Source organism: Rosa chinensis, chromosome 1, assembly GCF_002994745.2.
Source record: "Rosa chinensis cultivar Old Blush chromosome 1, RchiOBHm-V2, whole genome shotgun sequence".
Lineage (NCBI taxonomy): Eukaryota > Viridiplantae > Streptophyta > Magnoliopsida > Rosales > Rosaceae > Rosa > Rosa chinensis.
This window is the reverse complement of record NC_037088.1, coordinates 67565715-67701581: the sequence shown is the minus strand read 5'-3', so window position 1 is coordinate 67701581 and position 135867 is coordinate 67565715. Positions and strand designations below refer to the sequence as shown.

At 37.6% G+C, this 135867-nt stretch overlaps 23 protein-coding genes and 4 long non-coding RNA genes across 58 annotated transcripts in view; 13 read left to right on the top strand and 14 right to left on the bottom strand.

The window, feature by feature from the left end:
• LOC112185027 (zinc finger-containing ubiquitin peptidase 1) overlaps positions 1-713 on the bottom strand; it is a 3057-nt gene extending 2344 nt beyond the window's left edge. Inside the window, exons 1-2 of the mRNA XM_024323240.2 lie at positions 242-713; positions 20-119 (exon numbers count right to left, since the gene is read on the bottom strand). Coding sequence (XP_024179008.1) covers positions 20-119; positions 242-333 — 192 coding nt within the window. The 5' untranslated portion in view covers positions 334-713. The remainder of the gene's footprint in view (positions 1-19; positions 120-241) is intronic.
• A 194-nt stretch (positions 714-907) lies between these two features.
• LOC112185007 (autophagy-related protein 13a) lies at positions 908-4320 on the bottom strand. 2 transcript variants are annotated; one of them, XM_024323227.2, is made up of 4 exons: positions 4110-4320; positions 2217-3860; positions 1931-2109; positions 908-1347 (listed from the first exon to the last, which is right to left on the bottom strand). In XM_024323227.2, exons 2-4 carry the CDS (start codon positions 3561-3563, stop codon positions 1038-1040), a joined length of 1836 nt encoding a protein of 611 aa, XP_024178995.1. In that variant the 5' UTR covers positions 3564-3860; positions 4110-4320; the 3' UTR covers positions 908-1037. The 2 variants fall into 2 exon arrangements, with proteins under 2 accessions (XP_024178995.1, XP_040368509.1); XM_040512575.1 differs by lacking the exon at positions 4110-4320 and having other exon boundaries at positions 2217-4095.
• A 1843-nt stretch (positions 4321-6163) lies between these two features.
• LOC112196019 (protein RESPONSE TO LOW SULFUR 2) lies at positions 6164-6860 on the top strand. Its single transcript, XM_024336281.2, has one exon. The coding sequence runs from the start codon at positions 6279-6281 to the stop codon at positions 6603-6605; it is 327 nt and encodes a 108-aa protein (XP_024192049.1). The 5' UTR covers positions 6164-6278; the 3' UTR covers positions 6606-6860.
• A 1831-nt stretch (positions 6861-8691) lies between these two features.
• LOC112185003 (chloroplastic import inner membrane translocase subunit HP30-2) lies at positions 8692-11534 on the bottom strand. The gene is made up of 6 exons (XM_024323221.2): positions 11132-11534; positions 10842-10957; positions 9769-9895; positions 9268-9422; positions 9071-9133; positions 8692-8989 (listed from the first exon to the last, which is right to left on the bottom strand). Exons 1-6 carry the CDS (start codon positions 11426-11428, stop codon positions 8956-8958), a joined length of 792 nt encoding a protein of 263 aa, XP_024178989.1. The 5' UTR covers positions 11429-11534; the 3' UTR covers positions 8692-8955.
• Positions 11535-12744: 1210 nt separating this feature from the next.
• LOC112184973 (DNA-binding protein BIN4) lies at positions 12745-17005 on the top strand. 3 transcript variants are annotated; one of them, XM_024323199.2, is made up of 13 exons: positions 12745-12878; positions 13057-13168; positions 13385-13735; positions 13999-14068; positions 14333-14536; positions 14806-14867; positions 14950-15003; positions 15359-15476; positions 15857-15903; positions 16076-16102; positions 16198-16267; positions 16369-16508; positions 16648-17005. In XM_024323199.2, the coding sequence occupies exons 2-13, from the start codon at positions 13127-13129 to the stop codon at positions 16750-16752; spliced, it is 1290 nt and encodes a 429-aa protein (XP_024178967.1). In that variant the 5' UTR covers positions 12745-12878; positions 13057-13126; the 3' UTR covers positions 16753-17005. The 3 variants fall into 3 exon arrangements, with proteins under 3 accessions (XP_024178967.1, XP_040368819.1, XP_024178962.1); XM_040512885.1 differs by having other exon boundaries at positions 13999-14272; positions 14387-14536; XM_024323194.2 differs by lacking the exon at positions 14333-14536 and having other exon boundaries at positions 13999-14272.
• Positions 17006-17038: 33 nt separating this feature from the next.
• Positions 17039-18348, bottom strand: LOC112184987 (pathogenesis-related thaumatin-like protein 3.5). Its single transcript, XM_024323208.2, has 3 exons — positions 17745-18348; positions 17383-17647; positions 17039-17291 (listed from the first exon to the last, which is right to left on the bottom strand). Exons 1-3 carry the CDS (start codon positions 18223-18225, stop codon positions 17147-17149), a joined length of 891 nt encoding a protein of 296 aa, XP_024178976.1. The 5' UTR covers positions 18226-18348; the 3' UTR covers positions 17039-17146.
• A 1796-nt stretch (positions 18349-20144) lies between these two features.
• On the bottom strand, positions 20145-21570 carry LOC112184964. The gene is made up of 2 exons (XM_024323187.2): positions 21389-21570; positions 20145-20798 (listed from the first exon to the last, which is right to left on the bottom strand). Exon 2 carries the CDS (start codon positions 20791-20793, stop codon positions 20353-20355), a length of 441 nt encoding a protein of 146 aa, XP_024178955.1. The 5' UTR covers positions 20794-20798; positions 21389-21570; the 3' UTR covers positions 20145-20352.
• A 733-nt stretch (positions 21571-22303) lies between these two features.
• LOC112184953 (probable ribonuclease P/MRP protein subunit POP5) lies at positions 22304-25604 on the top strand. Of its 5 annotated transcripts, none has more exons than XR_005799956.1 (5): positions 22304-22456; positions 23978-24165; positions 24278-24415; positions 24873-25328; positions 25419-25604. XR_005799956.1 is itself a non-coding variant. In XM_040506656.1 (5 exons), the coding sequence occupies exons 2-4, from the start codon at positions 23988-23990 to the stop codon at positions 25019-25021; spliced, it is 465 nt and encodes a 154-aa protein (XP_040362590.1). In that variant the 5' UTR covers positions 22304-22456; positions 23978-23987; the 3' UTR covers positions 25022-25060; positions 25419-25604. The 5 variants fall into 5 exon arrangements, 4 of the variants coding, with proteins under 4 accessions (XP_040362590.1, XP_040362562.1, XP_024178946.1 ...); XM_040506656.1 differs by having other exon boundaries at positions 24873-25060; XM_040506628.1 differs by lacking the exon at positions 25419-25604 and having other exon boundaries at positions 24873-25060; positions 25175-25410.
• A 1605-nt stretch (positions 25605-27209) lies between these two features.
• On the top strand, positions 27210-28319 carry LOC112175397. Its single transcript, XM_024313075.2, has 2 exons — positions 27210-27485; positions 27575-28319. Exons 1-2 carry the CDS (start codon positions 27324-27326, stop codon positions 28142-28144), a joined length of 732 nt encoding a protein of 243 aa, XP_024168843.1. The 5' UTR covers positions 27210-27323; the 3' UTR covers positions 28145-28319.
• Positions 28320-28869: 550 nt separating this feature from the next.
• Positions 28870-35319, bottom strand: LOC112184945 (endonuclease MutS2). Of its 2 annotated transcripts, none has more exons than XM_040512574.1 (20): positions 34968-35319; positions 34737-34865; positions 34490-34657; positions 34306-34389; positions 34149-34199; positions 33656-33712; positions 33478-33560; positions 33204-33327; positions 33054-33113; positions 32719-32961; positions 32122-32251; positions 31788-31915; positions 31560-31607; positions 31311-31441; positions 30999-31081; positions 30687-30790; positions 30376-30446; positions 29833-30125; positions 29467-29723; positions 28870-29358 (listed from the first exon to the last, which is right to left on the bottom strand). In XM_040512574.1, the coding sequence occupies exons 1-19, from the start codon at positions 35217-35219 to the stop codon at positions 29557-29559; spliced, it is 2406 nt and encodes an 801-aa protein (XP_040368508.1). In that variant the 5' UTR covers positions 35220-35319; the 3' UTR covers positions 28870-29358; positions 29467-29556. The 2 variants fall into 2 exon arrangements, with proteins under 2 accessions (XP_040368508.1, XP_024178937.1); XM_024323169.2 differs by having other exon boundaries at positions 29467-29711.
• A 942-nt stretch (positions 35320-36261) lies between these two features.
• LOC112181967 lies at positions 36262-37283 on the bottom strand. Its single transcript, XM_024320378.2, has one exon. The coding sequence runs from the start codon at positions 36956-36958 to the stop codon at positions 36548-36550; it is 411 nt and encodes a 136-aa protein (XP_024176146.1). The 5' UTR covers positions 36959-37283; the 3' UTR covers positions 36262-36547.
• Positions 37284-39711: 2428 nt separating this feature from the next.
• Positions 39712-41726, bottom strand: LOC112184921 (UNC93-like protein 1). The gene is made up of 2 exons (XM_024323148.2): positions 40223-41726; positions 39712-40093 (listed from the first exon to the last, which is right to left on the bottom strand). The coding sequence occupies exons 1-2, from the start codon at positions 41386-41388 to the stop codon at positions 39862-39864; spliced, it is 1398 nt and encodes a 465-aa protein (XP_024178916.1). The 5' UTR covers positions 41389-41726; the 3' UTR covers positions 39712-39861.
• An 850-nt stretch (positions 41727-42576) lies between these two features.
• On the bottom strand, positions 42577-49478 carry LOC112184909 (stomatin-like protein 2, mitochondrial). Of its 3 annotated transcripts, XR_005804534.1 has the most exons (13): positions 49090-49478; positions 48552-48798; positions 48307-48456; positions 47875-47932; positions 47677-47769; positions 47517-47582; positions 47291-47370; positions 46447-46506; positions 46068-46338; positions 44194-44752; positions 43498-43751; positions 43272-43360; positions 42577-42839 (listed from the first exon to the last, which is right to left on the bottom strand). XR_005804534.1 is itself a non-coding variant. In XM_040512573.1 (10 exons), the coding sequence occupies exons 1-9, from the start codon at positions 49308-49310 to the stop codon at positions 46075-46077; spliced, it is 1239 nt and encodes a 412-aa protein (XP_040368507.1). In that variant the 5' UTR covers positions 49311-49478; the 3' UTR covers positions 45814-45957; positions 46068-46074. The 3 variants fall into 3 exon arrangements, 2 of the variants coding, with proteins under 2 accessions (XP_040368507.1, XP_024178913.1); XM_040512573.1 differs by lacking the exons at positions 42577-42839; positions 43272-43360; positions 43498-43751; positions 44194-44752 and adding an exon at positions 45814-45957; XM_024323145.2 differs by lacking the exons at positions 42577-42839; positions 43272-43360; positions 43498-43751; positions 44194-44752 and having other exon boundaries at positions 45814-46338.
• Positions 49479-50159: 681 nt separating this feature from the next.
• LOC112184829 (L-type lectin-domain containing receptor kinase VIII.1) lies at positions 50160-52646 on the bottom strand. Its single transcript, XM_024323066.2, has one exon. The coding sequence runs from the start codon at positions 52416-52418 to the stop codon at positions 50388-50390; it is 2031 nt and encodes a 676-aa protein (XP_024178834.1). The 5' UTR covers positions 52419-52646; the 3' UTR covers positions 50160-50387.
• A 567-nt stretch (positions 52647-53213) lies between these two features.
• LOC112184810 lies at positions 53214-63013 on the bottom strand. 7 transcript variants are annotated; one of them, XR_005804530.1, is made up of 13 exons: positions 62780-63013; positions 60624-61175; positions 59685-59871; positions 59460-59568; positions 59241-59358; positions 58985-59135; positions 58836-58906; positions 57600-58048; positions 55796-56861; positions 55599-55688; positions 55169-55238; positions 54495-54568; positions 53214-53468 (listed from the first exon to the last, which is right to left on the bottom strand). It is a non-coding gene; the product is annotated as an uncharacterized LOC112184810 (long non-coding RNA). The 7 variants fall into 7 exon arrangements; XR_002930099.2 differs by lacking the exon at positions 57600-58048 and having other exon boundaries at positions 55796-55896; positions 62780-63005; XR_005804532.1 differs by lacking the exons at positions 55796-56861; positions 57600-58048 and adding an exon at positions 53931-54021 and having other exon boundaries at positions 62780-63005.
• A 128-nt stretch (positions 63014-63141) lies between these two features.
• LOC112184799 lies at positions 63142-70114 on the top strand. 16 transcript variants are annotated; one of them, XR_005804522.1, is made up of 11 exons: positions 63142-64887; positions 65953-66027; positions 66232-66303; positions 66494-66581; positions 66689-66762; positions 66920-67015; positions 67147-67181; positions 68370-68458; positions 68616-68693; positions 68783-69302; positions 69710-70114. It is a non-coding gene; the product is annotated as an uncharacterized LOC112184799 (long non-coding RNA). The 16 variants fall into 16 exon arrangements; XR_005804515.1 differs by having other exon boundaries at positions 65114-66027; XR_005804516.1 differs by having other exon boundaries at positions 63142-65280.
• Positions 70115-70299: 185 nt separating this feature from the next.
• On the bottom strand, positions 70300-72021 carry LOC112184789 (60S ribosomal protein L9-1). Its single transcript, XM_024323032.2, has 3 exons — positions 71639-72021; positions 70675-70797; positions 70300-70541 (listed from the first exon to the last, which is right to left on the bottom strand). The coding sequence occupies exons 1-3, from the start codon at positions 72011-72013 to the stop codon at positions 70455-70457; spliced, it is 585 nt and encodes a 194-aa protein (XP_024178800.1). The 5' UTR covers positions 72014-72021; the 3' UTR covers positions 70300-70454.
• Positions 72022-77710: 5689 nt separating this feature from the next.
• On the top strand, positions 77711-80446 carry LOC112180586 (WAT1-related protein At5g64700). The gene is made up of 7 exons (XM_024319145.2): positions 77711-78325; positions 78415-78477; positions 79008-79124; positions 79292-79526; positions 79630-79788; positions 79882-80033; positions 80116-80446. Exons 1-7 carry the CDS (start codon positions 78126-78128, stop codon positions 80378-80380), a joined length of 1191 nt encoding a protein of 396 aa, XP_024174913.1. The 5' UTR covers positions 77711-78125; the 3' UTR covers positions 80381-80446.
• A 1747-nt stretch (positions 80447-82193) lies between these two features.
• Positions 82194-82707, top strand: LOC121052435. Its single transcript, XR_005809069.1, has 3 exons — positions 82194-82338; positions 82436-82504; positions 82673-82707. It is a non-coding gene; the product is annotated as an uncharacterized LOC121052435 (long non-coding RNA).
• A 5254-nt stretch (positions 82708-87961) lies between these two features.
• Positions 87962-88815, bottom strand: LOC112198082. The gene is made up of 4 exons (XR_002935853.2): positions 88669-88815; positions 88534-88588; positions 88334-88435; positions 87962-88057 (listed from the first exon to the last, which is right to left on the bottom strand). It is a non-coding gene; the product is annotated as an uncharacterized LOC112198082 (long non-coding RNA).
• A 1878-nt stretch (positions 88816-90693) lies between these two features.
• On the top strand, positions 90694-91302 carry LOC112172796 (ribosomal protein S2, mitochondrial). Its single transcript, XM_024310285.1, has 2 exons — positions 90694-91145; positions 91224-91302. The coding sequence occupies exons 1-2, from the start codon at positions 90694-90696 to the stop codon at positions 91300-91302; spliced, it is 531 nt and encodes a 176-aa protein (XP_024166053.1).
• Positions 91303-106848: 15546 nt separating this feature from the next.
• On the top strand, positions 106849-110722 carry LOC112184776 (uncharacterized calcium-binding protein At1g02270). The gene is made up of 9 exons (XM_024323021.2): positions 106849-107394; positions 107661-107765; positions 107884-107989; positions 108489-108709; positions 108831-109016; positions 109097-109222; positions 109383-109493; positions 109598-109705; positions 109859-110722. Exons 1-9 carry the CDS (start codon positions 107248-107250, stop codon positions 110078-110080), a joined length of 1332 nt encoding a protein of 443 aa, XP_024178789.1. The 5' UTR covers positions 106849-107247; the 3' UTR covers positions 110081-110722.
• Positions 110723-111391: 669 nt separating this feature from the next.
• Positions 111392-112820, top strand: LOC112172789 (putative FBD-associated F-box protein At5g56700). Its single transcript, XM_024310274.2, is given in 4 exon segments — positions 111392-111517; positions 111519-112172; positions 112281-112448; positions 112553-112820. Coding segments are annotated over 2 exon segments (741 nt in total). The 3' UTR covers positions 112134-112172; positions 112281-112448; positions 112553-112820.
• Positions 112821-115977: 3157 nt separating this feature from the next.
• LOC112184765 (NAC domain-containing protein 91) lies at positions 115978-119434 on the top strand. The gene is made up of 6 exons (XM_024323012.2): positions 115978-116325; positions 116660-116937; positions 117595-118227; positions 118406-118496; positions 118599-118858; positions 118934-119434. The coding sequence occupies exons 1-6, from the start codon at positions 116148-116150 to the stop codon at positions 119225-119227; spliced, it is 1734 nt and encodes a 577-aa protein (XP_024178780.1). The 5' UTR covers positions 115978-116147; the 3' UTR covers positions 119228-119434.
• A 554-nt stretch (positions 119435-119988) lies between these two features.
• Positions 119989-120746, bottom strand: LOC112187206. The gene is made up of 2 exons (XM_024325902.2): positions 120338-120746; positions 119989-120243 (listed from the first exon to the last, which is right to left on the bottom strand). The coding sequence occupies exons 1-2, from the start codon at positions 120744-120746 to the stop codon at positions 120176-120178; spliced, it is 477 nt and encodes a 158-aa protein (XP_024181670.1). The 3' UTR covers positions 119989-120175.
• A 4884-nt stretch (positions 120747-125630) lies between these two features.
• On the top strand, positions 125631-128308 carry LOC112196011 (IAA-amino acid hydrolase ILR1-like 3). Its single transcript, XM_024336268.2, has 5 exons — positions 125631-126119; positions 126203-126328; positions 126686-127000; positions 127366-127494; positions 127712-128308. The coding sequence occupies exons 1-5, from the start codon at positions 125778-125780 to the stop codon at positions 128090-128092; spliced, it is 1293 nt and encodes a 430-aa protein (XP_024192036.1). The 5' UTR covers positions 125631-125777; the 3' UTR covers positions 128093-128308.
• Positions 128309-130605: 2297 nt separating this feature from the next.
• LOC112198107 (heavy metal-associated isoprenylated plant protein 9) lies at positions 130606-132430 on the top strand. The gene is made up of 5 exons (XM_024339161.2): positions 130606-130958; positions 131048-131237; positions 131353-131525; positions 131624-131714; positions 131813-132430. The coding sequence occupies exons 1-5, from the start codon at positions 130938-130940 to the stop codon at positions 132271-132273; spliced, it is 936 nt and encodes a 311-aa protein (XP_024194929.1). The 5' UTR covers positions 130606-130937; the 3' UTR covers positions 132274-132430.
• The last annotated feature ends 3437 nt before the right edge of the window (positions 132431-135867 follow it).

Here is a 135867-nt window from a genome sequence, read left to right as displayed (position 1 = left end):
AAGCAAAACTAAGGAGTACCATGGACGGTGGAGAAGAAGGTTCCAAAGCAAGTTGCTGGGCAAACTCCAAGTCCATAGCCAGTTGCTCATCTTCAACCTCAAAGTGACTATTGGCATGCCTGCAATTCAATTTCATATAAATTACACGCACATAACCACTAAAGGCTTAAACTTTGTATACAAAAAGATGTGATTCTTGCAGAAAAAAGCAAAAAAGGTCTGAACTTTTTGCAAGCATTACCGTTCAAGTTGTGAGGATGGAACTGTGAGATTACAGAAGGGGCAAGAAGACGAAGAAGAATCCATAGCACTCATGCGATCAAAACCAATCATTCAAAATCGAAGCTCGCTCTGGTAATTTGAATTGCGTTTATGTGCTGGGCATTCCTCTTTCGTTTCGGGTCAAGCCAAACCCGAATCCGCAATAATGGGCTTCAATAATTAAGTCTCATTGGGCTTGTACTGATTATCATTTCCCTTTAAGGCTAAACATGCACAGTTAGCCCAAATATAAGGGGGATTGCGATAGATGTAATGGAAAAAAGTGTGAACTTTGTCGAAAATGAGCGAGGCTATGAAGGTCCCTCCCACATTGATTTTTTTTTTGTCAAAAACTCATTTTTCATCCAAAATTATGGATTATAGCACACGGTTTTTTTTGGTGAAAATAGCAGTTTTTATTTTTTTCACTATTAAATCATGATTTTTGAGCACTTCTCAAACTGACCGAACTAAAAAATCTCAATCCAATTTTTTGTTATGAATTTTTAAAGTCACCCCTTCGCAACTACAGTTTTAGGAGAATAAATACCCCCTTTAGAATTACTTACCTGGATGCAGATCTCCATAAACTTTTTTTTGAAATAGTAATGGTCAGCAAAGTCTACTAGTCTAGTACACTAACTGGTATCATAACAGTAACTAATCTTAACTTTCAGTGATGATATATACAGTGTTAGTCCTCCAATCTGAGCATTCAAAAGGAAAGTGTGTGTTCAATTCAAAGCTTCCTCACAAAGAATAACTAATCATGTCTATTATGCCTCTTCTTTGGTGAGCACCCTCATTCCACTCTTTGAAATTAGAAGGTCTTTCATTTCTCTGTAACTTCTGAGCTCCTCCAGGGCATCAGAAGTCTTTCGAGGCATAAAGAAACCAGAAGCTGTAGTAACTCCTTCCTCGTGTTCAGGCTTCATGGAGTCAGAAGAGTAACAGCTTGAATCTTGGCGCAGGGGCGGAGCTGTTCTTAGCATGTGAACAAGAACGCCAACAGCAGCACCTGGTGACTTTCTACCAATTGGCAATGACTGGGAAGTAAACTCTGAAGCTTTTTTGCCATCGTTTTGACTGTTCACCCAAAATGTGGATAAAGAAACATAAGAAACACAGAGCTTGATACTGAATGTAAAGTCAGATCTAAGGGTATATGTAGATTAAGATTCAAAGAAGTGCAGAGAACAAGTGCCTAACATAATGATTTGAATCGATACAAAGCAAAAGAACCTGTCAAATACTATGACCATCTTTTTCCACTTTGTCCCATGCAAAAACTAGGATCTTAGTTTAATATTTTGAAAAAGGAATTTAGCAGCACATAAACCAGAAAGCAGACACCCCTAGCAACTGATGGTGAACTTAACCCAACCATATCATGCTTTTTGCTGGTTCCTTGTCCATCTTAAAAGCTAGGATTCAGACTATTTTACTATTCGGCAACTCCGGCAAGTATTCATTATCACTCACTAACCCAGCAATTCAAGAAGCCCGTATCTGATAATGTTTGGAAAAGATAAAGGGATGCAGAGAAGTAGCCAAAACAATTATGAAGGAAATAGATAATACCATTACTGGTATGAAAAATTTTTACAAGCTGAAGGTGGTCTACTACTAGTCTACTACATATAATTAAAACAAGGTTAATTTTATGTACCTGGCGTGAAAGTCGGTTGTGTCAACATCATCCACATCGAAAGGGCATGAGAACTCACAATCATCCATATCATCTTGAAAAGATAATCTACTGGAGCTTCTAGAAAAACCAATGCGTGGTGAGCCACTGGAGGACAACAATCCTGAGAACCGGCCCGAATCATCTCTGCTGTCTTTCACCTATAAATAAAATAATAAATGGTCTTACTAGCAAGCCATGAAATACACAACTAACTTCAAGACTACATGGAGCAAACAAGCTTTTAAACCAGATAATTCAAGGCTACCTTTTGAAAACCAGGGTGCATATCTCCAGCCCTTGAACCGTCTAGTTTTCTAAATGCCCTTATTCCAGATGGAGACTCTTGTGAGGAAGGTTCATTTCTTGTGCTTCTCAGAGATAAAGGAGGAAGGGAATTTCTACTTGGATCAGAAAAATTGGGAGAAAGGTATCTGGAGCCCTTACCCCCCATTGGATTAGGGATGCTTACGGGGGCAGTTTCTGAACGAATTCGTGTTTGCATAGGACCAAAACTGCCACTAGACAAGTATGTTGGTGGTGATGGGGATGGAGATGCTGAAAATGGAGGTGAAAGCTGATACTCATCATAACTAGGAGTCTTTGAATGACTTGGAACTCTATAGTTTTGAACTCTGTTAGTATATGTATCAATAGGAGGAGATCCAACATCATGGGACATAGGGGATGCACGATATACAGGTGGAGATCCAACTACAGGTTTATACTGCCCAACATAAGGTGGTCTATGGAAGCCACTTGTCCAGCTGTGTGGACGCTGAAATGGTCCGGTAGATGAAGGTCCCAATGGAAAGGAAGTTGGGCGATCACCCCTCACTGATGAGGGGAAAGACCTCAAGGGGTCAGTAGCAGGACTACCAACATAATCTGTAATTATCTTTGGTGGCATAGGTGTTGAAGGCTCAAGATTGAAATCAGACAGCATTTTACGATAAGTCACAGACAAAGAAAGGCGGCCAGGATTGGCCTCTACAGGAGCAAAACTGAACTCCTGCATCATTTCCTCCTCCGCCCTTGAGAAGGGATCTCTTAGTGAAGACACCTTGTAAATGATATCAAAATCATAAGTCTGACGAGATGTACTTAGCTGTCTAAAGATCCTATAAGCTGGGAGAAGCCTCATATATGAATAAAGAGCACGTAAAAGTACAATTGACTTCTTATATGTCTTCTTGTATGCTAAACTGTCACCAGTTTGATTAGCCACAACCCTAGGAGTTTCATACTGAACAACCCACCTCTCAATGATTGTTTCAACAGATGGACCAGCCCCCGAATTCCCAAACAGATTGTCAACTGATGAAGAATTAGACCCCGCATGAACAAGTATGATGTCGATTATCATCGGATCCATCACATTTCTGTGCCAAAAGTTCAAATTCTCAAGAGCTGCAGGACGGTCCCCTAGTACTAAGTTGAACCATTTGTCACTCTTCCTCACCCGAGAATTCAATGAAAGCTCTCCACTGCGATCATGCGGGTGAAGAGAAGGTACCCTAGAATCCAAAATAATATGCAAGCTTTTGAGAAGAAATTGGGAAACAATCTGTTCCAATTTCCCTGATTCAGGCTGATAACTGTTCTGAAAATCCATACTTCTTAAAACTACAAAACTCCCTCTTAGACTCTCTATCCCTCTTATGCAGCATGCACATCAGTCAGAATCAATCCAAACCCACAAAGACAACTCCTTTGCCAAATCAACTAAACACGGCAATATCGAATTCTGATAAAGTGCTGCTCTTGCAGTAAACAACACTACTATTCGATGCGTACCACCAACCCAACATTGACAAATAAAAAACCCGTTTCAAGGAAGCAGCTTTCTGAACCTATATAAATTCAAGAATTGATCTTGACGACGACGATGGTGACCTGGGCAGCTACAACTCTGTAAACAGAGATTGAGCATAAATCAAATGACCCACAAAAACCAAAATCCAATATCTAATATCTAATATACAAACCATGCAATGAATCACCCATGAACTTTAGAAAGTAACCGATCAAGCATAAGAAGATCACGAAATTAGCAAAAACCCATGTCAATACAATCAGATCTTAACTAAAAATGTGAGATTGATAATCCAATATGATCTTGCAAACGGAGAAAGACATAGTTATATGGAATGAAGCTTACTGAAAAGATAAGAAGAACAAAAACCGATGTGGGTGTTGCAGCAATGCCAAAGCCAACAGCCCAACAGCAACAACAACGATTGCGTAGAGCACAAAGAGCCCACGTAACTCTCTCTTGCGCAGTTTTGTTCGAGTAAACGTTGTACAATGTTCAATATAAAAACAGACTCAATCATTTGTTTTAAGCTGCGTCATCGTAATGGACTGAATGGAGAAGAAGATAATGATTATGAAAATTTATTTATTTAAATCAAAAGCATCACTTTGATTTATAATGGTCCAAATACATAAGTTTCGGTTTTTATTTTTATTTTTCTTTGTCGTAAACCAAATAAATTCCAAGAATCCTGAGAGGCTTCACTTTTTGTACGAGAATAAGTTTCACTTGGAGGTTGCAATTTGACCCTATTGTTATATCACACATTCATAAAAGAAAAACTTGTTAAGGAGGCATCATAACTTCAGTGTTATAATTTTATTTTCCGATCAGATGTTTTCACGACAAATACATTTTTATATGATTTTCGATGCTTAATGTTATTTCTACAAATCAGGCTTAGTACTTAGAACTTACAAGTTTACATGTTGTGAGTCTTTATTTGCGACTAGAATCTATCGTGAGAGTAGTTCTAAACATCCCATGTTGATCATATGCCTGAAGCCAAACTGGAACCATTTCTGATCAAAGAAAGGAAAGTGGAGCTGGATCCATAAACTCCATTAGTTCGGTCGAGATTTCAATAAGCCCACTGTGCATTTCAATTTCTGGGCCTTGCCCAATAGAAATTGGCAAGAAGACCCATAAAGAGTTCCTTCACTAATTCACCTTTTGATCCATTTAATCATTTATTGGTGCACTTCAGTCACGATTCACCAATTGTATCACTTATTTGGATTGCAATAAAAATCTCATCGTTTGAGTACCAAGTACTAACCAAACGCCTGGTCCATGTTCCATCGTTCCATGCATTACCTTTAGCTTTTGTTTTTTTCACCGTTCTTCCTTTTCTTTTGATAGGCCCTTCTTTGTCACAATTAAAAAAGCTAATCAACGTTGGTCCAAAAGAGAAATGGGAGTCTTAGTCGACATAGACGTAGCTTAGTCCCCCAAAAGGATATTGAAATAGACACAAAACCTCCACGGCCAAGCATCATAGATAAAATTTAAGGTCATGGTCACATATACGTATATTAGATCCACATGATCGAAGATAAGAGTAGGAAAATTTAAGATTTCGGGGTAAAAACTAAAACCAAAAAGGAGTAAAAGTAATTATGAAAATATTTTTGTTCTATTGTTGATGGATTTTCCAGGAATCCAAGGACATGTTTTGTTGTCACATTATTGTGTGATTGTGGCACACCCCAACTACAGTATACTAGCGTGGTGCCTTCTGGGACCTCAATGAGCCACGATCTTTCACCCATTAATTTATCACCAACGATTTTTCACGTATTCAGCAAATAGAGGCCAAGCAATATCTCAATCATATCAAATATGCCTATCCCCTGTGGGGACTTGCTTTAATTACCCTTAATAATTTCTATACCAAGTTATGCAAACACAAGTTTGGTTATTGAGGGAGTAGCAAATAACATTCGATTCAATTCAACAATCAGCGTTAAATTTGACCTTCTAAATTAGATATAATATATTTTTTAGCGTACGGTTTTAATTTAGCAAGTCGTACTTGGTACATATATAGCTGTCCAACTCTAGACATTTCGATAAACTTCTTGACTTGTTCCATACCAATGTATGAATCCAATGTGCATGTAGGCATGTAGCCGTCTAAATGAACAATATTTTCAAGTCTTGACTCTTGACTCTTGAATTGAGATTTACTGTTTTAATTATTTGGAAAAATTGAGATATATTGTTTATAGTTGTTGAATGCGCCAAAGCAAGAGTTGGATATAGAAATTCAATGGGGAAAAATTGAGTCTCAATGACAGACGCAAATACGTAACCAGAATCACAATTTCATAACCATCCCTAGATTCATTGAACCTGGACAACATACCTTTTTGGCCTTTATAAACAAAGCCCTTCCTTCTCCTAACCTACACGGTTCTACAAATCTGCTTCTCCATTACAACCTTATTCTTTCTTTCTTTCTTTCTTCTATAGTCTTATTAGAAATTCAGAATAAACACTACGCTAGTTTCAATGGCCGTGACGAAGCAAGTTCCTCAGGTGGAAGACGACAAGTCGCTGAAGAAGAGAAACGAAGAGCTGGAGAGAGAGCTCAGGAAGAGCCAGGAGAGGGAGGAGAGGATGAAGGCCGAGTTACAGAAGACGTTTGAGAGGCTCAGAGTGGCAGAGGAGGCGGAGGAGAGGCTATGCTCACAGCTCGGTGAGCTAGAGGCGGAGGCCGTCGATCAGGCGCGTTCAGATCACGCGAGGATTCTATCCCTTATGAACCAGCTTTCTCAGGCACAGCGTCTCCTCCAGTCCGCCGCCGTTTCTCTTCCATTAGAATTCGCCTCCAAATGAGAAGCGAATATTCCGTTTGTTTGGTGTTAGTTAATGTTTGGTTTCAGATGATCTCCGGCCATGTAATGTTTTTGTGACTGGTCAGTGCATGTATGTAGGGTTTGTTGTTGTAGAAATTAAGAATATTTATAGGAAGCGGTTTCGGTTTTGTTTGTTGATCCATGCGTCTTCTTTTTCTGAATGAAAAAGAAGAAACAAATAATATATGTACATTTGTAGAGGAATTTAATAAATTGTGCTATGTTTTCTTGTTTCTTTCTCTCCCAAGTGGCCAAGTCTCGGTTAAGTTTTTGGATCGATCTGAATATAAATTCCTGGTGTAGGTGTTTTGGCCGGCCGGTAAAATTACTAAAATAAACGAAGAAGATGAATGACGGAGAGTTTTTGTATTTAATATTGAAGCAGTGAAAGAAAAGGAAAACACGTAGAATAGGATTGGTGAATAACATATTATGTGATGATAGTGTAATAGATAGAAACATTTTTACGTACACGTGAAATCGTGAATCTTTTAGACTCTAGTGATTCTCTTGTATCACCTAAAATGTAGACGTCTATCTAATCAATCAATTGAAGATCGTGAGATGATCTTGTATATGTTACTTAATGATAGTTACGTAGCACAAGCATATAGCAATTAGCCAATTAAGTAAAAATGCTCTTGGTGATTAATTCAACATGTCATAGGGGATGATAAAAGATGGTCGTGGAGGACTTGTATGTGACAGTTTCCACCCAATAAACGCGTGAAAGAAGTCAAGAGATGTAAAATTATAGCATCTTTATTCATGTCCTATTTTGCTGGGTGGTGATTATATTATTCGCTAACCAAAGAGCATAGAGCAAGTAATCATGTTTCTCTTATGGGAGGTTATAAAGCAATTAGACTTTGGAGTTTGATTTGAAGCCCATCTAATCTAATGACGTCTACGAAGCAACTTGAAACTAACTTATGACTTTATGAGTATAGGAGATGACTTATAAGTACCAAAGATCATCCTTGGCCATAAAGCAATGGAGAAACAATATTCAATATTGCAGTAGAGAAGCAGAGGAATTAGGACACAGCAGCTTAACCAGCTTTAACTGAAAAATGAAAATAGACGGTGAGAAACCATAGTTGGGAATTTGGAACAAACTTTTATCTTCCATCTGTAGCAATTTCTAGATCTGGATTGGGTGCAACCCCACAAAAACGACAGAGTTGGAGAACATGTGAAGGAGAAGCTGCATCTATCATTTCTCAATATTACAATTTACACCACAGAGACTATACAGCCCATGTGTAACCTTATGATGCAAAACTGACTACACGTAATGTAACCAATATATATACGAATATCATCGTTCATACCATATTTTCATAGAAATAAAAGGAAATTTTTTTAAAAAAAGTTCATACCATATGCCTTCTCTTCTACACTCCACAGAACGTTTATGGTAAATGATTAAAAGCATACAATTTAGTGAAAGGTTCCCAGGCTTAAGTTCGAACGTCAATTACAGTATAGGCGTATAGCTAAGGGCACCATACTTAATTTTAAGTACTTGCTGAAATAAACAAATGACACATTAGCGAAAGAAATTTCGTCGCTTAAAATGCTCACTGAAGAGAACAAATTTATATGTATGTCACTTTCTATCGACAGAAGTGTGGGATCCAATTATCTTTGTATGGTGCGGTCGAGATATTCGGCTTCCACAATAATTGCCGGTCGTCAGCCTATGTCAATAAAATTGTATATGCCAGTTTTACCACCGAATTTATTCCGCATATTCTACTTCTACAGATTTTGCTTTTGTCATATGTAGCACAGTAGCCCGAAAAAAAAAAGAAAAAAAAAAGTTTATGAACCACACTGACGGAATTATTTAGATATTTTCCCACGATAATTTCAAAGCAATGTTTCAACCACCAGGTTGTCTTAAGAAGTCGTTTTCTACATATTTATTTACGAACACTCATTCAGCTATTTGTTTCTTCTTCTTCTGAGCATTATTGGAGAAAGAGGCGTATACTCTCAAGATTTATGCCCCACATCAATGACATCATCATCAACAGTTCAACACTAACACTATTGCGATCTGTCATTCAAATTCCAAACTATGCAATTGAATGGATTCCGTTTCAGACTTGGTGATACGCAACTCGTAAACTTTTGAGAGCGCCATAAAAACCAAAATATGCAAATCATTACTTACTAGCAAAATGTAAAGGATAAAGCTAATAATAAAATGATATTATCTCAACTCGAAAACATATCTCCCTTACTCTAAAAGTTTTTTAACTGGATAAACACGTTCTTCTTTGGCCCTGCCAACCTTAATGATCCAATAGGCTGTTCAACTACTAATGTTTCCGCTTCTGTTGAAACTCCGGGTCCCTGAAACAAAATATTCGTCATAACTGAGATAAACATAAGTTTCAAGCGGCAGTATAATTGTTTATGGAGCACAAGTCAGACCTCTGAATGTGATCAAGAATGAGAAGCCTTGGTCCGGGAGGGATTCTCACCTCCTTAAGAGCACTGAAACAAAACAGCAAACAGGAAGCCATTAGAAGCATTTACAAGTAACATGATTTATACTTTACAGATAAGGGGCATATCCGCTTATGAATGACTTGTGAGTGATAAAAGAATTTGAAAATCCTGCTACTTACCTATCATTCAGCAGAGGCAAAGTGTAGTCTGTTAGCAACCCTTTCTTGAAATTCTTCTCATACTGATCGAGGCCAAGGTTACTCAACATGCTTCTTGTTTTAGAATAGTAAACATCTTTATCTGCAGATGGTACTTTGGAAAACTTTTGTCCCAACTGTACAACAATGTGAAAAGTGTTTTTAGAGCATATAAATTTCAAACTTAGAAACCCTTATACCTCATGCAAATAGACATGCTGTAAAGAAGTACTACCTAGGATGCGTCTCAGAGTACTAGACTCGGATCATCAAACCACTTAAGACTCGGTGATGTTTGATGTTATAAGTTCAAAATATGTTAGTTCTACAATTTCAGCAGTCTCTTGTCTTCAAAATGACATGTTTGTATTGATGTGTCCCCAAGCTTAAGTTCAAACATCAATTATGTGTAGCTAAGGACACCAAATAAACATTCTTTACTCCTCAGCTACTATTGAAATGATAAATATACTCGAGGCTCACCTTGAAAAGTCCACCTTGAACTAGTGCAAAGAAAACTCCCGAAGTAAGTGCATTCTGTGCTTGATTGGGGCCACCAAAACCACTCACCAATGAAAACAGGGCTCCTGAACCAAAAGCAGCCACCATGCTGCAGTACATGGGAAAAAAATATGTAGCCAAAAATCAAGACCAACAATATTGGACTTTAAATAAAATTTATAATACCTGTCATTGCAGTAATAATCAAAATGGAAGAAAATATGATGGTTGAATGATAGTATATCTATAGATGAAAAAAATATACTTTTTCACTGGAAGGATAAACGGTAAGGCATAAATATGGAAGACCTCCTGAGAACATAAAAAACAAACAAACTGTTGAGGGGATAATGAAATCCTGGGGAGTGGTGGCACAGCCGAGACTGGGCCAAACAGCCCAGAAATCAGAACTAACCCTCACTGCATTAACCAGATAACTAACCGCTAAAGAATTCTGTCTGAGAGTTTATTCATTAAGACAGAATTTTGAAGTCTGTTTCTTTCCCCTGAGATGTGATTTACTGGAGAATGGAGTGGATTGAGCACATGAGAAGAAAAATGGAACACTGTTTAATGAATATCTTTTCTACTATACATTGCCAAAAAAGGAATGCAGAGGAATGTTTACATTTGACAGGAAAAAGATCAACCTCAATATGTTATCAACATTCATAAGATAATAAAAGGCTCCTAGGCATCGAGCTATAACAAAACATGTATCTATAATGAGAGAAATGGTGATACACATATACACATGCAAAGGCAAACAGTGACTGCTTCACACCAAACACTCCAGTTGTCTAACTCATTATTTGACAGAGTCACAAGGATGCCGCAAATGCACATACCAGAGTTGTGCTAGAAAACAGTTCCCATCAACAAACAGACAACTATGTTATTCAAACCATTCAACCATGATCATTAGCGACAGTCCTTGCCTAAAATACTTCACTAAAGCAATCAGAGAATAAAAACCACACTTAGATTCAAAAACCCTAAACCCAATTCATTTGACATGTCATAAAATTACGAACCACAACAAACAATGAGCTCACCTCGACTCAACATCCTCCTTTCCTCTCAGTCTCTTCATAACACAAGATATCCCAGCATTGACACCCGTCATCACAGCAAAGTTCCGAGCTTGTATCAATGGACCCCCAGCAAGAGCCTATAAAGCAAACACCTTGTTACATATCAACACAATTCCACCTAATTCAAACTCAATTCCCATAACTAGGTCACAATTAAACACCAAAGCACCAATCTTTCACCTCTTCAAAACCCTAATTTGTAATCCCAATCCCAATATTGAAGCGGAAAATGACAATAGAGAGATAAAGACCTGAGCTTGCTTGAAGGAGGCCATGGTCTGGGGGTTGAGGCCGCCGGCCTGAGGCGGAGGAGTGGGGAGAGTGGAGGAGATGTCGCCGGTGAGAGTACCCATGATGCCGCCGATAGCGGCGCCCTGAGCGCCGCTGGTGACGGTGACGATGGCGGCCTCGACGGGGACGGACTGCTTGGAGAGCCAGACGCGGAAGGCATGGTCGAGGTGCTTGAAGCGAGCCTGCAACTGCTCTATAGGGTTTTGGTTCTGCTGGGGAAGCATGGAGACCATGGTGCCTCGATTTCCTTGTTCCATTTTTGATTTGAGATTGTTGACCTCAAATCAAATTTGGGGCTTCTTCGTTTCTTTGGTTTTGTAGTAGAGACTAGAGAGTATATACTAGTAGGGCGGGTGTGTTTTCTATGGATAACGAGGGCTCCTTGGTTTTTTATTTTGTGTGTTTATTTACATAATAACCTCTCCTAACTTCAGACTTTTTGAGTCCTACACTGACCTACGGCTAGGAAGGAGTTAGCCGAAACGTCTGTACACCCTATAGTTGCCTCTTGCCATACCTAAATCTGATTTCCTTCGTATTTGATTGAAATAAAAAAAGAGGATTGATTAATGTTTTTGATGCACATGAAGTCATGAAGACATGATCAGTTTTTGTATTAAAATGAAAGTGTCAAACATTGCTTCATTTTTTGTAGCCTCAGTGGCTTAGTGCTTCTGGGCAATTCGTCTACTACTTGATGTCTTGATCTTGATGAGTTTCAGTTTATGTGGGATTTGTGAATATTTGTAATTAACTCAGGTTCTCAAATCTCAAGTACTTAGTTTCATTTATATTATATATATATATATATTTTTTTTTTTTTCTCAGTTTGATATAGCAAAACTGTGTTTTATGTGAGTTAAACAAAGGCTTGACCCAACCCTATTTGAAAAGGGCTGGCCCGGCCCTACCCTTTAGGCCTTTACGGAATGGTCCTTAAGGGCGGGTAAAAGGGCTTATGTATTGAAGCCTCGGCCCGGCCCTAACTTTCGCTGACTTGGTCAAAGCCCAGCCCGGCCCTACCCTAAGCCCTAAAATTTAGGGTAGGGCTAACCCTAGCCCGACCCATGATGAGGACTAGATAGGATTGTGCAATGGAAATTTGTTATTAGTATCTTATAATCTTATTAGTTCACTTAGTAGTCGGATTTCGCTCAATACTTTATGTTGGGTGATATTGCATTTAGCATTATAATGTTGTGAATTTCACTCAATACTATATGTTAAGTGATACTGCATTTACTAATCACTGCTGTGATGTTGTCCTTAGTTATCGAATTAAAAAATTTACACTCTTCCTCAAAACAAGATGATATTTTCGTAAAAATATTATCGAATTTCTTTATCAAGATGATCGAATTGAAGTATCTAGTTATTAAATTGCCTCGACTCATTGAACAATTTTGAAGTTTACAAGTCCCCATGAGAAATCACATCTCAAAGACTCAAATCACATATTTAAACAAAATAAATAAGGAAGGTTAGTGCTAAATGAATATGAATTAGGACCATAGAGACAATAGGGCAAAGCACAAACAAGTGACCTATAAATAGCCGGTAGAAACACCAAAACCCAATTTCGTAAGTCCCGCGTTTTTATTTTTATTTGGTGGGTAAGTGAAATAGTTAATAGTCAGGAAAGAACATAGCCAAGAAATTCCTGAGCCTTTCGCATCGTTCTTGCACAGTCTCGGCCTCTCTATTGCGGTACTCCCTCCTCTTCAATTCGCTGCATTTAAATTTCAGATCCGTTTTGCCTTAGTCTAATCTGTACTTTGCATTTTCACAAACGCCTTCTGGGCACACTCATATTTGCATGCAATTTTCACCCGCATGATATTGTTGTGAATTGGAGTAAAAGATTGAAACTTTATTATGATTGAAGGTGTGGGAAGGCAAAAGCAATTTTGGGTTTTGGTCTTGGAATCAAAGTATCGTGCTTTGAAGTAGCTGGGATGAGCAGGGAGGGGTCTCCGGATTGGCTGCGCACTTTTCAGGTAAGAAGAATCATTCTTTTGTCTATTTTGGGGTAAAAGTTGCATACTTTGATTGTTGGAGGATATTACTGGTCAAGATTACTTACTAGATTAGGCATTTTATTGGGTTGCAATTTCTTTGTAGTCTGCAGGTTTGTGTTTTGGTTAAATGGTTGTTGAGTTATTTTGGATGCTGAGTGTGTAAGGGTTTGTTTACTTTTGTTTTTTTTTTTTCAGGTCCCAAAAACTGAGTCAGTACTGTCATTGTCCTCAGATTCTGAGTTTTCATTGAATGGACTTAATTCGGGGGAGGATAACAGTGATGGCCGAGAACTATCTCCTCATAAATCATCTGGATTCGATGAAGATGATGATGATGATGATAATGATAATGATAATGAAGTTATCGGTAAATTTCTTGGGAAAAGTGTTGCAGCGTTTCCATCTGATAAGAGACTGAAAGGCAAGTCTCCGAAACGAGAGGAAAAAGTAGAAGAAGATATACCCCAGAAAAAGAAGAAGTCAGACGGATCCAAGAAGAGAGAAGGTAAAACAAGGACCGTTGTTGAGAAGCCTTCAAAGACTCATGTAAGCATTATCAGATTCCTCTTGTTTTTATATTTTGGTGGATGATGCCTTGCATTGCTTCTTAATGACAGTTTTGATCATCATTTCAATATCATGCTATCATTTCTAGTGTCTATAACCGTAGTTTTTCGCAATCAAAACTGACAGTCTTTTGTTTAAAAAGCATTGGCAGTGTGGAATTTGTCAGTATTGTGTGCTTCAATTTGTACTATACATGCTATCATTATTGATGCTAATGTCAAGAAAACTATTATGCTTGGCAGGAACCGAATGATTCAGTTTTGGCGTTGTCATCAGATTCTGATCCTGAAAACAGTCCTCCCAGAGAGGATGGTATCCACGATGGAGAATCTTCTGACCTTAAAACGTCTCAACTGCAATCAATAGGTAACAGTGAGGATGCAGCTCTTATGGGCAGTAGTGAAGAGTCTCCATCTAAACAGGCTACAAAAGGAAAATCTTTGAAGAAAAGTCCAAAAGGAAAAGGCCAGTCACCCAAGAAAGAGAAGAAAAAGATAGATAGCAAAGAAAAAGAAGGTATGAATTTGGCGTTGTCATCAGATTCTGATCCTGAAAACAGTCCTCCCAGAGAGGATGGTATCCACGATGGAGAATCTTCTGACCTTAAAACGTCTCAACTGCAATCAATAGGTAACAGTGAGGATGCAGCTCTTATGGGCAGTAGTGAAGAGTCTCCATCTAAACAGGCTACAAAAGGAAAATCTTTGAAGAAAAGTCCAAAAGGAAAAGGCCAGTCACCCAAGAAAGAGAAGAAAAAGATAGATAGCAAAGAAAAAGAAGGTATGAATTGGGGATCTGCTGGTAAATCCGACTTCCATGGACCTGGCTGGATGGCTCTGATAAAGTGTAGATATAGTGATATACAAGTTTTCCTAGTCAAATTAAGGAACAAAACCAGTAATGAAGTTCAATAGAACTTAACAGATAGTTTGACATTTTTATACCGGATAAGACTACAAATCCCACCAATCTGAAATTTACTTCTTTTACATTTTTTCTTTTCATATTTGTTTTATATGCATATAGTATATGATCTGAAAACGGTGCAGGAATTTGTGGCGATGTGGAAGTGGCAGAGAAAGAAGCTTCTGACAAGCAGATTGAACCACGTGTAATAATAATCTATAGAAGCACTAAAAATTGCCTACATAATCTTTTGCAAATGAGTTGATTAAGTTATATGTAATTTACAGGTATCCACCACAACATTGCCGTTGGTGCTCTCTGAGAAAGTCCATCGTACAAAGGTACAGCACTGAATAACTTGGGTAAAGGGTGTTGTTTCTATGTTCCTTCACTTGAAACTTTTTCAAAGTCTCTCAGTCAGAATGAGTTACAGCTACAGTTAATATGTAGTTGGCAAGTTATTGTTCCTTATAAAAGTTTATGAAAAGGTTGAACAAACAAGTGAGCTGTGAGATGTTAAGAATGTTAGCTGAAATCTGCTGTTTGCTTGCCTCATCGTCTAAGTACTTTACAAAAATCTCAAAAAACTAGTGCATGTCTCATTACTGAGGGGTGCTGGTGCAGTGTGTTTTGTTCTCTCTGAAAGAAAGAAAAGGGGGAGCCTGTGATTAACTAAAAGCTTTGCTATTTGTGCAGGCACTTGTTGAGTGTGAAAAGGACTCCATAGATTTGAGTGGTGATATGGGTGCTGTAGGACGGGTGGTAGTTTCAGATTCTAGATCTGGGCATAGCGAGATGTGCTTAGATTTAAAAGGTACACTTTGTTCAAATTAACCTGGTTCTTGCGTTAATGATGAATTGATGATCCATTATGCCTCTGCTTTACTATTTGATCATCTCTTTATGATAGACGCAATGTTGCCTTAAGGTTCCACAAGTTTTTGTGCACTGTGTAAGGAAGAAAAACCAAGAACTGATGATGGACCTGTTAAATGATTTTGAGAAAAGAATGTAGAGTTCTTTTGTTTCACTCAACATACTTTGGCTCTCTGATATTGGTGTCATATTCTATGCCTCTTTTCATCTCTGTTTTTGTCATGTTGTTGTTAAGCCTTGTCTGTGTAACTTATGGGTCTGCATGTTTCTGTATAAGCGGCTTCCATCTGACTGGTTTATTTTTGGTTAACATCACAGGAACCATTTACAAAACAACCATAGTTCCTTCCAGGACATTTTGTGTTGTAAGTTTTTCGTCTCCATTTAGAAATTTTAACATTGGGTATCAGTCCTTAATTATTTATTTGTGCTTTGTGGAGGTTAGAGTTCTTGCTCATCTTTACTCATGAAATCAATTTTAACACTTCAGACTAAGCATTATATTTCTGTGACATGACACTACCTCTTCCTTTTCAGGTTAGCTTTGGACCGTCCGAGGCAAAGGTTGGTTAACAATTATGTTACTGTTATGTTAGTGGCAAGATGGGAACTTTATCAAGGATGCTAATTCTACTCTGAATTGTTTATTACTTGAACAGATAGAAGCTATCATGAATGACTTCATTCAGCTGAAACCAGAAACATATGAAGCTGAAACAATGGTTGAAGGTTGAGACTTGTGAATTCTCCTTTTTAATTTGTTTTGTCTTTACTGATAGTTTCTGAAACAGTTAATATTTCCTTAACATTGTATTATTTTGAATGAATAGGAACACTAGAGGGTTTCTTATTTGATTCCGAAGATGAGGCTGACAAAGTTCCTAAAGCAACTCCTCATCAAACTGATAAAAATGAGGATACTGAAGAACAAACCAATGGGACAACCAAAGGGAAAGCTGACAAAGCATCGGTATGTTTCTCAACCTTAAGATTTATTTTTTCTTTTTCTATTGCTGGGGTAAATGAACGTTCAGTGATTCGAAGTATCTATGATGAATTGATGAAGCCTGCTTATTTTATTTATATCATGTTCGTGTATCTGTATACAGAGGGTTGTAAAGAAGAGAGATAAGCCTGCAGGAGGGAAGCCACAGCCACCAAAGAAAGCAAGAAAGAAAACTCAACTTTCCAAGAAGCCCAAGAACAAAAAATGACACAGTTTTGTTTATTATATCTTGTACTGGAGTAGGAGTTAGTTGTTGGAGTATTTAGGGAAAGTTTAACATATAGAAGCCATTGTTCCTGATTAGATACAAGTTTGTACTGTAGGTTGGCTCATACGACCGAGTGATTTACATTCTTCTGCATTGCTTGGATTCACTTTACATTTTAGTAGTCTAGTAATCGACTACATTACAATGAACCTTACTGTGCCTGCCTTCATCGAATATTTGTATTACACTAAAATTCTCTTCCAAATAAAATTTCAGTTTTTTTTTCCTATCGATGTTTCTGTACGTTCCCTTGCCCTTGATTCACTCTTTACTAATTTTCCTGTTGGCACTTGTGAGGTTCTTGTTGGCAAATCGTAGTATTGCTTTTCAAGTCTCAAAAGAGTATGTTCAGGATGAGAAGAAAGATTAGAGACGGAATTGGTAAAAGCATGTCCGAGGAGGAAGCCACACGCACAACCTTCCCAGCACCAGGCACTTCAAATCTTGGAGGTGCCAATGGGCTATTCGATTCACTCGTCCTGCATCACAAATTGTTTTCATTTTAGAAACAAAACTTGGTTCTTTGGTGATTACTAGCCTACATGAAGGGGATGAAAAATAAAAGCGTACTCTTTGTTGTTGGGGCAGAAAACAATGGCATATTCAAAAGCCTTGCATGTAAAAGTGCTTGTGCCATCATCAAAAGCATAGCTGTAAGCTCTGGGACAAGCTCGCTTGAAAATGGTTGAGTAGGAGGAGGGCCGGCATGTTGTTGGGTTAGCAAACTGTCCACTGCAGCAATACTGGTCCAAACCGAATGTGTCGCAGGCACTCTTGCATCCAATCACATTCCCTTCATTTTCGCCTCCCACCACCTGAAGCTCTTTCGGACAACCTGTTTCATTTCAAAAACTAAAGCATTCATTTGGTGACCAAGTAAACTAGCTAGCTTGTATGTACAACTATGTAGGGGGCAAATAACGGTTAGGTACCTTTGTTGATATCCGAGACACATCCGGTGGCGTTACACGCACCATAGACGCCGCGAGGGGTGGCAACAAGAGGCAGATTGTATCCATCAACAATGCTGACATCGTAGAAATCTTTGTCATTGCCCTTGCCAAGGGTTATTTCAAAGAGTGAAGCAGGTGGGGTGGCACCATTGCCATCACATTCTAGCCTTCCTCCACAGTCACCTGTTTGACATGTTCCGACTCCCAACTCATTGAATGTGCACCCAGTTCTAGCCCATATACGCCCTGACCATCCCGGAACAGAATCAATTCTTGCACTCTGTCCCGAGTACAGCTGAAACCCGGTCGTCGGAAGCGGAGGCGTGCCAGAACCGGATAACGTGCCAGGCCAGATGGTATATGGACAGTTGTTTGTGATGGAGAATATGGAGGAGTAAGCTGAATAGAAGGAAACGGAAAAGAGGAGGAAAACGAAACATGGGAAAGTTTGAGATGACATTATAGATTTTCAGGTGGAGTTGATTTTGAAGTAAAGGAGTTGATGATGGCAGGAAATGATCAATATATATGTGACTATGTGATCATATTTGTATCTTGAAGAATCTAAGAGGGAAGGACTAAGGAGTTGTGTGCATACAAATCCAAAGGGGTTACGTTGGTGTGCAGGAAGTCTTAGCCGCAAGATGACCTTTTTGGGTTTAGTATTTTGTTTCTCTTGGAAGGCCTATTTTGAGAAGCAATTCCTTTCTTTCAAAAATACATGATATACAACATGGAAATTAAATACTCAATAGAATCACGATCGGGTCACTATCATTTTATAACCTTAGAATCACAATTGCATGACGTACAAACTTGAGAACATTTAAAATTAAAAAAATTGAAGCACTGCTAATGAATTTGTCGTTGGAGAAAGTGTTCTACAAATTTTTAATTTAAACCTTTTGCCGATGAAATGTAGTGGCGGACGAAACTTTGTCGGTAAGCTGTTGCACCAATTTTTTTTGTTTAAACCTTTTCTCCATTTGTGATTTGTGACCTTCATCCAGTTTTTTTCATGAATTTGTAAGGGAAATGAAATTGTAGTGGGTTAGGTAAGAACCAAGTATTCAAGGACATCATTTGATACTTGCAATCTTCGATACAACTTGTGATTAGGGTCTAGGGAGTTGTTCACCAACCCCCAGCACTAGAAACAATCAATGACTGATTTAGGAGTTGCAATGCACAAAATCAGTGCTCATATATTGTGCTACTTACAAGTCATAAGAAGTGATCATAGAGTAACAACAGACTCGAACATAAAGGAAAAGTAACCAGAAACACAAATTCTGACCGATATCCATTATATTTATGAAAAATGAACAGCATACCAGTGCTGAAAGAATTCTGTGAATTACAATGTATACAAATTGATAGAGCCAAAGTAATAAAAGAATCTTGGCACCATGAGCAAATGTACAAGACATAACAAGGCTTTCCACCATTTTAAGACGTTCAATTTCCTCTAGAATAACCTTTTGGGCATATCGCTTCATTCTGTCTAGTTTCAACTTTTGATGCATTTCTGTGCAACTGAAGACTTGTACAAGCCAAATTGAAGTCATTATCCCGGAGCCAGTCATGGAGAGAGACAACCAGCAAAGGTAGAAGGCATTGATGAGTTGCATCATATTTAACTAGCCCTTGAATTCAACAGCTTGACTGACCTAACTACATCTTCGTCAATCAAGATGCAATCCGTCATTCAATGTCTGCTTAGAACAGGCAGGTAGGTTCATCAGCATCATTAAGAAAAGCTTTCTTCTCCAGGCAACGATACAATTACCTGCATGAGAAAAGGAAAAGAACATCATCAGAAGCCGGATCATAAAATTTCTACATATAATACATTGTTCACTATAAACAAGCATAGTTTATCATTCCTTCATAGCACATGATTCAAGCCCTGCAAAAGCGACACTGAATTCAGATCGATAAATCAAAATAAATGGACTAAAAGAAAAATATGAGATGAATGAAACAAATAAAGGAATGGAAACCTGATCATTTATCTGTAACCTGTAATAAACTAGACAGAGAAGAAAAACAAAGCATTACATCGCACCAGATAACAATGCAAAATCCATGATAGTACTGAAGAAAATAAAATTTAGTTACATATACTGAATTGCCTTTTGTAACACAATCGTCACAAAAAGATCCAAATTGAATAAGATATTGGGAGTTGGGTAGGCAGAATTAATGGGATTACAATTACAAGTCAGAGTCCAACCATGAAATAAGTTATACAAACAACAATAACCTGAATGTACACTGTACCAAATATAAACCCAGAATCCAGACCAGTAAAGAAAGCAAGATGAAACATTAAATACAAGAAAGCAGTTAAAAGCCCCCCGATTCACCCCCTTGCAATGTCAAGCTAATGGAAGAGTTAAATTGCAGTAAACAGGGACTACAAATATAGATAGTTCCTACAGACGGGTAGGACACATTAGGTCCACCACTTAAGTAATCATCAAGTTCATCATCAATATTTGTTCCATAATAAGAAAATAAGAAAAGATTTCAAAGGAACAAGATTAAGGTAAGCATAAGAGTCATTTATTTATCTTATATTTCTCTAGCTCAAGTCCATGCCATCTCCAACTTTGCTGCAGATCAGACTGGCAGTAGTGAAGGATCTCTCGAAAGGAGAAGGATGGAGCTGTGCATCCCGTCTGCGCTTAAAGGAACAATTGTCTGCAGCAGCAGGGGCCTCTGACTCGAGCTTCCTCCGGACCCCTCTCACTGCCTGTTCCTCTACTGGTGTAAGGGGGAAAACCTTCCCGCTTGCCCGGCAAAGAGAGCTATGGTTATCATACAGAATCCTCTGGTTGCAATTCTTGTCACAGATGTGAGTGAGTCCAGTCACCTTGCAGCGATACATATTCCCACAGACATGCTCATTCTGACACTTCCAGTCACACTTATGAACAGACATTGACCCATCCCGTCCCAAAATTGTCGACAGAAAAATAACATTAGCAGGTGCTGCTACCACAGATTTCCCATTGACCTCCATTGCAACTGCGATTTGATCAGCTCAAAAAGTCAATTTCCACAGTCGGAGGTCTTTGCCTCTTAGACTCTACAGATCCCTACACTATTCTCCGCACTACATACCAAATTTTCTATATAATAACTAGATTCTTGCATATTATTACTACAAAGCCCCAATTTCTTCCATCCTACAACCTAACAATTACTTTTCTATTCATGTATCTCCGGATCGTCAATCTAAACGCACAACACTATTCACACATACATCTCTCCTACATCACACAAAAACTCAATCTCATTTCTAAACGAAAACACACGAAGCTCCTTCACAAACATGGAGCTGAAAAATTCGGTTTCGTTCGGAAACCAAACACTTCCGCTCATGCTCATCCGCATAAAAGAGCACACTAGCTATAATTCCTAACTCCTATTATTTACATCAAACAATTCAAAGCAACACAAACTTTTCTTCATCAGATCTGAAACATGCATGAACGTATGAACGTAGAAACAACATTCCTACACTTTTTTTCCAAAATTCCAAAAGCACTACCAAAACTCAAAGACGAGAAATACCGGAAAAAACATAGAACCGAGAGAGAGAGAGAAAGACTTACTTGTGCTCCGACGACGCAACCGAGCTACAGAAACCGAGCTCACCGCCACCACCAACTCCGCCTTCTCTCTTCTCTCCTCTCTCTCTCCCTCTCTCCTTCGCTCTCAAAAAACTCAAACTCTCTCTCTCTCTCTCTCTCTCAATCCAAAATTCCTTACAAACTAACGAAGAAAACGTGAGGGGTGGGGGTAGGTATTTATAGATAGAGAGAGTGAGAGAAAGTGGGGTATAATTACGAGGGGTAGTTGACGTTGTAGAACTGACGATTTAAAACTACAGTACTGGATACTAACAAATCCAAAGCCCAACCAACCAACCAACCCAACCCAAATCCTCGCTAAACGCCAAGATCCCAAATGAAATACAAGTGAAATTCCGGGTAAATTCCTCGTCTCCTCTTATAAAATGACCCGATTTCCATGTGGGACTTGACTTTTTAAAGGGGTTTCACCTACAAAAGTGGATAATCCAAGTATTATCTCCTTTTTCTTTTATATTATTTTTTCCAGGGCGCGTCTTTAGTACGTCTGCCGTGCCACGTGTATGAGATAACTGGCCAATAAGAGCATCTGCAGGAGGTGAGTGTAGGGTGTTTTGGGCATAAAAAAATTGAATTCTGTTTTTTTAATGGGCAGCTGCAGTATACACGTGGCACGGCTGCTGTACTGAAGATATTTCAAAGTTTTATAGGCCTAGAAAACTGTGTGTGGACACAAGAGTGAGTGTGACACGGACTGGTCACGTGCTCCCCTGTCCCCACGCATAACGGGTCTCTCTCTCACTTTTTTAACGATTCAAAACGCTCTCCCTCTTCTTCCGTTCTGACTTTTCTACGCGTACCCACTACTATGCCGCGTCTGGCTCTCACCGTTATTTACGTTGGGCCTAAAATTCTCGGCCCAATTTCGCTTTTGGATATTTCAATACAAAAATCACAAGTCCTCTTTTGGGCTTGGACTGCACCAGTAACCGCTTTACCGACCCGACTACTCTGCATTGCTCTGAAGCTGAATTAGGGTTTTGAAATCCCAGGCCGAACTCATCCCTGCTCTCAATTTCCAGCTATCAGGTTTGGATTTCTCTCTCTCTCTTTTTCTGCTTCAAATTTTTGTTCTTTTAAAACACTGTGTTTGGATGAGGCGTGAGGGATTAAATAAATGGAGGGATTTTAGATTTGGAATTATATACACCAAGCTTGTGATGAGTTGCATCCCAGAAATTTGGATTGTCTTGATGATATTGCATATCACTGTGATCGAATTTGATTTATGGAGAATGATTTATGTAGCAGTGGTTGAAGGAGGGCAGGAGGTTATTAGAGCAATATTGGGTAGGACAATTATAGTGATTTTGGGGAGAATGTGGTGGATTCATCAGAACATGGGTTGAATTCGAATCTGGGTTTGGAGGTCCAGAGCAATGGGAATCTAGAGAGCTATATGGGTTTGAAAAGTGGTGATTCGAGCTGTTGGAATGGGAGCAATGGGTGGCCTGACCTTGCCATTTACACACCATGTTCAGGTTTTCAGTAGATAAAGCATAGGAGGGTTAGAATTTGGTCATGAGAGTTTAGACTATAGCATCCAAATATTATATGATTAATGGTCTGTTGACCTACTTTTTTTTCTGTGTGTTCTACTCTCACCAGAAAATAGTGTAATGAATTGGAAATGTGTTATGGATGTACTTCATACTCGGCTTTACAATTGTCAGTAACACTTCAACCGTTGGCTTTACCATTATATCTGTGCATCTGGAATAAGGATCATGAGAAGCAGCTTCTGGAGTTTGTCTGTCTTTAATTGAGGGTTTAGTAGTCTACATTCGTGATTGTATTACAAGTGATGAATAAAAGTTGGAATAGTGATACTATATCTCTTTTCGTGGTTGAGGTAGAGGTGTGGATGTATGAATCAAAGTTCAAATATGGACCAGCCTAGCTCACCTCTACGACAAGGGATCCCAGTAAATTCTACACCTTGAAAAGCCTACTTCTCTCAATTGTGAATAAGGAGACATTCTGCTTATTCTTTACTTTGGAGTTAGCATAGGATGGAGTGAATGGAGAAAAGCATGTACAACCACTGTCGTTTTTGTTAATGCATGACCTACTACTGCTGTCCAAAGACTGCAGCAGAATCCTTTGTACAGTGTCCATAGAAATAGTTTGTCCTCTTTTTCTATGTAAGTATTGTAATAATATATACCTCCAAGATAAAGAAAAAAACTTATTTTTGGTCACAAAGAAAATCATTGAAGTAATATGAGAATACAGATTTCTGTTTGAGATGGTGCTGCAGCAAATGTAGCTTTACACACACACACACACATATATTCCACAGCTTATTTATCTGTGTCAATAAATTTCCTGTTATTGATATTCTGTGTTAGTCAACAACTATTCTTACAACTCATATCTGAAACATGCTGCGACATCGTTTGGATCAATGCGAAGCATGTTTCGGCTTCTTAACTACCTGTCTTTTACATTTGGGATTTACAAACCCAGTTTAGAGTAGCTTCATATGATAGTTTTGCTGCTGAATGTTCCTTTTTATATCTGATATACCAAATGATGTGTTCTGAACAGGTAAAGGATCATGGTGGGATTTAAAAATAGGTACATGACATTGGAGGTTATCTTGGATCCGAATAAAGAACTTGCAAAGAAAGATCCTGTTATCATTACCACATATAATGTTACAAAAGCCATCAAAGATAGCATTCTTGTGAACTTTGGGGAGTGTGGTCTGGCTTCTTCACTTGGATCGTTCCAAGGTAAGTAATATTTGCTAATGATAATTACTTTGTTATTTGTTGTATAGGAATTTTCTCTTTAATTTCAAGGTTAAAATGATTATTGTGTTGTGTTCCATAATGTAATTTGCAGTGAAGTATGTCAATGAGATTACAAGGCTTTGTATCATAAGAGCTTCGAGGGAGGACCATCAAAAAGTATGGTCTGCTATTACCATGGTCAGGAGTATTGCTGATTGCCCGGTGATTTTTAATTTGTTGGACTTAAGTGGTGAGTTAAACAACCTCAATAGAGTAACTCTTATGATATGCTGATGATGCCTTGTAGTTTCCTCCTAATGGCTATGGGCCATTTAAGAAGAATAAAATAAGATAGCGCTAAGCCAGTGCACTTGGCTATTAGTCACTTTCATATATTTCAAGAATAACATGTGAAAAGTTATGCACACTTAGATGCAAGAAGTTTTCACATCAAATAGGAAAATTGTTGTCAGTGCACGATATTTTACTATGATTTGTTATGACTCTTTGGTTTTATTCCTTATACTGTAGTGCTTAGTTCTTAAATAAATTGTTATGCTTCGCTTTAGACGCAGATCATTAAGAAATACAGTGAATCCTCATTACCATAACAAAGTGAATCAGCAATGTTACTGTCTTCCTTTTCGAATTTTTCATCCGCTAAAGAAACCTTTGTATGATTCCCCTCTTTCTTTTCCTTTTATCAGGAAGTATCAGAGCTTGTAAAACAGCTGCCTTGAAGTGTGATGAATTAAAATTTGAGCAGCACAAACTTGTGGTTGGATCTATTCTTTCAGCTCAAGATACTCAAAAGATGCAGTTCTATCTTGATAAGATCAAAGGCTTGGAGCACTAAAGTTTTACTGCATATGTGGTGACATACTGAATTCAGATGGCAAGTACTCTGGCCTGTATCTTGATGCCCCTTCTGTTCCGTGGGCTATTTTGGCAGCTGGTATAAGTACACTGGTTGTTTGATGAAGCATAATCTATTCACTTGTTACTGTAGGATAACAATGTGCTTCTAGTGCTATAGATCACAACCAGAGGTCACTAATGGCTGTTGGTATTGTGAGTTTATAAAAATGTCTGTTTATTCATAGAGGCTTTCTATTGTGGGTCTGCAAAGGGAGTGGAATACTTAAAAATGATGTCCTGTATCAGTAAGGGCATAAACTAGACACAACTTTGTTTTTTTGTTTTTAAATCATTTTATCTGGAAAAGGAATTCATTCGTTTTAAGCATCTTGCAGGAAATTAGTTAGCCTCACTGGCTCCTGTTCGTGGCACCATTGGTGGCTTGATGTCTTGTATTCAGCCTTGGCCTTGTATAATCCTGGAAAGTTGGAAAAGCTTTAAAGAAAGGAAGCTTACAGGAATATGCGTCCAAATAGTTATGAAATGTCTTGAAGACAAAATAAGGAGGTGGATTGGATAGAGGAGATTAGTTATTTCGGAATATGTTCTTTCTGGTTTCTGTTCTTTACTAATTTTGGGGGGTGGGGGGCGGGCGGGTTTAGGTGTATTCCATATAAACTCAGTGGTTAAGTAGCAAGTACCAAAATTCTTTTTGTTTAGCAACTATTTACAGATTCACAGCATCCAATCGAAACCTTCTTTCTTGTGAATCAAGCTAGAGCTGCTTTTTGTTTATTACATCTCTGCCTAACCCCTTGGAGAACTGACAGTTTGCTGTCAACATTCATGTTATTTCGAATCCGTACGAACTTTCTGGTTGAAGGGTCGACCTTAAGAATCTTTTCTTCCCAGTGTACACCAGACATGTGCTTTTGCCATTTGATGGGCATAAACTACGTGCGTTAGTTATGGTTGACGCCAACAAAAGTTAGGCTTAAGCGTATCAGAAGTTAAATATCACCACCTGCGCCTACCTGATATCGAAATGTGCATAACATGGGGCTCTGTCCAAAGTGACTGGTGGGTTAGAGCTCTGTAAATTTCTTAATTCCACGATGTGATCACATATTCAAACGCTTAAGATGCTTAGCAGAGTCGTGAAAATCTCTTTCTGCAGCTAAACTGTTTCTAAAGGTGAGCTGTTTTGTTTTTCTATCAGTAGATTTATATCTAATGGTGATTAAGCATAGTTTTCTTAACTAACTAGGTAAATATTACTGTTCCAATGAATTGACACTTTTTCATGACCCGCATTTCGTACGCAAGTTCTTGTATAATCTTTATGCTGAACAGTGCCGTTCTTTCCTTATAATAATGATGATGATTTTCACGAACAAAATTAACGGAGGCAGTTTCCCAACAAGTCATGGTTCATGTCCAACAAGGTGTGCGCAAAAATCTATTTCACTGTATATAATTTGTGCTGCAATTTAATTAACCAAAAGCAAGTAATGGGGATGTTTGGTGAGCTCAGTGGTGGCCTAGTTGGGAGTCGCTAAGCTTAATGCGTCCAATTCCACGTATGAATCACGTTTGCATCCCCATGTATAGTTTGTCAACGTTAAGATACCTAATACATATAAAATCAAGTGAACGGTAATATGGGCCTTAACCTTATTCAGATAATCCAAATGAAAATGAGATGAAAAAAAGAGGACATCTCCTTTACTATATAGTACCTACTGAGTACTAGTACTACTCTCAACCAAGGTAGGAGACAGGTTCACCTCATGAGCAACTTACGGAAAACTTTAATTCATTGTTACTTTCATCACATAATAGGCGGTCTCACTCATTATAAAATCTTAAGATACATTTAAAATACAAGACTTACAACTACTACATAATTAACAACAATCGAATTTTATCTGGATGAATTTAGAAATTGATTTTCTCCTCTTCTAAGAAGATAGATTTTGTGTCATAATGTGTGATCTGATCATTACTAATTCTAGGGGGCACACTCACAAATTATGAAACTTACAAGTTACAACTATTTACATAATTAACAACAAATCAGATTCACATCTGAAAAGTTGTTATTAAATTCTCCACATTCAGACCAAAATAAAAAAAAGCTCACCAAACTCCATACGTTTCCTATAAATAGTACACAGTACACGATCACTCAAACAAACTATAACACCCGTATTACACTTGGACTCCCCCCCTGTCTCTCCTCTCTCGCCTCCTTTGTTCAAGAACAAGAAATCTGAAAGGCCCTTTTGATATTGCAAAACATGGAGAGAAAAGATCTTGATTACATTTTGGTCCCAGCAGGCCTCCTAGTCATGGTGGGATACCATCTCTGGCTCCTCTACCGAATCAAAACCCAACCCAACAGCACTGTCATCGGCATCAATTGCATCAATCGCAGTTTCTGGGTGCGCGCCATGATGGAGGTAATCAAACTCGATCGTATAATATTGATCCATAATATCGAAATCTATGTGTTCATTTCCGGAAATCCTAAATTTGTATTGCAATGCAGGACACGTCCAAAAATGGTGTTCTTGCGGTGCAGACGCTTCGAAACAACATAATGGCATCAACCCTTTTGGCCTCCACGGCGATCATGCTCAGCTCTCTCATTGCTGTGTTGATGAGTAGTGTAACCAAAGATAGAAGTGCATCGGTTTTCGTTTACGGGAACACAAGCGAGAAGGGATACTCCATCAAATACTTTTCCATTTTGGTCTGTTTCTTGGTGGCTTTCTTGTTCAATGTGCAGTCCATAAGGTACTACAGTCATGCAAGCATTCTGATCAACGCGCCGTTCAAGAAGATGTCTCCGCATCTGAAGCATCACAATTTGACAACAGAGTATGTGGCAAACACTGTGAACAGAGGCAGCTACTTCTGGTCTTTGGGTCTCCGAGCCTTCTACTTTTCGTTCCCTCTGTTCTTGTGGATCTTTGGTCCCATACCGATGTTCTTGTCCTGCTTTGTTTTGGTTGTCATGCTCTATTTCCTTGACGTCACTTTCCAATTTGGGTGGGTTGTTGGGGTTGACGATGAGGAACATAGCATCATCACCAAGGATGAAGAACAAGGGGTGTAAAGCTCTAGCTAGCTAGCTCATAAACATTTCGATTAGCATATGTAATGCTACTAATATAATAGTGTCAAAAATTAGCCACTAGTGAAAAGCAAAGATGTAGCTGTTCATATTCAACACAAGTTGAATTTAATAGCAAAGATCTTTAATCAAAATAAAAGCTACTTCTTATTTCTTATTCCTTGGTGTTCTGTTTGTTGGGTTTTGGCATCGTATGTAATAGGGAATCTTCAGCCGCTGTCTTGAATCTTTGTTGTCTTGTTCACTCTTTCATTTCTTCTTATTCCGATAGGGAATGAAAGGTACTACTAACAACTTCAGTTTGTTGGGTTTTGTCATTGTATCATTGTATGTGTAATAGGGATTCTTTAGCCGGTGTGGTGAATCTTTGTTGCCTTGTTCATTCTTCTTATTCCGGTAGGGAAATCCTCAGTTGGTGCAGTGAAATCGTTTTGGTCTAATAAAGAAGGCATCTTTTCCCATACATTCTAGAGCAGCAAACCAGCAAAGAGAAAGGTTTAGCATATTATATACGAACCATTCTTATGCTTGAAACATCGTAGTCACCTAAAAAAGATCTAAGCACATGATGAAAGTTTCAGTTTCTCAGCAGTTCAGCGTTAATAGTGCGACTAAACGAATATAGACGAAAGGGTTGAAAAGGGTTGAAAGCTTAGCACCAAGAAAGCAAAAGGGTTTAATTGCCAGAGTCAATAGAGTTCAGAGAGTGTGAACTACCCCAGAAAATGAATGAAGAAGAAAGGTTACAGGGTAGAATACTTGGCTTGATCTAGTTCTCACGGTTTACGAGCACTAAAGTCAACAAGAAGATGCGATTTCCCAAACCAAAATAACAAAGGCCAGAAATGCACCGCTCTTTCGGTTCCATGTCCCATTCTTCACTAGTCATGACTCATGACATTAAATTTATGAGGTTCACGTGGGTTTTAAGTTTTAACCACACAACCTTATTGCTGGGATTCATTACAAGCTATCAAGTTGAAGAAAAAAAAATTCCTAATTTTCTGTGTCTCTCTCCCTTTCGGCCTTCCGATCTGTCTGCCTTGGGCCTAAAATCAGCATACTTCTTGGCAGTTAATAAGAATCACTGAGCTCTGTACATATTTTCCTGATGCTTTGGATGTTTTAGCCTTCTCTCTTTCCCGACTGCACCACTGATGATGGTATACAACATATGGCAACACTTGACAAAAATCCTGCATAATGGTGTTTCAAACGTCCATAAATCCCGAGATTATATTTTCCTTGTAAAAAAAACAAGAGCTGTCAGTAAATGAGCTGTAACTGAAGCAGAAAATGCTCACCCATTAATGTGTGCTTATGCAGGCACTAGGCAGTAATCCTTTTCATTTACATCATCGATGACATTTACATGTAACAACTATTCCTACCGGTCACGTCTTGATGTCACCTAGTTTCAGTTTCATCTTTATGTTACCAGCTTGAACCAAAATTTCCTCCTTAGATGGCTCCACTCTCAAAACTGTCGCCTTCTTTCCAAGCGAAGAAACAAACACCATATTGCCAACCTTGGGAAGCTCAAACTTATCTGAAACATAATCTACTTAATAATAGTTAAAAAACTTAAAAATTTGGTAGAAACTCAGTCGGTTTCTCAAAGAGATATGACAATCTAATTAATCTCAAAAAGTTCTCATTGGTTCATTTACCTGATGGCGATTTTTTAACATCTTCAGAAGAGGATACCCTTCTTTTTGTGGTTGAATTCTCACCATTATCAGTTGCATTTGTTGCCAATGCAAGCTGTCTTTTTCGCTCCAAAGTAGGCTGCAGAGATTGAATTGCAGATTCGCGTTGCTTTCGAGCTTTTTTGTGAAGAATAGATCGTGCCATTGCAGCAGCCTCAGATATTTCTCGCATTTGCCTAAATCTTTGATCATTACCATGTTCCATAATCTTCCTTTTGGCAACCAACAGTTTCTCATGCAACTCTCTTGAGATCCTATAAGTACAAATATAACATATATGAACACAATAGTTGAAAGCTAGAGTTCATCTTTGGAAATGACATACCTTCAGTGAGAGAGCATATTAATTACTGAAAAATTTGCATCATTGATTATCTACTTGGATGTCATGAAATGAAGCCTGTTATCCTTTTATTTAATGATTTTTAATTCTATTTTTCCTTCCAAAAGACCATAGGACTCCTGTTTACTTGAGAATATCAAAACAGGGAAGCAGATTCTTACGTCAGATGATTCTGTGCTTCATATAAAAGCTCTTGATACTCCTGCTTTAACCGTTCCATATCAACTATAACCTGCATTGAAATACAAAAAAAGCTTCATATCTCCCATGTGTAAATGCAAGAAAAACCAAGTGAGAAAAGATCAGCAGATCATTTCTTTGAGTGGACACTAGGACATGTGAACACTATTCTAGCATTTTTGCACTGTTTCATACATACAGGGCCGCTCCTTTTTTTTCTTTTTTCTATTATTGTTTTCTTTTATTAATTATTAAGAACAAGATAAAGAGGTATGTTAGCTATACATGTTACCTCATCTATCCCTGCACTAGCTGCACCATACAGTTCTCGGGCATTATCAACTACTCTACCAGGTAGTCCCAACCTTTCAGCTATATTGATTGCATTTGAACGCCCTGCAGAATACATTGCATTCTTGAATCATTATTAAGCAACATAATTATATGATCTAGAGGGTAGTACAGCATTAGTGAGACACCAATGACTACTGGCTTGCTAATGAATGAAAGTGAGATGAAGAGATTTTTACAAAAGTATTTGACATTGTAACAGAAAAGAGAACCCAGTTTAACCCAATGCATATGCAGTATTCAGAATATATACCTGGTACTCCCCAGAGAATTCTGTAAGTGGGCTTTAAGTTCACTTCATCAAACTCCATACATGCATTTTCAAAGGCGTCATTGCTGTCAAAGAAAAATGTCATCGACACAAACCCAGACTTGTAGAAGGGGAAGATATTCCAAAGGGCTATGTAGATTTTCAACTACACAAACAATTGACTCCATAAACCACAAGGAGAGCAACTGTGACCATAAGCCTGACAACAACCATTATTTAAATTAACTCAACACTAACTGAACTAAACTGTCATTACTATTGCAATAGTCACACCTTTAACTTGTATGCCAGTACCTGTATTTCAGGGTTTTGAGTTCACCATGATGTGTTGTGGCAATTGTCAACAAAGCACCAGTTTCAGCAAAAGATTCCAATAGTGACATCCCCAGCGCTGCTCCTTCAAGGGGGTTTGTTCCCGCACCGACCTAATAACAAAAGGAGTTGTGTAATCCCTGTAAATATAACTTACGTTTTGTTTCTCTTTTATCTTCCTGGTAATATATTATTAAATCATTGCATGTTAAAAAGACAGTTTAACCGTACCTCATCTAGTAGCACGAGTGAGCAACTTGTTGACTGCAATTGTATGTCCTACAAGATGTAAGAAATGGTTTTCATATCAGATATGTATATAGGTCTTCACTGATCAGACAAAAAAGTATTTACTGAACTTTTCTAGTCTATCAAGTTTTTAATTATTGCATATGTAAACTCTGTCATGTTTATCATCAAAAGTTTTTTTTAAAAGCAAGTTAGAAATACTTTTCTTACGCTTATATGTTTTAGGTGGCCCGAGAATGTGGACAGAGATTGAGACAGGGATTGTTCATCACCAATGTCAGCAAACACTGAATCAAACCAAGGGATGTGTACCGACTCAGAACATAAAACATGAAGACCTGCAGTATAATAGAGAAAAATGGTCATAAGCCAGGAAACTTGAAGATGGTGTTGGAAGCTGCATTTGTAATCAACATTTTTAGTCTGTATATTCTTTATTCAACTCAATTATCAATATAAAGACAATGTTCATTTGATTGTGAGACACTGAGACTACTAGAATATTCCACGAGCCTTAAACAGATGAACACTTTGGATGTTCAACCTGATTTTGCCATCATAGCTGCTAATCCTACAGTCTTCAGGCCAATGGTTTTTCCCCCTGTATTAGGGCCAGTGATAACCAAAACTCGAATTTTCTGTGTGATAAAAAAATCAACTGGAACTGGGTGAACCTGCGAAATAGAGATGGCAGAATTTAGAAACAGAATATCTGATCATAATTTCATGATGCATACTGAGAGTTGAGGCAGGTGATAATTATGAATCAACCTATAGAATTCTAAATTATCTTCCCAAAAAATATGAAATTTGGAATTAGCTTGAATTCTAAGATGATATGCTATATGTTCTCCTCTTCTTGGAGTGTGTTTTTGTTATGACATTACCTACAGGTGCCATACTTGTTATTCAAAAAGGAAATAATTGCCTTCAGAAAGTCACAAACTCACAATCACCTAAATGCAATTCCCTTTGTGCAAGAAATATGACCAGTTGACCACACTATCAAAAGAATAGACTAAATTTAACATTTGAATTTCAATCCAAAATTATATATCCTGAATCATTATTCAGAACTGGGTTTAAACCAGAAAACTACCAATAATAAAGGGACAACAAATCATAGATATTGCATAATTACCAGAGTCACATTCTTGGAATCCTTCCTGGCCTTCTTTAAATTTTGTCTATGCTGTTGCAGTAATAAAGGATGATGAGCTTTCGGCAGATACAACACCCATCCACTTTTTTTGGAATAGGATGCCTGTGGATGTTTGTTCCCAGAAATGTAGGCATCACTCGCAGAAGAACTATGACCTCCTGGGAGATATATATTGGGACATGTTCCTCCATATGCTAGGCCATAAGTTGCTCGGGCATTCACCTACAAGTTAAGAATGCAATGTAAGCTATTAACACAATCAGATAAGTAGTTGAGAGAGAGAGATGAGAAAGAAGAAATCCTCAACAACCTACCACATCCAGTTCAATAATACTGTTTAATAGCTGTTCAATATTCTCAAGATCCATTTGCATCTGTATGATAAGCCAAATGAACATCAGAAGGGGGAACAGATGATACTTCTATAGACAGAAAAAGAGTAATTACCACATAAGGCCAGCAACCTTTTCTGTTAACATAGAGAGAACCTCCGCCTCAGCCTCTGATACTAGTGCCCTTGTTTGTTGTAATTCATCGTTCAGAGGGACAGCAGATAATGGCTCAACAATGCTTCCTTTGCCTGAACCACTATAACATTATATCACTTTCAGGATTGAAAAACTCAACTAAGATTCCATTAAATGGAGACAAGATAATTTGACCTAGACCAGTAAACAATCAAGAGAAATACTTTGCATGGTTAGAGGTGATCCAGGTTATATAACAAACTTTACAGACCTGGGCAACAGTAGACCCTTGAAACTTGTCATTTCATTAGCACTGGATTTTATGCACCACCTTCCATCAACGGTACTCACTTCCTGAACCAGTGATTGATAGTATAAATTAAATTTTTTTTTTTTTTTTTTTTTTTTTTTTAGGTTCTAAAGGAACATCTTTGATTTGTGATTCTTACCAGAAGTGGTGTTACACTCTTGTCATTCCGGACTAGGCTGTTCATTAACTGATATATCTGAAAAGAGTGGATCAGAGTTAGAAACTAAGTTGTGAATAAGAATGATTACAAATGATATTTTCAGACTCAAAGCCTAAAATGCTTCTGTATCATGTGGTGATGTGCCTACTTACAATCTATGGTCTGCATAACTGTACCTACTTACAATGACATGCTGAGTTCAATAATGTATATGAAATCACCACAGCACATAAGTGGTGGTGGTAAAAAAGTCAGAAATGTGGATTCATTGTTTGCAATAAGCACATGTTTTCCTTGTGTGAGCCAATAAGAACGATAATGGGATATATTAATCAGTTATTTAGGTTATGCCATAAGCGTTGACTGAAGTTCCAAGGCTGATGGCTGCAATATATTGCCCTTTTTCTTATCTATACACTCAAATATTCATAATTGGATTACTGAAATGAACTCTTCAAAACAAGAATTTTACCTTTTTCTCAAGCGTCCGAACTTGATTGCGTAAACGTTTCAGGTTTGGACTCTAAAATCGTGAATCACTCAGTTAGAAAGGACTTAAAACTTCTAAAAACAAATGACTGCAACCTAAAGAGTTATATTCCAGTACAAAAGCATTATCAGTAACAAACCGCAGAGTCTTTAACACGGCCGTCTTCATCTATAACTTGCTGTATCAGCTTAGCTAGTGATCGGTTTACCACAAATCCCATTATCTGCACAAACAATTGAATCACATTTGAATCCACTCAAAACACACAATGTCAACACCCAATTGCCATTAGCACATAACTTAACTCTCAAGCTTACACTCACCACTTCCGAAAGAGGCATAAATCGCCTGTACCACTCCGCATCTTCCTTGATTGCACCTTTCAGATTACTCTGCAAATGCTCTGCGTACTGCAGCAGCTCCATCACAGCTACCGCTTCGATTCCTTCCACCGCTGAGCTCCTCCGAGCACGTTGTATAGCAGATTCCACCTTCACATACACACAAAATCTCTCAACATCATTAAGTGTTTCGAAAATCAACAAAATCCACTCAATTTAACATGATTACCAAAACGACTTTAACACCGCCAAAATCCAAACTGCAAGCGCCGTGCTTGAGCATCTCAACCGCGGCATTGGTTTCGTCCAGAAGCCTCAAGCTTTCTTCGTAGGTCTGGCTCAAACACCATAGCTTTGCCTATCGATTCAGTAACAAAATCAACAATCAAAGCGAAGACGAAGAAGATTTAGAGGACGATTAGAGTTAAAAGTTGTAACTAGTTAAGTAGTTAGTAAGTACCTTGGTGGCTTCGCGGCCTAACGGAGTACGAGCGAAGCCGGCGACGGAATCGCAGAGCTTATCCCATTCCAAAACCCGAAGACTGTCGAGATGGACCTGTGACTTGATAGAGTCATGGTTGGCTGAGATTGAGAAGCGAGTGAGGAAAGCGCGGTTCTTGAAGTGAAGAGAGAGAGTGAGAGGAGGAGGAGGAGGAGGAGTGAGAGTGAGGGAGATGGGGTTGCCGAATAGGGCGGCGGCGGAGGAGAGCATTTCTTGGTTTCTGTGCTGATCGGAGTCGGTTAGAGACGGTTACGACTTGCCGGGATTATTCGCTCCATGAATTGATGATGGCTTCATAGTTCTGTTGATGATAAACAGACTAGGCAACATGTGGCCTAGCTGACTAGCCGTCCGGTGTTATTGGGCCGGGTGGGCCGAACCCGCTTGAATTTAAAATTTTAGGGAAACTCATTCTATTTTGATCAAGATGAAGATGAGGTAGCATCAATCTCGGTTATATGAGCACAGGTAATATTGGGATCGAGATTCACGAGGGTATTTTAGCAAAGTCAAACTAATCTCTTGGTGTTGGCGCACGAATATGAATGCCCCTCAAACATGATGGTCACAAACTGATGAGATTTTGGACACGAACACTAGATGTGGGGAGTTCTGTGATAGGCCTCTCGACCAACTTTACCACACCAGGTGGTTAGAATTTAGAAGTTTAGGAAAGTGACGGTCAAATTTCTGATACAAGGTTATTTACATGAAATGATGAAATTTAAGAGTATGAGACAAATTTGAAATATTATTTACTAATGAATGAGAAAAGTTGTTCTCATTAGATAGTTTACTTATGAATCTTAATAGGAATGCAGCTGGTTGCGATTGATATTACAAACTAATTGTCATGACTCTAACAAATGAGTTACTAATATAGTGGAAATTACTTGAAATTTGTTCTCATACTCAGTTCAAGTAAATAAACATGTTATTCTAAACGTCAGGTTAGAAAGAATTAATACTAGTGTTTGTTGTTTCTTTACATTTATCTTGCTAATTTAGCGTTCATTTGACCTCCTTTATTTTCTTACTCGTTGACACAAATTCAAACTTTTTGAATATTAAGGAATTCTTCACAATTCCACCAACGTCGGGTTAGAAAGAATTAATACTAGTGTTTGTTGTTTCTTTACATTTATCTTGCTAATTTAGCATTCATTTGACCTCCTTTATTTTCTTACTCGTTGACACAAATTCAAACTTTTTAAATATTAAGGAATTCTTCACAATTCCACCACTACTATGATTTTTAAGCATCCAATCTCAAACTTCTTAATAATGTATGGTGAATGTACAAGGAATGTACCTAACTATTGAAATGAAGAAAGGTTCCTCCTACGACTTCAACCAAATATAACCTTTTGATATCTTTCTTGCATAAGTTATTACAATGGTGCGGCAAGAGAGGGTTACCATATCATATAACCCAAAAAGCAACAAAAAAGGAAAAATACAGAGCTGTGATTCATCCTTCGTGCAAAAGCTAGATGGACAAAACCTGTAATCTGAACCAACAAAACCAGATGAATGAATTAGAAAAGTCCAAACAAAACTGAGAATCCGAGGACGATAAGCCACACAATGTGAACCAAAAGCAAGGCCTGCGCAGATAGAGGAGCCGCACCCCCATTTCCCACCTCGCAAAATCCCAACTTGGCCACTTTAACCCCTGCACATTGTGCCTCCTGGCAGCCACACCAGTATGTCACACCGTTCACGCCGCATACCGGGTCCGGTCGAAAGCAATTGACCGGACACGAGAGGGCGTGAACCAGTGACGTAGTCTGGGCGGGACATACATCAGCTGGTTGAGACTCCGAGGGCAGTTTGATGAAACTATCTTCCTGCTCGGATCGGACGGTGGGGAAGCAACCGAGGATGAAGGCGGTGAAGAGTATAGGTATAATGAGAGAGATTGGGGACTTAAGGAAGTGGAGCTCCATTGAAGGCGAGTTCTCTAATTGTATCAATATTCTTGCACCTTTTTTCGATGGAGTTGCACCAAATCCTTATCTCTCTCAAAACTCTTCCCCAAAATCTAAACTTAAGGGAAGATCATGAAAACCATTGTTGTTCTTCGTCCCCTGAACCTTCCCCAAATTTGAGAGAATTTCTCCAAATCAGGTCAGGTCAGGTGTTGTTTCAGGTTCTGATCGAATTGACTTTTACCCCCAGGTTAATGATGCTTGGTTTTGACTATCATCCGAAGCAAAAAAATAGATAAAGGAGGAGGTTGAAGAATCCCTAATGTTGGAAAGTAGGATCAGACACTTGGTTGACGCGCAATGCCTTAGTTGTGACCGGACGCCGTCGTATAAGTATTTTGAGCAGTGAACGATGGTCCTTCTTTCCCGCATTTTGTGTTGGCATTTATTAGTTAATAATTTTATTTACAACTAGTAATTATATCTCATGGATTATACGATTATGTGATTTATGTCCACCAAATCATTTCCTTTTTTGCTCGATTTTACCTCACTAATTAAGAAAAAAGTTGTAATCATGAGGAATTTATTGGCATTTTTATACACTCTTGACCATATATTATCATCCTTTTAAAGGAATATTAACAGCATTCTCATTTACCAAAAATAAATTTGAAAAACAATGAACTAAAAAATTGTGTCTAAAAAAGTATTTGACAGATTCATTTCTCTTTCATTACTAGATGATGTATGTGTTTTACAGTGTTTTGAAGTATTGAAACTCTCAAATTATGAGCCGTTAGATTAACTTATTCTGTCAGACACAGAGTAAATAATTACTAATCTAAACGGTTCTTAACTTCATAATGTTAATACTTTTAAACACTTCTTTTGAGAAATGAAAAAGAAAAATGATTTGCATAAAGTTCAGTTTATAAAATTTATTATATACCAACAATAATTAGACTCCCTCAATTTACGAATAAAAACTTATTTAGTTTGACCAAATGGTTATTGGCAGATTTGGATAGAACTTTATGTTTAATACAGATTTAAGTGAACTATATCAGCTTCATTAATTAGCGAGACTTTATGTTTAATACAATTTTGAGTGAATTTGAAGTCGATATGTTAAAGATACTTAATACAAAATCTCTTGAGAAATATCAAAACGCTTTTATGTGTATCTTTTCCACCATTATTGGAACAAAGGTAATATACACTAATTTTGTTTTGCGGTTGTTGGTCTAAATCTTGTGGTATAAGAAGACAACACACATCGGTGATGGGCCAGGCACAATATTCGGAAAGAATGAACATAACTGCCATAATTAACGAACTCTTTGTGTTTCCTGGTAATGAAGGCGCGGCAAAGTTGTGGCTGTCCATTTGAAAAGGAATGCCAGGCTGATTCCACCTTCAATTTCTCCTAAACATGCTCTCCCCTCTTCACCTATATATCAACCTCATGCTATATCCCCATATCTCCCACAGCCTCAAGAAGCCCCTCCTGCTTCTGCTCATACCAAAGACCCTCGCGCATTCTTCCCATACTCTTAATCAATAACCATGGGAGGCTGTGCGAGCAAACCTAAGGAGTTGACCGAAACCAACCCGGACGCTGCTCCGGTTGAGGAGCCCGTCAAGGCCGAGGAGACCGTTGCCGCCAAGGCTGAGACCACTGCTGATGATGATAAGAAGGACAGCAGCGGATCAGATGATAAGAGTAAGGATGAAGCACCTTTGGTAGATCTCTCGAAGCCCGATGAGGACGAAAAGAAGGAAACAAAAGCCGCTGAGGCCGTGCCCGTGCTCGTACTTCCCGGAGAATCTATTGTGGTAGAGAACCCGAAAGGGGAGACAGTTGAAGTCGAGGTCGCTGCCAAGGAAGGTGAGATCATATACGTTGAGGCTGTCAAGGAGACCAAAAAGGAGGAGGAGAAGGAGAAAAAGGAAGCACAAGAAGAACCCAAGACTGCTCCTCCGGCCACCTCAGAGGACAAGAAGGAAGAGCTCCTTGTCAAAGTATGATTCACAACTTCCGATCTATATCAATTGTATCCCATGAATGAACATGAGAAAAGTGCAGGGGGAAAATGATCATTTCTTGTATGCACTTTGTATTCAAACTTTTGGGACTCCATTAACCATGCAATTAATAAGAAAAAATTAATTAGATGTATGTACGTGTAATCTATATTATTCATTATAGTCTCGTTTATTAAGGTTTAAGAATAAGATCTGTCATGCATTTAAGCTGATAATTGATTGATTAATTAGTCTGCTCAAATTGCTTATATTTAGGTTGATTGCAAGCAATCAGGATAAACGCCATTAAGGATAATTACAAGACAATCTGTTCTTTCATAGTTTTGTATTTCTAATCTTGAAATATTAGAGACTGCCAGACTGGAAAGGATTAATTTGTTCGTCTTTCACAAAGAAATGTCGTAACCCTCCAGACATGCGCCACGAACGATGATGTCCTCAAACTAACAGGAAACAGAGCTTAGCCTACACAGCCTAAGCTTATAAAATACGTGAGCAAATGTCTCTTTATCTGGTTTATTATTGAAATGTAGACGAATGGAATTTAAAAGAAGAATAGGTCACAGCAAAGGCAGTGAATGCACCAAGCAAAGTTAACAATAAACAAGGACTCTGGTGTTTAACCCTCTCTAGAAGATAAACCCAGAGATAGAGACCAATTCTGAGGTGAAAACCTTGGAATCTGTTCTTGAACTAAAAGCACAGATTTGTGATCAACCAAATTTAGACAAAGCATGAACTTCCATTTATGTGTATACAAGTGGATAACTTCATCAATTTCAATACTTGTAAACATGATGGCAAACACCTTTTAAAAGTGGGAGCAAATACAAATGACAATTCCAAAGAATCTATCTGAATCACTTATTAAGCTAAGCAACCTCCTTGGTCGAGCCAGGCGCAACATCCTTGCCCTTGGTAATTTCCTCTTCTTCACCCTCATTCTTCACAGCAAACAAGACCAGAATAAGCAACAACGGATAGCTCACAGTCGTAAAAACCCAATTCATAATCAATTGACCGATGAACGAGACATTGTGAGCATCAACTTGCCAAGCAACAGCTCCTCCAGCACTCTGCACTCCTTTATAGAATCCAACATACCTGTAACACATGCACAAAAGTTGTTCACATCAAATTCACAAACTCTGAAACTATACCATGCTATTTACTTGATACTACTCCACTCTATCACTATGTGCACAGAAATAAATATGAGTCATTATGTCATACCTGCTTAGAATTTCAGAATCATTAGCCAAGGCTCCAATGACCCAGTAAACAAGGCTCTGGAACATGGCATCCAGCAACCCGAAACTAAAGTACAACACAAACGGTCCTGCGAAATCAGAACCCGAGTCCTTGAAATCCAACTTCTCTGGCTTCTTGCCGCGACTGTACCCTACCTGGTTAGCAAGTCCACCGGCCCAAATGGCAGTGCTAAGAACAGCCACCACTACAATCCCGAAAAATCCCCTCGTCCTCCTGCTCTTGAAGCTGAAATCCATAATGTAACCAATCCCAATCGACCCAATCATCTGCGCACCCCAGTAGAACACATTGTTCAAACCCCTAGTCCTCAGATTGAACATCACACTATTCACATTATTGAACTGGTAAGTGTAGAAAAAGTTGCTAGAAAAAGCAGCAGGGATAATAAGCAGCATCTTCCAATTCAAAAACAGCTTCACAATCTCGATCGCCTCAGTCGTGACATTGGAGTACTGAATATTAGTACACTTGGTCCCGTCGTCACGGACCACCTTACTCGGCGGCAAGATAGCCAGGGACAGGATGGTCCCGACTGACATGAACACCATGAAGCCGATGTAAGTTGCATCATTCACAGAAGCAGCCTCACTTCTGTGATAGTTGAGCACAAATGGTATCAAGCCACCAATGACACCTCCCATGTTGAAGATACTCCAGAAGATGGAGATGTACGTCCCCTTGCGATTAGGGGGCGGGTATGACGTCATGATGGCGCCCTGGCAGGCCCAGAGGAGGCCGGCGCCGACTCCGAGGATGGCTCCGGCCGTGATGGCGAAGGCCTGGTGCTTGTGGTGGTTGTAGTAGAGGAAGGAGCCGGCGTAGAGGACGTAGGTGGAGCAGGCGGAGAGGAGAGTGAGGCGGGGACCGAGGATGTTGTAGATACCGCCGCCGAGGATGCCGAAGACGGCGAAGAAGGAGTAGAGGGCGGTGGAGGCGTTGTTGGAGGCGGTGGGGTCGACCTGGCCTCCGCCGCCCATGCCGGAGAGGGCGTTGAACATTCCGGGGCAGCAGAAGCAGACCAGACCGATGAGACCGACTTGCACCAGAGGCGAGTTGTACCGGAATTTAGACTGGGGCGGCAGTTTCTGGCCCTCCTTGTCCAAATCGTCAGCTCCTTCGAAACCCATCACGCCAAGATCAAAACTTCAATGGAAGATATTGTTGGGGAGTGAAGAAAATATTCAAACTCATCCACAGCTCTGGTTTGGTTGGTTTTGGTTAGTGATAGAGGCAAAAAAGATTGCGACTTTCGTACTTCGGACCAAGTTGTGGAAAATGGAGCGCTATATGGGGACCAAACTTGGCAAAGAGTTAGAGACTGAGTGGAATTGTAGGCAAAGGTTGACTCTTAAAAACCAAAAAACATGAGAGAAGACAAATCACATAGAGGAGTACAATTTTGGATTCCAGGCTTTACAAGAACACAGCTGTATATATCGATGAAGCCCGTGAGGATCAATCCGGATGAGCAATATAAAATAACGAAGAAGAAGGAATCAGTCACAGTTTGTAATAGGTGGAATGGAATCCTGAATATTCTATTCATGTGGAGCCGGATTCTGTTCCCAAACAAAATAACAAAGCCAAACCATAACAGACACCAAATCCAAATCCAAAATTTTTACTGCATAAATTATGTGCTTTTACAGCGATAGGCAAAAACAACCCTCTTTTCGGATTGATCGCGACCGGATATTAGTAATGAACGGTATAGGAGTAGGGACTCATGAGAATAGAAAGGTTTATGTGTCTTATTATACAGGGCAGGCCCACGTGTTCTTGACTATAAGTAACTTGGATTATATTTCCATTGCAGGCCAACATAGGATATAATTATAATAGGCCAAATTAAGAGCTTGACTAATTAGTTATTAAGAATGGATACTTAGGTCACCATGATGAAGTTCTTGTTTTTGCGTAATCACAAAGTTTAATCGTTTTCTTTTGCTGGCAACATTATTAGCTCAAGGAATTGCAGGCCGGCCGGCTGCAATGCATGATATTTATTCTACAGAATTCGATTGTTTTCGTGTAGGTATGTTGAAAATTATTATTGGAAAGTTTCCGGTTCCTAATGACCGGAGTGGGAGTAAATATAGAAGGCAATGCTAGAAGGCTAGAAAACTAGAGGATATTGATCACACGTGACATTCGTTTCTAATTACGTGATAGCATTTTTCGGACTGGTGGAACTGAAATCCAAGCCACCATAACTTCACAACAGATATTGATGAAGGAGATCAAGCAAAAAAGCAACCTCCTTTTATTGGACGTTTAGAAAGAATTGATAATACTCAAATAGAAGACAGCAATGCTAGTCTACGAAAAGATGTAGCAATTAAACTGAAAGGAGAAGTTCGTTGGATATAACTAGAAAAGTTTTCCATTTAAACTTATTCCACTTTTAAACACACTAGTGGAACTAGATTAGATCAGAATTGTCAACTAAATTACACAACAATTGTTACTGCCAGGAGCCAAGACTGCTAGTTTAGTAGGTGAAGGAACTCCATATCCGATTGCTTAGGTGAGGTAACCCATTAGAGACAATCACTTGTTTCTTTGTTGTGGAAGTAACCTAGCCAATCAAACACAGTAAGATGAAGTCATTCTCAAAGCATGATCATTTTTCAATTACGTCTGCAAATGCGAAAAAGAATTAGATAAACACCAGAAAAGTGTTTTCAAGAACACTAGAAAGAAGCTTATAACAAAATGTATACATATCAGCATATAACAGAACAATGATGCTTAAATTGAAGTCATGGAAGCTATACTAGCAATAGGAACGAGCGTAGGTGGGTTCTAAATGCCTATACTAAATCACAATTTATTTACCAAGAGAAAAACTCCACTAGCTCCAAATGAAAAATTACTCCATATGTGAAATGAATCATTTAAGCAATACATGGTGATGTCTTTGGACAGACACAGACACACCCCAGAAAATAAAGAGGGAAAGAAGATAGCAATGAAGTCCATTGATTCGTATGAAGCACTTTGCAGGTACCTTAAGGAATAATGGCAATTTTGGAGAGTCATCTGCGCAATGGAGTTTTACTGCATCTGCACGGAGCCTTGTTCTATGATATCCAACAACTACAAAAAAGCCAAACCTTTGATTAACCACATAACCAGATTAACCCTTAGGGAATTAAAAGGAGGTACCATTTTTACCATAGAAATTATGCATCATCAGAAGCTGTAGCTGTTGAAATTCTGAGTAGAAGTCTCACCTACAATCCGCAAATAAACTTTGTGAATACTGGCTGTTGGATTATTGCAGGGGATCCCACCAACTACAAGATCAAATCCACCGAATGAACACAAACTGTTCCAATCGGTCAGCATCCAACTCATTTAAATCAACAAGGAAAATCAAATTCCCAGTCTGCTTTGTTTGCTCCCACCAACACTTCACGATCTTTGCTTCCACTAGACTCTTCATATGGATCCCAAACAATCATACCAAGGGCTACTTCTACTCCACCTATCCCAGAGAATAAAGAAAGGACATTAATACCATTGGGAAACTTGTCTTGCAAGACCGAGAATCAGTATGCCAGTGTTAATCTGGAATAGGTTTAACCCATAAGCAAAATTTCACAGCAGAGAGCTTATGACAACCGGAAAATACTTTATAGAGAAACTTGAAGTATAATGTTTAATTACATCCATTGGCTTGAGACAAGAACAGGAGAACAGAAACAAAGCTGGTGCTAGATGTTTTTGGTGAAAGAAACTAGTTAAAGACGTGTCTTAATCTATTCACTGAGTTGAAATATATGACAAACAGACGCGCATTATATTAGAAATTGAAGAGAAAACCAGAAAAGAAAAAAAATGTAATTTTGAAATGTTATATTAGTATGAATCACTTTATAACAATTCATGCATTACAAAGGAATTCTTAAGTAGACAGAACTCAGTACCTGAAATGCATTGCCAATTTGTATCGATCAGTCAAGCTCATTCCCCTAGTGTATATTATAGGCTTTTGAATGCATCCAAGGCAAGTAATTGAGTACGTTCCCAGAGGTGAAAATCTCATCGGCCAGCATGTCCCTGCAGCCTTGAGAAGCCCGCCAACTCGACTTGACCAACTACATGAACCCCTTTCCCGATCCTAATCCAATCTGCCCATTCTCCCAATAAGGGGCATTTCAAGAAGAATAAGCCTGAAAGGCTTGCCGAGATCGTGAAACTTCCCACAACACAGCAAAGGGAAATTATGTGAAAGTTGACCGAATGGCTTTGGAAATCAAGCAGGCTATGGTTGAACTCAGCCAATTGGTGGCTAAGAAGGGCAGTGAGTGCAAGCGAGGCAATGCTGAGGGAGATGGTGGTGCTGCTACCGGTGGAAATGATAGTTTTGATGATCATCATGGTATTGCAGACACGCTAATGCTAATCTCCATGGCACAAGGAGTGCAGCGAGGAGTGGTGGATTCACGAGAAGTTGAGCATTAGGACTACTGATAATGATGATGTCTGGGAACAAGGAAAAGATCAGGCAGCAAGTGGATTTAGAAGCATAGACAAAACATTGCAGAGTTAACAAGCAACAATTTTTGATGTATGCAGCACTTTATTCACATTTCACCACTAGTTCCTAAAATGGTTTTTGATTTGCAAAACCACATGCTGGAAAAAAGGCTCATCTATTAATATATGGAGTAATATGTGGCAAGATCTACTTGTGGCTAGCTCTTAACTACTGCCCTATATCAGATACAGCTTCTGTTATGGCCAATGCCAACCCCGCAGCACAGCCCTCGGCTTCTTTCTTAGAGTTCAGCACAGTTTTAGTATTGAAAGTGAAGCCATCGACGAGCACAGAGACTAGTAAGTGAGGTCGGTGAGGTGGGCCGTGCCGCTATACTTGGGCAAGGCCCACCGTTTCCAGATCCTATTCAGGTATCTGAAACGGGGGAATTTGAAACAATATCGATCGTATTCAGGTATCTGAAACGGGGGAATTTTGAAAACTCACCATCTGCCATTACCGATTTCATTAAAATCTTCTGTTGTAAATCGATGGGTCTATTTCCAGGGCTGAATTCAGACATCTTGAAGAAGAAGAAGATGGGGGAAGAAGACCGCGGCTTTCGGCTTTGGTTAATAGGGTTTTCACAGAGAGAGAGAGAGAATGTGGTTGATATCAACGTCAGAAATCAAAGTGAATTGTGTAGTCGTGTATATTGAACCTCCCAACTGGATTTACTGACGAGTCCATTTTGTTTTGGGCTCCAGTAGTTTTACTTTTTCCGGCCCAGTTACTATGACAACACCCAACGGAATCGCGCTACAATAAACCGGTAAACTTTACCAGTTTATTGTATAGAATTAACCTATTGCAGTCTATAGTTGCAAAAGAAAACTATAAATTAACCTATTATCTGACATTTTTCATTTCCAAATTTTTTTTTTCTATAACACTTTACATCCAAACTCTATAATTTTGTTACTTAAAAGTTGAAACTGTTTTGCAAATTCTTACCAAACGGCAGCTAAAGAACTCTGAATTGTTTATTTTCGAACTGCAAAAGCTGTACCGAAAAGCAAAATCTCACTCAATTGCATTACTTGTAATTAGTAATCAAGTAAAGCCACCATTCACCTAAATGATCAGAGAATTAATATCATTGCTGAACCAACCCAAACAAAGAGTTCAATCACTGGATTAGCCTGTATCTCTGACATAGCAACGATGTAATACCTTGTAGTTAATTACAGCTCATATTAAAGTGACAAGTCTGCTGTAAAGACTCAAAACTGCTCTGACTGTGATATTGAGAAAATTCACCTCTATTCTACTTGCGGTTTTGAAGAGAAAACCCAAGTTCATCAGGCACCTTCTGGTTTTGAAGGGAAAACTTTGAAGCCTTATCTCCATCAACTGTTTCCTCAATCAACTTAGTTGCATGCTGAGATTCTTTCGAGGGAGTATCAGCCTTAAAGCCTCCAGTTGATCCAGTGGTTGGATCCCCACCCAACCTTTTATAAAGAGAAATGGCTTGAGAAATCATGGAGGAGACACCAGTAGCATCATTGGGAAGAAACACTGTTGAGGTGCCCTGGAGAAAAGGTACAAGAGACACAGATTAAAAGGCAGGCTATTTTATTAATCACTTGAGCATATATAAACACAGCATACACAAAAATTTCAATGCTCCTGTTTTCACCTGTTTCGCCAGATTTCCGAATGCAATGACATACTGCTCAGCGACTTTCAAACCAGCAGCCTGCAAATCAAATCAGACCATTAGTTTCTTCTTCCATCCATACAAATATGATTTTCACAAGTCTGTACACCACAAGACGTCAGACTAAATAAGAAAAGTCTACATGATCATTGCTTATAAAAATTCAAATTTTAATATATACTACATACATTTTTCTTTTCACTCGATAAGACATTAATGAATAACTGGACCTTTTTAAAATTTACTGATTCTTGAAGAATTTAACACTTTGAAACATGGCGCAATAGAAAGAAGAAACATGATTTAGAAGCTTTAGCTTATAAAGAAGATAAAGTCCATTAATATTCTTGCCAGTTAACTTTTTGGCCTATTTCACAAAAGGCATGAGGGGAAACCATATGCTGTTACAGCTTAGTAATGATGGAACCATTTGGAACAACTGTGTTGGATAACAAAAGAACTTGTATGAAAGGTGAAAAGCTAAATAGTATGAAACTGAAGATCCGAAACTAATTATGAAGAAGAAAAAAAATGTTCCAATAATATACCATCCAACAGGCATTAACACTGCATACAGTCAAAAGAGGTAAAAGAAAGAGTTGCAGACACATAATTGCATTCCCAGCCTTGATTGTATGAATAAATTGCTTTTACATTTACAGCACTAAAAGGACAGCCTCTGCAGTCTAGAAACAAGTACCAAGACTATGTGCATATGCCAAATCAAACACTTAAGGAAGGATCACTCATAGAAACACTTTGCAACCTCCAAGACTTTTATTGATAATACTACAATCACAATACAGGGAGTGAAGAACCTCACCTCTATACCCCCAGCTTCCATAAGACTCTTTGATACAAGGGAAATTCCTTTAGAAGCCGCATCTGCTTTAGCAAGTTCTCCTATAAAAGAACGAAATAAAGAATGGAAAAGTCAACAGTAGAATTTACAAGTACCAAATTCATCCAATTAAAGGAACATCAACATCAAATTCATCCACACAATATTTCAAACTACTGGAACTAAATTACATAGGAAATGTAGCTACCTTCTGCAGCTAAAAATGCAGCACGCCTCTCCCCTTCTGCTTGGTTAATGGCGGCATCCCTTTCACCTGAGAAAGATTAGTCAATTTCAGTGAATTTTTCTTGATACTTAGCGAACCTTGTATATATAACTAGAATTCAAACAAACATATGGTTTCTTACCTTCAGACACAAGAATTTTAACTCTCTTTTTGCGTTCTGCATCTGCTTGCATTTCCATAGATTGCCTCACCGCAAGAGGAGGAGTTATGTCCCCTAAACAAGTATGTCAATTTAAGCGGTTACACAAAGATTTCTCACAGACATAATGAAATTATGAAAATATGTCCTAATGAAATACTTGTAAAAAAGATGTCTTACTTATCACATATCGGATGCACCTCAAGCCATATGCTGTTGCAGCTTCGTTGACTACCCTCTACAAAATAATATGTTAGGTGAGCTTACAAGGAAACAATCTTTGAAAGACTAATATTGAACATCAAACTGGAATAAAGTAGAGAAGGCATATTTACCCTGCTTTCTTGCCCAACAGATTATCAAAATACAGGACAAAAACTTTTGGGCCAATGAGTAAACAAATATAGACAGATATATTCAAAAGTGGCAGGTTTAATGATATGCAAGGAAGCAGATAGATCTACCACTATCTCATTATTGAGCAACTATCTTTTCGCAATGGGTTGTCGAGAGTGATTCACACACCCTACTGCTACTATCTTCATCAAACATTCTCTTAATACCAGCAACAAATCACAGACTATCATCACGAGAGAAAGAAGATAAACGTACCACTATCTCATCATTGAGGTTTTCTCTTTCCTTGAATGCATTGTCAAGAGTAAGTTTCGCAATTGCTGTACGCATGATCCCCTGAGCAAGCTGAATAGCTGCATCAAAAGGACGCACAGATCCATAGGAGGCCAGGTGGGGGTCCTCAATCTGCATCAACACCAAAAAAACAAAACAAACACTCAGTGACCCAGTAAACAACCTATCCAAGCCACACGAAGCCAAGTTCAATAATGTGACATTACCTTCAGGTAAATAACCCCATCAACCTGAATCCTGACATTGTCTTGGGTGATAGCTGCCTGGTCTGGCACATTAAAGACCTCCTCTTTCAACGAATGCACGAAAGCAATTCTGTCGACAAACGGAATCAGAAAATGGATCCCAGACTGCAGAGTCGTGTGGTACTTCCCAAACCGCTCAATCACAAAAGCCATACGTTCCGGCACAATCCGAATTCCCCAGTTGATTGGTGGAGCAATCTCATGGTTCCTACACATAAACCCCCAAACAACACGGTCAAGAACTTGCTCATATCACACCAACCCACACATAAACAATCCATCAACACAATACTAGTAAATATAACCATACATCCACGCACAATCCAAATTCCACAGTTAAATTGAAGCAGCAATCTCATTGTTTCTACACATAAACCCTAAACCCTAACAATTCATACAGGCTAGAGTCAATGCTTGACTACACTAACCAAACGAGTTACTTCTAAAATCCTAACAATCCACAGAAACCTAAAAAAGAAACTTGAGAAATCGAAATTACTTGGAATCGCTGTTGATGCTGCCACGGAAATGTCGAACGCCGAGAAAACTCTGCGCGCCGGGAACGATCGAGGAAGACGGAGCGGGCACGAGCGAGCGGTTGCCGAGGGGCGACGAGCTGGTGGTGAGGGTCCGGAGAGCCGCAGTCGCCGTCGCCGACGGCTGAGAATGGCGGAGGGATCTCAAGGCGTTGAGGGAGCTGAGCTTGATGAGGTTGTTCATCTTTGTGGAAATTGGGAGAGGTCTCTGTGTGCGGTTTCGTAGAGAGCAAGAAGACGAAGGGTCTCTCTCTCTCTCTCTCCAGGGTTTTAGATTTGCAGAGAGAGAAGAGAAATGGGTTTTAAACGTGACATTTTCAAGAGAGGGTCATGAATCTGGCGTGCTGCCCACACTTGGTTTTCTTTTCTTCAGAATTTTGTATTACCGTGCAAGTTACCGGAAATTTTTTATCTTAGCATTTGTATGGGGCCTTGGCCTATGAGACGTTTGTTTTTTGGGAACATTTTTATTTTTATCCTTTTTCGGTAAATTAGTTTAATTTCAATAATTCGTATATGGTACATCAATGTGCTAATATATTAAGTGGATTAATTCAACTCAAAGGTAGACTATAGTTTTGGGACTATTCTGTATCGGAATTAGTCTGTCTTTGTATCAAACCAAGTCTACTTAAAGTATCTGTATATTGATGTAACATATAACATTTCTTTTTTGAGGCTCAAGGGTTTACGAGATTAGGGTTGGACTCGAAGTCATTTGTTTGAGTTTTGTGCCCGAATTGCAAACCTCACTCACTGCATCAGTTGTCTAGATTTTCATATTGAAATCGGCCAATTTCACAATGTTGACATATTTGGACAGTTTCGGGTGTTTTTTTTGTTTCACAAATCGAGTAAAGAAGGTTTAAAGATGAGATAGATTGTGTATTTAGGCCCTTAATTGTTTAAAATTTTGTTCAAAAGTTTCTCCTTGATGGAGTTTTAAAGATCTTACTTAAAATATGAGATAGTGATAGACTCTCAAACCAACTATTGATGAAAATTTACAATTTTGAAGAATTGAAACCGGATGTAGCTTGAGTGAGGTTATTACCAGCCCCAGACGCTAAACCACATTTTATTATATGTCCATACCATGCTTCATTTAAGACCAGCGTCTTGTTTCAACACAACCATAGTTCTATGGAGAAGTTGAATGAGAATGTCTGGAAATGAAGTACATCTATCATTGCAATCCATACACACATATATATACTCACTAAAATCTATAAAAAGGCCCAAGAAGATTCAACACTATCCTTCATTTGAAAGGAGCACAAGAATAACCTGTACAGAGAGCATTGGTGCTGTTGTAGGGGAACAAAGCAATAGGTCGAGTCTGTGGCAACTCAGGGATTGGCCTCTCCATGCAAAGAAACTCCACAACTTGCTCCATACTAGGCCTCCCTTTGCTCGCATTCAGTGTGCAAAGCAATCCAATCTCCAAAACCCTAATTGCTTGATCGAAATTGATCACTGCACCCATTCTCTTATCCACAACCCTCCTCATTTCACCAATTTCATGCATTCTCCAGGTGAAGTCCAGCAAGTCCCTCTCCTCCAATTCACCCAACTCTGCCTCCAACCTCTTCCTCCCTCCCACCACTTCCAACACAAAGAGGCCGAATTCAAACACATCAGCGCTTTGACTCACCGTCGATTCAAACCTTCTCGACTCTGCTCCACATAGCACAAACCCAAAGTCTCCTAGAACAGCCCGGAAACTAACATCAAGAAAGACACTGGTGGTCTTCAAGTTCTTGTGCGCCAATTGATTGGAGTGCAAGTAACTGAGTGCTTCAGCCACATCTCTCACAACCTTGAACCTCCGAGTCCACGGAAGAACACCAACACCAAACAGCCACTTATCAAGGCTTCCATTGGAGAAAAACTCATACACAACCATAGTCTCTTTCTTGTCCTGACACCATCCTCTAATGGAAACTAAGTTCGGGTGTCTAACCCTGCTAATCCCCTTGATTTCCTTCATCAATCTCCTCCTATCCAACCCTTGTGAGTTCAGAAACTGAGGCGAAAACCGCTTCACTGCCACTTGACATCCGTTCGAAAGCTTCCCTCGGTAGCACACCCCTTTTGATCCACCTCCAAGTATCTCTAGCTCTCCGAAAGACCTAGTCGCCAATGAAATCTCCGAGATTGTGAAGCTTCTAGGCTTGTTTGGAGGCCTCGGTCTCTGCTTCTTCTCCGGCAACACTATACTAGCACTATCCGAATTTGCACTTCTACGCTTGCTGTTATAGTAAAGGCTAAGCATAACAGCTATGGCAAGTACCAGCACAGCTATAAAGATCAAGAACGTGCCGGGAGGCTCAGCACGAGAGTTTTCAGTAACAACAATCTTGCTCTCACATGTCTCCATTGATGGCACACGAAGAAAAGCTTGACTAACAGAAGTGAAGTTCCAAGAAAGCACGCTGTGGATTTGGGTGTGATTGCCTGTGGAAGCCGAAAATCCAACGAACATGTACTCATTCAGAAACGGTGAGAGGTCAAGAGATCCGGAGAAGACTGGCTTTGAAGGGTAACTTCCGTCGTCTGATCCCAAACGAATTTCCATCCAACGGCGTGAGCCGTTGTAGCTTATCCAAGCTCGGTGGACTGAACCGTCGTTGAGGAAGACGCCAACATCAGAAGCGTTGATTGTTTCAGTGGAGATAATAGTCCCCAAGTTGATACCTACATGGTTATCATTAGGGTCTCCAAACTCTGGATTCAAACGTGTGTCGAATTCGATTGCTATGACCTTGTAGTCATCTTCACAAGCATCGTTGAGCATGGCAAGCCAAGCACCAGGTCTGCCAACTGTGAACTCATCCGGGACGATGACGAAGGCTAGTCCACTGCCACCATTACCATAACCACCGCTTTGAGTAGTTTGGATTCGTTCAGGTGAAGATGAAGAGGCATTGTGGAATTGAAAAGAGAAGGTTGTTTCGAAAGAGGCAGGGGTTTCGGTGTGAGGGTCCAGGAGTCGGATTGAAGAAGAGTAGATGGCTCGGCCGGCTTGGTGTCTGAGATCAGTGACATGAGACTCGTCGGGGATTTGTATAGCACTGGTTTTTGAAGCAAGCTTGGCACTGCCTAAGAGCTTTACATCGTTCAAGATTCGGGGGTTGTAGGAGAGGTTGAAATCTGGGAACATGAGGTGCTTGGTCACATTAACAACTGGTCCGCTGTGGTGCTTCTTGTCACTAGCTGAATCAACTAGAAGCTCGTTGCGTATCACGGCCAAAGCAGCAGCTAAATAGAGCAACCAGTTGAAGCAACTCATTATTGAAAGAGTTTGGATTTGATTGCAGTTGAGGTTGTGAAGCTATACAAGAAAGAAGAGTTGGGTGATGAATGAAGATAGACAGATAGTGTCCATAAGCAAGTAAATACAAAAGCACACAAGTTAAGATAATTGATTGGAACAAGTTACAACCTGAAGAATCACTTCTTATCTACACAAATGCATATCATCTCACTCTTATAGAATAGTCATGTTATGAATGATTAAGATGACATGGGTCCAAGCATGTGATGTGCATAGAATTTGGCACCACAAATGTCATTTTGGATCTTTATGACGTTTGTTATAGACCACCAGCACCAGGCACCTTATTAGCAAATCGCATAAAATACACTTATTAGCGGAATCAAATTTGACGTCTCTAAACTTTCGGGCCAGAAATCACTCCTAGTCAATCATTTGGAATTGATGGGACAAAGACAAATCAATCATCTTATTGAACCACATTCGCTAAAGAAGCATTAGAGTTGTGCCGACTTTATATGAGCAAACCCAAACCAAAGTCTAGACGCAAGAGTACAAAACCAATTTATATCAGGAGCCAATGATGGATGACTATAAAATAGTTTAAGGGAAGTGCAAGATGCCAAATTCTTCAGAGAACTTAGACTTTGAGATACATTCCAGAGCAATTGGCTTTCTTTGTACACAGGTGGTGTATCAAACCCATTTGACCATTTCTATTCTATCAAAATATTTGGCAAGTCATTATTCTAGTAGCAATGGCACCCGCGCTTTGCCGCGGAATTTGTTATTGCTAACAAATTACAACCATGAAAAACATAACTGAAATTGAATTCATTTTTGATGAAAGTGAGAAATACAGAGACAAAGTTGGCTATTCTCAAAAAGCATTGAAGGTCTACAAATATATAATGCAGGCTTGGTTCAAAGTACTGTCGAAATTGAACTGAAAACTATGAATCTTAATGATAGTTAAGTATTCTACTTATAAAATTATGAATCTTGTTTGGGAAGTGCAACAGCTTATCAATCTGTGAAGCCTTCTCAGCAGCCTGAGGATATAGTCTGCAAAAGCAATAGGAAAAGCTACATTAACCCAGGGCTTCAATCTGGACATATGCACACAACCAAGCAAAAAAGGAAGATGAAGAAAAAAAGAATGGAGTGTGGTCTACAATGTTCAGTAAGCAAAAGGTTAAAGATGTTTCTGATCAAGTGACAAACTGAAATTTCTAAATAAATAGCTTATAGAGAAGCAAGTTTCTTGTATCACTCAAATAAGTCATTGCACGCACAAAGTGACAAAACAATTCAATATCTTCATTGACACATGAGCATTTTCACCATATCGAAAGTGAGCAGAATTTTAATGTTTGATGTAAATAAAATGTGTGATTATGAACTAAATTGCAGATATGTACAGTAATCAAATGAGGCCTTCACTGGCAAATTGACTTCAAATGAAAATAATAGTGTTATTTATATGCAAAGAGGTTGACGTATTGCGCAGTCTAGTATGGCAAATACCTCGACTTGAATCACAGTGGAAAGAAAATTAAAAGGTTACGGTTTTACATATATCCACTTGAGGCAGCAAGAGATGGATCAAGTTGTGAAGCTGTGAGGTAAAGCCACCAAGTCCATACAGTTAAAAAAAATCACAAAAAACATTACACACTATCAACCAATTCCATAAATCAGACTTTGACACATATTGCGACCAAAAGACTGAAATTGTAGTTTCAGATACTACCAACCTTAACAGTATTGATATTCTTTTTAGTGACCAAAAGAATATAATTGAATGCTATTATTTTCTGATGAACAATTAAATCCTAATGCAAGCCATCGAAAAGTCTGCATTTACACCCTATGTGAAAAGCAAAACTAATTAACCTCTGCCTTGCACTTTAAATTTCTTCAATTGATCCTCACAAAGTATACAATCCAATAACCCAATTCAAAAATGCACTGAACAACAGAAAACAATGGAAACAAAAAGCATGTACGTACATCCTGCAGCAGAATATATGGATGCCATGAGCTATGCGTGCACAGATACAGAAGCAACAAACAGATCCCCTTTTTTACCTTTGTCAACTTTACAAATCTTGAGCAACATGCTTGAGCAATCCATCCCTAAATGGTGCCTTTAGACCAAGAACCTATAAGAATAATCTTAGATTTAGATTTTCATAAGCATGAAAATAAAATATCTTGTAGTTGGAAAGTCATGAAAGAATAATGATTTGAAGGAATGTAAATAACTTCATGAACCTACAATTTTAGCTTTGATTGAGCAGGCAAAAAGAGATATATATATATATATATATATATAGACAATTAGAAAAATATGCCAGAACTCTTCAAAGAAAACAGAAGAAAAAAAAAGGACTTTAGCTGGACTTAGACCAGAATGGCCAGGCTGTAGCGTTGCCTGTCTTTCCAGTCCCAACAAATCTACTCTGAGTCCACACACCGAAAGGTGTAGCATCATTTGTGTGCCAAAATTTTGCAACAATTTTTTTTTCCTCATTTTGAATATGCCATGAATAATTCTGCTGGTCTCAAATTCCTCTAGCAAAGGTAATTTCATAGCACACAACAGATTAAAATGCATAGTACTTGGAGTAAAAAAAAAAAATCAATGTATATGAGCAATTTCAAATCAGCCCTGTAACTGATCTTAAGACTTCCTCCTCTTGCTTAATCATATATGCATGCAATTAATAGGCATAGTTTCATCTATATGATGGACAACTTACCAGATGTGTTCAATGTCTTAATTTCAAGTTCTTAATGCGGAACACTTCATCTCAAAGATTGCTCCATAAGCTGTCAAAAGTGCACAAATTTAGAAGACTGATGAATTCATGAAATTTTGAAATGCCTAAAACTGAAAACATTGTAAACTAAACTCGGAAACCTATCAAATGACCTTTACTGTATTTTTTGAGGTTAAAATAAAATAAAACATAATCTTTGAAACATAGCCCAAAAGTGCAAGCTGGAAATTGCACTGGCTTGATAGACAATAAAATTGCCAGTGGCAGAAGAAGGACAAAAGAAGATCATTGTCCTAAAGTTAGTTCTACATAACCTTGAACAAATCCAAGATCCTCCATCAGCTTGTGGCATACACATAGATAAGAACAAATAAAAGAGCTGCTCCTAGAGAGTCAAAATGCATATTACCCAAAACGCTGGCAAAGCACAATACTCCCCTCCAAGGCCCTCCATCATGATATGACTTTCCCTCATTTCCAAGAATCTCTTCAGCCTGACCTGAATGGATGAACAAACATTGCATAATTAGGTAATAGCATAAAAAAATGAAAATACAAACTTAAAAAAAAAACTGTGTACTAAAATTTGACATGGGGTGGGATTACTATCATATGTCTTCTCGTAATTTGACATGTAGCGGAACCAAATCTTTTCTGCTCACGACTCTCATAAAAGATATCTTTGATTCCTCCCCTATTTCTCAATTCTTTGATTAAAACAAAAGGATTATCCTATTTTGCGATGATACAATTCAACTTAAGAAACATTGAAACAACTACACAGGATAAGAAACAAATGATAAATTAAACAGTGAAAGGATATATTTTAAACTTATAGAGACATCTAATAGCTGCAAAGGTAAATGATCTACATGCTTATTTCCTTCATATGTATATATATGTGAACTCCATTAGTGGCCATTAGTGCAATTGTAATATGAGATAAACGAAAGGGCTCTGTAACAGAGTCATTTTGAAAGACACTTGCATTATATCGGCAAATCTTTGTGATTTCTGCAATCCAGATTACATAGTTCAGTGTCTCTAAGTCTGCCAAGTTACAGTGCAGCTCCTTAGTCATTAAAACTTTTGGTTTTGCGATTTCAGGAGATATTAACAAATGCAGTGAGACAAAATCTCCTCAGCTTCTTGACAGCTTGGCTGAGGAGCAGTGGCTGGTCCGTTACAATTGATATAAGTGCCAATAACAATAGCTGTGCATGGGACGGGACGGGACGAAATTCTGGTGATCCCGGTCCCGGACCCGGAAATAAAACTCGGGACGGGACGGGACGGCACTTTTTGAGAATTGATCCCGACCATCCCGAACCCGAACGGGACCGGGACATCCCGAAAGGAAAAAAAAAAAAAATCTCTCCTGCACTTTCATCAATTTCCCTGTTTTGCATTTCTACATTTCCATTAAAGCAAGCTACAACTAAACCTAAACAAGAAGAAAAACATGATATAATAAGCAAACTGCAACTCAAAGAACTGAAAGAAGACCAAATCTACATAATTTAATAATCCATTACAGTCCACAATTTGACACTTCATTGAAAATGTGCACACAACTAAATGAATTGAACAAAGTTCAAACATCTATCACATTACTAGCTGCCCCAAGCTTTCCCTTGCCTTCTGCCTAGCCATCAGCTTCTTGAATTGTATTCTGTGAGAGATCAAATCAGAATTGTAAACCCACACTCTTGCAGATCAAATCAATAAAAAGACAAATTAAAACATTACCCAGTAAATAAATTGTGAAACAAAAACATAACCCACACTAAAAACACACAATTCTGAAACAAAAACATAACCCAGTAAATAAATTGTTTCCAGATGCAAGTAAAAAATTCAATAAAAAGTATAATTCAAATCTACCTTTTCAAATGAAACAAAAACTTCAACCAATCAAGATAGTCTTCCTGATTGGGAGACTAGAATAAGACGTATCGAAGTATCAATATAAGCAAGAAACACATCCACAAAACAATACAGTCCAAGATTCTCTATCACAACAGCATGCAAGGGAACAAATATACAACTGTGAGTTGCATATAGTGGGCACCTTGTGAATCTAGGGAAGTTTTTAAAAAAGAAAAAGCAGAGAAAATTCTTAAAAACCAACAGTCGGTAGTTATTTCATATCTAAATTCTCATTGACATTTCACATTCCACTCTACCCACCTGCAGAACAAATCTTGTGGGTACTAAAAGTTGGACATCAAGTTACGAGTCTATCAATTGAATTAACTGCCCAAAAAGATAAAAAGATCAAATTCTACCAGCACAAACATGAGGAACACTTCTCAACCTTAGAATCCGATCTAAGCAAGACTTCGACTGAAGGTTGATTGAATACCCAGAATAATTGATTAATTGAATACCCAGCAAAGCAGCAACTTACCAAGCGTCCAAGCAAGACTTCGACTGAAGGTTGAAGAATCGAACCCAGAAGGCCAGAATATGGAAGAGAGCAAAGGAGGAGAGGCTGGAGTGCAAAGGAGATGCTGGAGAGCAATCGAACCCAGAAATTCGATCGGTGAACTGAAATTGATGACCAGGAACTTTGGGAAATTGCAATCGATCGGTGGCTCGGTGCGTCCGCCACCACAGCTTTACTCTCAGACTCTCCGTGTCGGTGATGCTTATGAGCTGAATTGATAGAGGTGAATCGCAGATCACTCGGCCTTGTGCCTTGATGGAGGTGAATTGATCGGTGTCTCACTCGGTTAATGTTGATCGGTGTCTCACACTCTCAGTCTCTCACTGGCTTGTGAACGACAGAACGAGAGGTCGAGAGGAATGAACGAGAGGTCGAGACTCGAGAGTTATCTGCTAGGTGAAAGTGTCCAACTAAAAAACAAAGAAACAAAATGAGTTTCAATACATCGGGACGGGTCGGGACGTTAAGGGATTCCAGCGACCCAAACCGAAACCCGTCCCGTTAAAACGGGACGGGACGGGACGGGCCCAAACAGTGAAAAATTAAGTTTTGAAACCGTCCCGTCCCGGCAATTTTCGGGACGGGTCCGGGTCGGGTTCGGTTTTCCGAGTTCAAGTGCCCACCCCTAAACAATACTGAGAAGAAGACTAAAATATCTACGAAATGAATAGGGACATGAGCTAAGTGAATGGCTGAAGAGGACAATATTCAATTGTGTGTGTACAGTGCATGTGTATATAAATAAAAGGCCAGAGAATACCATAGCATAAAGTTTTTTTATAGACAAAAGGTTAACCCGACAAAGTTGATTGAAAAAAAAAAAAGGGTTCGCTATTGGAATTGTTTCAGCAATGCTATTTTAGAACAGGTTCAGCTGCTTTAGTTGTAGCTTTACAAAAGGTTTACTTCTAGGCCAGTGTAGCAAAATTTGTTACTGGAGTAGGTCTAAAAAAATGGTTGCTCCAATTTTAGTTGTGAAATGCTAGTTACCTGCAAAAGGAACAGCATGTCTAATATATAGCACTAAGCAAGAGGAAACGTTCAAAAAATATTGGAAATATTGGAGTCGGTTTAAAGATCATTATGGCAATTGGAGAACTCATCTAAAGAAGTACTACTAAACTAAAACCAACATGGCAGTCTTGTCTGTAATTGAGTAATCGAGGGTTATACAATTCTGCAGTAAAATGAGTATACCTTTCATGATCCAAAGAGATTCCAAGACTGTCATGAAGTAAGGCCACAGAATATGCTGAAGAGAAGCAATGCTGCAGCAAAGCTTCTTGATCAAATGCTTGATATCTCTATGCTGAAAATTCAACTTAAATTAAATAAATTGTCCTCACCTTCAATGTCTATGTCACTATCAAGGTCTTTTTAGCATCAAAAACCTCATCATTTGAGCTCCTGTGCGTAAAAAAGGCATGTCGTTTCAAGTAACGCATTCTCATTGGCTCTAAACATCCCAGGCATCAACCATCGTGATTTGTCACATTCCTGTTATATAATTTTATATGCAGGGATCGGGTTATATTTCTTATCGATCAAGGTCATTGACACATTATTAGGTTCCAATAAGTTTCATGGAACTCCAAAACTAACCTCATATTAGACACAACTATTTGAGCTCCATGCATCCATTCATCATGTGGCTGGTAATTTGAGGAGGCAACTTCAAGTTTCTTTGGGATAAGTGCTTAGAATGATCCTCTGTGTGAACCTAGAGATTATAACACAACGCCAAGTATCAGAATCATTACATCATGACAACTGCTAGAGAATACATATAACAAAAGGCTTACTCAAAATAAGACGTCTTACTTTTTCATCAATTTTTTTATGTTCCAAATACTTGGGTGCTTCAAAGTTCGTACTGTACAGATTTGATGTCAGCTGCAGTTTTGTTCTTAGTTTGTCTACCACTGTTACTCTGTACCCATTAAAAGAAGTAATGTAAAGAAGCAAACACTGATAGACAAAATTGGGGAGAACATTAACTGTATTGCTGAGCATACCCCTTTCCGGTTTTTTAGATGAACCCATTACCTTTGGCAACTTTTGGTGGCTTGGTTGAGATAATAATCTGATGTTCTAAAGCTTCAGATCATGGAAATTCTGTCATCGGGGTAAGGGCTATTGCCACACTTTAAGTCATGATTTATTCCTCCACTGAAACTTTCAGCTAGTATTTTGGCTGCCTTGATGAGTCTTTTACCAATGACTTCTGAGCAATCTGCAGTGGAGAAACAGCGTTGAACTTTATACAGAACAAAAGATCATTCTTGTATAGGAAACAAAAATGAAAGACCAAAGCATGTTGAATTTGTTAGAGAATTTGTATGTTAGTGATTTTCACGTAAGAGATATAGCTCCTCTGTTAGTCTTGGCAGTACTTAGCTTTTCATATGATCAGTGCACTACCAATCCAAGGGTCCTCCAAATAAAAATTACAGCCAAAGATTTACCATATTTGTTTGATATTCTAAGAGGCAAACAAAGAAAGTATTTGGATTCAATGTATTGTCCAGTTCCCACAATAAAATGGCATCACTGCTCATTATTCATTAACAAATAAAACAGCACATACACAACCCAAATACTGAAGTACATGGCATTTATCAATGTTTATATTCAAATTAAATTATCTTTGATATTCTAAGAGGCAAACAGAGAAAGCAAATATACAAATATTATATGCGTACACAATATGCTATGCAGTATATGAAAAATGTCAAAGTATCAATTTGGACCTATGCTACCTCCAGATTATGAGACTATTATACAGTAAGTAAGAAGTGTTAAAACCTCGACACAAACAAAACTCCTAAAAAATTAAAACCCCAATCAGTTCAAAACCAACGGAAACGGAAAACAAAATCAAAACAAAACCCATAAAAAAGATGAATTGGATGTCGTCACAACACAAACCAAATCAATTCATCCTTCTATTGTTCAAAATTCAAACTAACAAAACTCAATCATTACCTTAAACCACCAATTATGCGAAGATTCTATATGAATATCTCTCTATCCCTGCAGCGAAGCCTCTGCGCCAATCTCTCTGGATACAAAACAAAACGAAACAAACCGATCCAAATCTTGCTATGGACCTCTACTTCGCTCTCAGTGCTTCTGTCTATCGATCTCTCTATACTGAAACCGGATCTCTTCCCAAACAAACCCAGACCTCTATTATCTCTCAGAGTTGCCGTCTCTCTGTCTCTCGATCACCATCGCTCTCACAGTTTCTGTCTTAGAGTTGACCTCTTCTCTATCTCTCGAAGCCTCCACCGGCCTTATCCGTAAATTAATGGTAAAACCGTAATTGAGGCAAGCAGAAAGGGTAAAATCATCACTTCATTTCGAGGCCAAGACGAACAGTGTAGAGTGCCAACCCAGCTTTAATAGAAGAATGCTTCTAGAACATTCAAAACTAATGGGTTTAGGGTTTAGGGATATATGTATTTACCAATTTAAAGTATCAGTTCCAGTTCACACTGATGATAATGCTTTAGGATCCAGAGAAGCTTCTCCAATCTGAAAGCAGATGATAGAAAATGTCAGCAATTAATCAAATTTAAAGAGCAACATATGAAATGTAACAATGAGGTACGCTATTTCTGGCAACTCGAAGATGGATAACTGAATACTGAATTGAATTACTCTCTTCAATTTATGATTTTTTCTTCCCGATAGGTATTGATTTTTTTTTTCCTGGATTAAGCAACATGAAATTCAGATATTAACATAGGAATGTTAAACTCTAGAATCTATTTATTTTGAAACATGATAGAAATTTTGCTGAAAACATATATAATGGAGTAATACCTATAGCTAACTCATATAGTAACTGAGTAAATATGTAGTACTTCTCTCTCATTACTTGGTGTGGCATAAGCAACAAATTAAATGAACTAATATTGGACCAGTTTAAGCTTTGGTTAAGTAATGGACATCTGTGTACAATCTAGCCAACTCAATTGCATTAATAATTCAATTGGTCATGCATTGTAGTTCAACATTTGACTTTTAGGGTCTTAAAAGCTACTGAATTTTATTTAAAGTATGCATATCTGTTAGATTATTTCTGTTCATTGAGATAGAAGAAGAATAATGTAGTTAGCAGCTAGCAGCTAGGAGGTAGCTATGGTTGACCATGAGCACCTTGATGATGTTTCAGAATTCAATAAAAATGACAACATATAAAAATTGAGAGAACAATAGTGGCTAAATAAAGTAGTATCAGAAGAGCAAACGCCACTAAAGTTCAAATGTTGTCCAAAGCTTCTGCTACTATTTTCTTTGGTTTTCAAGAACAGAGGAACTTTACTACTTCAAACCGAGAAAAAGAAGACCACAAATGAAAAATAAGTAACAAAAGCTGGCTTGGAAATTCTAATATCAGTGGCATGGCTCTAGTTTGTAGGATCTCTGATACGATTTCATGTTTCTAATATTAGTGGCACACTCAAAACCTACCTCTAAAATATTACAATCAAATCACTAACATATTATATCCAAAACTAAGAAAACTAAACTTGAAAGAACAATTCAAATATATACTTTATACATCCTAAACCTAAACCTTGAAAGGCTCTACACTTGATTATGCTGACATTTCTATAAATTGTTCTAAATAAGAAAACTCAACTTATCTCAAAAGAATATCGACCAGCAGTGTAACCATACAAACAATTCAGACTTACAGGAGTGAGATATATTGTTCTCTTCCTCCCCAAATCAAAACCGAACAATACCTCAATAAGTTCTTGTCAAATTAGAACCCCACAACAATGAAAAAACAAAGTAATATCATCATGGAAAATATCGGAATACTCTGAGCTACAGAATCAATGAAGGTTTTCAAATGGCCAAAGACTATTAACTTTACCACAAAAACTAACCAAAAATCAAACTCAAATCAGCAAGGCCAATGGGTCACTAAAATCTGAAACTCCGACACAAACAAAACTCCTAAAAAATTAAAACCCCAAACAGTTCACAACCAACGGAAACGGAAACGGAAAACAAAATCAAAACCAAACCCATAAAATAGATGAATTGGATTTCGTCCAACACAAACCCAAGTCAATTCATCCTTTTGTCGTTCAAAATTCAAACCAATAAAACTCAACCATTACCTTAAACCACCAATTAGGCCAAGATTCTATACGAATATCTCTCTATCTCTGCAGCGAAGCCTCTGCGCCAATCTCTCTGGATACGAAACAAACCCGATCCAAATCTTGCTATGGACCTCTACTTCGCTATCAGTGCTTCTGTCTCTCAATCTCTCTATACTGAAACCGCCGGATCTCTTCCAAAACAAACCCAGACCTCTGTTATTTGCTGCTATTCTTTTTGCTGAAAATTTCTTTTTGCTGCTATTCTTTCAACTTTTTATGTACGATAATTTCTATTCCATTATTAGTTGTTCTTAATTGTCAACTGATATTACTTTTTATGTTGCGCAGATCCCTTTGTTTTCTACTTTGACATCTGGGTAGTGATAAGATCATAAATGTACATGATTCTATATTAATTTCTTCATGTTTTCTTAGCTAGTTTTCCATCTATTTGAGTCATTTACTTTATTTTTATGTTTTGTAGGTGTTATGGAGCAAATTAGAAGAAAAGAAGCCAAATCAGCAAATCTGCCTGTGCAGATCAGTCAACTTCAAAGTGAAACTGAGAACAGCTCAGAGCGAGTGAGAAAGTGTGCTTTATATGGTTGGAAATCCTTGGATGTCTAGTTTCTAGAACTTTTAACGGTTCGTCCATATCATTTTTCTACAAAACGTTATGGCCGAATTAGTACAGGAAGGTCAGACATTCCGAGAATCTGATACTTTAACTGAAGTGGCAGCACACCTAACTTGGCAAAGTTGCAAGACACCAAACTTTGACTGCAGCTGCAGCACAATACTTTTGAAAATATGAAGCTCTATATCCACCAATTTTGACAAGGTTGCAGCCACCATTCCTTTACAACAACTATAGCACACCGGTTTTGACAAAGCTGCAGCCATCCATCTTTGACAAAGAAACATTTCTAGCTGCAATAACTAGTGCTAGGAGCTCTATAAAATGAAGGGCTGGAATGAGTATTGAAAAAGGAGTATTGGGAGGGAGATGACCAGATTAGAGAACAGAATGGGAGAGCAGAAGATAGAGAGAGACATTTAGTTTAGACTTATGTCTGCCACACAAGAGGAGAAAGAACGACACCCTTTCTGCCATCATCCAGCTATCATCTCTTCCTCTTCCTTTCTTCTAGTTTGTGTTTTCTTCATAACTATGTCTAGCTAAATACTTTTGTAGCTAGGGGCGATTTCAAAGCCCCGAACATGTTCAATTCATATTAATAATTCAGTTTTTGGTTTTCTATATTGTCAATTGAGTGTTTGATTCACCGTGTCTACAAGATGAATCTTTACTTATTTGCTTAGGTGCGCAACTAAATGAATAAGTTAGGATTCTAATGCTAGGAATAACACTAGATTCGTATATGTCTTGTGTCCATTCCAATTGAGTAGCAAAATGTTTTCGCGAATTACATGTGGCTCAAACCATAGGTTTAGCAAGACTACCAACGTACTTGTGACCCTAGATTTATCCAAACCCTTTTCTTGCTTAATGATTTTGATATGTTAAACTTAGCGAGCTTGTGTCTAGGTTGCATATTTGAAAATAGATTAAGTGGTGAGCTTGTATTCACTTAACGAGGAACTAAGAAAGGGTAATGGGTTAACTCGAGCTTGTGAGTTAATTTCGGGTAAATTCAATTGAGATTTAGAATTCCATAACTGAGCTTTGATATGAATGAATGTGTTCGGTGGTAGAGAATGAACTCTTAGCTTTGTTTCTATTAATAGTTTTAGAATCTTATCAAATCTGTTTCTGTTTGATTAGCTTTCCGTGTTCCGTTTTACGTGAATTATTTCATATAGCAAATCAACTCCAATTGTTATGAAATTTTGTATACATATTGTTCAATGTGTCTTTAGTGTCCTGTAAAAGTTTCAGAAAATTCCATTGAGTCTAAGTTAGTTAATTAATTTATTTTCGTTAACTGTTCAGTAGCATAGTTTATAGTAGTTTGTGACATTTGATTAGCAGTTTAGAAACAATCTTCAGCGGGTAATGACCCTTGCTTGATCACTATATTACCAACGATGATGTTTGAATGCAAGGTTTAAGTTTTGCATCTTTTAAGACGTACCAGGTAGCCAACTGCAACAGTTTCAAGGTATGCTTCTTATTTCTCACAATATCAAATCTTTCATCAATTTGTTTAATGATGTTTAAGTATAACGAAGGTAATCAATTGATGGAAATTATTCTATGCACCGACGGTGTAAGTGACCCAACCCTTATAAAATAATCTCAACCCTTGATATTTATTATCAACTTTATTTTTAATAATAAAAAAGTGTATTTAATGCAATCTAACCATTCATTTATGTTGGTGCAAGTGCACGGCGGTGCTCTGAATAATCTCTCATCAATTGATTTCCAATGAAAAAATGGGCAAATCTATGGACTAAAGCAAGGTTCAACAAAGACGTGAAACAGGTTGCATAAGAGAGAAAACCAAACAGATGCACACTCACCAGCTTTGGGTTTTGTGTGATCAATTGCGGTAACCTATGAAATCATATTTTTAGTGTAGATAGCCTATTCCAAATTCATTTCTAAGGCAAGTCCTTGCAAGCTATTTGCCTTATTTCAATTATTACAAAGAACATTCACTCGATCATTTAAATTCATAGACTTTTTCATTTTATGAATTGCATAAATTCTGATTCATTGCGTTTGGGAAACTGATTAGTTTCATTCATAGTCTGTTTGCCAAATTGTGACAGTAAGATAAATTGCAACTTTTGGTTCTGCTTTTCTGTTGGGAGCTTCTCTCAGTGTCACAGTCTGTTTAGGAAAATTCCCTTTATTTCAGTTTGATAGTTATTCTATTACGTAGTTTTATCGTATAAGGATTATGATGCAGACATGGAGAAGGATAACGAAAATAGAAATGTACATCATTCAGGTCAAAGAATATTAGGAGAGCCAAAGAAAAAGCTTGCTATAACGACTAAATTTATTTTAGTTTCCCACCCAGCTCATGCTTTTTGGTATATCTTAATATATTAAGATTAGTTGCTCTTGATTTCTCATTCCTTCGTTTGATCTTGGAGTGCAGCTATAATTATTGTTGAATTAGGATATAATTTGGTTGAGTTCTCCCATACACAATTACTCTTCTGCAATTTACAAATTCTCAAGGTTTTTCTAATTTTCAAAATTTTACTGCTAGGGATATGGCGTTGTTCTTATTAATACTGAAGAGGCAGGTACCTTGATAGTCACCAATTTTCAGCTTCTTTTTCTGGTAAGTGAGGCGATTTTACCATCTATCTTCAACGTGCATTATTCTTTTTCTGGTATGGAATACAGATTATGTAATTCACACACACATATTATTTAATAAACCTTGAATATAATGACACTGGCGGTTGTGTGACTTCCCAATTATTGCCATTTTGCCATTTTGTCACCTTAGCTTCCTTCTTTTTTTTTTTTTTTATTATTTCAGATTGAGGGAACTAGGAATGTTATTCCGCTTGGCACGATACCTTTGGCAACAATTGAGAAGTTCAACAAAATTGTAAGTTATACTGTCTTTATAAATCTACGTACACTAAATTATGTTCTGGAGGATATATCATCTTCAGTCTCAAATGTATTTTCATCTATAAGTTCTGCTTGGAGAGGTACAGACAACAGTGAAATTAAATTGAGGTAGTTTGCAGAGATTTTTCACATGTTAATCGTTGATGAAAAGTTTCCCCTCTCAGCGATTTCTGTTCAGTTTTCATCCTGAGCTGAGGTCATCATCAGCGTGGTGCTTCAATCGATTTCCCAAGTTTGAGACTTTGTGCATGTGTAAGTTTTTGTCCTTTTTTTTTTCTTTTTCTTTTTTATTTTTATTTTTATTTTTTCTAATTTCAATTGAATCAGGTTTCAATCTTATTCGAGTGAGTTGTTGATAGGTAGAATTTGACTCAGTCTTAAATGGTGCTTGGATATGGTTGGAGGCTAGCCAAGGATTCTTTTGTCCGTCAAGGTGCGCATGTTACCAATTTGTTCTTATTTTGCCTCTCTCTTTGCTAAAACGAAATGCTGATGGACATTGTTTTATTGAAACAGTAGGTCTACTGCTTACCTTCTCAATTAGTCTCTTCTTTTTTACTCAAGACCTGTTTTCATTTATTTGTATGCAGCCTCAGCTCTATTTCAAAAATGTAAATCACTTAGCAAGGACAGAGAAGTAAACAATAACTTTATCTGCTGTGTGTCAAAACTAAGTGAAGTTTCAGGTAAAAGCTTCTATCTGTAGGATAAAGATTGGTTCTTATCTCAAATTTATTGAGTGTTTTGAGTTTTTTATGTTTAGCAACTTTTTGAAGAATCTTGATATTGTTAACTTTTATTTTTTTATGTGCAGCAGTGCAATCAAGTTTAGTTGGATTTGGATAATATCTGGTAATACACCATGTTCCTTTTTTTTTTTTTTTTTCCTTTTTTCTTTCCGGAGATAGAGCAATCTTGCACTTTTGATATATAGAACAATATCTGTATCATATCTGCTGGTGTATTGGACTTTTGAATTTTTTATACACCTGTTTTCATTTATCTGTGCACAGCCTCACCTCTATTTGAACACCATGTTCTTTGTTATTTTTTATTTTAATAATAATAATTATTATTATTATAATTTTTTTCAATCTTATTATTATTATTATTATTATTATTTTTGCTCATACTATTCTGATTTTAGTTTTTGCAATCTGTGTTTCAATGAATCTGAATTCATTATAACATATAGAAAGTATGAGTCAGTTTAACTTTATTTCTGTTTCTTATTTTCATATCTCCTTATATTACAAATTGATTAATTAAAAGATCATGTTAAAACCACAAAAAAAATAGATACAAATTCTTTCAAAATTTAGCTTTTCATCCATCATAATGAAAAAAATCATGAGACATTAATCCAATTGATGACTATACGTTGCAAGTTTTACCAGTTAATAATTCATTTTGTTGCTGCAATACTTGCACCATCCAAATTTACAATTTACTTCATATAAATTTCAATCATGAGTAGTATTGGAGTGTGCTTTGTTTCGTCTGTGTTTATTTTGCCGCACATGTTCTCTAATACAACTCTGAATTCATATGTAAAGTTGCCTTTTATCTGCATATGGGATTCATCGCCTCCATGTATTTATCTTTGTGCTAGCAGTTTTTCATGTGCTCTACTGCATCACAACCTTTGCTTTGGGAAGGCACAATGTACTCTCTCTCTCTCTCTACAATTCATTGTTTTTGTTTTTCTAGACTACACATAAGAATATGGATGTATTGGGAGAAAGAGACAAAAATAGTTGGATACCAGTTTAGTAATGGTAAATTCGTTCAATCTCTTCACTTAAAAGCTAAATGCATCCATTCTTCAACATGATATTCATTTGACTATGCAAATTAATTAGTTAGTCTGCAGGCTGACTTTCTTTACATATCAAGAGTTCCTACAAATTAAGCTTCTGTGGCCTGTACTTTTTTCCTTTTTGCAATCTATAATTTCATCTCAGACACCGGTTGACAAAATTTAAGCTTTCTTAGTCGCAAGAACTTCTTGGATTATACCTTATAGTGTTTGTATTGCAGATTCAGAAAGGTTTAGGTATGCTAGGGATACATCATTCGGAAAGAGTCATTTGAACTTCTGGAGCCAGTCAACAGTTCTGCTTTGGATTGTACGTAAAGCACTACTTTGAAGTTGAGCTGTATTGCATTGTTAATAGGAATTTCTATTTGCAATTGTTGGATTTTACAAAGAATTAACTCAGTAATGCATGGAGTATGTAAAAGCTATGACAACAAGGTTTAAGGGTATTCTCCTTTTCTTATCAGGTGTGCACCGTGTGCTTAGTCAAACAGTTTTTCTGGTTAGATATTATGTACCTGACTCTGAGGCATGGTTTTATCTCGGTAAGTAAAACAGTTTCAAAACTCATTCTCTTACCTTTACGAGGCCTTAGGTCAGACTAAATCTCAAATTCTATGGTTTGTGATTTCAGGCACATCTAGCACCTGAGATCATTTATTCTCATGCTAACGGGTGAGAAAAGAGGATTTGGCAAAGGACAGGAAACTGCGTTCGAAGCATTTTAATTGTATTTGCGATTTTGTTGAACTAGGTTGTTTTCTTTGCTGCTTTTTTGTTTCTGATTGGTTCAAGACATCTACCGTTGCTGAATATATAATTCTATTTCAGTCTATTTGAAAACTAGAGAAATCAGGTTAGGAAAGTTTTTTTTTTTTTTTCCTTGAAATAGGTCAGGAAGGTTCTGTGCAGGGAGTTGGAGAGATATTTTGTTTAATATATGATTTGTGTCCCTGATAATTGATTGTTGGAAATAGTATAATCTTGGGTCAATTTGAAAAGTATTGTGAATCCACACACAACTGTCGGAAGAAAGACAAGGACAATGATGGTTGAAAATTTGGCTATTGGCAGTGAGCATCCCATAAGGATTCAAACAATGACAACAAGTGACATAGATGATGCTTCTGCCACGATTGAAGGGGTAACTGGAGGTAATTAGTTTTGAGCAAACTCTGTATCTCTATTATGTGTGGCATAAAGCCTTTGCTTTCTGTTAGTTTTGTTTCTGTTGCACCAGTTTTCCTATCTGTTGTGGAAATCACAATTCAACTGTTCTCATTCTTCAAACTGCGTTGATTCTGGTTCTCTGCTATCACTTCTTTCTCTATAGTAGTGTTTTAAAAATTTCTTCTATGTGCTCACTTTTAATAATTTGACGCACATTTATGTTTTCTATTTTGTATTTCTCAATCTCTCTACCTTCGTGTGTTTTTTTTTTGTTCTGGAAAAAATGACGAAAATAATGTCCACTTTTGGTAATATAAAAGTATATACATGATATCACAGACAAACTATGCTCTATATCTGGCATGATTCTGATTATGGAAGTTGACCGCAGGTTAACTCTCTTCTATGCTCAGATTCTTGAAGCATCAAATGATGAAGAGGTTGCCTTACTGTCACAGATGTTCAGGTGAAAAGCAAGCACTACTGAATTGTGTTGGCGTTAGCATGAATACGACGACTTTGTCTTCAGATCGGCTAACACCTTTTGTGCATACATACCCAGAGCAACTAAACAACTATTTTCTGGAAAATGCTCTAGCAGCAACTGTAATTAAAGTTAAACTAAGATAGCCTATTTGTTACCAGCTGCTATCCATATTGGAAAGAAGTGATATTGTACTATTTTGTCCTTTATATTCTCTGTCCTCTCAAGTTTAGTTCTATACTAACAATTGGAGGTGATGAACAAGAGGGAGTAGGAAAAGGAACAATGGATTAAAGGGAAGCCTTCAGTTCAGAGTGAAAGTTGCCTAAATTTAAGTACATTTCACGATTGCTATTCACACCCCGCAGCAAAGCGAGGGTACTGTTGCTCGTATAAATAACAAGGCTAGTAAACTGAGCACCGCACAACATATTTGTCCCAATAAGTAAGCGTTAATAACCATACCAAACATTTAAATATAAAAATCACCAAAAATCTAATGAAATATAATTCGCAAAACAAAACATTATCGATCCGAGGTAAAACAAGATTTTGAGGTTGTCCATGAAATTTGCAACATTAGGAAAACTACCGGAATCCATAAGATTAAAGTAAACTACTTCAACAAAATCACATAAGAAAAATACAGCCATCATTCCTCGGTATTGATGGTTGCCCTCTCGCTAACATAGATACCATCAAGAAACTTCCTGATATCCTTGTTCTTGACATGGCATTTCTGTCAAAACAAACATGAGAACACAAGACTCAGCAAAGGCAAGCAGCATATACACGCAAGAAAGAATAAACACATTACAGAACTTGTACAGAAAACAGAAACGAGATATAGAACAAAAAAGAGAAATATATACCTGGTTGATCAGAGCACAAGACCGAGAAACAAGTTCAATATCATTGCCATCCAATATCAGCTCATCCTTCACCTTCTCAGATCGGAGGATAGAAACACCATCAAGCATATCCACCTTTCTCACCTGACAGAGCAACACCATAATTCATCAAGAACAGCACACAATAGAAAGCCTAACATTGCCAACAGTATCAAAGATAGTTCATAGCTCAGTGGAATCCATGTTTAACCAATTATAGAACACAATTGTTTATCATCTAAAAATAAAATAATGACACAAACATAGCATTTATCATTAAGCAGAGAGGCGTCTTGGACAGTTCAAAGAGTGACATAAAGGCTCATCATTCAGAAATGCGAACTTACATAAACCCTCAAGCAACGACTTGAATCTCTTACCCCACATTTGATTTAATCAACTTAACTTCCAAATTCCAATAACAGGATGTCAAATCACCCTTTCTAACCTTGAAAAGAAGGTTAACCATCTACTGGTCCAGCACAGAACATACCACCATCCTACTAAAACAGAACACTAGTTCAAAACAAAATGCAGAGGCCTAAAACAGAAACTACCTCAAAAAAGAAATGCAGAAGCTTCTGCTTTCCCTATACTAATCAGGCGATAAACTTTCATTTCAGAAAATAGTTTGAAAATGCTAGAAAAAAATTGTCATTAATAACTTTGCTATCTTCCATTTTTTCAGTCAAACAAACTCCAATATCGAACCCCTAATCACAAAAACACATTGGCATCTACCACATTGCCATTATCACAGCCTGTAAACAATCACTACAAGCACATTCAACACATCACAACAGTCAAACACTCCCCAAAACATCACAAACCGTTCACCAAACTCGAATCCGAAAACACAATTCCAGATCAAACCAGCAACCAATTCCACAAATCCAACAACACAATGACAGTAAACAAGTAAAACCTTAGGGTTTAGAGAGTATACCTTCTTCTCACCGAGAAAGTTCCTGATCTCAATCGACTTGGCTCCATTAGTGATCGAAGCGTTGATGGGAAAATGAGCGTACACGAACCTCATCTTGTACCGGTACCCCTTGGTGACTCCCGTGATGAGATTCTTGACGTGCGAGAGGGCGGTCCTGATGGCGGCGCTGGTCTTGCGAGTGCCGAACCAGGCCTCGATCTTGAGCTTGCGCTGGCCGGTCTCCTCGTCCTTGATGAGCTGGAAATCAAGGTTGAGGTGCTTGAAGTTGCGGACGAGCTTGCCTCGCGGGCCTTCCACCTCGATGATCTTCGCGTGGACCTTGATCTTCACCCAGACCGGAATGTCCATGGTCTCCGACGAAAGAATGGTCTTCATGATGCCTCGGTTTCTCTTAGGGTTTCGGTGGCTCCGACTTGTGGGAAGTGTGAGATTTCGGAGAGGCAGGAAAACATAGCGGAGCTTTTATATATAAAAAGATGTTAAACCCTAGAGGATCTGAGTCTCTGTGGGCCGGGCCGGGCCTGTTGCTGGTTTAAATGACTGTGTATGGAGTTTCTTTGCCGAAGAAGTTAAGAGCAATGGGTTGGGCCAATTACCCATTGTCTATCAGAAACGAGATAGACATTGTCTTGGAAATTAATGAAGCAACAGAAAGAGACTTTTGGAAGAAAATTTGAAATGACGTGTCTTGACAGACATGTCAAATTTAAAATGGGTCCTTGACCCAAAGCCCCAAAATGAGGGAAAATTATCCCACTTACCCCAACAAGAGATTTTTGTTCTCACTTGCCCATTTTAAAACAAAATGACAATTTCGCCCTAAGCTAATTAATGAATTTACATCGTGCCTCACTCCAAGATCTGAACTCTCTCTCTCTCTCTCTCTCATCCCTCTCCGTTTGCTCTCTCTCTCTCCCTCTCATCGCTCTCCGACCTGCTCTCTCTCTCTCTCTCTCTCTCTCTCATTCCTCTCCGATCTGCTCTCTCTCCGTCTCTCTCTCTCTCTCTCATCGCTCCCGGATCTCCAACTCCGGCGAGGTTCGACCTCTCGCCCAGGTTCCGCTGCAACTCGCAGGTGAGCTCGACAGCGTCTAACCGCTGTCGCTCTGACAACGACCGCGTCCAACTGCTGCAACGCCCGCGTCCAACTGCTGCAACGCCCAGATTCCGTGCAACTCGCCGGTGAGCTCGACCGCGTCCAACTGCCTCGCCGGTGCTGGTCGACTTTTGTTCGGATTCTGCTGCAGCTCGCCCAAGCTCGGCCGGCGCTGACAACGACGACCACGCGACGTCTTCGATGGCCTCCTGGACGTCACCGGTGCTCGACCCAGGCTGTGGCAGAGGAGAAAGGTGATTGGGTGCCCAGAGCTTTTCTCTGGGTGCCCAAATTAATTTCTAGTTTTTTTTTTCTTTTTTTTTTAAGTAACAAGACAGAAGGAAAGGAAAAAGGAAAAAAAAAAGTCTTGAATGTCTATTGCTCTCTAATTGACGTCTATTACCCATCTATTGGAGGGTAATAGACGGCTATTGGGGGGCAATAGACGTTTTGAATTTATGTAATCTCCTTGTTTTTTTCTGTAATCAAAGTTTTATTTGTCTAAATTTAGGGAGATTAGTTCTCATTTTAGCAACTGAAAATCCTATTGGGGGGTAATAGACGTCTATTGGGGGGCAATACATGACTGATGTTCGTCTATTGGGGGGCAATACATGGCTGATAGTCGTCTATTGGGGGGCAATACATGGCTGATAGTCATCTATTGGGGGGCAATACATGGTTGATAGTCGTCTATTGGGGGGCAATAGATGTCTATTGGGGGCAAAAAAAACTTTCCAGTGAAATTTTCAGCAAATTCCGGTGGGCGGCAGCAGGTGACCGGATTCAGGCGAAAGTTGGCCGGATTCCGGCGACCGGTGACCGGACTCCAGAGGCCGGTGACCGGTGACCGGGCTCCGGCGAAGTCTCTCATGGTTTCTCTCTCTTCTATTTTCTCTCTCTCTCTAAGTAACAAAGGGGTAAGGGTAAAATGGTATTAAAAAGAATTAAAAAACAAAAAAAAAATCTTAATGGGGTATTAGGGAAGACCTCTTTAGAGTGTTTTGGGTAAGAGAGAATTAAAAAAACTTAATGGGGTAAGTGGGAAAAAAATCTCTAAAAATGGTGTAAATGGACAAAACCATTTTTTATACTATTGTTTTATTAAAGCTGTGAATATTGAGTTTGACGTATAAGAGCATCTCCAATTACCTTGTGTTAAATTTGAATTTGACAGGTGACGGTTGTCATTTTTGACAAATTTATACTCCAATAGACGTGTTAAATTCATATATTATTTTATTATTATTTTTTCAAAATTTTTAATAAAAAAATAACTTTTCCTCTTTCTTCTTATCTCTCCTCTTTCTTCCTATCCCTCCACTTTTCCTCTTTCTTCTTTACTCTGTTTGCGCCAGCCGTAGGAGCTCAGGCTCTGATGATCACATCGACGAGACCTCGAGTTGCTCAAATAACTGCTCCGATGAGCTGGTGGAAGATTGACATAACCTCAAGTTCGTAGATCTAGTGGAGGTAGTGATTGAAACATTTGAATAAAAATAAATTTGCTACAAAAAATTCGCAGAAAACCATTCACAATTGGAAAACCATTCACTCTTCTTCTTCGGGGTTTAGTCTCCTTCTTGCTTCTGGATCCAATCTCAAACTTCGGGATTAAAAGTTGACAACACCCGATGCCATAGCCGGCGCCTCTTCTCTGTTTCTTCATCTGTTGTGGATCTGGAATTGGGCGCAACGGCCACCCTTCGAGGCAGGTCTCTACTTCGCAAAACTCGGAATCAGAACTCGTCAAAGTCGACACCGAAAAATGTTATTGTGGGTCAATTGCCTGAGAAGATGAGAAGATGTAGAACCGAAAAAGGAGAGAAAGAAGCTCTGTGGCGAAAGAAGAGAGAGAGAGAGAGAGAGAGAAATAATGATTAAAAAAAATATAGATTAAGTTTGTGCTGTCAAATTTTACAGCCCAACTCCATATGTCATTTACATGTAGAATAAGGCTAATGGGTTGGAGTTCTTCCATCTGTCTTTTGTTACTGGTAGAAACCTCCAGCTGGATTTAATAAATCCATTGGAGATGGTCTAAGTAATCTATCGTGGAATTTGATCAATCAGGCATTTAGTTTTGAATTTATGTTACGTGGTTGTAGGCGCTCCCTAACTAGATTTTTTGTTGCTTGTGTTGGGGCACTTTTCATAGATTGTGTAAGATGTTGGACTTTATTGTTTATATCTCTTTCAATGAATCAATGTTTCCCGACAAAAGAAAATTACCTTTCAATAATTCCTTCCACCAATTTGAGTTACACTTGGCACCATGCAAAGATGGTGATAAAATTTGTTTCCATCTTAATGCAAAAAAATTTAAAATTTTTAAAAAAAAATTAAAGGTTTAAAACGACCCAAAAAATTGTGAGACCTCTAAGGAATCAGTTGCACATCAACGTCCAAATATACCTCATCACTCGTATGGTATGAATACACTTCCTAACAAGTCGTTCACTGAAAAAGGCAGGAGTCTTTGTTTTTGTTATATATATACACATCTCTACCATTCTGGCACAATTATTCCCTCAATTTCTTGGAACCTTTTGCATTCTTTCTTCTACTTTTCTGAACCTTTTTACATACAGGGCAATGATATAGGGCCTCAAATCCTAAGTGTCATACCATGTAAGAAAATATAAATTTTATTTTAATTTCACATAATATATTTTGCCACATCATACTATTGCAACACCAACTCTACCCTTTTATACTTCCTTTTAGATGTTAGGGGGTGAATTACTTACAATAATGAATTTAATTAGGTGACGAAAAAAAAAGATAAGCTATTAATTATGTATTAATTTAAGAGGTAAGTCTACAAATTATTTGACCAATATTTTTCTTAATTTAATTAAATTCTTTCCTATAATTTTTCCTTCCAAATAGTATTAATATATTGAATTAGGTGTCAAGAAATAGGCATTAACTTTTCTTTCCAAACATTGATTAATTTCATCCAAAAAACTAGATTGAGGTAATAAATCTTAGGCCTCATTGAGGCCACAAATCATTTTCCATATAAATTTTATTTTAATTTCACATAATATATCTTGCCACATCATACTATTGCAACACCAACTCTACCCTTTTATACTTTCTTTTAGATGTTAGGGGGTGAATTACTTACAATAATGAATTTAATTAGGTGACGCAAAAAAAGATAAGCTATTAATTATGTATTAATTTAAGAGATATGTCTACAAATTCTTTGACCAATATTTTTCTTAATTTAATTAAATTCTTTCCTATAATTTTTCTTTCCAAATAGTATTAATATATTGAATTAGTTGGCAAGAAATAGGCATTAACTTTTCTTTCCAAACATTGATTAATTTCATCCAAAAAACTAGATTGAGGCCACAAATCATTTTACAGGGCAATGATATAGGGCCTCAATGAGGCCTAAGATTTGTGGCCTCAAATCCTAGGTGTCATGCCATATAAGCAAATATAAAATTTATTTTAATTTCACATAATATATCTTAGCACATCATACTATTGCAACACCAACTCTACCATTTTATACTTCCTTTTAGATGTTAGGGGGTGAATTACTTACAATAATGAATTTAATTATGTATTAATTTAAGAGATATGTCTACAAATTCTTTGACCAATATTTTTCATAATTTAATTAAATTCTTTCCTATAATTTTTCTTTCCAAATAGTATTAATATATTGAATTAGGTGTCAAGAAATAGGCATTAACTTTTCTTTCCAAACATTGATTAATTTCATCCAAAAAACTAGATTGAGGCCACAAATAATTTTCCTTACAGGGCAATGATATAGGGCCTCAATGAGGCCTAAGATTTGTGGCCTTAAATCCTAGGTGTCATGCCATGTAAGCAAATATAAATTTTATTTTAATTTCACATAATATATCTTGCCACATCATACTATTGTAACACCAACTATACCTTTTTATACTTCCTTTTAGATGTTAGGGGTGAATTACTTACAATAATGAATTTAATTAGGTGACGAAAAAAAAGATAAGCTATTAATTATGTATTAATTTAAGAGACATGTCTACAAATTCTTTGACCAATATTTTTCTTAATTTAATTAAATTATTTCCTATAATTTTTCTTTCCAAATAGTATTAATATATTGAATTAGATGTCAAGGAATAGGCATTAACTTTTCTTTCCAAACATTGATTAATTTCATCAAAAAAACTAGCATTAATAAATTGATTTTGGAAAATACATATGTCTAAATTAAGAGGTAAGAAAAAATTTCATGTTAGTAGCAGCCATTAATTATCATCTACAATCTAAATATATGGGGGGGGGGGGGGGGAAATAAACTCAAATATAACATTTAAACCTAGCTACATAAAGAGAAGAAATGAACAAAAGAATATATATATATATATATATATATATATATAATCGTATGAATATGTATTTTTCACACTATATATTTTCAAAATTTACAAGAATCCAACAAAAATTGAATTCATATACATGTGTTAAGCAAATCTATTGTGATCGAATGTATGTGAAAATCCATTGATTGAATTACATGAAATTTTTCTATTCTTGATTGGAGAAAAAAATTGTTATTGAAATCTAAGCATGAGTATAATGAAAACAAAAAATGTAAAAAAAAAAACTAAAATATTTTATAGAAAGCCAAAATAACATAGTCATTAGATTTTGGAAGGATAAAATAATATTTTTCTCAAGAGTTACACAGCATGATTTGACAAATAGTTAATGTGTGTAGGTGATATGACATGACACCTAAAATTGAGGCCATAAATCTTAGGCCTCATTGAGGCCACAAATCATTTTCGTTACATATATGAGCTCATCGGCTTTAGCTTTCCTCCACTGACTCAATATATGCTCCGTTGTAGAATCCAATTAACAAAGCAGGAACAAAGCCGGTGGTTGCTCTTTTTCTGGGCCAGGACAAAGATGGTGATTAGATAGATTCCTAATTAAGTAATTAGTCACTAACAAACATCGGCGAAATATAAGAGTGTCAGATTCATGAAAGGGCACAGTTTAATACTACAGAGAGAGATAGAAGAAATGGAGGACTACCTTGGCACTGACAAAAAGAGCAGCAGCTTCATAACTACGTCAGACATCTGTTTCGGTTTGGATTTATCCAATGCATTTCTGCGTCTTCGTCTTAATGTCTGGCTTTGACCTCTTTGTGTTGGAAACCAGGAAGCAGATGGAGATAGCTATGGTTCAGAGTTCAGACATAGAAAAAACAAATCCCACTGTTGAATTGCCTTTTCATTACGCTACTAGTTCTTTGTGCTCATATATATAGACATAGAAACTCACAGAAGGCAGAGAGTTCTAGCTTTGTTTTGTATAGCTAAAGCTCCCCACATAGATTTAGAGAGATATCAGAGAGATATGGAGATGGGTTTTGTGAAGAATTGGTTCAAATGGTCGCAGCTAGTTTTAGCTATGGTGATGGTGCAGATGTTTGTAGCAGGGATGAACTTGCTTTCGAAAGTGATTCTGAGTGAGGGAAGCTTCATTTTTGCACTCATGGCGTATCGGCATGTGGTTGCGGCCATTTGTGTTGCCCCTTTTGCTCTCTGTTTGGAAAGGTTTGATCACTTTACTACATATTTCCTTGCTGTGATTTTGTTTGTCTGCTCTTCTCCCAACATGGTTTTCGGCATTGCGATTGTTGCAGGATCAAGGAACAGAAGTTAGGTTGGTTAGTTTGGTTCTGGCTATTTGTCAATGCCTTGACTGGGTAAGCCGTGTTTGGTATATTCTGTTTGGTTTCACGTCAAGTTTGTTATGTGTTATTTTTGCCACTTGAAAATGGCAATTCAAATTGCACTTCATTCAAGCACATTTATTCTATGCCATTCATTTTAATTTGTTCTTATCTCTCAAGAAGACTGCAAACTAAACTTGATTCAATCACATGGGCTGGTGTGGAAGGCAGCTAACAAGCTTGTTACTCCTCCATATACAAATTAAAGACTACAAACTTAAACTCAACATAAACAATTATGAAATGCAGATATAGATCTTATTGTTCTGTTCTTATCCTTTTTGTTAAAGTCTTGGACTTTCTTTAGTTTTCTACAATGTGACATTAAGTTGGTTTGGGAGGTTTAGAGAATTATGTCAATTGTGGAAAACTTATGTAGATATCTATGATCTGACTAGTGTCTACTGTGTATGCAAAGCGAATTTCATTTACGTCGCCTAGCTTCCAATTGGGTTTGGCATAATTTTTTAGAGGTCTTCAATGTTGCATGAAAATGAATGCAGGATAACAGCAGCAATGGCATTGTTTTACTATGGCCTCCGAGACACCACGGCTACATATGCTGCCAACTTCCTCAACTTAATTCCCATAGCCACCTTTCTCCTCTCCACCATCACAGGGTACATGTGTTCCCGAAACTTTATAAATGTCTTCTCTTTCTTACATAATAAAGCTATGTTCTCACAATGATCTTGTTCTTGAAACTTTATATATGTCTTCTCTTTTTTACATAATAAATCTATGTTCTCACAATGATCGTGCTTTTGTGATTTTTGATTGACTGTAGAATAGAGAAACTGAATCTGAAAACAAGAGCAGGGAAGATTAAGTGTCTGGGGGTGATAGTATGTGTTGGGGGAGCCGTAACTACTAGCCTTTACAAGGGAGAAGCATTTTATTTGGTTCATCACAGTAATAATCACCATCACATCACTGTTGATACATCTTATGCTCATTGGGCTCGCGGCACTATCATGCTCTTTTGTAGCTGCTTCTCGTATTCTACGTGGTTCATAGCGCAAGTATGTAAACATTTTGCTTCCTAAATTCATTTTTGTCATGGTGATTTAAGGATTTCGTTAAGCAGGAATTCGTTCTTGTGACGTTTTCTTATCTGTCAACTAGGTTAAATTGCTCAAAATATTTCCACTGAAATATTGGGCAACAATGTTAATGTGCATCATGGCAGCCCTTCAATCTACAGTCATAGGCTTATGTTTAGACACAAGTACAGCTTCGTGGAGCATAGGGTGGAATCTGCAACTAGTTACCATACTTTATTCGGTAAGCTACTCACCATCAATGAATACAGAATCATAGGAACTAAACGAATTCTAGGCCAAGCTAACTAAATGAATGGAACTAATTGCTGTATAGGGAGCACTAGCAACAGCTGCAACATTCTGCTTACTTTCATGGGCAATCTCAGCCCAAGGACCTCTCTATCCTCCTATGTTCAATCCATTGTCTCTCATTTTTGTGGCAATATCAGGAGCTCTCATACTCGGTGAAGAGATTAGAATGGGAACGTACGTATGCAAACGATTTGTTATATGCACATTCCTTATACTATACTACAAACCTTTGCTTGAACTACTAAAATGTTTGCAGCTTGTTGGGCATGATTATGATCATACTTGGGTTGTACTCGTTTTTGTGGGGTAAACGGAAGGAAACGAAAAGTGCATCTTTGCCGGAACAAGCAAAAACAAATGCTGAGCTCACAGGGTCTCAGTTGACAGCTGCAGTTGTGCCAACTACTTCACCAGATAACTGTCAACTCTGCACTGATAGCATTTCTGTTGATGTTGAAGATGGTTTAAAAACCACAGAAAATCCAAGAGGGCTTGATAATAAGCGAAGAACTATGCTTTGATTTTTAACAAAGACAGAGTCATTTTCTGGCTTTCTTTATGTAATTTTTCATTAGAAAAAAAAAAAAGTCATTGGATGAAATGAGTACGTACGTACTCTATGAGGATATCGACCGGATTCACCCAGCAAGCCATATTGACTGTGTATGACTGAACTAGAACAAGATTGCCAGATTGAAATAGAACAAGATTTTTTTTTTTTTCTAGGCCGGCAATTAGAAGTTAGAACACGATAAACCAAGAAAAGCATCCCTAATTATGTCATGGACATAGTTCAGAGCAATCTAACAATAAACCAACTCCATCCATATCATTCCAATCACAAAGCGTGAACACACATACTAACAGCAAAAAGAAACCCAGAAATTATAGAACATCAACCTATTGGCTATTGATTATATTGATGATCATGTCATCCAATATGTACAGAAATAACATCAACTCACATCTATTAAACCAGACAATTCACAGGTAGACATTTCCACGAATGATACGCATTGGGGATTTGTTTGAGCCAATAGACATGGTGTTTGAATGATACACATTAGAAGCTTGTAAGCTCTCCAAGCATGCTATCCTTGGATCCTTGCCAGGGGTCAAGGTAATAAACAAACAAATTGACGCAGATCATTCCCCTATCAATGCCTTCTTGTCCAGTCAAGGCCTCATTTTTTTGAAGCACCTGTATCTTTGTTGTAGATGTTATTGAAACACATTGCAGACAACTATCAGTGGAGCTAGAACAAGTGTAGTCCACTGACCGCCCAGGAAGAAGACAGAGCAATTCCACTCACCTCCGCCCAGGAATTGTGAGACTTGTCCTGTTTAGCAGCTTTAGCTTTCTATCTGCTTGCTTTGTAGGAAGTCATAGTATGTTAATAAGGGGTATTTAGGTAAAATAAGAGTCCTTAGGATTAGGACAAGGAATCCTAATTTTCATAAGTAATTTATTTTAATTAAAATTAGTTAATATATCCTAGCGTACCGAGTACCCATATCTAAACGTTCCGCGTTTCAGTTGACTTTGCTAGTAGTGGAGCTAGAACAAGTGTAGTCCATTGACCGCCCAGGAAGAATACAGAGCAATTCCACTCGCCTCTGCCCAGGAATTGTAGACTTGTCCTGTTTTGCTTTCTATTTGCTTGCTTTGTAGGAAGCATGGTGAGTCATTAGAGCACATATTTCTTAATTGAGCCTTTAAACAAAAGCTCCAATAATGTTCCAGGGAGACCACCCAATTCAAATCTTTCCATCATGCACGTCCATATTGATGCAGCAAAAGGACAATTTTGTCGCATATTTGTGGATATCTTGTTTTTGCTCATCTTTGTGGTTCATTTGGCGAACAAGAAATAGGTGCAAGTTTGAAGGTATTGTGCCCAATGTTATGCATGCTTGTAGGATGATCTCAGGTTATGTAAATACTTCCGGCCGCATAGCCACTGGTTGCATATTCAACTCTATCCAAGATCTTTGTGTAGTTAAGAGATTTGGGGGTTTCTTGTAAAGCTCGTCGTGCACCCAGTATCAAAGAGGTAAATTGGTATCCTCCTTTAATTGGTTGGGTTAAAATTAATATGGATGGGGCATGGAAAATGAACTCACTGACTACAGGTTATGGTGGAGTTTTTCGAGACTATAAGGGTGACGTTCTTGGTGCTTTCTCCTCCAATTTAGATATCCCAAGCTCAGTTGCAGCTGAAGTAATGGCGGTAATCAAACATATTGACTTGGCTTGGGTTCATGATTGGAAGTATGTTTGTTTAGAAGTTGATTCATCTCTTGTTCTCACATTCCTTCGCTCTCCTCATATGGTGCCTTGGCAACTTTGAGTGGAGTGGGGTAATTGTCTTCATTGGATTTCTTAGATGCACTTTCATTCTTCACACATTTATAGAGAGGGTAATCAAGTTGCTGATGCGTTAGCTAATTTTGGTGATTCTTTGTCTGATATGATTCGGTGGGATTTGATTCCACAATTTGCAATTTCTTTTTATGCTAGAAACCGTTTAGGTCTTCATAATTTTCGTTTTAGCTAGTTTGTTGTTCTTGAACAGGCATGTCTCTTCAATCTTTCGAGAGATAAGGTTGTTGTTTTCTCCTTGCCTGCCTCAAACCAACAAGAGGTATTAGGCAAGGGGACCCACTATCCCCTTATATTTTTATTTTAGCAATGGAACCACTGATAAGACACCTGAACCTTCTTGCTAGCAATCACAAATCACAAGTGGGACTACTTTCTTCACCCATTGGTTTCAAAATCTCTAACCTAGTGTTTGCTGATGATTGTCTAGTTTTTGCTAAAGCAACAAAGAAGGGTGCCTGAAACATTGCAAAGGTCCTCTCTAGGTTTGCTGAAGCCTCAGGTCAGAAAATTAATTTCCATAAATCCTCTCTTTATTTCTCTAAAAATGTACAGAGTTGTCTCAGAAATGAAATAGTCTGCATTCTGTCTATTAAACAAAAAGCCACCATTGGAAAATACCTTGGTATACATAATGTTGTTTTCTGGAAGGATCCACTTAATACTAATGAGATTATTTTAAAATTTTCACAAAAGCTTGCAGGATAGAAGAAAGGTACTCTTTCGAGGGCAGGTCGACTTAGTCTAATTAAATCAAATCTAGCTGGTATACCAAACCATGCAATGTCTTGTTTTAAGTGTTCTAAGAAGATAACCAACAATATTGATCGACAAGCTAGATCCTTCCTTTGGGGATCTGAGGTGAAATATTCCCCGATTGCTTGGGAGCAAGTTTGCCAACCCAAGTCTGTGGGGGGTTTAACCCTGTTTGTACCTATTTTTGGTAAACCGGCCCGTAAATCAATTGGCCGATAGATGAGGAAAATATAGTGCTTTTCTTGTTGATACTCGATAAATTTCATATTTGTGAGATTTTATTAGATATTAACTTTTGGAGAAGAAATGAGAAGAGAAGGAAATAATAGCGATAATTATTCTTTGATATAATTAATGCTGAGATTTTATTGAGTTTGAAGGCATTGAAGACAATATTGCAGAAATTAAAACAAATCAAATATAATGGCACCTGATAAGTGGTTAAAAATACAGTCATATCTTCATAATTTCTTAACTATTGAGTATTTTATTGGCATAATTTAATCTAACTATATCATATTCTTGCTTTAGTAGGTCTGGGACTTGGATGATGGAATTGAACAATTAAAGGCCCAAAGGAGTTGCTGTGCTTGGACTTGGAGGTGGACAAGTTGACTTTATTGGTTAATTGCTTTGTATAATTATCTTTAAGGAGGAGATAAGTGTTCCCATGTGCCTTGCTCTCCATTCTTTCTTCTATCCATTGGAAGGCATCTCTTGCTGCAGCCCAAGCTCCAAATACTCAGAACCAATAACCCTTAATCAAGGGGGAGTGAAGGAAACCGAGTAAGTAGGAAGAGCCCAATCTCCGTGAAATTAGATAATCAAGATGGACATCATATCAAGATGGAAGGAGATCTCCCAATTAAACCAGATTCTGAGAAGAAGTGGAAAGCAATTAAACTTCATCAAATGGCTCCTAGTATTTTGGGGATTGGATTCTTCTTCAGATTTTCTTGGGGCAAAAGTGAAAGGTTATAAAGAGAGGTTGGAGCAGATTTCTCTTCTTCCTTCTTTTCCTTCAATCTCAGTTCATCTTCTGCGTTGTACTCTTCCAAACTTATGGATCTTTTTGCTTTCATTTTTCTTATGGAGAACTAATTTCCTAGCTAAGGCTAGGGGAGAAACTTTGGATTTCCTATGTAGTTTTTATTAGTTCGATTCGACAAGAACTTCAATGCAAATTCAGTTTTTGGATGTTCAAGTTTAATTTCTGCATTTACTTTTTGATTGATTGATGGGTATTTGATAATCTATTTCATAGGATCAGCCATGTTTTTTCTATTGTGTAGTAAAAATATCCATGCTTTTGAGACTAAGTAGAGTTGCAGATTGATAAACAATTTCGTTGGAATTGTTTCTTGATAGGTTGTTGCCATAGGTACAGTTTATACTTGAACTATTCCTACAGAAATTGATTGGGCCTTGTGTATTTGAACTACCTTAAATTAAATTCATCCTTAGTGTCAGTTTTCTTGAATAAGTTTCAAGGGAGAGAGTCGAATTAATATGATTGCATAGGTGATTTAAGGTGGAACCCCGAAACCTTAGTGTATGTCCTTAAACTCATTCAAATTGTTTTCTTTTCAGTTTATTCATCATTCTGTGTTTTTCTCACTACTCTCGGCGGAAACGACACTCGTACTTCTGAGTCTATACTACTACACGATTCCTGCACTTGGGATTAGCAAGCAGCGCCGTAAGAAGGAAGTAGTAATAGTGCGGTTAAGGAATGAAGTAATATGGAGCATATCTTAATTTCAGTCATTAAGATCGAAATTCATTTAATTTAATTGTAATTTATTTCCTAAACCTTATGTATGTGATTGTATAAATACGACCCTCCTAGGTCATTGTAAAAGGTCCCCGACCAACATAACTCAAAATCAATACATCAAATTCTCTACAATATCAATCTTTTCATTCTTTCTCTAGCCTACTTTAATTTTTGTCGCTTTCTTTACCTTCCGCACTTTATCTTTACTGCAATTTACTCTTTAGTCTCTTTAAATTGCATTTCATGCAATTTAATTAATTCGCATTTAGATTCTTGCTCTTTCACTTTTCGCACTTTACTTTCTACAACCTATATCAAAAAATAAAAAAGAGAAGCAGCATCAGTGAAGACGCCGAAAGTCCTTGAACAAAGGGTAGAGAACCTAGCGGCCGAGACGGTTCCTTCCTCGGTCCACAGTCACTTGAAAGAAGTCAGATCAAGCGCAAATCTTATCAAAACTTCGCTCGGCCAATTGGCTGCAAGTTGGCACGCCTGCGTATTAAGAAGGACAATTGGACGGCAAGTCTCTCGGCCTCTAATTTTAGCCGAGACGATTTTGAGGCAAACAGACCCTCAGCTGTCTATAACAATGCAGCTATTGCTAAACTTGCTTGGAAAATAATTAAGGATAAGGATAAGGGTTATTATCACAAATGGTACCTGAACTTATCCTCTATTTTATCGATGGTACCTAAACTTCAATTTTGATCACAATCAGTATCTGAACTTTTCGATTTCATTTTAAATGGTACCTAAGGCCACATTCTGTCACTATTCCAGCCAAAAAAGCCAAATCTAAGAAAACAAAAAACACGTTCAAAGCAAGTCTATTACCAAAAAAATCATCATTATATATGATCGCAACCCTCGAAATCATAAAAAATTATCAGTATGATCGCCTCCCATGTCTTTTTTAGTCGGAATAATGACCGGAGGTGGCTCTAGGTTGTGATCAAAATTGAAGTTCAGGTACCATCGATAAGATTGAGGTATAGTTCAGGTACCATTTGTGATAATAACCCTAAGGATAATTGGTGGGCTCAAATTATGAGGAAAAAATATCTAAGAAACTCTTTTTTTTTTCCAGGTCAAAAAGAAACAGTCGCATTCCCTAGCCTGGAGAGGGATCATGGATGCCAGAGATCGACTTAATACTAAAAGGTATGCAATGGATCCTGGGAAATGGAAAATCGATCCACTTCTGGATTTTCAACTGCTTTTTTGACCATCCCTTGCACATATATGTGGAGGAGGGTAAGAAGCAGTGTATAGATTGGAATGAAACTGTTGACAGCTACATACAAGATGGAACTTGGAATAGAGGTAAGCTTTCTTTTTTCTTCGACCATAACATTATCAACCACATTACCAGCACCCCAATTCCCGCAACGGAACAAGAAGATGATTTTGTTTGGGAACCATTTGCAAATGGCATCTTTACTATTAAATCAGCTAGCTGGCTACAACTTAATACCACTGAGAAACATAATCAAATTGCTCTTATCAATAAACTTTGGAAATTGGATGTCCAGCCAAAAATTAAGATGTTTGGTTTGTTGCTGCTGAGAGGAACACTGAAAACAAGGGACAGATTATCCAGATTTGGAATGATTACTGATAACTCTTGCCCTATGTGGAATACTGACAATGAAACTGCAGATCACCTTTTTGGTTGTTGTAGTTTCACCAGCGAAGTGTGGAGACTATCCAGCATGCCTCCAACCCTAAACTGGTATGAAGGCTACACTAAAGTCTTCCAGGATCTTTTTCTTTCTAAATCTTATGATAAAAGCCTCTTTGCAAAAATGATTGTCTCATGCTGGCAAATTTGGAAGGCCAGAAATGACAAAGTGTTTAGAAGTGGAAGTCCAAATCCTTATTCTGTGGTTGTAGCTTCGGCTGTAGTCCTCACTACTACCACGAGCTTAAATGGTCAGGCAGATGGAGTTGTTTCTCAAAACCATCCTCCCACCATCAGGTGGACTTCTCCTTCTGCTTGTACCGTAAAATTGAATTTTGATGGATCTGTTAGCGGTTCTTCTGTTGCAAGCGGTTTTATTATATGTGATGTCCATGGCAGGCCACTTGTAGCAACTACCAGAAGGATCGGTACTACAAAGGTTCCTTTAGTGGAGGCTCTTGCTCTCAGGGATGGGCTTCTTTGTGCCTCTGATCGGGGATATCATCAAATTGAGGTAGAAGGAGACTCAACTAGTTATTAACGCGGTCAACAAAGTCATCCAGCCACCTTGGCATTTGATCACGGTTGTACAGGATATCCACGCCATTGCCAAAAGATTTGCTTCTATCTCCTTTAAACACATTTTTAGGGAAGCACATTTTGTGGCTGATGCCTTAGCAAACATAGGACATAGCCACGTCAATGGGACATTATGGACCAATGAGGTTCCCCTTGCAGCTTCAAGAGCTTTACTGTTTGACTCTGTAAATTCGGGATGCCGGAGAGGCTTCCATATATATCTAATCTATTAGTTTTTTCATATAAAAAAAAAATTAATACTGTGGTGGTCATGGATTCAAATTATATGTTATTTGTCTAACTTTATCCTACAGTCACAAAAATAATATCTTTTCTTTAGAAATAAATCGTGAGAATATGATAAGCTCTTTAAAAAATTATTGGAAAATAACTCGTTGTATTTACATTTTACCTAATCTTCAGTTTCTAATCCAAAGCCAATAATGAGGAAACCCTTATACTATAAGTAATTTTAGGAACTCTATTTAATGCTCTCCCTGGCCTATGCAGGAGTTCTGGGTTCGAAATGAAGAGCTGAATATATTTATTAGAATAGACTTGGTGACGCTGGTTTAAGCTAGGAAGGACTAACAACCGCGGCGATGGTAGGTCTACATACATTTCGCGTTTCTTGGCTGGGAACTCGAAATGTAGGAATTTTGATGAAAGGAAATCACCACGTCCACCATGAATGTCAAGCTTTGGTCCTTAACTAAGAGCTACCAATCCAAAGTCCAAATTAACAGGAGGCACGTAGTTCATCCTACTCGTCGTTTATCGTAACAAGAAAATGACCTTAATTTTTTGAACAGAAAGGATAATGGAGCATTATTTAAGCTTCTCATTCATCAACAGTAAAGCACACCTAGGTGCTAAGGCATGTTCATATGGTTAATACTGCCATCATGCACAATACATATATTTTGGTTGACCAAACATGTAGAAATGAAAGACTCCTCGAGAAGTCACCGCATCGATCTCCACCTCAGCGTTCAAAACCAGAACAATTTAAGTTCTTGAGTCTGCAAGCATAAAGAGAAAGAATTTTATTGGGGGCATGGTTCTAATTTGAACGGTAATTTCCCTAGCGTATGAGCACTACCAGAAATTTGTCTGGGGTAGATCATAAACAAAGACCGACTACTTTAATTAGTTAATTTGCCATATGAAATAGAGTCACAAACTTTTTTTTTTCCTCATTTAATTTTCCGCACATGCATATATGAAGCATTTATCTGAGAACAAGAACACCAACATATAAGAAAACACTTGATATAATAATGTGATAAGGAACCTACCATCGATTGGCTCTATCAATGACATGAAAATGCTTTCCCGCATCTAAATGGCAGCTTTTGATTTTAAGTTTTCCTCCAGGTCAAGAGAGGCAGGAAATAGTCCTTTGAAACATAAAAGAGAAAGTCAGGCAGGCCCATATATGTTTTGAATTAAAAACAGTCTATCAAAAATAAATAGTGTCGATCGTATTAGTTATTACCAAAAGAATGGTCAATGAACTCAATACCACATCGTGCAAATTCCTTGAGCTCGGGCTGCAAAATTAAACAGAAATATTAAACGTCAACAGGCAAATATAAAACAGATGTCTAATTAACATATCCCATTCACTCACCTTTACGTCTTCATTGAGTTCTTTGTTTGCCTCAAGTATCTCCTCTTCACTGTATTCACCAACTGTTCGTTCATTTATCATCATCATAAAATGTACGTAATTGAGCATTTGGGCCGCTGTTGAAAAAAAATGAAAAGGATTATTTGGCATGGCGTGCACAAGAAATATAATACAATGAGTATAAAGATAAACAGTGAGACATTAGTGTTTCAGTCTATAACACAACAAACTATTGTTTAGGAAGAGTAATGTTTTAAAAAGTAACATTAGATAAATTTAACAGAAATATGTTAACTTAGGTAGGGAAATATAAATCAGTTAAATAAGAGGATTTTACATATTCCATTCACTTACCATCCTAAAGAGTTGTACAAATCTCTGCTATGCAGTGTACATGTTTTGACCTGTTTGATATCTTCTCAGTTGGGTAAGCTCAGAAAGTTTACAAAAGCAATACCAAGCACACTTGGGGTCCAGGATCTACACGAGGAATAGAATACAATGAGTATTACAGCGAAATAAATTAGTACTTGTACGTGCTTCGGTGTATACACAACAACAACGGCTGAAAATTTTATTGTTTAGGAAGAGTAATCAATGTTTTAAAAGCAATGAATGGAGTGGACAAATTACTATTAATCTAAGAAAAGGGAAGATTGATGGAAAAAAGCTAATAGAGCAATTTTTGTTGGTGCAACTATTTCTAGGCTTAAGCAACAACGTTAATTTATAAACTAGTTCCTGATCATTAAATTACACAAATAACAGAAAACCCTATATACTGAGATTCAACCAATTTCCATCAATTTCCTAACATGAATAAGAACATAGTTAATTAAATTATTTCTGGAAAAGATTGGTTGTTTCTTCAAAAAATTGAAAATTGTATAAGATTTCTTGCCTTGATTCGCACAGAGGCTTGTGGATAATATATTTTGCCGTTCTTGGTCCGAATATATAATTCTTTCTCTGAAGGAGGCCGAAGAGATACCGGTGTGGTTGTCATTACGCTGACAACCCTATCCTTGTTATTTTGAAGATGGTGAAATCCAGTCTCCAGGGTTTTGAAGTATTCACCTTGCCGCTCAACTACAGCGGCTGTCCCTTCCTTTACTGGACGATATTTGGAAGCCAGAATGTTGGTTTGAAACTGTTATTTTCAAGCAAATATGTAGGTTTATGGCTCTTGCTGAAATTAACGGTCTCAGCCAGAAGAGTTCTGAAGGCTCTTTTCATATTGAAGTCTGTATGGATGGGAATGATAGAGCGTCGATCAAGGGAATATATATATAGGTTCAAGATTATAAACCTATTGATCGGATGCAAAGATTGGTCTTCAAGGGAATATTGATCGGCTTCGTATTGCTCCGTCTCTCTCTCTCTCTCTCTCTCTCTCTCTCTCTCTCTCTCTCTCTCTCTCTCTCTCTCTCTCTCTCGGGAAACAGGGAAACAGATCTAGAAGACCTAACCAGTAATACATAAATATAGAGAAAATAACAAATTACATATAAGTTATTGACAAAAGATTCACTTAACAAATACATCTTTTAAAGATTAAATTAAGGGTCCTTGATCAAAAGCCCCAAAATGAGCCAAAGTTATCCCACTTACCCCAGCAGGAGATTTTTATTCCACTAACCAAATTTAAAATGAAATAACTATTCTGCCCTCAATCTAATTATTGAATTACATACCATGCCACTCTCTCATCTCTCTCATCCCGATCTCTTTCTCTTCTCTATTCTCTCCTCTTTCTCTCTCTCCAGACCAGTCTCTCTCTCCATATCAACGCCGGCGACCTGCTGCATCTCCTCCCTTCGCCTGAATCTACGTCGCCACCTTCTCCGGCGAGCTGCTTTAGAGCTACAACGACAGAGATGGGCTCGGATTGTAGATCATTGTCGGTGCAGTCTCTCTCGCAGGGCCGCCTTCTCCTCCGGCAAGGAGTACAGATCCAAGGTCGAGGCCGAGCTCTCTGAGGTCTGCTCTAACATCCTGAGGATTCGTCTGATTTTCGTCGCCGCCATGGCCGAGAACAAGGCCCGCTTCATGTTCGTCAACACCAACTCCCTCTGGGACGAAATCGTCGAACAAATGACCAAGAAGATCGGCTGCTACTCTCCCTCCATGAACACTCTCTGGTGCACCGGCGGCTTCCTCACCAATAGTCACAGCCCTAAGAAGTTCAGGTCTCGCAGGAAGAAGATCGTCTTCGGACCGACTCAACCACCGGACTGCCTCGTGGTTTTCGACTCCGAGAGGAAGTCGTCGGTGATTCTCGAGGCGCATAGGTTGCAGATTTCGATTGTTTCGCTTGTGGACTCGGACATGCCTATCGAGTACTACAACAAGATCACGTATCCGATTCCGTGTAATTCCTCGGTGCAATTTGTGTACCTGTTCTGCAATTTGATCACCAAGACGTTCATGCTTCAGCAGAAGAAAAGCGGCGCCTATTCTGCCGAAATTGAGACTAGGTGTGTTGGTGTTTTTGGTGCGCACCAGGTGTTTGATGTTTTGATTGAGTGAGATTGATGTGTGTGTTTTTGTTGCAGTAAGCGAGTGGGGGTTATAGAGAAGGCTAAGAGCGCACAGAAGGATGAGGTGCTTATGGTTCAATCAATTAAAGGATGAGATCCTTTAATTTAGTCATGTCAGGACCCACCCCGGAATTACCCTCCTAACTCCGAAATGGACCTGCGGGGTCCACTTTTCTGGAAAATTCGACAGAACCTCCCCTAAAAGTGGACAGCCCTAAACCTGCTGAAAACACTTCAAGGTATAACAAATTTCTATGCTTGAAGCCACCCTGCTACAAAGCAACATTCCGCAAATTTCCAAGTATAAACATCGAACTACTTATATAAATTACAACCCAGCAAACCAAATCATTCAACTTCCTCCAATATTATACAACTCCCATACACACATAATTATACAAATGTATAAATCCACCCCTTTAAGTAATCAGAGCAATCTAAAGAACACACTCGAAATATAATACATAAAGTAGGCTAATAAATAACCTATTGAGGATAGATGGCAAAGGTGGTGCTAGCCTCCACTCCTAAGCCGGTCAGCAACGCTGCGAACTGGGCAATTGAAACCAAAGGGCCCAGGGGGAAAGTACATAAAAACGTTAGCGTGAGTGGACAAAATAAATAAGTATAAAGGAAGAAAAGTTTATACTTTCCCACAAGTTTAAATTATAAAATCTTGATGCATGCAACGTTTATAGAACGTATTTCTTTAAACTCAAAACTCGTGAAAAACATACCAGCCCCGCTGGTTAAAAGAAATCGGACTAGCCCTGCTAGTCAAGTAATGATAAAATATGGGGAAGAAATTTCACCATACGAAGGAAGGGAGCCTTCCAGGCTCGGGTCGGAGTATCCCACACTCTGGAGCATCCCATGCTCTGCTCTTACTCACCCATAAACACATAGTAAGCAGGGAGGAGTACTAATAGGCTAGCTAGCAATAAAATATAGCGACCCAGGTATGGTGGGTAAAAACTATTAAAATCCAATAAATTCTTAAGGCTTCCCCATGTCCCACGAATAAAGAAAACACGGGTACGATTCCCAACCGTACCCGGAAATTCTCGTAAAGTCGTATAAATTAACAGCGTGTCCCACATGCTAAAGGGATAAATAGGTTGTCAATGAGGCATTCCCAATGCCAAAATCGAAAATCGATAAATACACATGGAGATTTACTCCAACAAAACTCAATTTGCAAATAAAGTCTCAAATCGACGAATATAAATATAATATAAATAATATAAATCCGGAAATCACATCAATTATAAATTCGAATCCGAGCATAACAACTTAATAACCGAAACTCACAACCGGTATAAATCAATATTTATTTCATGAGAATCATTATCGAAAACAAATCCACGAAATAATTCGCAATCAAATTTATATGCTCGGAAAATAATATGTTAATAAAATAGAACATGCTTTAATAAATAAATGCATGCATCACTTATTTGAAAACAAAAGTCCACTCACAGTGTACGGCTAAGCCTGCCGTCGATCCGAACCCTCCTCGAGGGAATCCTCCTCACGTCCTGTACAATATAACGTTCGTAAACCCTTAATTTACTAAATGGAAAACTAAATTACGATAAATAAAACCAAACCCTAACATTGTCTTTATTTGCCCAAACCTCCCAATCTTCTTCACTAATGTTATTCCCTTAATGTATGGGCTTAAAGGCCGAACCGAGGAAATCCGATGGATGGATTCCTCGTAATTCAATTATTAATTTCCACCCTTGAACAAACATCAAAATCCATATTCACTCTTCTCCAATTCTATCTCAAAGCTGCAATTATGAAACTAAATGTATAATTGGTTATTTAGTTCAACAACAGTAGTTAGAGACCGGCCAAACATCATCTCACGCGCCACCCACAGTGGCGGCGCGTGGCACCCAGGCGCCGGTACCAACCTCTACCTCCGGCTGCCAAATTCCATGTACAGCAACAACTCAACACACTGATTAATTTTCTCAACTACAACATCCCCAAATTTTACCTGGAAATCGTCGAATTCGGCCGGTGAAGATAGCCCAGAAAACTCAAGAACCCTAGGTTATTGATTCGGCCTCTACACGGCAAATTGGACTGCAAGACCTTAGGGGAAATGATCTCCAGCAAAAACCCGACCTTCGATGTTAACTTGGTGACCGGAGGTGGCTGGAATTGCCGGAAATCGGCGAAAACTCCAAACTGCAGCCGAAGAGAACTTTGCTTCGATATGGGATTTCTCGGCCAAATCTCCAAAATCCCAGGTCACTAGGGTCTAGAGAGGGAAGAGGCGCTCCTGTGGTGGCCGGCTGCACGCCGGTTGGTGGGCGGAAAGTGTGGAATCGAATGGAGGAAGAGAAAACCCGAAAGGGAAGGGAGAAGAGTCGGGAGAGAGGAGAGAGAGAAAGGGGGTGGGTTTCCGGTTTTGGAAACCTACCCGGTAACTTTCCTTATTTAACTTAATTTTTATCATGAATAGTAACTTATGTATTTCACTCATAACTTTTGCATAAGAACTTCGATTTTTACGTACCACATATGCACGCGCTCGGTTCAAAGTCCCCTACAACTTTCATGAAGAACATTTTCTCAAATTTTGATCCGAACAAAAAGTCAACTTTTAGGGCCACTAAAATATCGATAAAAAGTAAAAATTGAAAGTATTAGACAATTACCGTCCAAATAGTGAGTAAATTGTTAATTCTAGGTTCGGGACGTAACAAGTCATGTCTTAATTCAATCAATCTTGTGCTATAGGTCTATTGGGGGGCAATAGACGTCTATTGGGAGGCAATAGACGTTTTGAATTAATGTAATCTCCTCTTTTTTTTTCTTTAATCAAAGTTATATTTGTGTAATTTTAGAAAAATTAGTTTTCATTTCAGTAATCGAAACGTCTATTGGGGGCCAATAGATGTCTATTAGGGGGCAATAGATGTTTTGAATTGATGTATTTTGCTCCTTTTTTCATTAATCAAAGTTTTATTTGTGTAGTTTTAGGAAGATTAATTACCATTTCGGTAATCTAAACGTCTATTGGGGGGAAATAGACGTCTACTGGGGGGCAATACATGGCTGATAGTCGTCTATTACCCTCTATTAGGGGGCAATAGATGTCTATTGGGGACAAAAAAAACTTTCCAGTGAGATTTTCAGCAAGTTCCGGTGGGCGGCAGCTGGTGACAGAAATCAGGCGGCCGTTGACCGGATTCCGGCGGCCGGTGACGAGCTCCGGCGAAGTCTCCTATGGTTTCTCTCTCTTCCATTTTCTCTATCTCTCTCTCTAAGTAATAAAGGGGTGAGGGGTAAAATGGTATTAAAAAAAATAAAAAAAAAAAAAAAAAATCTTAATGGGGTATTAGGGAAGACTCCCTTAAAGTGTATTGGGTAAGAGAGAATTAAAAAAACTTAATAGGGTAAGTGGGAAAAAAATCCCTAGAAATGGGGAAAATTGACAAAACCCCTTAAATTAAACGTATAAGGACTACATCTTACAAATAAGGACAATCTGCTAGTTGCCATATGTCATAGGTTAATTTACTTTTTTACCCTTAACTACTTCCTTTGACTTCTAATCCCTATATATAAGGATTAAATCTTACAAATAAGGACAATCTGCTCTCCACTTGCCACATGTCATGAGTTAATTTACTTTTTTACTCTTAATTACTTCTTTTGACTTCTAATCCCTTTATGTTACTTTTTTTTTTTTTTTAGAATAATCTCTTTATACTCTTGTGCTGCTACTGCACTTGTCATCGCCTAATCCTGCTACTATGCTTGTTGTACTCATACTTTTCCAGTTTTGCTACTGCACTTGTACTCGTGTTCTGCTATTGCACTCGTCATCGCCTAATCCTGCTACTGCACTCGTCAATCCTACTATTGCAATCGCTGCAATCATACTCGTCAAGTTCTGCTACTGCACTTGTACTCGTGTTTTGCTACTACACTCACCCAATCCTGCTACTGCACTTGCTACGCTCATACTCGTCCAATTATGCTACTGCACTTGTACTCGTGTTCTGCTACTGCACTCGGCATTGCCCAATCCTGCTACTGCACTCGCTGCACTCATAATCATATTACACTTGTATCGGCAATATGATTGTTTCTTGCCTTTGCTTTTGTTTCTTGCTCCATTATTCTCTTCTTCCTCCTCCTCCTCTTCTCCCCCGTCTTGTTCCTTCTCATCTTTTTCATCCTCTACTTCCTCCTTTTCTTGTTCCACTTCTTTCTGCTTTTGTCTCTTTACTCTTGTGCTTGGAAACTTTTTTCTATGTGCCGGAGCTTTTCTTCTCACTGATTTTGTTGTGCCATTACCCTTTTGCACCTACACATAGTAGCAGATCAAATCATTAACATAAACAATAAACTATAAAGTAGCAGATCATTTCAATTTGAACAGTAGCAGATCAAATCATATTATGTATGCAATGCACCTTAGATATATAGTACCTATGATACGATTCTTATTTAAACACATTTGCTTGTTTCAACTTTATTTACCTACCTTGATCACAATCACATGGTTTCAGCTTCTATATATACCATATCCTAGCTTCTCTATTTGATTAACTGACTATGTTTTGAGCTATTGCAATCTGCTACTATCCAATCCCCTCTTTTAGAATAATACTCTTCACTCTTCAAAGTTTCCTAGATTCACTTCACGCTACTACATTAACAAAAACAATTCAAAACTGTTTCAATAATCAATTAAGAAAAAATTTCTTGCTCAGTTTATAATGTTAAATTACTCACATGATGTATATGCATCCCTATGGTTCTCTATTAACTCCAAAACATTCGTATGAAGTTGTTCCTATATTTTCAAAGTTATGTATCTTTAGACAAGTACGTTGACTACAAGCTAATGAAATTAATGCTTCAGCAGTTCAACCCATGGCACTCTTGTAATTCATCTACAAGTAGACTATTCAACAGTAACACAAGAGCAATCAAAGAGATGTACTAGCAGAAATTACCATAACGAAAATCCTACTATCATATACGACACAATCAGAACAGGCTCAGGTCTAAAAATCATGAAGAAATACCCCATATGACCCATTTTCCGCATCCAATAGAAAATAAACATCCACAAAAGGTAACAAATATGCAAAAAGATAGAACTAAAACCTTTACAGTTCGGAAAATCATCATGATACAAAAATGAACCAAATGATCAATTCAAACTTTGTAACTTAGTTCCTAGAAATAAACGTATAAGTCAAATGTGCAGGTGCACTTTGAAACTCCATTAGTAATCTACAGAAACCTATAACAAAATGAAACTCCATTTTAATTTGGGGAAATTACTGGTCACTCCCTGTACTTTTAGGGCGTCGACAGTTCAGTCCCTGCTATCCTAATTTCAACAAGTTACTCCTCAGACATTCAAATCTCAAACAATTTGGTCCAAAATGACTATTTTGCCCCTCACTTCCTCTTTTTATTTATGTTTTCTCTCCTCTCCCCTCATTTCTTCTAAAATTCATAATTAATTCATATGAACTCCGATTTTTGCGTTCCTTATATGCACGAGATCGTATCGATGAACTCTACAACTTTTATGAAGGAAGTTTTTCCAAATTTTGTATGTATAAACAGTCAATTTTCACGACCGCCCCCTAAATAACACACACACACACACTCTCTCTCTCTCTCTCTCAATATGCACATTTCAACCCAAGACATATCGAATATTTGAATTATGAATATTGAGACTATTTCATAAGTAGTTGTACGAGAAATTCGGTTTTGTATCGATTTTATTTTCGAAACAAACATTATTTATGGGGGGTCATGAAATTGTCTTTTTATACATACAAAATTTGGAAAAACTTCCTTCATGAAAGTTGTAGATCTCATTGATACGATCTCGTGCATGAATGGAACGCAAAAATCAGAGTTTGTATGAATTAATTATGAATTTTAGAAGAAAGGGAATTTTCGAAACGAACGTTATTTAGGGGGTAGTGAAAATTGACTTTTTATACATACAAAATTTGGAAAAATTTTCTTCATGAAAGTTTTAGATCTCGTCAATACAATCTTGTGCATATATGGAAAGCAAAAATCAGAGTTTGTATGAATTAATTATGAGTTTTAGAGGAAAGGGGATTTTCGAAACGAATGTTATTTAGGGGGGGTCGTGAAAATTGACTTTTTATACATACAAAATTTGGAAAAACTTTCCTCATAAAAGTTGTAGAGCTCATTGATACGATCTCGTACATATATGGAACGTAAATATCGGAGTTCGTATGAATTAATTATGAATTTTAGAAGAAAGGGGGGGAGAGGAGAGAAAAATAAAAAATAAAAAGAGGAAGGGAGGGGCAAAATAGTCATTTTGGACCAAATTGTGTGAGATTTGAATGTTTGAGGAGTAACTTGTTGAAATTAGGATAGCAGGGACTGAACTGTCGAAGCCCTAAAAGTACAGGGAGTGACCAGTAATTTCCCCTTTTAATTTCTAGAAGAAACTAGTATATATCGATACAACTACTTGTCACTCTTAAAAAATAGAACCTAGGAACCACCCATTTAAACATAAAAGATAGCAGCTTTCCGGTTTAAAAACATATAGCAAGAAAAGAAAACCCTCAAATCTACAGAAACCAAAGTCCAAAGAGTAAAGCAGAATCTGATTCTTTCTCAAAGCATCTCCACTACTGCCCATTTGTAATCTTCAAGAGTACTGCCCATTTGTAAGATTAAGGAAACCGAAAAAAAAAAAAAGGCCTTTCTATACAACCCAGATCGCATTAGGCCTTCTTAAACTTTCAGTTGCAATAGTATGACTTTCATGATACAAATATGCAAACAGAAGCAAGATTACAAAACCAAAACAGAGTATCAATTGAAAAAGACCATATCAATTGAAAAAGCAATTAAAGTATCACTTTCAACATAACGCAGCCAATAAGACTCACTCATCCACTACATCAATTCAATCCACAAAACCAAACCAAACTAAAACATATCAAATCAAGATCCCAAAACAGAACGTGATAAAATCAAAAACACTAACATATACAGAATCAAAGGAATCAAACATTATCATCTGAGCACGGATGAAACTACCAAATGCAGCTGAAAACCAAAACCTAACTCAAAGATTGCAACCCAATAAGTAACTCTACTCCTACTCCTACTACTCCAACCTCCTCTCACTCTTTTCACATCCTAATTAGAAGAAACATAGACGGAGGCAGCAAAATTGGAGTAACGGTTTACCTTATTGACCTCCATTGAAGCCAAATTCGAGCTAAGAACGGATTTGATTCGTATCTGCTACTGCGTTGGCTCCGTCGCGGGGGTTTCTACTACTGTGAAATTGGGGTTTTTGGTGTTGGCTTCATTCTTCAGGTTTTTTTTTTCCAACTATTCGTCGTTCAAGTTTTTTTTGAAACGGAGTTGTCCATTTTTTGTATTGAATATTAGGTCAGTGGCAGTGCCTGTAAATTGTGATGAAACTTGAGTATTTTGGTCATTTTCCATTAAAATTAGGAGTCAGACTTGCATCATTTGACTTTTGGGCTTGGGCTGATGTCTTTATTTGTATAAATCTTTTTCAAAGTCGGTTTTCTGTGTAGATAACTTTGGTCATGTGCTACTATGTAATTTTCTATATAGAAAAAGTATGAACCCTTGCATATATATAGGTTCAAGATTATATCTTTTCAAAGATTAGAGTACCGAGTAATATTCTGATACAATAAGGATTCCTTTTCCCCAAGGAAAAAAAAAGAAAAAAAAAAGAATTAGGATATTTTCAGGTTCATTGATAGGGTGGATGAGCACCTCAGCCTCGGGGATTATGATTCGGTGAGGAAGGTTCTTAGGGTGCTTCCCAATGTAGTGCTAGTGAGGGAGCATTCTGGTGCTGTGGTCGAATCGAGAGGATATTTTGTTCGGTCATTGGGTCCTGGATTTAATTTTCTCTCTCTGTTCAGGAGGGAGAAAATATGGAACTCTTTGAGCACCCAGCCCCAGATGGTTAACACACCGGAGACGGTTTTCGAGTCCAAAGATGGAAACTGGTTTTCTTCTGAATGTGTAGTGACTTTTCGGGTAATTTTTCTTCTGTAGCTCAAAATTGGGTATATGTGTTGTTTGTAAAATGACTACTACTGTTGTGATATCTTGTAAATCTACATTGGGTAATTTTTCTTCTGTAGCTCAAAATTGGGTTTATGTGTTGTTTGTTGTAACGCCCCAAGCTGAACCTCACCAGCTTAAGCACGTCACAGTGCCGCGAGTCTCTAAAACGTAAACCGAACGCTCAATTTACATACTAGAGAACCGCTAGGCATTTTGTTTGAACATTTTTTTGGAAACACAGCGGAAGCTACAAATATTTTTGAGGTGAAAATTTGAATTGCTAAAATCTATTTCGTTCGTCCAGAACTTGGATAAAGGCTCACATAAGGATGAAAGGGAATTCAACTGAATTTACCATGCGGCTAGATAACAACAAGCTTCGAAACACAAAGTTCGAGAAAGAAAGTTTTAAAAAATTAAATCCAAACGATGATTTACCGAGCTTCCGCACACCTAGCTCCGCCTACTACTGTCCCGTCACCAGTGCACAGTACGTACCTGCATTCATACTGTTATAAGGGTGAGCTTTCGTCCTCGCTGCTCAATAGGAACTCTCACTCAACTAGGTTTGAAACCGATAAATAGATTTTGGAGCTCCAGTATGAAAACATGCTTAAACCAAGTATTTAAAAGAACGACAAACTTTATAAAAATACTTTTTGACTTGAAAATCGATGCATGATACTAAATTGAATACGCGTGCTTAATCTTACCAGATGGTCGGTCCCATAGACCCAGTACACGACCTTACCTCAATTTACTTTACCACTAGGTAAGCGTAGCGAGAACGTCCACTACCTAGCTACACACACGGATCAGGTCGTCATTGCGATCGCTCACCGTCCGACCGGTGTAACTAACCTTCCAGAGGTTTTTGGGATCGAACCCAAGGAAGTCAGAGCCACCCTTCGCTCTCAAGCCATCACATTTCTCACATGGTTTTGTTAGTATGCATTGCATTTGAACATAATCAAACCATATCAACTAACATGCATCATTTAATAACAATATATAAGAAAATCACCAACCGAGGAGAGTCCTAAATCCCTACCTGGATTCCGATGCATTCTCTTACGTACTCCGAGAGTTACGAACCTTCTGTTCCTCGGGTAACTGGAGTCCTAGATTTCGACATTTCGATAGTTAATATCTTTTGAACAATTATACAAAATCTCGACGATTAACATATCGTCTAAAGTTCAAATCCACTCCTCTAGAATGGATTCAGAAAGCAAACGGTGAGGTTGAGTATATTTCTCCATATCATTATGTGTGAATTATTCAAAGGAAATATCTTTAGCCTGCCTGTGTTAGGTACAATGGCCAACCAAACTCAAGCATCCCATGGACGAAGGCCATTACCCTGGAATACATCAAAAAGATCATCTTTGAAGATAACAACAATACCTTCCTGGCAGCAGAAGAAAAAACTATTATCACTGCTTACGATCATCCTGACGTAGTCAACAGTGACCTATTCCTATCTCTTACCAGAAAAGAGATAGATTCGACACTGGCATGCTTACAGTGGGTGGAAATGCTTGAAACTGACAACCACTATAAGATGTATGTTGATACAGATGTCGAAGATAATGCTACCACTGTTAGAATGGCCCAGGCAGACAACAACTCCTTTGTCTTTGGCCACAATTCAGAAACAGACGAGAATATGTAGCATCACGGGTGAAGCCACAGGTGAAAGAAGAAAAACACCAAAATTGCAACTATAGCACTTTTGACTTATAAAGGCTACTTTTGCTTTTTCAAAAGGCAAGTAAAAAACACTTCACCTGCATGCTTTTGCTTTTCTCCATCCGACCTCCATCATCAGGAGCACTCAGAAAAGCAGAAAGTCACGGAGTTGTTATGTACATTTGTTGTTTTGAATTATATTTTGTGTTCCGCTCCCTATATAAGGAGCTTCTCTTAGAAGGCATTCGAAACAAATATCGAATAATTCCCATATCAGTTAAAACTTAGAAAATTGAGCAAAACAGTCTTCTCTCAAATAGTATAGCAGTGTGCTTCCCTTCCTGTCTAAGTATGAAGTAGTGTGCTTTCATTACAAGTAAGTATATGTTCTCATTCTTATGGATAGCTAAACAGCTTTTATTGTTTACCTAAGAATGAGGCTCTGAATGTTTAAACATGTATATATATTTGAATAAATAAATTCAGATGGTTACTCACCCACTTCTTTAACCAATATAGTAGTCATAGCATTTCTATATTGATAATTGTCATTCATATTTTACTATTTAAATGCATGCATCCTATAGAAATCTAAGGTTCTAAACTTTACTGTTCACTTGAAAGAATCAGTTTTAAAACAAAAAAAATTAGGACAAGCAGCAGTGATTCCGCCTGTTAAAGTAACCGTTAGGCAGGAGGCCGTTAGGTGAAAAACTTGGGCATGTTGAAGGCTAGTCTTGTTTTTGTTTTTGACATTTTAAATACTGTTCTTTTAAGTTGAATATGATTGCAAAAGAAACCACGGGTCAACATAGGATACAAAAGACATTTTTCTGAAAAAACTATCCATATTAGTCTTTTTCTATCAACAACAATGTAATACAAAAGTGTTGGGCAGTTGGGAAAAATACATAGGCTTTTTGGATATACGGGAAAAGACCCTTTTCATAATGCCAATACTATTATTACTATATTACGGGCTTTTCATCATTAAGAAGATTAAATCTTTTATAATATTCTAATATGGAGTAATGAGTAATATTCTTGAAAAAAAAAACCGATGTCTTATCTAAATATTTTTTTTTATTATAAAGAAAACTTACGATAAAAAATCACGAGACAACTTAAGCTGATTTAATTAAGAGTGATGGCAGCAGTTTTTTTTTTTTTTTTTTTTTTGAGATCGTACCATATATTCTTATAAAGTGACGTCGGACATGGCAGCCAATACTCTATTGATCGTGCTATGAAAAATATTATGAGACTTGACAACTTTAATTAGAGAATAAACTGAGAAAAGCTTCTCTAATAATTTCATGGACATCTGAACAGTTGAGAGCAATGTAACAGTATACTAACTCCTCAACATCTTTCCAATCAAAAACCCCTTGAGAATATCGAAGCATCTCCACTATTGACTCTCTCATATCAAAGAGTGGGTCTGCTGTGTACTTTACAAAACACATGCTACCAGCAAAAACACCGCAAACATCATCAGGCAACCTAGCCGAAAGGCTAAATCTGTCGCTCCGCCTCTGCCTGATCTCTCTCTTCTTTCTCCCCCTGTTATGTTCCTCAGTGACATCCATGGCTCCTGGATTCTCTACATATGCGTGTATTCTTCTCCACCAAATGGAACTTTATATATGAAAAGCCATTGTAGGACATGAATGCAACCTAGCATGCTTCTTGTGAATACAGGCTGCTGCAGATGAGTTTCATGTGAGAGCTTTCAAAAGGACCCTATTAATTGAGTCATTTATGGATCAGAACGGCATTCGTAGATAGCTATTGGATTTAAATCTCTACCTTTGCTGTCAGTATTCAGTAACAGCTGAGGCAGAAGTTACCCCCCCGGTACTTCTGCATGCATCGATAGTTATACGAGTGTGGTTTTTTTTTTTTTTGAAAAAGTACGAGCGTGGTTAAAACACCACAAAATTAACATGCATAATATCAAAGAATTAAATGGCCAAATTTCCCAAATGAAAATTCAAGTCAAGGTTTTGAGATAACCTAGAAATTAGGAGACATTTATGAATGACACTACCAGCAAAACAATCAATGCACACCGATTTTAATCATATTGATTTATATTAGCTACAGATGTTCGTATGAAGGATCATTATAGACAGATATCTATGTGAAAGATTAACTGACACGTATATATGCATCTAATATGTTAGATTGGGACCACAAAAATATTTATTATAATTGTATGTACAGATATCTATGTGAATAAAGAAGACCCCACAGATATCTGTGTGAGATGTTAAATTAGTATTTTTAACTTACACTGATATGCATAGAATAATTTTCATAACTATATATAGAGAAATCTGTATGTATTAAAGTTAACAAATTGAGATCTCAATCGTGAAATAAATTGTAGTTACAAATATCTGTGTAAATAGTATAATATTCACTGATATCCTTGTAAAAACATTGACTAATATTTGTATAAGATAATATTCACTGATATTTGTGTGAAATCATGGACTAATATATGTATCTCGTTGTTTCTTTCTTCTCTGAGATCTCAGATCTAGGATCTCTCTTCCATATCTCAAATTTCAGGTCCATTCCCAAATCTCAAATCACTTCTGTGGCACTATCAGTTTCTGTAGCCTCGGCTTTGAGCAATTTTTTAGCTGCTTATATGATCTTGGTAATGGCTTTTGTTCTCAGATAAGGGATCCGGAGGAGCTTGGATTGAAATTTTTCTTTTTGATTTTAACAAAAACTCATTCTTTTGTCAGTCATGTTTAATCTTACTTTGAATATAATTGTTTTGGTATATTGATTTTTTTCTCAGGTTTGGTTATGTTTATATCGTGTGGGATAACGAATGAGATGAACTGAGATATCTCGAGTGTTCGGGGTGGATGTTGCCGCATATATGGAAGACTTGATGTTGTGAAGGAAGATAATTGCAGATTGGGAGAGCGATGACTAGTTTGTTACAATTACCATTAAATCAAACTAGAACAAGAAACCAAATTATTAATTAATATTATTATTTACCACAAAAATATGAAAATATATTCAATTAATATTTCAACCATTCATTCACACTGATTTTTTCTTTGGTTGAAAATTCACACTGATTTTTTCTTTGATGAATAATTCACACTAATTTTGATCTGATGGAAAAAAATAAATGAGAAACTGAGATATAAGTGAGTCCCATAGAAAACTCTCACAGAGATTTTTATTATATGTGTGTAAAGACCAATGGCCACCCGCCCACCCCCATCAAATGAGACAGAAATTTAATCTGTGAGTGAAATCTAATCTGGGAGAGTGAGAGTGTGAGTGTATGGCCACCCCTTTAAATGAGACAGAAATTTAAACTGCGAGTGAAATCTAATCTGTGAGTGTAAGGTGGCCAATGACCATTGCACACAGATTTCAGTGAGCGATGAGACTAATACATCATGATTATAAAGTCAGTGTCTAAGCCTTTTTACTAGTGAACGGCAAGGTTTGTTGGACTGTCACTTCAGCAATAAAACTAACATCATCTCTGTTTATATATTGCGATCGAGCTTCCCTTTAAAAATATAGAGAGATTGGACAGTGCGTGACTTCAACTTGCTAGCTAACAGAAGCTAGCACAATTGTTTAACTTCTAGTAATTTCATCAGATTAAACTAATTGATCTGCTTAGTCATGCTTTTGGTTAATTCGTATATGGATCCAGTTAATGTACGATTGAAATTAGATTGACTTATCCAATTATCCCATAAAATAGTAGAAGAATTTAATTTTGCCGCCTTTCTAGAAGCCATGAGCCCATGACAATAAGTCAATATCGATCCGATCAGTCCGCCGTTATGTGTTTGAAACCCTCACGGCAGATGTTGAAGGCTTCTCCGCGCGTCTTAATTCTCTCCAGCTTAAAATGATAAGTCTGTCTCTAGAATTCTAGATCAGTCTTTAATTAATTTGGTCCATATTCAAACCCATGCTTCATTGATCTTGAAATGTAGAAATTAGATCACATACCTGAATTCCAAAATATATTATAATCCCGCGGTATACTGTACTTTATTTTCAATTCAGTCAACAAACATGTGAGTCAGGTTAAAACCATATCTCCATCACTGAACTAGTTATGTCTCCTGGTTAGATTCATTCATTCAAGTTAAATAACAACTAATCTTACTATCTTTAATTCTCACTCTTCTTTGTGGATTGAGTCGAGTCCCGCCACCTTGAGGGCCGAAATAAGAGAGAATTTTACGTGTCTGTTACTATATATGTCTATCATCCATGCAAGGCATTCATCAAAATGGCTCCGAAAAGAAGGAAGAAACACAGCGATTTTGTTATAAACATTACAACTATATATTCTATATTTGCGGTTATAATTATAGAAATCGTCTCCGAACAACAAAAGAGAAGGAAAAGAAGATCGGAAATGGAGAATCAATGATATCATATCGACAATGTCGTATATATATGTAGGTGAAATGAATACACTTCAAAAAGATAGGTAATAACAGAATCTAAATATGATGTTGTATATGTTAATAGAGAATTATATTGACAAGACACTTTACGTATTTTTAAAATAAAGCATATGAAAGTACGTTAATGAATTAACATAGCATACAATTTCTTTCATTCTTTCATTTGTCACAATCTTTCTTTAAATTTGAGGATAAAAAATCGCGAACATAAACTTCAGACAAAATAAAGTGAGACGAAAAATTAATCATAATTATTGACTAATAAGAAAAAAAAAATTAAAATCATAACCTTTTCAAATGATTCCGTAGTTATTTATCAATATCAATTCCTTGAAGAAAGAACACTTTCTTGGAGCATCCATGACCATATTGAATTCTCAAGAAAGGTAATGAGAAATATAAATCTCAATCATCATTGTCATTCGAATAAAAACTTAACCCTTCAATCGAACTTTCGTCAAATGGTAATGGAAGAATCAAATTCTATGGGTCCCTTGTTTGTCAACCTGCCTGCTAGCTACTTAAATTATAATCCCATAACTTTGCATAAACATTAACAATAATAATATTCCTCTCGGCTCACCACCTCATCTTTTTTTCTTTTAATACTAACAGTGATCATACCATAACGAACAAAGTAACAATAATATTTTAGATAAAAGTGGTCATAATTTCATTAAATATCTAAAAGTAGGTATACTTTAGTTTTAAAAGATAAGGTATATTACATAGCTGTTTTTTCTATTAATACTAGTCTGCAATCACATGCTCTGCATGTGTAAGAAAAATTTTAATTGTAAAAAAAAAAGTTATCTGCAAAAGAAAATAGATTTAGTGGGTAGTTATTGCAGAGAGAAAATAGTGGGAGAGAAAATGGGAGGTTGTGGGATAATTTCTTTTCAATTTTCTTAATAAAATCTATTTTATAATTGTCCTATTTACCCTTGTGATTTAATTTGATGTCAAAGTTTTTTAATCTTTCAGGGTTAAATCTGTCAAAATTTTCAGTTTTGGCTAACAAAGCCTCTTCTCTTAATAATAGTATAGATATGAAGTCAATTTATTACTATGTATACAGACCGTATTGATTATAAACATAGAAGGAAGATACTTAAATTTATGGTCAAAGACAGTCAAATTTTCGAAATGCAAAAGGCGAATGATGCGCGCATGGTCGTTTTTTATGGACATTCCATCGCACCCAATTTGCCAACTATACCAAAATCCCTATTTCCTATACATAGCCAAAAACCAGTGCATGTAAAATCCATAATTGTAAAATTCTTAGTTAATATTCGCGCGCATGTATCACATCAACAAAAAGCTCGCCAAGATTAGGACAACATAAACTAGCTTGGCCTTTCATAACCCCAAAACAACAACAACAACAAGGGCAAGTTGAACAAGTTGGTGGTTGTGGTGGTGGTGGTGGTGTTCTCGTCTCTTCGTATTCTTGTGTTTTGTTAGAGGCTGAGGCTCAACCCCCCTCCCTACCGGTAATTCCGTTGTTTTCTTTTCCCTTTCCCTTGTTACACATCAAGTCAGAATCAGAATCATATTCAGTTTTGTTTTACCTTCTTTTACATCAAAGACCATCATCATTACTTAGAAAGCCCATTGATTTTGGTTTTTGAAAAGTTAACCCTATTGCTACCCTTTGGCATTTTTTATATATTGTGGGCGGGTGTGTAATGGTTTTGTCTATATAAGTCGGAAGGTGGTTGAGTTTTGAGCAGAAAGAACAACAATAATTATACAAGATGACGAAGATGATGAAGGGTAGGGTGTCAAGAATTGGAAGCTATGCAATTGCTTCTTCCATTAAAGATGGCCATCATCAACAGCCTTGCATTACCTGCACAACATTCAACATACTCGCTCCAATTTACAAGCGCCTAAGCCATGAGGTATTGTATACTATCATTCATTGACATTAAAGCTAAAGCTCTAATCTTTCATTCTGTTTTCAATGATTGTCATAATGGGTATTGATAGATTGTCTCTTTTTTCATTGATGGTCAATAATCTGGTAATGGGGATCTTCATTTTGCTTGGTTTTTGTTCTTCATACATTTTATAGGATAAATTTTTTTACAAGGGGGCAATCTCAATTTGAATCCTTTTGAATGAACTGTTGTTTACATGTGCTATAATTTTTGTGGGGTTTTGACAGGACCCAGATTGTAGGGAAAGCGATCACAGAGCTTATTGGCTGGCCAGGAATCACATGATTTTGGATTGTTTGTTGGCTGAGAGATCTTCCATTATTTGTCTTCAGGTTTGAGTTTCTTAAGCCTTTAATGGATTGTTGAAATTAGATTAGGAGTACTCATAACCTTTTGATGCCCTAATACTAACATGGTGAATATGTATCTCTTTCTCTTTGGTGTTGACAGGAATTCTGGGTTGGGAATGAAGAGCTAGTGAACATTTATGAGAAGAGACTTGGTGATGCTGGTTATATCAATTTTAAGCTAGGGAGGACCAACAACCGCGGCGATGGTATGTCTTCTTTCATTGAAAGATCTATAGCATCCTACATCCCATTTTAGATTACTTTCAGAATTTGAAACTAATTAGTGCTTGTTTCGTTGGAAAGTTCCAACAAAAGATGACCATCATCTGTTATTGATGAGATAAATTTAGAAAACATAGCTGGGATGGGAAAAGTTATTGAAGGTAGTTAATTTATATTGAAGATTAAAGGGAAAAAAATTGGTTCTGTTGGGATATGAAGCAACTGTTCCTTCTGTTTATATTGATGTTGACCCCTGACCTAAAAATGAGAGAGGAAAAAAATTTCTGATGTCAACTGAACAGATAGAATTTGAAAGTAACATCTTTGCTTTGGTTAGACAGAGAATTGATTACAACTGTTAATATTGGCCCCTTAAGCTCAGCTGATTCAGTGTATCCTTATTTAAGACTACTGTTCTGCAATAGCCTCTGAAGCATAGACCCGTTATACATCAGCTTAAGTTTTTTCCACTGCACTGTACAGGTTTGCTGACCGCGGTGCATAAGGACTACTTTAGAGTTGTAAATTATCAAGAGTTGCACTTCCATGATTGTGGAGATCGTGTTGCTCAGTTGTTACATGTTGAATTAGCTTGCCCAATTTCACAGTTTCAAAACAATGATATTCGGCAGGAAATGCTTATTGTGAATACCCATTTGTTATTTCCTCATGATTCAAGTTTGTGTATAGTACGATTGCATCAGGTAACTTTATCCTCCATTTCATATCTTCTATTCTATGCATACAGAATGGCAATATCATTATAGTGATTACTTGTAACTCAGGGTGTATACCTCTGACAACATTTTCTCTCTCTCATTATAGGTGTACAAAATCCTACAATATGTGGAATCTTATCAGAAAGAGAAAAAACTTAACCCCATGCCTATCATTCTCTGTGGTGACTGGAATGGAAGCAAACGTGGACATGTTTACAAGTTTCTTAGGTCCCAGGGGTTTGTATCTTCTTATGATACTGCTCATCATTACACCGATGCAGATGCACAAAAGGTCAGTGTCTTCAACTTTACCCCAAATAATCTGATAAATTTTCTTGTGCCTGTCACTGACGTTTTTCATTCTTCCTACAGTGGGTTAGCCACCGAAACCATCGGGGAAACATATGTGGGGTTGACTTTATATGGCTTCTCAACCCAAACAGTTACCGGAAACTGCTAAAAACAAGTTGGAGTGAAGCAGTATTTGGCATGTTCAAGGTCAGCAGGACCTATTCTTTGATCTTGTACTCTTATCAGTTGCATTATGTTTATTCTAAAGAATGAAGTTATTACTTTCAAATGTTACGTGAAACTTAATATCCTTTAAACCAAAAGCCTTTCTTTCAGTCTCTAATGGTTCAAATTTACGCATTTCCAGTATCTACTACGAAGAGCTTCACTGACAGAAAGTGATGCCTTTGCCTTTCTGAAGGCTGATAACCCTGGTGATTACATTACCTATTCTGGCTTCTGTGAAGCCCTCCGACAGGTGCGATGTCAATTGTAACTGATTTTCATTTCTCTACTTTTCCTATTGTTCTCAACTTAATAATTGCCTGTTAGTAAATATGCCTATTGGTTTATATTATGCAGCTTAATTTGACTGGTCATTGCCATGGACTTAGCCTTGAAGAGACCAAGGATTTGTGGGTTCAAGCAGACATAGATGGCAATGGTATTCTTGATTACAGAGGGTTTCAGGTACATTATGTCAACTAATATGTCTTGGCTTTATCTGTCTCATATGCATCCCCACATTCCATTTTTACTTCCTGGAATCAGTCGGCTTAGGCTATTAAGTAATCAATATATTTCAGAACCATTATTACTGACTGAGACTATTTGGCCTTGCAGCAGCGAATTTGGAATCCAACAGATGGTGGTAATGACATCTGGGATGTTGGCTCCAATGGTATTCAGGATCAAGCAATTGGTTTCAGTATAAAAAATGCAGTTCTTTTCCCTCCCGAAGCGGAGAAAGGAACGTGGCCCGAAGACTACTCTCTTTCTGATCATGCACGACTCACTGTGGTTTTCTCACCAGTAAGAATGCCATGCTCTCAGATGATCACTTGAGTCCTGACCAAAAATTGGAGTAGAACTTTGGCAGCAAGATGATCACTTGAGTCCTGACCAAAAATTGGAGCAGAACTTTGGCAGCAAGACTAGTACATAAACGATCTCATTGATTGGAATCAACCTTACAGCCAGATCGTTGGAATGGAGCCAAACCTGCTGAATAGAAAGAAAGGAAAAATAAGTCTGATCAATGTGCATCTTGATGTTGAGCCTTTCTTCCTGTGCCATTCTCAGAACCTCCATCTTTCATACACCAGTATTGACTACATCAGTGCCAACAAACACATTAGCATAGGCCCTCTGATCTGCAGCTGCTAAATTGAACTGGCAACCACATCACGGGAAATTCCATTTTGCCTTCCGTTGAGCCCCTTAATTTGAGAAAAGGAAGCAAAGAATAACAGAAAGATAGAGCAGTGTAGCTGTACATATATGTATACTTTATATATAGAGTTGTAGCTGTGCATATATGTAGGCTTCTCATTTTTGTAGTATGATGATATCTAACATATTAGGATCCCTTTTTGTACTTCGACTGCACTCAGCTTCAGTGTTAACACACAATCACATTGTAAACGATTTTGCTCTCTGCAACAGAGATTGACATATATACTATAAGAGCAACAAGAGTTTACATTATGGTTAAATTTGAATTTACAGAGTGCGCGATATAGGTTCTAGCTCTGCTAATCAAACCAGATGGCCTTAGTGACAATCATAGAGGACAGAAAGCTAAATCAATTGTGACTTTAATACTTATTGATTAAGATGCAACTGTCACTACTTATTAGAAAGCTTGAATAGCTTTGAACTCTTTTGAGCAGAGCTTCAAACGTACATGTCAAGTAATTGTTCACACAGACAATAAAACCTCAAAACATAAGCTAGGTCAGAGGCCATGGCTTGTCTATCATAGAATTAAAACTAAATTGGTCTCTTAAAATTATGGGCTTTTCATCAATACCAAGTCTAGGTCTTCTCCAATATGGAGTAACAAGTAATATTCAAATAGGATAAGGGGCACCTAATTAATCTCATCGTTAAGTATCAAAATCAATCCTAAATTTATACCTCCGCATTGTTTAGTATTGTTTTAGAAGCCCCAAATGATTCAGAACCATGATATATTAAGAATCCAACCCTGCCGTTCAACAATTCTAAATCAGTCAGCTTTAAAGTTTAAACCACCATCGGCCCTGGTTTGCTCTGCTGCTCGTTAAATTCTATGTGTTCTGCTATTCCCTATTTTGCCGTTGTCTATTGTTGTTGTTGTGGTTGTTGTTGCTGCTGCTCCATGTTGTTGTTATCATGGCTCGTAATACCTCTGAAGCAAACTTGCAAATTGCACCTGAAAAGCTTGAAGACAATGCCAAGAATTTGAGTGATTTACGTGATGACATTCTTGGCCACATCTTATCCTTCATGGAAACAAAGAGAAGCAGTTAGAACGAGTACATTGTCAAAACGGTGGAAGTACGTAAGGACATTCACTCCCAACCTCGTCTTCGATGATTTCTGCTTCTGGTTTATAAAAGAAAACCTTTGGAAACAGGTTGGGGATTATGTAGCAAGGGAGATCCACCTTCGAGGTTTCGTGAGAAGCTTTGGTTTTGAAGTTCGTCATTATGGAATCGTTGCTGCCCTCTTGAGGTCTTGGATCACGGAGCTAGTAATGCGTAATGTTCAAGATGTTTCCTTGCTTCTCAATTCAAGTGATGAACACAATGTGCTACCTGACTGCTTGTTTACTTGCAAATCACTTGTGCATTTTAAATTTAGTATAGGAGGGATCGTTTCCCTCGAACTTCCCGCTACAATATATTTTTCGAATCTCAAAACATTGAATCTTAGAAATGTTCGATTCTTAAATGAGCACTCGACGAACCAGTTGTTTTCTAGTTGCCCGGTGCTTGAAGATTTAACCCTCAATGACTGCCGTTGGTCGGATTTCCAGCTTATCAATATCTGTGCACCCAAGCTCTTGAGACTGACTATATTCGAACGTGTGCACTTCCGTTATACTAATCCTAGCCTCATGGCTGCCGGATAGCGGTTTTCGGACCTAACTTGACAGATTTTATTTATGATGGTGACTTTTTCAACGAGCATTACTTGTACAATGCAACATCGCTTGAGAAGGCATGCATATGGCAGTTTGTACTAATTTTCTTTTATCATACTTGACCTTAACTTTTAGGTTCCAAAAGGCGTAGGAGAGCTCTTGGATGATACGCCCATGTTCAAGAACCTAACCCGTTTGGATGTAAATGGCTATGTTCATGGAAGTTTGGTGCTCAATTCTAACATTGGACTGATGAAGCTGCTGAAGAACTCTCCTCGTCTAGAAGTGCTTAAAGCTTCATGGGTATACGTATTTCAGATGCTATAACATTGGTTATGTATTCTATGCATGTTACGTAGCGTAACTTCCTAAAACGTATTCTTCTTTTTTCTGGTGATGAAACACAGGTTTTTCGTCTACCCCTTGACCAAGATGATATAAATCCGATGCCGCCATGTTCCCGTTCACATCTAAAGATCATCGAAGTTCATATATCTGATGGAAAAGAGTCATACAATGCACTCAAGAGTCTGTTAAGGAATGCGCATGTCCTGAAGAAGATAGTTATTTCATTCTGTTGTGACTCAAAGAGAGATAAATTTTGGGATCGCCGGATTTTAAAGCTTCCCAAAATATCAAAAGATTGTAAAGTGATTGTTGAACGATCATATGATGGTGGAGAAGACAATTTTTGTCTATTTCATGATATCAATGAGATCTGAACCCGACTCATAAGGCCGTAACCTCTATCATATCAGTATTCCAAATATCTAATAGAACATACCTCACCAACAGATGAGAGTTAATTTATATCCAAACAACCGTACTTTGATATCATTGAGTAAGAGAAATTTTATATACTCATACCTAAACACTTAATACACACCCTTTTTTTTTTAATACCATTTTACCCTTTAAATGAAGTTAAAAAAAAAAAAAATCAAAGTTGAACAAAAAAACAAAATTGGGTCATGGCCGAGGGATCCAACTGTGATGGATCTGGACATCTGGTGGTGGTCGTCTTCCCTTTGGCCAGAGAAAGATCCTTCTTGAACTATTGTTGGCCAGGAGCACTTCTCTTTGTTCAATTGTTGGGACCTTGGTGGCTTCCAATCATAGAATAGCCAAGACTAAGACTTAATTAGGGTTTCAAAACAATCTTAGTCTCTCTCCACGTTGTTACAATTTTTGGGGTCTCATGATAGGGAAGTGGTTTCTTCAGAGTTCAGATTGTGTTGCAACTTGCAACGTTCTTTACCATAATAACCCCAGATCTCAACCACAATGAGTGACATCTCTCCTTGTTCTTGGGTGTGTGTTCAACGTCTCGTTAAAGACTTTTTTCTTTTTTTCCTTTAATAAAACTACGGGGGCATTAATGGAAGTCTAAAGTAAAAGTTGGACCAAAAAAAATATGAGGGGTATATATTAAGTAATTAGGCATCTGTATTTAAAATCACTCATAGAGTAATATTGTTTTTTTTTGCCTTGATCTCTGTTGTTCTCCAATCTTTCATGCCCGGATTTTGGGCAACTTCGTCGAAGTTCCGTTCCGAACAAAAAGAAAATTTTGAAGTGTAATAGGCCAAGTGTAATCACTTAATCTCAATCAGCCGCTCATTTTGTTCTTCTCGCATGATGCGCAAGTTGGCTAAAAAAAAGTTTAAAAGTGGAGAATTGATAATACGAGATAAGGATGAAATTGTGTCTCCCCTTTTGCTTTCCGGCTTTTTTGCATATGAAATATCACGTAACAAGAATAATTTGAGATTAGAGAGACACTAGAAAGGCATTTGAGCACTTAAACTTAGAGAGACACTAGAAAGGCCGTCCCTTTATCCATTTTCAAATCACTTTCCACACCCAGTAATATATAGTCATCACTAAAGCTATATTCACCTCTTTTTTCTTTATGTTCACACTATTTGGGATTAAATGAATATGTGCATCTCTGTACTATAAGAGAAAAATGAAGCAAAAAGCCAAAGGGTGTGGAATATTTTGGAATCCTAATTGAAAAAGAAACATTAAAAAGTTTCAATCCTAACTAAAATTTGTTGATGAACATATTTATATGTATGATCATCAACTAGAAAGCTCACGAGACCAGAGGTGGGTGGTAATCTTTTAGAAAGTATAAAGTGGACTACCCCATTCTAAGCTTAATTGTTTATTATGATACAATTCCAAGCTTTCCTCATTGTGAGAGATATTATGTGAATATCCAAAGTATTATAGTTAGATGCATTTGGTCCAACAAAAGAAAGTTAAAAAGTTTTAGTTCTTTTTTTGTTTTAATAATTCGCTATCCGTAAATTTTGAGTTATAGAGAAATTAATGAATTAATTTATTGATTTTGAGCTTTATTGTCAAAGAAATTAGATCGTTACTATAAAATTCTGTTATATTTTGTACATATTAGAACACAAACAATTAAACGCACATCCTTTATAATAAAATTTTAATGTTTACAAATACAGTTTGTTGTTACATGGTTAGCTTTTTTTTTTTTTTTTTGGATATAGTTACATGGTTAGCTTTAGATGGACGCAATCTTCTCATATACCATCATGTCACACATCCAATGGGCATAGGATGATCGGGTCAAATCAGTCGCCATCTCATTTTTCTCGTCATTGCGTCACCCCACAATCAAATTTCATCGCCCAAAATTAGAACTGAAAATGATAATAAAAAGAAAAAGATGGAAAAAGACAAATTAAAATTTCTAAGTAACGTCAGAGATCGACATGTGGATGAAACGCGTCGGCAGCAGCTTCAACCGGGACCACCTTCCAGGGCAGCAGCCTCAACCGGGACCAACTTCCAGGTAAGCGCACTCTGATAACGTGTCCGTACCTCATTGGCTTTCTTACACAACCCCTCCAGCGTTACCTTCGTTGCGACGCTTCGTCAGTTATCCATTATACCCCTACTCTTTCTCCAAACTACACTCCCTGTCCTTTAGTTTTCTCTAGCAGTTTTTTTTTTTTTTTAACATAAGTTCTCCTTAGAGCAAGTTTACCCGTTGGGTCACCAAGTCACCCATTATTCACTGATTTTTAGTGTTAATTTTATCCTCTGGGTCACAAGCACAGTGTATTTCGTGTCCTGAGTCACCCTGTACAATGTTCTGGGTCACCATGGTGACCTACACAGTGTATTTGTGCCCTGGGTCACGAGCACAGTGTATTTCGTGACCCAGAGAATGAAAATATACACTAAAAAGCACTGAATAGTAAGTGACCCGGTGACCCAACGGGTGAACTTGTTCTTAGGAGTTAGACACAATTTTTTTTCTACGATCGATAGTTCAGCAGTGCTGGATTAACCATCGATGAAATTAATTTTTTTTAGTAATTAGAAAGTGTACTCGATGTTATTTAGTTGTATGTTATTAGAGCAAGTTCACCCGTTAAGTAATTGAAACATGGTCGTTATGTCATTAGGTCACTACATTAAACACTGTTCATTTTTTTCTTTTAAATGTTTATTTCAACTATTTGGATTTGGGTCACTTTGGAACGCTATGTGCGTTAGTTTCCTGACCTACGAACTGACCGAGTCGCCTATGTCTGTTTTCAAACCTAATTGGTGGAAACAAACATAGAAAAGCAGTCAATATTGTCTGACATAGTGACCCAATGAGCGAAATTATTTTTACTAAAAGTGCATGTAGGTGCTTTGAATCTGTTTCGAGACAGACAGTGGTATTACCGAAATTATGATCAAAACCGGTGGCATTACGCACGCCCCTAGATTTAATCCGACGCGGTCTCCACTCGGAATTTAAACGCGGCTTGCTTAAGAGTCCAGTGCATATAAAAGCGAAGGACGCTCGCTCAGAGCTGAGTTGAGTTCTCTCTTTTCAGACTCAAAGAACAAAGAAAAAGCTGATGGGCCAGACCTGAATCCCCAATTCCCAATCTGATCGATTTGATTTCTAGGGTTTAATTTAGGGGTTTCTTTTGCATATTGATTGACTCTTAATTTCTGGGTTGAATGGTGATGGATTTGGGAATGGTGTCGCTGTCCTCTCTGCCTCTGGGATTCAGATTCAGGCCGACGGATGAGGAGCTTATTGATTTTTATCTGAGATCGAAAATCAATGGAAATGATAAACAAGTCAGCGTTATTCGGGAAATTGATGTTTGCAAATGGGAGCCCTGGGATTTGCCTGGTAAAATTTTTCAGCTTGTGCTGTAATTTCTGATCTGTTTTTGTTAATGGGGGTTGATTTGAATGAACAGTTGGTAGAAAAGATTTGAGCTTTTGAGAATTAGAGGCATACAAGTGAAAAAGATTGTAATTTGAATGAACAATTAGCAAGAAATGAGTAATCAGTGAGAATTTTTGATCGGTTAGTGGAAAAAGATTTGATCATTTAGTAATTTGAATGAACAAGTAGCGAAAATGAAGTGCACTTTCTTGAATTATCAGTTGTTTTGGGTGTTCAAAGTTTTAATTTTTTTTTCTTGCTAAATGTTGAAAGATTTGTGTTTTTGTTTGTGCAGATTTGTCAGTGATACAGACACAGGATCCGGAGTGGTTCTTCTTCTGTCCACAGGACAAGAAGTACCCAAATGGGTTCAGGTTGAACAGGGCTACAAGTGCAGGGTACTGGAAGGCTACCGGTAAAGATCGTAGAATCAAGTCTGGAGCAAACTTGGTTGGAATGAAAAAGACCCTGGTCTTCCATACTGGGCGTGCTCCCAAGGGTAAGAGGACGAATTGGGTTATGCACGAGTACCGTGCTACGCAGCAGGAGCTTGATGGCACTCATCCTGGCCAGGTTGGTTTTTCCTTCACCCTGTATAAGTTTTTTGGTTAGTTATTATATAAGCATTTTACTTGTTTTGAGCAGATTTGCACTCCACAGTCTTAAAAGGTCACATTTTGGGTAAACCAATTAAATGTAAAATGTATAATTTAGCAAGAACCTCCTAATCTAATTAACCTAGTGTCCGGTGAAATCTCATATATTCTTTGGTGTAAAGATAGCTTAGTGTCCAATTGGTAATTTGGATGATTGAATGAGGAATTGTTGATTATGCGCATAAGGATCGTATGAATCTTCTTTCATGATTGATGGAACTTGTCGCCTGCAAGGAGGCAATAAAAAAGAAAAGTTTAGTCGTCATAATCTCCAATGAAGTTCACAACGATTAAGGTCATTGATACATATATGTTAACTTTGTTGGCATGAAAGCTGATGGTTTATGTAGTAAGAAGCAGTTTACAAGTCTTAACCTTTATTTGAGTCTCTTTGCATAGAAATTAGGTTACTTTTTCCATGCTAATTCTTTAGTTGGTTCAGGAGTGGAGGGATTTATGTTGCATTTTGTTTTCTCTTATCCACCACACACATGCACAAATCACTGACCTGCCATATAAAATGACTAGATGTTCAAAAGTATTAATGAGATGGTTCTGGTGTTGTATTATGCAGAGTCCTTTTGTCCTTTGTCGTCTGTTTAAAAAACAAGATGAGAGTATCGAAATTTCAAACTGTGATGAAACTGAACCGGCTGTATCCTCCCCTAGCGTTGTCAAATCTCCTCTTGAAGACACACAGTCTGCTCAAGCACTGGTTCCACCATCACCATCACCATCACCATCATGTCAAGTGCAACCTGAAAAGCTTCCTACTAGAGCAGAATGTACTAATGCCGATAATTGTGATGGAACGGCATCAGACCCTCTACCAATTAGTGAGTGCCCTAGCAACAGCTGCAATGATTATGATGGACCAGATCAACTGGATCTGCCGCTCGAGGAATATTTAAGCAGATTTTATGACCCCGAGGAAGAGCCACTTTTTTCCCCTATGCACTCACATATGGAAGTGGAGCATTGTTACCCTGGTAGCAATGGCTTAAACAATGGTCATAGAGGGTTGCAGTTTCCTAATGACAGCAATGATCAAGATGCAGAATTTTCTGAGTTCCTGAGCACAATATTCAACAGTTCAGAGGAATGCTCCGAAGATTTGGACACTCAGATTTGTGAGACCAAGAATGTTGTCTCCATGAAGAACAATGGATCATGCAATGATGCAGACACAAAACTGAATGAAGTACTGGTGAGTAGAAGCTTTCAAGATAATTTTCTTTTGCATGACTATGTGCCCTTTCCTAGTTTTGCCTCCGATCTGACATTGTCGAGGTTACGGAATTTACCAAAAATATTTTATTTCTGTGTGATGTTCTTTTAAATGATTATCTCAAAAAATTAATTTTCCATTGTTTCGTCTCATACAGTACATGGAAGAGCTTCAAACCCCTATTTGGTTGGAGGGGAATATTGATAGAAAGGGCCCCATGCAGATTGCAACAACCCCACAAAATTATGGTATGAATCTTCGGATATTGACATCAATGAGTGTGGGAGATGTGTGGGTTCTTTACTAGATGAATGTTATGAAATTAATGTGTTGCCATTTGTTTTCTGCAGAACAATCCTCCAGGGTTGAGGTGTCAAGCAATCATTCAAATGCACTTCTCAGTCCCAGTGGTGGCACTGGAATTAGGATTATGACTCGCCAAACACCTCCAACTAGCACTGTGAGACAGAGTATTATGACACAGGGTGAAGCTCCAAGAAGATTAATGTACCAGAATAAACTTCAAATAGGGTCAATTCAGTGCAGGAATATGTCTCAAAACCTGCATTATAGACCAGAAGACCATGAAAGAAAACTAATAGCCGTGGAGGTGAGAAGCGCAAACAATGTCAAAATCTGGTGAGATTTGTTCTGGGGTTGATAATCCTTTTAATGCTGCTTGCAGGAGTCAAGAGATCCAGAAAAGATAGCTAGTAGCGATACTGCTTTTGATGCTGGTAATGCTTTGGATGAACCCCTGGAGACACTCATTGTCGAGTCCAGTACCCAGACTATTTCCGCCACACCAAATATCACATCAATGGGCAGCATTTTGACAGGCAAAAAGGTTCCTTCTGTGGTCTTGAAGGCCTCTCCTGCTGGCCATTATATTTGGTCATTTGCCTTCTTGTTTAGAGTAGTTGTGGGTGCAATTTTGTTTATGATATTTGCTAGCATGTGGGGATTTCATAAGTTTTGAAGCTGCTTGAAGACCTTTTGCCATGCATATGGCCGGAGACCCCAAATTTTTAAGAGGGGTGCTTTGATAGGCTTATAGGATTAGTATCTTTACTTAAATTTTGTGTAGTCTATCCTAGACAGACTGAGTTTATGTACAACAGCAATCCATTTTGAGGAGTTCTTTTGTTTGATAAATAAGATTATATGAACTTCAGTACTTGCTGCACATCTCCTATTTGAAATTGTATTGTTTCATAACTAAGAAAAATCCATTAAAAAAAAAAATTGTGTCTTAATTTTTAAGTTTCTCAGTTTGATAAATTCTTACCATTCGAGAGTGTAAGAATTTTAGTGAGCAAATAAGAAAATGCCATTTTGGCCAGAAGTCCACAATTTTAGGTGAGAAATAAAGGTTTTCAAGAGCCTTTCTTTTTTTCTTTTTTCTCTTAATTTTAACATATCAGACCCCTCATTCTCAAAAAAAAAAAAAAAAAAAATTCCCCATAACTATTCAAAGATCTTTACTTGGTTTGACGGTTGGCTATCTGGGGAAATATGGTCGATGACTCTGAATCAAAACAAGGATTCAACGTTGTTAGTACCAATTCATGAACAAAAATTCACAGACGAAGATGTGGAACTTCCCGAGTTCCATCCAGTGATTGTAAAAAATGCTAAATTGGTTGCGTGCTGTTACCAGTGTAAAGGGAGGGAAACCAGTCCATTCACAAAAGCTATGTTAAGTAGGGATGGGAGAACATCATATATAACACACATGGAAACGAGAATAAAATTAAAACTAATGACATTAATATTGTCGATCAATTCAACTAATTACTAAACATCGACTTGGGGGGACTAATCAGTAATCACGTTTGTCACTACTACTACTTATTCTGACAAACTAGTTATTATCTGAAACTAAACAAACTAGTTGTTTGAAACGACTACTCGATCTCCAAAGTTGTCAACCTTGATAGTTCTTCTCGCACTTGTTGTAGCAAGAACCCAAATAGTTATTCCCTCTATGAGCATCTGCATCCAGCAAACATATACACAAATTTAATTTTAGGATGAAATTAACTTTATGAGAATACACATATCAAAGTAATGAAATTGCAATATATACCTGAACCAGTTAATTTTGTTTTAGCAGCAAACTTATAAGCACATCCAAGTGTACAATGATAGAGCTCTGGCTTCACATTCCCCTGGTTCATGGTGCACTCTAGCATGCATGTACCAAAACAAATAGCTCCACCAAAATGAATTTTGGGAAAGCGAAACTTATCAGGTGAAATCAGGGATGCCTTGCGACCAAAACACTTAGCACCACATTGAATGGTACATAGACCTATATCAACTAAACCCTCCGGTTCAGCAGAACCCGAACCATCTGATGATGGCGATAATGGATTTGGAGACCGAATCGGAGGCGTTGCATGATCATCACCTTCCTTGTGAGCAAGAGCTGCTGCCGCTAGCACTAGTACTAGTAGCACGGTAATGGAAACCCTACTGTCTGTTGCGAATGCCATGGCTAACAACTACTCTAGCTCTCTATATTCTTTAGCTATATATGAGCTTTGATTATGAACCATATTGAACAGAGACTCGGTATTTATAGCATATTGCTGGTCTAGGGTTCTTCCTCCATGTATGGTAATATTAGAAGAAAATATTTGAGAGCACATAATTCATAATTAATTAGTTGGATAAGATTGTGGTAATCCAATCATGTATGCTAATCCAATCCTGCTACGTACAGAATAATTCGATCCATTATGCCATGCACGATGATTATGAACAAACGACATGATGTATATACCTACATGTATCTATTGATTTATCAATCAAAGATTCACTTCGCTGCATAATTAATATGGCGTACAATCAAGAAATTTGATTGACGGCCTGATTGACATAGATAAGGTATATATCATGAATTTACAAATTTTACACCACCTGTGTTGATGGATTGAGATGAATTACTCGATCCAAGACATGTTATTAATTATGAGGTTATCATCACAAGAAGATTTCATTCAAGCTTCCGTGGAATCGCTCGTCATTAAGGATTGTTATTGCGTCTCCTTGGGCTGATCTAGCTTATGATTCATATGCTTGTATTAATGGAAATAATTGTCCTAATTATATATCTAATCTGTCATTTGTGTAATTTGTATTCAATTAGCCAGCTTGATTATGCTTGCAAGCAAACTAGCAATTTTAATTTTAAATAAGAACTTATATGTGTGTGTGTAGACAGAGAAAGAGAGAGAGAGAGAGAGAGAGAGGGAGAGCGCATGTATGTATGTATGTATGTATGTTTATATTACAATAATACAATGGTAGATACAAACAGGGCCGTCTCAATGGTAAATGAGGCTTAAGGTAAAAATAATAACGTTTTTTTTCCTTTTTTTAGTTTAATATTAGTGCATCCTTGCTATTTTACAAACGAAGTCTTGTACTAAATAATTTTGGGTCTCAACTATGAAAATAAGAATACCATAACTTGTATATGGAGGCCTAATTTCAGTTAGCCAAAGATAGACAATTACAAAATATACAAGAAAGAAAGAGAGAAAAAATCAAAGGTAAGAGGTCTAATTCTGCAAGGCCTGTATAAGTTCAAATGACTTGTTTCAAAGTGAAGCCTTTACCCAAGGGCATAAGGCAGTTGCTTATCTGCCTTGGGCTAGGCCAGCTCTGTATACAAACAGTCAAACATATGTGCTGGATACAAACAGCTGATATCAGCAGACTTATCACGTACTGCTTGTACACCTGCAATAGAAGAAGCGTAAGCTAACAAAAACATGAAGAGCTATCCCAGACAAACCGAGTTTATGTACAATAGCAAACCATTTTGAGGAGTTCTTTTGTTTGATAAATAAGATTATGAACTTCAGTACTTGCTGCACATCTCCTATTTAATTTGTATTGTTTTATGACTTAGAAAAATCCTAAAAAAAAAAAAAGATTGTGTCTTAGTTTTTAAGTTCCTCAATTTCATAAATTCTTACTATCTAAGTGTGAATTTTTTTAATAAGCAAATAAGAAAATGCGATGGTGGCCAAAATTCCACAGTTTTAGATGAAAAATCAAGGTTTTTGATAACAGGTTTTTTTTTATTATTATTATTTTTTTTTTAACCTATCGGACCCGACAACTATTCAAGAATCTTTCGAATATCCATGCTTTGGCGGTTACCTGAACAAATTTCTCATGCAACAAGCCATCAATCAACCAAAAAAAATTTAAGTCGCTAGATTGCTTGCAAGCATTATCAAGCTAGCTAATTGAATACTAAATTACACAAATTAATGAAAGATTAGATAATTAGGAAAAAATTTTCCATTAATACAATCATGTCAATCACAAGCTATCCCAATCCATCAATAAAGGTGGTGTAAAATTTGTAAATTCATGATATATTGTACCATAAATATATACCTTATCCATGTCAATCAGGCCGTCAATCAATTTAAAAATCACAATAGCTTGATTGTCATATTAATTATCCAGCTAAATGAATCTTTGATGATAATTAAATCAAATTGGTGCTTAGCATTGATCAATACTGTTATGTACATTATAGATACATGTAGGTATATACATCATGTCGTTTGTTCATATTCATCGTGCATGGAATAATGGATCGAATTATTCTGTACGTAGCAAGATTGGATTAGCATACATGATCAATCTCCAGCCAACCACAATCTTATCCAACTAATTAATTATGAATTATGTGCTCTCAAATATTTTCTACTAATATTACCATACATGGACGAAGAACCCTAGACCAGCAATATGCTATAAATACCGAATCTCTGTTCAACATGGATCATAACCAAAGTTCATAGCTAAAGAATATAGAGAGCTAGAGTAGTTGTTAGCCATGGCATTCGCAACAGACGGTAGGGTTTCCATTATCGTGCTTCTAGTACTAGTGCTAGCAGCAGCAGCTCTTGCTCATACTGAAGGTGATGATCATGCAACGCCTCCGATTCGGTCTCCAAATCCACCATCGCCATCATCAGATGGTTCGGGTTCTGCTGAACCGGAGGGTTTAGTTGATATAGGTCTATGTGCCATTCAATGTGGTGCTAAGTGTTTTGGTCGCAAGGCATCCCTGATTTCACCTGATAAGTTTCGCTTTCCCAAAATTCATTTTGGTGGAGCTATTTGTTTTGGTACATGCATGCTAGAGTGCACCATGAACCAGGGGAATGTGAAGCCTGAGCTCTATCATTGTACACTTGGATGTGCTTATAAGTTTGCTGCTAAAACAAAATTAACTGGTTCAGGTATATATTGCAATTTCATTACTTTGATATGTGTATTCTCATAAAGTTAATTTTATCCTAAAATTAAGTTTGTGATATATGTTTGCTGGATGCAGATGCTCATAGAGGAAATAACTATTTGGGTTCTTGCTACAACAAGTGCGAGAAGAACTATCAAGGTTGACAACTTTGGAGATCGAGCTAGTAGTCGTTTCAAACAATTAGTTTGTTTAATTAGTTTTAGATAATAAATAGTTTGTTACAACAAGTAGTAGTAGTAAAATCCTTTGATCCTCTTATTTATAAAGTGGAAAAAAAAAAAAAGTAGTAGTAGTAGTGACAAACGTGATTAGTCCGCCCAAGTCGATGTTTAGTAATTAGTTGAATTGATCAATAATATTAATGTCATTAGTTTCAATTCTATTCTCGTTTCCATGTGTATGTGTTACATATGATGTTCTCCCATCCCTACTTAACATAGCTTTTTGTGAATGAATCGCTTTCCTCTCTTTACACAAGTAACAACACGCAACTAATACAGCTTTTTTTACAGTCACTGGATGGAACTCGGGAAGTTTCGCATCTTCGCATGTGAATTTTTGTTCATGAATTGGTACTAATTAACGAATTTGAATCCTTGTTTTGATTCAGAGCCAGCAGCCATATTTCCCTAGATAGCCAAGGCTCTAAAGCAATGAGAGGAAAGAACTTGTATGTGGGGAGAGAGAGAGGCTATAGTATTGATTTTTTTTTTTAGGACGACACTATAACTCGTACCTCAACCTCTGACATTAGGAATTTGAACCCATGACCACTACGGTATTAGTTAGGCTAGCTAATCAACATACCACGACTCACATCCCATATATTTTTTTTCTTAGGGTTGTTTCTCTCGTCTCTCTCGAGGAACAGCCGTCACTTCCCTTTTCTTCTCTCCTTTCGACGACGCGTCTCCTTGATGTCGTCTTCGGACGGGTCTCCTACTTTTCTGCTCCCCCTTCAGGTTGGGTATTCTGAGTGGGGGCAAATAAGCGCCCTGGATCGGGTCCGATCTGGAGCTTCTAGTGGCTTGTGAGACGATGGGTGAGGTCATGCACGCTGGGTTCGAGCGGTGGAGGAGGTGGATGTCGGACTCGTCTAGTTTCGCAGTGGTCTTCTCCTGGTCGTGTGGTCGCTGCTCCTTCCGGTTTGGCTGGAACTTGAAGGACGCGGGCTTCTTCCTTCTTTTCTGGACTAGATCGACGTGGTGGATGCAGGTGGCGTTGGTGGTCAATGGCGAGTACTCTAGCAGGCATCCAGGCGGGTTTGGCCGGGTTCATGGTTTGCGGCTGATGTGTTGGGCCTCATCTTGGGTCCCTGTTACTAGGCTAGGGCAGGGTCTGATTTGTTGGGCTCTGTTTTCTTTAGGGTTTTTAATCTAGGTTTTTTAGATTTAAGCTAACATTTTTTCTTTTTTCTTTGAGCCTCTGCTTTAAGAATAATATTGGGGAAGGGTCTTGGCTGCGTTCGGATCCTTCCTAGTAGTGTCAAGGTTACTTGAATCATTAGAGCTTAATCCTATGGTTACATTATGTTTTGAGTAGTCCGGGTGAGTCATTTGTAATGTTTCCTACTTTACTATTAATGGACTGACACCCCACGCGTTTTAAAAAAAAAAACATACCATGACTCACCGATTAGTATTGAAATGTGTTATTAAAAATACAAAAAGTTATGAAAAAATTATGATATGTTGATGATTAAACAAGATAAAAATACAAAATTAAAGGAAGATGTAGATTAATGCAATAATTAATTTACGTATTCAACTAATAATTGTATAAAAAAATATTAATACTAGAATTGAATGGGTTATCGGAGGTGGACTTATAACTTTATAAGGCCGGACTGACCGGACTTTAATTAATGCTCATATAATATGGTGAGAGTGGACTTTTAACCCTCCATCGGTCCATCCTAACCCTGCCTCATGCCAATGAGCATGGCTGAGATGAGTTTTGCTGTAGGTCGGACCGGACCAAAATTTTACCTTTTGGCCCGGGCAGGCGCCCATGAGCTTTTAGGCCCGCGGCCGAATGATAAGCTCTTATTATTACAGTGATATAGTGGTAGATACAAACATATTGATATCAGCATAGTGTCCGTGGTAAGCGCTTCAGAAGCGTGAGGATTACACTCTGTTTCAGTCAACGAGCCCCTCTTCTCTATCAATTACAGGCTGCCACTACTATCATCTTTCTTAGCAAATCCCAGCAATGCAAGCAGATTCATGATATGAATCCTTGTTCGATTTTCAATTCACTTCTAGTTTTACATCTCTCACTTTCTTCCTTTTGTGTCATCCATGGCACTCGGGACCAAAACTACGGAGAAGAGATTCTAAACGCAGCCCTGAAAGACAAAAACTGGTTGGTCTCAATAAGAAGGCAAATCCATGAAAACCCAGAACTCCGATTCCAAGAGCATAACACCAGTGCTCTTCTACGCAGAGAGCTGGACCAACTTGGCATCTCTTACTCGTACCCAATTGCCAAAACTGGTATTGTGGCCGAAATTGGGTCCGGTTCTGGCCCGGTTGTTGCTCTTCGGGCTGACATGGACGCCCTCCCTATGCAAGTAATTGAAAACTTTCCTTTTGCTATCAGGAAATTAACTTTTTGTTGTGATCTTACGATTTTGGTTTTGTTTGATGTGTGTAGGAGCTTGTTGATTGGGAGCACAAGAGTAAGATTGATGGGAAAATGCACGGTTGTGGTCATGATGCTCACACCACTATGCTTCTAGGCGCTGCCAAGTTGCTTAGTCAACGGAAAGAGAAACTTCAGGTCAGTGAGTTCCATACTTTCATGTGATTGTGTGACCAAAATGAATGTTAATCTGAGCACAAGTTGATATCGTAGTGTTCATTGATGAAAATATGCAATCTTGTGTTGAAATCTAACATACTCACTTGCTGTGCAACGAGGTCAATAATTCAATCTGTTTGTTGAAATCGTAAAGTTTGTTGATGACATGTTTCTGTTGAAACCTTTCATACTATCATGTTGTGCAACCAAAATGAATGTCTATCTGAGCACAAAGTTTCATTCTTTCTCCGGAAATTTAGCAATGAATGCAATATTTGATAGAAGAGGGTTCTTAATTTTTAATTCAGACAGTTTTTTCTTGATTTGGTGTTTAAGGGTACTGTTAGACTTATTTTTCAACCTGCTGAGGAGGGAGGTGCTGGAGCAGCCGAGATGATAAAAGAGGGTGCTCTTGGTGAAGCGGAAGCAATATTTGGGATGCACGTCGATTATATGATACCCACAGGAAGCATAGCATCCATGGCAGGGCCACACTTGGCTGCTGTTAGCTTCTTTGAAGCAAAAATAATCGGTGAAGGTGGGCATGCTGCAGCTCCCCATATCACTACTGACCCAATACTCGCTGCCTCTTTTGCAATTTCAGCATTGCAGCAGCTCATCTCAAGAGAAACTGATCCCCTCCAAAGTCAAGTGAGTCCCTTTTCAAAAGATAAAATACCATGCAGTTTTCATATTTTTCCTTGCTTGTCAATGGAGGAAGTGAAGATATATACAGGACTCTTGCTTGAAATGTTTGAAAGCATACTTATGTTATGCCTCTACATAATCTCAGTTTAAGTCTTTTTCTATTTCAGTTGGTCAGCTTTAATACGCAATTGCTCCATTGTAAGGTGCAGAGTCATTGCAAAATTTATTTGTACCGACAGTATTTGCAGTAACCCACCTATGTTTTCTTAGTTATAAAAATGTCTGCGGGTTGAGTATGCATATGACAGTAATGAAAACATAAGAACCTTGACTGCAGTAAGTTCCTAATAGCTAGTTTTCTGATGAAGGTTCTGTCTGTCACTTATGTTCGAGGAGGGACGGCATCCAATGTAATTCCAGCCTATGTTGAATTTGGGGGCACATTGAGGAGTCTTACAACGGAAGGCTTGTACCAACTCATGAGGCGATTGAAAGAGGTATGCGGCATTTATTAACCTTTTCCCGGTAGACTTGGTTGTCATACTGTCATCACCATATTATTATTACAAAAATTCTTGCTGGATGTTCTTTCATCACTATGTAAGTAGGTTATCAACCAGCTTGAATCAAAAATTTAGAGAAAGAAATAAGTTATGCAGGTTATTCATATTTTTTAAGTTGGTGATATGCCTAAATTTTTGGGATTTCTTGCAGGTTATTGAAGGGCAGGCAGCTGTGCATAGATGTATTGCATACGTTGACATGAAAAGTGAAGAGTTTCCCCCATACCCTGCTGTTTCCAATGACGAAAGCTTGAATTCACATGTAAAGAGGGTTGGAAAACTTGTGCTTGGTCCTGAGAATGTGAAGGTCGCCAAAAAAGTGATGGCAGGTGAAGACTTTGCTTTCTATCAAGAATCGATTCCTGGAATCATGATCGGCATCGGAATAAGAAATGAGGAAGTGGGTTCAGTTTACTCACCGCACTCCCCTTACTTCTTTCTTGATGAGGACGTCCTTCCCGTCGGGGCAGCATTACATACTGCCTTGGCTGAGATTTACTTGAACGAGCACCAACATTCCGCTGTTCAGTGAACATTTCAGAGCATAGTTCTAGAGAAATCTTGATGATTCCTACTGCTTTAATTGGGTGCTATCTTATCATCTTATGTAGTGCTCTGTAGGCAGGAAAAGGAAATGTAAATTTTTTTTTGTTAAACAAACTATATAGATAGATACGTTTTCGTTTAGTGGTAAACTTGTTTGTAAAAGAAATGTCACAGAAAATGAAAATTTTCAAATAGAAAGTAAGAGTAATTTGATATGAAAGTTTAATTTCTTCATCAGACAATAAGATAATGAGAAATCAACTGTATATATCCGGCTAAATGGTTAATCGAAACTGATCGAGTGAATAATTGAAAGGATCCCATATTTGCTAAAAGGTACCCAAAGCATGGGTAACCTGATCAGCAAAATCTTCAAAGGATACGATGTATGCAGTCCAAAACATCCCCATAAACAGCCCATGTTGTTTAAACCAAGAGAGAGAAGAAAGAAAGAAAAAAAGGTGAGTCCATGAAAGATGTTGATGTGTTATGAAGCATTAACCTGCTACTGCTTCCTTTGCCCCAATAATGGCAGCAGTTTGAAGAGAAGGCTAACTAGTCGAGGCAGCCGCTCCCATTTGTTTTATGTTCACCGTCAAAACTACATAGCAACAAATTTCATTATTTCTTTTTGTTCAAATATGATAGAGAATAAGGTGTTCGACAAATTCTCTCAAAGAAGAGTAACGTTATAGAATGATTTGGTCGGCAAATCAAGCTAATTTGCATTCAATGCTACTGCATTTAACTCGCTCCCAAGTGGAAAAGCTCAAATAATGCTATAACTTTACATTACTATTTCCACAGGAAACAGGTCCACAACACACTAGTCTGATTAGACCATGTTGGAGAAGACGACATTCGAGCTATGCAGCGCCATACATACACTCTATCTCAACTGTGATGCACATAGCTAGTTTTCTGGTAAGAAATGAGATCGACTCTATCCAACACCAGCAAGCCAGGTGGCCTAATAATACTCTCTTTTCAGGAGTGTTTAATAGTGCTAAAGTAATTTCGTACTAGGAATCATGACAAAGAGAGAATAATTGGTGGTTGATAATTATGATTACTTTACTAACTAATCATTCCTAATCATGCATGCATCTAGATTCTTCAAACCATAACCGGGCACTATCTTACAATTAATCAAGTGCAAATCATTCTCACCCACGTAACCTAATAAACCTCATTCACCTTATCATTTGAAAATGCAGAAAGATAATCAAGCTGGTCAACCTAAATTCTATTTGGTCTGCCTAGAATTCCTTTTGAGAATTTGGGCATAATACGAGAGCAAACTAGAAAGATCGACATGTTGGTTGTTGAAAGTCGGTGATTGTGATGAACCACCGAACTCTTTTCTCAGCTTAATTGTGGCTTTCTCTGTTTCTAGTGTCCCATGCTGAGTCATTACCACGTGTGACCACCTTGGTAAGTTGGGCCTCCTCTTTCTGTCTTGGTAAGAAAGCTCATTCTTTTTGCTCAAAGTTTCTGCATCAAATTTCCTTGGAAAACTAAACCATGCAATTGTGCAAAGCAGAAGCATTACCTTTCTCAGTTTCTCACCCTTCCGTCCTCAAAAGGATATATAGTTACTTGGCAGCTTTGATTCTATAGAGGAAGCTATATGTATATATGCACCAAACTAATTAACCATCATACTTGATTAATTAGGAAAACTATGGCTGCAGGCGAGTGGGAACTAATTAATTAATCACCATTAGAGAGCTTTGTTAATAACATGAAGGACACAGCAGAAGGAAGAAAGAACTGACGAAGATGAAAAGAGAGACTAAAATAAGAGCATTGTGATATATATGGAGGTAGCAACCCATGTGATTCAGATCAACTTTAGTGGCACGTAGGGTTTTCTATATTTATATAGTCAACTACAAGTATAACTTAAAATGCAAATTTCGTATATCCCCACGCAATTCATCCATCCCAACTAAACTCAGTTTTGATTCATGCAAATTAAATTGGAAGTACAAGTACTGCTTTGCTTAATCAAGCAGCTTCCTTGTAGACAAAATACTTACTAAATTCTTGTTTAAGAGGTTAATTAGTACAGTACATCGAATATAAGCACTTTTGTTAGAGTCCAGGGACGGCAGAAAAAACCCCCAATCAATGGCTAATTTAGGACCACGAGGAAATTGACTAAGTCGGAATTTGGGGTCTAATTGCAGAACTGACCATAAAATAGACTATACTTGTTTGATCAACTCAAGTAATTAGGTTGATTAAGACATGATCGATGATGGTGATTTGTATGATTTAGAATTTTAGATAGAGTAATTAATTGCTTTGGGGCCAAGGTATCCAGGTTGGCCTCACAAGGATCTCACACATGTCTGACACATAACCACCTCATGATATTGTATTATCCTTTTCATCAGTTTGTGGTTTTCTTTTTCTTTTTCTTCCTTTTCTTTCCAGAACTCAGAATTTTACCTTTACTTACTTTCTGTGAATCTATAAATCTGTCATCTGCTCCACTGAAACCTCCCCTTCCCTCTTTTCTTGCTCTTTCATTCTTGGAGATTGAGAAAATAGATAAAAAAGAAGCATTATATAAATTGAGCTTCCTTTGTGTATTTTAGTGGAACTGCATGTGCTCTAGCTAGAATAATACAATACTCACTTTAGTTATATGATAACAATCCCACCGTCCATCCATTATAATCTGATACTCTCCATCCTTCACATATATAATCACTCCCTCTTCATTTGTTAAGTCCCTCTCCCTTTCTTCCCTTTATCTTGAATTTCCTAGCCAACTTGAGAATAGTACTCAATTTGAACATCACTATTCAGTTACATAAAAAATGGGTGAAGAAACTAAGCCGGTAAGGAATTCATGCTCTCGATAATTTTGTTCAGCATTTATCTAAATCATAGTGCTCATAATTGATTCATGCTCATTTTTATTGTATAGGAAGAAGCTAAGGTAGAGGAGGTTAAGCCAGAAGAGAATGCAGAGGAGAAAGCAGAAGAGAAGAAAGAAGAGAAGGCAGAGGAGGAGAAGAAGGAAGAGCCAAAACCACCAGCTCCTTTTGTCCTATTTGTGGACTTGCATTGTGTGGGGTGTGCAAAGAAAATTGAGAGGTCTATCATGAAAATTAGAGGTATGCATTTCCTGAATATATCAGAGGTCCATCATGTTCATCATATATACTTGGCCTGCATTTCACTAATTAACTTGGTTTAATTTGCTAATATTGTTTCTTAATCAATTTGCAGGGGTGGAAGGGGTTGTGATAGACATGGCTAAGAATGAAGTGACCATAAAGGGAATAGTGGAGCCTCAAGCAGTGTGCAACAAAATCATGAAAAGAACCAAGAGAAAGGCTCAAGTCTTGTCCCCATTACCAGCTGCTGAGGGTGACCCTATTCCAGAAGTTGTTGCTTCTCAGGTCCAAAACCACTACAAATCCTTAATTGATCAGAACTAATGAAATTCACAACCAAAAAAAAAAAAAACTAAAACTCAATTTGTTTATGATTAATTCAGGTCAGTGGAGTAACAACTGTGGAACTCCAAGTTAACATGCACTGTGAGGCCTGTGCAGAACAACTTAAGAAAAAGATACTCAAAATGAGAGGTAAAAATGCATTTTATATACAACTTTTAATAATTTTCTAATTTCATTTTCATTCATAGAATGCCTAAAAGAAAATTAACGATGTGATTAATCTGCAGGGGTTCAAAATGCCGTGACTGATCATACTAGCGGGAAGGTGACCGTGACGGGGACAATGGACGGCGACAAACTAGTAGACTACGTTTACAGACGAACCAGAAAACAAGCCAAAATCGTACCACAACCGGAGCCTGAACCCGAGAAGAAAGAAGAACCTGCGGCGGAGAAGCCAGCCGAAGAATCAAAGCCGGAAGAGAATGCGGAGAAGAAAGAGGAGGAAAAGCCCGCAGAAGAGGCAAAGAAAGAAGAAGGTGGCGGTGGAGAAAGTAATAAAGAGGGTGAGGAAAAGAAAGAGGAGGAGACCAAGATTGAAGAGCACAACGACGTCGTTAATGGTATACCGGAGGAGGAATTGAAGAGGATGGTGCAGCACTATTATCAGCCGCTTTACGTGTTTGAGAGAATCCCGCCGCCGCAGCTCTTCAGCGATGAGAATCCAAATGCATGTTGCATTTCATAACTTCCATGCAAAACGTTCATTTCGTGACGGGAATCGTTTCAAAACAAACTAAAGTTTGTTATGTTAGTTAACTAAAACATCATGTAATATGTATAAAATGCATGTAAGTTTTATGATTATATATGATAGTAAGTGCCACTACTACTCGTGACTAAAATTTTAGACAAGTTAGGTGGGGATGGTATGTACGCACGTGTCAATTTTGGATTAATATTTCATCCAAATTGATGTTTTAATAATAATAACTAGCATTTTTTCACACATGAGCTATTAATTTTTTTTTTCAGAAAAAAAAAGAAGAAAAAAAAAGTTGGTTATTGCAGAGAAAAGAAAGTGGGAGAGAGAAAAGTGGGTTGTGGATAAATTTTTTCAAATTTTTTAAAGAAAAATACATTTTGTAAATGTCTTAATTATCCTTGTGATTTAATTAATTCTCAAAGTTTATTAATATTCTAGGGTCAATTCTGTCAAAATTTTAGATTTTGGCTAACAAACCCTCTTCTCTTAATAATAGTATATCTTTTCAAATTTTTTAAAGAAAAATACATTTTGTAAATGTCTTAATTATCCTTGTGATTTAATTAATTCTCAAAGTTTATTAATATTCTAGGGTCAATTCTGTCAAAATTTTAGATTTTGGCTAACAAACCCTCTTCTCTTAATAATAACTAGCATTTTTCCACACATGCTCTGCATGTGCAAGCTATTAATTTTTTTTTTTCAGAAAAAAGAAGAAGAAAAAAGTTGGTTATTGCAGAGAAAAAAAAGTGGGAGAGAGAAAAGTGGGTTGTGGATAATTTTTTTCAAATTTTTTAAAGAAAAATACATTTTGTAAATGTCTTAATTATCCTTGTGATTTAATTAATTCTCAAAGTTTATTAATATTCTAGGGTTAATTCTGTCAAAATTTTAAATTTTGGCTAACAAACCCTCTTCTCTTAATAATAGTATAGATATAGATAATAATAATAATAATAATAATAATTATTATTATTATTATATAAAGAAGCTGGATTCTATATTCTGGTCTCAATTATATTATTTTTGTTGTTTGTTGTGTGATGGGATGATGGGGACAATCCTCTATTTCCATGTGAATGATTGTTTGTTTATGGTTTATACTCGATGAATCTATGATAAATCTCACCAAACTATATAGAGGAATTTTGGATGATTTCTTTTTCTTTCTTTTTTTTTTAGCAAAAGGAATTTTGGATGATTGCAAAACATGCATGGAGCGACCCTCAATGGCAAAAAGTTTATCATTAGAGGCTTTAGAGCAGATACAGTAATCTTTTTTCCTGCAATTCGAGAATCAATTAAGTCATTCTTCTAAGTCTCTAATCACATAAATAAGTCTTGTTCATAAAAATTACGCCATACAAAATAATGAGATTAACAATTTGTTACTAGCTAGCTACAAAGTTTCAACCTATCTACAATTTAACTTGCCTTCTTTCCAGTGGCGGATCTAGGATTTGGAAATAGGGAGGGCTACATATTTATGTGTCCCTTTGGGCGAAGCCCAAAAATTTTTTTTTAGTACAATAATGCACAGGTGTGCGAATGCAAGAGTGGGGAGATGAGAACTTGAGAGTTCAAGTGTTCAAATATTGAATTTAGTCCGTAATTTAGGCCTTTTTGCGAAGAAGAAGAATGAGAATTGGTGATGGACGGAGAGAATGAAAGAGCCAGAGAGGAGTTTAACTTCGATAATTTGAGAGTTCGGGTGGCTTCGTTAAACAAACATACATATAAACAAAAAATATACATCACATATATAGTTTTTTTTTTCAACCCAAAACTTTGTTATGAATATAAAGCCATGGATAGGATGAAATAGTTAGCAAATAAATCCAAGCCCAATCTGCAAAGTTAACTCTATAAACTTGAATTAATTACTCGACATTAGAACGAGGCCAAACTCCTAGCCGAGATATTGAGATAGCACAACAATTGATAAAATGATAAGTATTGAAATCAATTAAACCCACAACAATTGCATAGCAGAAAGAAGACCCATTGATCGACCTTGATAAGTTTTGAAATCAATTAAACCCACTTACCCACGTCAATTAAACATTTAAACCCACATCAATTAAAATATACATCTAATTTTTTTTTTAAGCCTAAAAATCTCGGACGGGCTCCAGCCCGCCCAAGCTACTACTTGGATCCGCCCATGCTTCTTTCTATTTTAGCAAACCTTAACGACTGTGGCCTAAGATCAATACGCTTAGATTATTTAATTGGTTAAGTCAGTGAAAAACAACTCGATTAGTCCACAGCGCAGCTAGTAGATACCATCGTCTTCATAATTAACTTAATTCAAAGTTTCACTTTCTCTAGTCAAGAAAAGTTGAAATAATCCAACAATGGATTAGATGAGAGTTGTGCATTGTTCATGCATGTGTTAACTTTCGTCGAGTTTTCCAGCAGGAAAGAAAAAAACAGGAAAAAAAGTTTCATATAACTTTGTACGCACCCAAAACTATTTCACAGATTAGGTTGTTGTCGATAGTACATATCATCCTGTTTTAATCAATCATAGGCCTTCCTCAATCATATCCCTTACCTATGCTAGGATAGTAAGATCCACAAAATTTGTGCGACTACAATTAGTCGGTCGAATATTTACGTGGCATTATATATATGCAACAAAATGACCATATATACCGATTTGTTTAGAGTTTATGGCCCCAACAAATCAAACAAATAGCATAGTTGTTCATTTAAGGAATAGTTTGACCGTAAGGGACTCGATGCGGAGATGATGGCGGTTATTGAGGTAATTGAGCTTGCTTGGGTTAGGGAGTGGAAGCACATTTGGCTTGAGGTTGATTCAGCTATGGTACTTAATTTCCTTCGTGCACCCCATCTTGTTCCATGGAGGTTCCGTGTTGCTTGGGATAATTGTTTGCACCGTATCTTGCAAATACAATTTAAATCTTCTCATATTTTTAGAGAGGGAAATCAGGTGGCAGATGCGCTTGCTAATGATGGTTTGTCATCGTCAGGCTTGGTGTGGTGGAATGAGGCTCCTCCTTTTCTTCTGGATCTTTGTCGACGAGACTCACTTGGTCTTCCCAATTTTCGGTTTATTTGAGTTGTAGTTTTTTTGTCGCTTTTCATCTATTGATTGACTAGGGCATAGCATAGCTTTTCTATTTTTTGGCTAGGGGTATGGATGTTGTCCTCCCTTCTTCTGTTTGTATCATCCAACTCTTTTAATAAATCAGGTTGGGAGAGTCTGCTCTCTCCAATAATATTTTAACAAAAAAAAAAATGACTGTAAGGGACAAATGTATCTCAATTGCATGTATTAAATTAAAAATCAAAATAATAATAACTTAAAACTGTGCATTTCTGTTTAGCAGCCTGATTCATTTGGCCCTCACAGTTCTTTAAAAACTGTCATTTAGATGAAGATGGCTCGAAGAAATAGTTTGAAAATTTTGAAATTAACTTAATTTGTATGCGATGATTGTGTCTGTGCATGTCACATGCATTATAGATGATTAAACTGCGGGTCCATGGAGATTCTTCACCTGATTAGAAATCAGTGGCATGGGTTTCACTTTCACATGGTGGGGT

Coding starts and splice junctions, on each gene's coding strand:
- LOC112184987 (XM_024323208.2), bottom strand. CDS start 18,225: ATGTCATCTCAAACTTTCCCATGTTTCGTTTTCCTCCTCTTTTCCGTT. Junction 17,648..17,744: donor TGTCTCGGATATCAACAAAG/GTACCTAACCGT, acceptor GAAATGAAACAG/GTTGTCCGAAAGAGCTTCAG. Junction 17,292..17,382: donor TTCTGCCCCAACAACAAAGA/GTACGCTTTTAT, acceptor TTTGTGATGCAG/GACGAGTGAATCGAATAGCC.
- LOC112185007 (XM_024323227.2), bottom strand. CDS start 3,563: ATGGATTTTCAGAACAGTTATCAGCCTGAATCAGGGAAATTGGAACAG. Junction 2,110..2,216: donor TGCACCCTGGTTTTCAAAAG/GTAGCCTTGAAT, acceptor TTTTATTTATAG/GTGAAAGACAGCAGAGATGA. Junction 1,348..1,930: donor ACAACCGACTTTCACGCCAG/GTACATAAAATT, acceptor TTGGGTGAACAG/TCAAAACGATGGCAAAAAAG.
- LOC112184909 (XM_024323145.2), bottom strand. CDS start 49,310: ATGAACAACCTCATCAAGCTCAGCTCCCTCAACGCCTTGAGATCCCTC. Junction 48,457..48,551: donor ATGGGGTTATTTACCTGAAG/GTAATGTCACAT, acceptor GTGTTGATGCAG/ATTGAGGACCCCCACCTGGC. Junction 46,339..46,446: donor TCGGAAATCTGGCGAAACAG/GTGAAAACAGGA, acceptor CCTTTTCTCCAG/GGCACCTCAACAGTGTTTCT.
- LOC112181967 (XM_024320378.2), bottom strand. CDS start 36,958: ATGGAGCTCCACTTCCTTAAGTCCCCAATCTCTCTCATTATACCTATA.
- LOC112172796 (XM_024310285.1), top strand. CDS start 90,694: ATGGCCGAGAACAAGGCCCGCTTCATGTTCGTCAACACCAACTCCCTC. Junction 91,146..91,223: donor TCTGCCGAAATTGAGACTAG/GTGTGTTGGTGT, acceptor TTTTTGTTGCAG/TAAGCGAGTGGGGGTTATAG.
- LOC112198107 (XM_024339161.2), top strand. CDS start 130,938: ATGGGTGAAGAAACTAAGCCG. Junction 130,959..131,047: donor TGGGTGAAGAAACTAAGCCG/GTAAGGAATTCA, acceptor TTTATTGTATAG/GAAGAAGCTAAGGTAGAGGA. Junction 131,526..131,623: donor CAGAAGTTGTTGCTTCTCAG/GTCCAAAACCAC, acceptor TGATTAATTCAG/GTCAGTGGAGTAACAACTGT.
- LOC112184765 (XM_024323012.2), top strand. CDS start 116,148: ATGGTGATGGATTTGGGAATGGTGTCGCTGTCCTCTCTGCCTCTGGGA. Junction 116,938..117,594: donor ATGGCACTCATCCTGGCCAG/GTTGGTTTTTCC, acceptor TGTATTATGCAG/AGTCCTTTTGTCCTTTGTCG. Junction 118,859..118,933: donor GAAAACTAATAGCCGTGGAG/GTGAGAAGCGCA, acceptor TGCTGCTTGCAG/GAGTCAAGAGATCCAGAAAA.
- LOC112184829 (XM_024323066.2), bottom strand. CDS start 52,418: ATGAGTTGCTTCAACTGGTTGCTCTATTTAGCTGCTGCTTTGGCCGTG.
- LOC112184921 (XM_024323148.2), bottom strand. CDS start 41,388: ATGGGTTTCGAAGGAGCTGACGATTTGGACAAGGAGGGCCAGAAACTG. Junction 40,094..40,222: donor GATTCTGAAATTCTAAGCAG/GTATGACATAAT, acceptor CATGTGTTACAG/GTATGTTGGATTCTATAAAG.
- LOC112184973 (XM_040512885.1), top strand. CDS start 13,127: ATGAGCAGGGAGGGGTCTCCGGATTGGCTGCGCACTTTTCAG. Junction 14,868..14,949: donor ACAAGCAGATTGAACCACGT/GTAATAATAATC, acceptor TGTAATTTACAG/GTATCCACCACAACATTGCC. Junction 15,477..15,856: donor GATGTGCTTAGATTTAAAAG/GTACACTTTGTT, acceptor TTAACATCACAG/GAACCATTTACAAAACAACC.
- LOC112185003 (XM_024323221.2), bottom strand. CDS start 11,428: ATGGAACAAGGAAATCGAGGCACCATGGTCTCCATGCTTCCCCAGCAG. Junction 9,423..9,768: donor TTCAAGGTGGACTTTTCAAG/GTGAGCCTCGAG, acceptor ATTGTTGTACAG/TTGGGACAAAAGTTTTCCAA. Junction 9,134..9,267: donor TTGCCTCTGCTGAATGATAG/GTAAGTAGCAGG, acceptor GTTTTGTTTCAG/TGCTCTTAAGGAGGTGAGAA.
- LOC112184964 (XM_024323187.2), bottom strand. CDS start 20,793: ATGGAGGTCAATGGGAAATCTGTGGTAGCAGCACCTGCTAATGTTATT.
- LOC112180586 (XM_024319145.2), top strand. CDS start 78,126: ATGGAGATGGGTTTTGTGAAGAATTGGTTCAAATGGTCGCAGCTAGTT. Junction 79,789..79,881: donor TAGTTACCATACTTTATTCG/GTAAGCTACTCA, acceptor ATTGCTGTATAG/GGAGCACTAGCAACAGCTGC. Junction 80,034..80,115: donor GAAGAGATTAGAATGGGAAC/GTACGTATGCAA, acceptor AAATGTTTGCAG/CTTGTTGGGCATGATTATGA.
- LOC112184945 (XM_040512574.1), bottom strand. CDS start 35,219: ATGCTCTCCTCCGCCGCCGCCCTATTCGGCAACCCCATCTCCCTCACT. Junction 32,252..32,718: donor ATTCCAAGAATGTGACTCTG/GTAATTATGCAA, acceptor TCTATTTCGCAG/GTTCACCCAGTTCCAGTTGA. Junction 30,126..30,375: donor GAAGCACAGAATCATCTGAC/GTAAGAATCTGC, acceptor TTGTACTTATAG/GATCTCAAGAGAGTTGCATG.
- LOC112187206 (XM_024325902.2), bottom strand. CDS start 120,746: ATGGCATTCGCAACAGACAGTAGGGTTTCCATTACCGTGCTACTAGTA. Junction 120,244..120,337: donor AACAAAATTAACTGGTTCAG/GTATATATTGCA, acceptor TGCTGGATGCAG/ATGCTCATAGAGGGAATAAC.
- LOC112184776 (XM_024323021.2), top strand. CDS start 107,248: ATGACGAAGATGATGAAGGGTAGGGTGTCAAGAATTGGAAGCTATGCA. Junction 107,990..108,488: donor GACCAACAACCGCGGCGATG/GTATGTCTTCTT, acceptor TGCACTGTACAG/GTTTGCTGACCGCGGTGCAT. Junction 109,706..109,858: donor TTGATTACAGAGGGTTTCAG/GTACATTATGTC, acceptor TTGGCCTTGCAG/CAGCGAATTTGGAATCCAAC.
- LOC112184789 (XM_024323032.2), bottom strand. CDS start 72,013: ATGAAGACCATTCTTTCGTCGGAGACCATGGACATTCCGGTCTGGGTG. Junction 70,798..71,638: donor ACTTTCTCGGTGAGAAGAAG/GTATACTCTCTA, acceptor TTGCTCTGTCAG/GTGAGAAAGGTGGATATGCT. Junction 70,542..70,674: donor CTTGTGCTCTGATCAACCAG/GTATATATTTCT, acceptor TTGTTTTGACAG/AAATGCCATGTCAAGAACAA.
- LOC112175397 (XM_024313075.2), top strand. CDS start 27,324: ATGGAGAGAAAAGATCTTGATTACATTTTGGTCCCAGCAGGCCTCCTA. Junction 27,486..27,574: donor GGGTGCGCGCCATGATGGAG/GTAATCAAACTC, acceptor ATTGCAATGCAG/GACACGTCCAAAAATGGTGT.
- LOC112196011 (XM_024336268.2), top strand. CDS start 125,778: ATGAATCCTTGTTCGATTTTCAATTCACTTCTAGTTTTACATCTCTCA. Junction 126,120..126,202: donor TGGACGCCCTCCCTATGCAA/GTAATTGAAAAC, acceptor TGATGTGTGTAG/GAGCTTGTTGATTGGGAGCA. Junction 127,001..127,365: donor CTGATCCCCTCCAAAGTCAA/GTGAGTCCCTTT, acceptor TTTCTGATGAAG/GTTCTGTCTGTCACTTATGT.
- LOC112184953 (XM_040506656.1), top strand. CDS start 23,988: ATGGTGGGATTTAAAAATAGGTACATGACATTGGAGGTTATCTTGGAT. Junction 24,166..24,277: donor TTCACTTGGATCGTTCCAAG/GTAAGTAATATT, acceptor TGTAATTTGCAG/TGAAGTATGTCAATGAGATT. Junction 24,416..24,872: donor TAATTTGTTGGACTTAAGTG/GTGAGTTAAACA, acceptor TCCTTTTATCAG/GAAGTATCAGAGCTTGTAAA.
- LOC112196019 (XM_024336281.2), top strand. CDS start 6,279: ATGGCCGTGACGAAGCAAGTTCCTCAGGTGGAAGACGACAAGTCGCTG.